Below are 136,836 nucleotides of genomic sequence, written 5' to 3' on the forward strand. Positions count from 1 at the left end.
TACACACACGGCACACCACTGGGACTTTAGCAGAAACTGGGATTTTTTCTCTCCAAACAAAATCATAGAGAAAAGGAAGAAAAATTCTCAGAGCTATAAAGCTATTCATTCATTTATTCATTCAATTTACATAGCTGCCCAACTCACATGACCCTGGCATCTTAGAGTTAAAACACACACACACACAAAACAATACAAAAATGCAGGTAGTCTTAAACCTACCACTCATTTAGTTACCATTCAAAGTTACAATGAAGGTTTGAAGGTTTGAAGGTTTATTAACATTTATATGCCGCCCTTTTCCCTGAGGGGACTCAGGGCGGCTTACATAAAATCAGGGGAGGGAAATGCAAACAATAACGTAGACAAACATCGAGTAAAATAATAAGCAACATTCATTCATCATTCGGGAGGGGCGATTATCTTTGTCCCCAGGCCTGACGGGCTAGCCAGGTCTTAAGGGCTATGTGGAAGGCCTGGACGGTGGTGAGAGTACGAATCTCCACGGGGAGCTCGTTCCAAAGGGTCGGAGCTACTACTGAAAAGGCTCTCCTCCTTGTAGTTGCCAGCCGGCACTGGCTGGCAGATGGAATTCGGAGGAGGCCCAATCTGTGAGATCTAATTGGTCGCAGGGAGGTAATTGGCAGAAGGCGGTCTCTCAAGTACGCAGATCCACTACCATGGAGGGCTTTATGGGTGACTAGTAGCACCTTGAAGCGCACCCGGAGATCGACAGGTAGCCAGCGCAGCTCGCAGAGGATAGGTGTTATGTGGGTGAACCGAGGTGCACCCACGATCACTCGCACGGCCGCCAATGGCACTGAAAAAATGACTTATGTCGAGTTGTCACACTTACAACCATTGCAGCATACCCATGGTCACATGATCAAAATTCATGTGCTTGGCAAATGGCATGTATCCTCTCCCGGGGTCATGTAATCACCAATTATAACCTTCCTACTGGCTCCCGACAAGCAGGCAATGGAGGAAGCCAGATTTACTTAACGACTGCATGATTCACTTAACTAGTGATTTTTTTTAAAGGAAGCATATAAGAAACATCCCTTGAGATCAAGTAGCTGCAAAAATATTTAAGATAAAATTCTTCTAGTGCCTTATCTATATCTATATCTAAACATCTGAAGATTCTAAAAGAGGTATATAGCTGCCAATTAAACATTTAGATTCCCAAACTATAAAAATGAGAAACGATGGGAATTTCTTTAATGTTGTCTGTATAACAGCAGCTTTTCTGCAGTGTAATTTCATATCACATAAAATATACTGTAGATCTGCTAAAAAGAAAGCTAAAAGTCAGGTGTGAAAAATCCCTACGGTCCAGGGATTTAAATTTCAAGCATTCATATGGTTCTGACATTTCCTCTCTCCATCTTATCAACTATTTTTTCCTAATGAAAATATGCTTATAGATTAAATACTGTATATGTATGTATGGATTCACCTTGAAAGTTTGAAATGTTCAGATGAATATGCAGCTTGCCAAAAATAGACTATGACTTACAAAACAGCTGAAGAACATCAATATACCTTTTAATATTTATTTATACTGTGGCAAGTGAAGATGAAGCAACCACACAACTTTTTAACTGTCAAAAGAAACTGTTTACAATACATTCATAACATCAGTCATAAGAAATTCCAATTATTATGTATTCTTGCTTTCATTCTAAATATACATAAAGTGCAGTGGAACATACTCTTTATGGAAAGATTTAAAGTATGTTACAGAAATAATGTAAGATTTTATTATTTTTTTAAAAAACAGACATATGCCATACTAAACATCATGTCACTGATACAGCAAGACTACCATTACAAAATGAATAAACAATTCCATTAAGCCTATTTAAAAGATGGAAAATTAGATTAAGAACGAACAGTAACAGCCACTGAAATACTATAGCAGGAAATCATTATGTTTCTAAGCGACATTTTTTGGACAATCCACTGATATTGCTTCCTTTCCTCTTCTGGGAAATACTGGAATCTTTTGGGAACTCAGCCTGGCTTTTGTGATTCTCTTCATTGGTGATTTCTAAAGGCTGAAAGAGTATCAAAGAAAAACAATGAGATGGGAAAAGAGTGTTTCATTCTCTAGTCCCAGTTGTTCAAAGAATGAATAACTTTATTCATATCTTGCAAGAATGTAAGCTTCCCAGCTTAGAATTTTAGAATCAATTTTCTCCTCTTTAAATACACGGACACTATATTTTTGCAATTCACTACAGATTCTTTAGGAACTCTATTTTACAAGTTACCATTTTAATAGCACAAACAGCAGGAGAGAAAAATCTTTTCTTTCATTGTTTCCTATCACAGAACTATATTTCTGTTCGGAATGAATAAATTATTTTCTGACACTCCTGCAGTATGAAATCCATAATGTTTTGCAAGTCATAAAAGTTTTTATATACTTTCTGTACATCTTTATTACAATGACTCAAATTCTCACAAAGGCCAGTCAGGGAGAAATTCTGGAAAGAAATATCACTATAAAAGAAATACGAATAGAAAGATCCTTCTACAAATTACAAACCTAGTATTTTATTTATGTTAGTTTGAAATACAAAAAATAAAATTTTACTTTCTGAGTTTTCTTTAATTAGAAGAAAAAAGCACAACTACTGCAGTACTATATTTTTTAAGGATCAAGTGCCTCCTGGTGTTTCAACTGTGTAATTACAATACTTTTTTCTCCCTAGTAAATATTGTGTAAGTTTGTACATAAATAAAACACATTATTGTTATTTACTAAAAGCTACTTTATACAATTTGCAAAACAGGCATTCTCTTACATTAAAAATCCACACTGGCTATTCTATCAAAATATGAATATGCATATTTAGATATTCAAATACATATACGTGTGTACCACTGTATTATTTCTACACTGTTGTCTTACACTGAGGTCCATGTACTCTAATTCACTTTTTTCTCAAACAAACAGACACACCCTTTCAATGTTTCTCCTATTATGAGTGCTGGAACAAGAGTAGGAAGCCTAGTCTATCAACTCTCCTCTCACTCCTGAATTCTTCCTTTGTTGGGAAAAGCAAAAGGAGTCTAAATACAGCAGATTGCTGCCACTTCCTTGGAAGAAACATGAAACTGCTAAAACTGGTCCCTTCTGCCCACTGACCTGGAACCTGGATCATGCAGAACCAACATGTAGCTGAGGGGCTGCATATCCTTGTTTATTGGAACAGAGAAAATATTTTTGCTACAGCTGTTCAGTTTTTGTTCATTATATGTACTATACAGTTAAATTGGATGTTTTAATAACAATAGTAATTCAGCTCCAGTCTTCTTTAAACTATGATTCAAAAGTTTCCTGTTATCCAAATCCCACTATACTGCTTCAAGTGAGGAAAGGTACTGGGAAAGGTGAATGAAGAATATCAGGACTGTATGCCAAGACAGGACAATCATTCAGTGCAAAAAGCAGACACCTATATCAGGAAGTAGAGTTGATCCATCCAATTAAAACTGAAATATTAAAAGTTAAACCAAGATGATGGTAACCTCAGGATGAGAATCTTTCTGTCAGTCATCCTCAATGTAGCAAGCCTCTCAGGGTCCCAAACCAAGCAACGCAGCAGGTTTTAGGGTCTTCTAGAAAGTCAGGAGTGTATTAATTACTGCTCAGATCTACCTAAAAGTCATCCTCCTGATGGTGTTTACTAACTAGGAAAGGCAAGCATCTAATAAACAACTAGCTGCCCTAACAGTCCCAAGGACCCTATCCACTTCTTCAGATCCAACTGGATCAAACAGTTCTCAGATAACTGGTTAAATATAATCCCTAAAATAAAAAAAAATCAGAGAACTGTTAAGAGACAAGAAGCAGTTTAAAGTGACATTTATAAACAATAATTTCTAACAGTTGCTGAACCAATGGTCATAAATCAAGAACTACCTATATTTTACTCATATATTAAGCATGTATGTTCCTGAGTCACGTACCTAATAGACGTCCAAATAAAATATGGTTGTAATAGAATAAATTCCAAATTATTTTTACCCAAGGCATGTTTTACAAAATCAGGCACTAATACAATAATCTGTCAGTTGAAAAAAATATGGATTTTTCCTTGACATTTTGAGTTATGCTAACCTGGCCAGGAACCCAAACTCCTCTTATACTGCCATCCCAGGAAACACTTTGTTTTTCTGGCAAAGATAAAATCCAGGATATGTACACCATGGCACATTCAGGACACTACAACTCCACAAACTCATTTACAGGAAAATAGACAATTATGCAATTGAGATTTCACTCACAGCAAGACTGCACATGTGAAAATTAACCAACACCCCATTCCTTTGTAACAGAAGTAATGTATTTCTTACCATTGTTGTCTGGCTTGCATATTTTTCTGTCCATTGTCTGGCATTTTTGAGAAATGCTTGCTTGTTGTATTTATACTCTGAAGACTAGACATAATAAAAAGGGCAAGAAAAGGATAATTATGGCCTCTCATCTTAACATATAGTTATATTTAATGGCAGATTCATCTGACAACTTGGAAGACTTCACCTTATAGATATATATAGATATATATAAAGACTAAACTTTGAAAAATGCCTTAATGGTTTATATATTGCATGTAACGTGTGAATTTTGTAACATGAACACTGAAAAAATCTATTAGCATATTTTACTACGCCATAAATTATATTCATTGACTTTCTATCTGAAGAATATCGTGCAAATAAATATGAAGAAATCACAAAGTATCTCCTTATAAACCAGGCAATTTAAATTTCTAAAGTACAGTATATTCCAATTAAATAAAAGAATGAAACCTACTATGTCAGCCATGAGAGGGTCATCAGGATTAGGTTCATTCATGAGGATCTGGATGGAAGTTAGCAAAGTAGCAATGTTCAGGGATGGCCTCCAAGCACCCTTACATGCAAGAATAGAAGGAAAAACATATTGAAGAAAATAAGTTACCCTCCAAGATTTTTCAAGTATTATTGCAGACTGAGTATTTTAATTGGCTTCCAAGTTATAGAAGTGTAGCCAATAGTAAAAGAGTTGCAGAGTAATCTCATCTCTTAATGAACATGCACTTCTTTACCTTCTAACCAGTTAGGCATATACTTTTTCCAAGGCAGCCCTAAGTTACTCAGTTTAGTTTATGTACACAGTAGTTTTCTTTTCCGATATTCAATGGCTCTTAAAAATCACTTAATATACATTGAGCTTAATAAACTATTGGTGGATGGAAGTAAGCAAGATGTACATTTTAAAAAAAACATAACATTGGTAACTTTCTAGTTTTTAGGTTTATGGTTCTGGCTGTAGTTCATAGCTTTATGGATGCTATATCCATGAATAATAGTAATTCATGTGTATGGTGAAATAAACATATTGGAAAAATATCACTTCACACATAAGGCTCTTAAGTTTTATAATAAAATTACTTCAGCATGATAAACTCAGTAAGTGATCTCCTTGTAGCAATATGCATGCCAGGGACGGCATCCTGCACAGATAAAGCCATTTATATCAGTAACCATAGCAGCTGTCATAGATCTCCATGTTAGTGTAATTTTATTTAAAATAATACAGCATCAGCCCTCCCAAATAGACTAGACTTGGAAACCAGAGGAGCTAATGCTAGCTTTATTAGGTTATAGTAGCAGAATCTCAAAAGTTTGGATGTGATTTCCTTCCCTTTATCTTCACGAGAACTAAGCCACTCAGAGTCATTGGAAATGAGATGGGTAGCAAATAAATTTTATAAATAAATAAAATAAAAACTATGGAGAGTCATGACTGAGACCCTTTCTCAAATTACATTTCTATACCAGACCAGATTTTATCTGACCATTGTTTTGGTTGAGGTTCTTCCTCCTGTTTCTCAAGGTTATTTCTTCTGCCTATTTCAGATAATGAAGCTAGAGATAAAATTAAAGTCCCGTTGTCACAGGATTTTAGAAGAAAAGAGTGCAATCCCTGCTATTCATTATTCCAGAGTGTTATAAATTTCATCCCAGTAAAACCATCCTTGGAGAATGAGATTTTTAAACTAATGTTTCTGGGCCATTTTCTTAAGGATAATAGAACTGCAATTTATAATTGAAGCAATGCAATGCATTACCTTGGGTGGTAATCTAAGAACATCCAGGCAAATTCTTCCAGCTGAATCAATGTTGGGATGATAAATGGGAGTAAGAAAGCGCATTTTTGGAGGTTCAAATGGATACCTATTTCAGAAATAGTTGTCATTATTAGAAAAGAAAGACTTTTTAATGGGTTACAATCTTCTTCATTCCCAAGTCATTTTTCAACTTATACTTGTCACTGAATTTACTACAGAGAAGTTCATTGACAACTTTCTGGTTCCCATTCCAATCTTTTAAAGATTCATAGTTAATATGCCCATTTTATATGGCCATTTGTTTTAAATTTCAAAAACACAGATTCAACATTTACCTTTCAGGAACAATTACTTCCAAAGCAAAAACTCCTTTTTCGTATGGGGTATTTGTACAACCTAGTATTTCTAAAAGAAAAAGATACAAGAAATGTCAACACTGACCTCTTTAAGTAACTGTTGCACTTACTGTAAAAACAAAGTTAGATCTAAGAAGTGATAGTAGTATAATAATATCTTTAACATCTGTTCTATTCAAGAAATTCAGTTGACTAGGAACAAAGAGCATCAAAGAGTCTGATAATTACTGATTATTCAAAGTTGGAAAATAAATTAGGATACATTCCGCAATGGATTTCCACAATTTCAAGTACAGGGTTACTGGCTAAGAAAAAAAATAGAAACTACAACTACTACTTGAAAAGGGAGCAACTTTTCTATTTCCTATTATAAAATGATCACTTGTTTTCTATCTTTTGCATATACAGAGAGAAATTCATAGACACATATTTTTCTTCTACATTAGCAAAGAAGGTTTCTTTATTCTGAAGAAAAATGTGGGGCAGGAGTGGAGAGGGGCAAGAGCCAGAATAGGAAAAAATCATATGGGCTTAAATTTCTTAAGTATCTATAGATCCAGGATAAACAGATTAATAAGAATAAATGTTTTTATCTTTAAAAGGATTGAAATCTATAGAAAACAAAATCTCAGAAAACAGACATGCGTGACTGTTTCAATAATTAACATTTAACTACTTTTTGAAATTATAAGTAAATTATGACAGCTCTTTGCTTTTTCAGTTTTAAGATTGAGGTTATTCTTAAATACATTTCATGTTATTTATACACTTTGTAAATATACTATCGTTATACCCTGTTTTTACCGAAAATAAGACCTCCCTGGATAATAAGCCCAATTGGGCTTTTGAGTGCATGCACTAAAATAAGCCCTCCCAGAAAATATTGCAACACAGCAGCGGCCATTAGGTGACCAGGCTTGCTGTCTCCTGCACCTCAAAAATAATAAGACTTACCCGAAAATAAGGCCAAGCACTTATTTCAGGGATCAATAGAAAATAAGTCTGTGTCTTATTTTCAGGGAAACACGGTAGTATATTAGGTATTGCTAAATAGAAAAATCTGATAATGTAAAGTTTAAAGGTATGTAAGTATAAGCTTTAATATTGTATTGTGCCTTAGATTCAGTTGCAAAATGATTCTTCATAGTACATAGTGGCACACACAACAGATGCAACGGCTTTACAAAACAATCAGGCCCTGTATTTTTGCCATATGCAATTAATTTGTGAAATTCATTTAGTCACATTTATAAATCCTTTAAATGACTGATACCAAGCAATAGTCAATGCCAATTGATAATCATCATTCAAAACAAATTCAATCATCAGAACACAGTATGACAGCTTTTTTACCTTCATCTATTAGAAGTCTGTGATGTGCTCACTTTAAAGTTACAAATATTTATTATTTTACCAAAGTACAAATTCTTTCATTCAAGCAAATAATTATTTTTCCCAATAATTATTCCCATTTGGTCCTGGAATCACTAGATATTTCCATCTTATGATGTTGAAATATATTCAATGGAATCTACTCTCAAAGAAATTTAGGTTTAATTTAAAATAAATAATAGTTGCATATATGAATACTGAAACCAGAGATTTGATTTCAATTTTTAATTTAATAACACAAAATATAGATTGTGTGTCTCAACAATTGTAATGTTTGACATAGATTATATGAAGCCCTATTTTCTTTCAAAGTTGAAATCACCAAGATGATAAAAAATCAGGTAGAAAACACTTATGGAAAAAATTGGCAGGTTTTAGATATCTTTGGTCTGAAGGGCTGTCATTTAGAAGGTAGGACAGGATTATCCAGAGTCGTTGCAAAAGACATAACATAAAACAGTAAGTTTAAATTACACAGAAGGCTTCATTTGAGCATTAAACAGTCCTAATGGTGAAAGTTATTTAACAATGGAACAGGCTGGTATAAAAAGTGATGGACTCCCTTGCTAGAGACTAGATGGTCATCCATCCATTGGGGATGCCCATTGTAATAAATTCTGCACTGGACAGGGTGTTTGACCAGATTCTTTTTTACAGCTAGAACTGTAAAAAATAAGACTTGTAAGCATCATACATTAAAAAGATGATTGCAATTGCAACCTAAAAATAAATGGAATATAATATTTTGTGTATGTATGTATGTATGTATGTGTATGTATGTATGTATGTATGTATGTATGTATGTATGTATGTATGTTTGTATTTGAGGAAATACATACGGGCTCGAAGATCATTTAGATTTACATTCTGCCAGCAGGTAATTCCTGGGGGTGGTTCTGTGGCCATTAACTGCAGCTCTCTCTTCAGCCGTGAAGCCCTTTGCATTGCACTGCAATGACATAAGCAAGAATTCTACAGCATTTAGTTCATTTCTTTTCATTTCCCATAAATCTTCCTGAAATCATAAATTTTAGTATAAGACATAAACTTTCATAAGCGGCAGTTCACTTACTCAAATGTTGCATCTCATGAAAGCTTATATACCTTACAATAAAATGTACTGGTGTTGAAAAATACTATGAGGATCTTTCTGGTTTTTAGCTACTATAGACTAACCTATACCACCACCACCACCACCGCAATTTTACAAATCTTGCAATAATCCTCAGTAATGATATCATAGTATAGATTGTTTTAAAAATGACACAGGCTGTACAGAACAATTAAAATATTTTTTATCTGAAAATACTAATACAGACCTCATAATAACTATATTCATGGAGAAATTATCAAAAGCATTTCTACTGATCAGCAGCAACCATACTAAGTTGACCCACTTAACCGGCCTTGGATAGGACACAGAAAAGTGGATGTGAAGTGGATGTTCAGATGTGAAAGTATGGCATCTTTCCTCCTACCCAGAGTCTCTTCTGTTAGGCAAATTATTAAAACAGTAAGACAAATAAATCAAGCAACCCAAAGAGGTTTTGAAGTTTGGAAATGATGGAACCTGTAATCCTATACTTATCAACAGCATCATATTAGGGAAGCCCTTTGATTGCGCAAGTATTCAAGGTTGGGGCTGGTGCCCTGCCTTTTTCTTATTTCCCCAGTGTGTCTGCTCAAGGAAATGAGGGACCAGGAGAGCTTTACTGTTGACCCAAGGAGTAACCCGGGTTTAGTGAGCGAGACTACCCCCCTCCCACACACATATACATTTAGACTTAGAATAACTTTATTGTCACTTTAAATGTACACTAATCGGCATACATTAAAATGAAATTTTGTTGCATACCCACTACATAAACACGACAAAATAAATACAAAATTATGCATAGACCCCCTTATATTATATCATATTATATTATACACACGAAGGGCTCAAGAAGGCATTCTGTCAAGAGAAGGGGGAGCAGCAATTTAATAATAACGTTAAGATTTGAACATACACACCCTAAACTATGGTCGTTTTCTTCCCACCTCCCTCCGCCACGAACCCTCTCAGGACCCGCGCGCTCAAGCCTTTGCTCGGACCACCGAGAGTACGATGCTGGAGAGCAAAGCTCCCTCCTACGAAGGGAAGGAGTCGGCCCCGCTCGTTTTTTCGCCTCTGGGAGACGGTAGGAGTCCGAGAACCGAAGACAGGAATCTGAATATCTTCCCCTTTAGCAGCCCGGAAAAGAACCCGCAGAGCTCGGAAGCCAAGCTGAGGGGAAACTTCGGAAAAGCGCGCCACAAGTTCTCAACCAGTAAGAGCCAAGATGTCAAACGGCTTGCAATATCACCGGGCAAAAAAAATGCCCATCAAGATCTGACTTTATGCCGATTGGCTATTACAAAAAATTGTTTCCGCCTCAGGAGTTTAAATCGGCGGAGCAGCTGTAGGAGGAAGTTGTCACTTGGTTAAGGTTTCCGGACCGGGTCTGTAGTGAAAGTATACCGAATACATTCATATATCCTTGCCTAATGGTTTTACAGTTACAGCTATCGTCACGCAACCACCACTCTGCGAATTTAAATGTCTCTCTCAGTTGCTGTTATATTCGCACATCGATGGTTGAATGACAATCGGCGCTCTACTGTAAATCACTAGGAAGAAATGGTTTTGTGGGCTTGTGTTTGTGGTTATCAGCATAAAGGTGGAGCAACAGGAACTGGCAACATTTAAGTCAAGAATTTACCTTATAATACTAATTCTGGTCATTCAGTAGGGATCATGATCCCAACCAAATATTCTCCAAACTAGACTTTGGGACCTTATGAAAGAACTGCCAGATATTCTATGGCTGTGTGAGTGTGCACATGTCTTCTAGTCCAACCCCTTGATTGAGCAGGAAACCCAATATCATTTCACACAAATGATTATCCCGTCTCTTTGAAAGCATTCAATGATGGAGCACCCACAACTTCTGAAGGCAAGCTATTTAATTGGTTTATTGCTCTCACTGTTAGGAAGTTTCTCCTTAGTTCTAGATTGCTTCTCTCCTGGGTTAGTTTCCAACCATTGTTTCTTGTCTTGCCTTTTAGTGCTTTGGAAAATAGTTTGACATCACCCCTACCCCATTTTTGTAGGATCCCCTCAATTATTGGAACAGTGCTATCATGCCTCCCCCCCTCCCAGTACTTATCATTAGACTAGACATACCCACTTCCTATAACCATTTTTCATACATTTTTAGCCTCCAGCCCCCTAATCATTTTTGTTGCTCTTCTCTGCACTCTTTCCAGAGTCTCAACATCTTCCCCCACAATTCTGTGGGTTGGGCTAAGAGAGAGTGACTGGCTCAAAGTCACCCAGCTGGATTTCATACCTAAGGGGTGTGTGTAGATGTAGAATGTAAATTCTGATCACTTTTGGCCTGCTAAACCTAAAATTGATGTATTTAGTTTTAGAATGAATATCCCTACTGTGACATATGTAATTTGTCCAAAGGATTTGTTCTTTCAGATGAATTAAAAACTATTAATAAAATCTATACGTAAATATTCTTTTTAAGCCGGCAGTAAATTAATCTGCCAAACTGAAAAAGTAGCATCATGATCAAAATCAGAGAAGAGTTCTAATTTCCCTTTTTCCCCCCAAACAGGAAGTACTCATATCAAACCGGATATCCTTCTTGCTAACTCCCGGAAGCTAAAAACCTCCTTCCCTCCAAGTGGCTGTAAAGGTAGCAAAATGGCGCCCCTTTATTAAGAAACGAAAGTAGGACGCTATGAACGGAAGTGTACAGGAAGTGGCTGTTTAAGGATGTACAGCGAAGACAAGAGAGTACGTCCATTAGAGTGGATTTAAGGGTTAACCCTTGGCAAAGGAGTGATTGTCATCTCGGATCGGGGTAACTTCCGGGATTTAATCCTGGGCTTCCCCACTTGCGATGTCCGAGATGGCGCTGGCGGTAGTAGCTACGAATGGAAACGGGGAGGGACAGCCTGCAGTTGACACCCCATCGTAGTAAGTATTGAAGGACATTTTCCTCCCCAGCTCTCTGTTTGCGGTGGTCAAGGGGCGGGGGGGGGGGGAGCCGACGTAGTAACAGACCACATCAACTATCCCGGTTGGTTGCGAAGACGGAGGGCTCGGCTGTCTCTCTAAATTGGAGGGAAGCAGCTCCGCGTTTGTACCCGGCTCAAATTCCAGGGCGCCCCGTAGTTGCTATAGGTGTACCCGCTGCTCCTTCGCAAATCCTGTACTGTAGGGGTTCCTCGCTGATTCTTGAGAAACATGGCGAAAGCCATCCCTGCCTCTTCTTTTTATGGTCAGACGTGTCCCTTTAATCAGTGTTCCTCAACCTCTTTAAGAAGGTTGAACTTCATTTCCCAGACCTAGCTTAGCCTAACCTTAAACCGTGTTGGCTGGGAATTCTGGGAGTTGAAGTCCACTCATCTTGAAGTTGCCAAGGTTGAGAACCATTGCCTTAGATCACTGTTTCTCAACCTTAGCAACTTGAAGATATGTGGACTTCAGCTCCCAGAATTCCTCAGTCACCTTGCTTGCTGGGAATTCTGGGAGTTGAAGTCCATCCTACTTCAAGCTGCTAAGGTTGAGAAATACTGCCTTAGATAGTCATTGAAAGGTGAGGTGGTTGGGGGAAAGGCTGCAATTTTTATCTTCCTGAATCCTTAGTGGGCAAAGTGCGGCAAAAGCAATGTGGTTTCAACAGATCTGAGCTTATTGGTAGGGATCTTATTAAGTAGATCTGCAGAGTTTGGAATGTCAAATGTTTAACAGCAGCCATCAGGGAAATATATATATATATATAAATTATAAAAGAAATTGCTGAAAAGAAGAAAGCTTGGGGTAATTTGGAGCGGGTACTTGTAGAAAAAGGCTGAAATTCTGATCTGAAGTAAAATGTTGTAGGTCCAAAATGGATTTCATTATATGATTACAATTTGTGCCTAATCACAGTTTGTGCATCTCAAAGAATAAAGGAAGACAGTGAAAATAATACTCTAAATTTGAAAGCATTTCTATTATGTTGGAGGCAAATAGCTCTAGACTTTCTATTGGCCTGATTGATCAATCAATTGATTCCATTGAATGTATATTACACTGCATTCAAATTATCTCACCTTTATTATATTACCTAGAACAGGTAGGTTCTGTTTCCCTTCTACCTTCTAACTAAAAAATATTTTAATTCATTTGTTCAAAGAATATGATAAGATCTTAGGTCCTATTTAAAAAGCAAAAAAGCAAAAAAAAAAAATTAACAGAACAACTGTTGACTGGAGGAATGGAGAAGTGATATAATCAACAGTGAGAGTGTGCCTTCATTTTTCCTTCAGTATTAGTGTTTAAATTACATTTTAGTGCTTAAGTTGCATTAAGTTACATTTTAATAAAACTAACATAGTAGGTGGAATGATTATTTTTTCTGTAAATAGTCATTAAAAGGCTGTTGATGGTATTCTAAATTTTGAAATTTAGAAGAAATCCTACTTAAAGTAGAATAATGATTATACTCACAAAATCAAAATATTTATTTGAAACTTAATAGCTTGTTATAAGAGTAATGGATTATATATATATTTTGTCTTTTAAGTATTACAGAGTGTGTATATCAACTAGTTCAAATGACTGGGAAGGATGGAAAAAAAGTTTTGAAATTGTATCCAGCTTCTAAACCTTTAAATAACTTGAAGCCTCTGGTTCAGTCTCCAGTCGTGTCTCATGATGTTAAAGGAAATGTTTCACTATCTGTTCATGATTATGCGAAGACTTCATTTGCAAGTACTATTACATCTGCTGCTGCTAAAATCTCTAAATTAAAGACAGTTGAACCCAGGCGTTTAATTTTACCGAAGCCTTTAAATCAACTAGAACAAGTTAATGTAACTATTGTTGTAAAACAAAATCCAATTGCATTAACAGTTTCTGGCATTCAGAGTAGTTATTCAGCTGATAGATCATCTTTGCAGAAATCTTTTGCTCCAATTTGTTTGGACACAAACACAACAGTTGTGAAAATGGAAAATACTCCACTTTCCATGAAACTGCCAATGTTACCTTCTGGCCCCCAACTTCAAATACCTGCTCATGCTAAAGTTAAAACTCTTCCAGTTTCTGTTTTGCCACTAGTAGTTCAGGACAAAATCCTAGCTGCAGCCTCAAATACTTCAGGGACAGGTGAACATATCAATGCACCAATTTTTATATCACCAGTAAATACAGTGAAGATGCTTGCTTCTGAATCATTGGAAACAAAATCACTGGGAAAAGTATCCAGTTCTTTAATACTGGCGACACCACAGAAGTTTGTCAATAGCTCTGCTATAGAAGTATCAACCTCTGGTAGTATGGAAAATAAGATGAGTCCTAGCAAATTGATTGTTCATGAAAATTCACAGTCATCAACAACTTACCTTGTCCCTGTAAAATCATCTAACAAAGTTGCATCTAAGCTCTTAATAACATTGACTGACACGAAAAATACCAAAAACAATTCTACCAGTATTTTGCCTATTTGTTCTAACAGCCTTCATGAAAGTCATGCAAATATGCCATCTATAAAAGAAAATACTCTATTTATTTGCAACGGAAAGGTGTATTCACTGGCTAAAAAGAAGGCTAATATTTTATCAACACTCAAGCCTATCAAGCAAGAAAGCACAAATGTCAGAAAACAAACATCAGAATTAATTAGTTCAGTTACGGACAACACTATATTAAATCAGATTATCAATCTTGTATTATCAAAAAATAAAAGGATTGCATCTAATGTGAAAGAACCCAAATTCAGTGACAATACGATACCGTATCTAAAATCTGAAGTAAATAAGGATTTTAAAGTAGAATCGACACCTTCTACCTCACCACATGACAATTTTCAAATAAGCAGCATCAGGCAACATGAAGCAGTGTCCACAAGGAGTAGTGCTTCCATTGGAATAAATGTTGCTCGGAAATATATCAAAAAAGAAAACACATATGATAGTACACATAAAGATCTTTCTTCTAAAGCAGCTACTGATCCTACATCACCACCTGTGCTACATCATGCAGTCAAAGAGGAAGAACAAGAGGTAATTATTCATATCAAATTGTATTTATATTGAATATTTATATTATTGGGATTGTGCTCATATCTGCCAATATGATTAGTGGAAATGGAAATGAAATATTTTTTTCTGTACCAACCTCTTGAGGAATAATTTGCTGAAGGATGTTGGCCTGGGTTTCTTCCATTTTTTTATAGGCCTCACAATTTTAGATCATCAGGTGATCTTTTTTGATAAATAGATGCTTATATTTTATAAGATATCTTTTTATATTCAGTATTTACATGTTTATTGACTTGTAAATTACTTTATGGAATAAAATGATTGAAATGAGTAATGTTTACTATTTTAGGTGCAAATAACTTCAGGAATGCCAATTTGGATGAAGCATATCCAAGAACAACAGAAAAAAGATTTTCTCAATCTTCAGTTGAGAAAAAAATTTGGTCTCTTTAAAGAAGAAAGAATTTATCTTAGGAGAGTTTCATCAGTTCCATCTAAAAATTCAGAAGCATATGTATTTTCCAACAGTGTACAAATGAATGACATTGATAATTTGATGTCTATTCCTGTGAAAAGTGAATCTGAAAAAGAAGAAATGGTACGTAGAATATTACATTTATGATTAATATTCTTTGATACTTATCCCTAGTAACAACTAGTATGAATAATAAAGCCTGTCACAATGATTGACTGGATTGTTGTAATATCATTAAATGTTTATAGATTCATTATTTTTTTTTACAAAATTTGTGTTTTTCAAGAAAGGTATGGAAGTATTAAAGTAACATCAAAGTATATGCCTTATTTATAGCTTTTGACATTTTAATGCTATTTAATGCTATTTAATGCTATTGTAATGCTTTTTGTAACATCCAAAACATCCAAAAAGGAGGAGATATAGTAGTGAAGCAATTTGAGTACTTTGACTTTTGAACGTGAAATAATGTCCCGCTACTTTTTTTTCCCTTCATGAAAAGTGATATATTAAATGTACCATGAAACTGTTAAACAGGGAAGTTGTCAGTTTTATAACCAATATAAACCAATGCAGTGATGCCTTAAAAGAACAGTTTTAGGGGGCCATGTGCTTATCCCTTCCATCCAAAATAGGTTCCTTTCAAGGACTTCCTCCCAGGACAAGCAGTAGTGGCAGTAAATCTAAACTAGTGGACTTTTTGAAGTTGCATGTTAGTTTAGGAAGAGTGTTTCAGAAGGCTTTGAATTCAATAGAATCAAAGCTTTTCCTGGTATGTTTTCTACCCCAGTCTGTAATACACCTCCTTTTGACCCCTTCCAATATTGGACTTTCTAACATTAGAACATCTTCAAAGTAGAAGAAATGTGTTTTTAACCTTAGGAAGAAAAAGAGCTTAGCTTAGCTTAGATTTTATTTAGAATACTCCGTGATTAATATTGATCTGTTATTTAAGTGAGTAAATTCATTTCAAAACTCCTTGGGACATTGCCTGCAAGACATTGAGTTGCATTCTGAATAGCTGTAGATTGGGTTGCTTAATTTATATTGTCACAATAATATACTACTCTTTTTATTCTTTATTTACAGATAATTGGAGAACAAGGAAGAAAGTTGAATAAAAAGAGGAAGACAAAAGCAATACCAGTTTTAGAAAATCCAAAGAAGAGAAAAAATGATGTTACAACAATGCAGAACTCCAACTTTGAGTGCAACAGCTCTTATTCAATAATGGAAAACTTGAACAATTCTTGCACACAGAACTTATTGGAACACAAGCATTCCAGTTTTCTTCAGTGTCCTCATGTCTCAAATCCTTGGGTTTGTAACAACTCTGAAGAGAACAGAGTTTTGAATTCTACTTCGAATTGCCATGAAAGTGAAACTGCTCTTGGTGAAAGTTCTTTCAAAAAGGATATTTTTCCTTTCATCCCCCCAGACTTGGAAGAAACAATAAAAGATGAGAAAATAACAAGGCTTAAATTATTGCTGAGAGAACGAGAGGCAGCCTTGGAAGCGGTTCGGAAAAAAATGCATCGATGTTAACAAAGCTAATTTGCAAATTGCTGGAATGTTACCTGTTGCTGTTCATTTGACCTATAATAAATCTAATTTTCCTTATGTTTGCATAGTATTAATAGGTACAAGTATGAATGAATGGACTCCAGTTCCAAGACAAGAAGTATGCAAATCTAGAATCTTATTGACAAGAATATAACTTGCTGAACAATTTATTTAATTCATTATAATTTTTATAGTCAATACAATTTATATTCATGCTGATCATGATCAGTCTCCAGACTCTGGTTTCACAAATGAAATGTAGATAGAATTCTTCAGTTGCAAATGTTTCTAAAGCATAGGACTAGCTTAATACTGTCAGAAACGTACTAGCTTAGATTTTATTTAGAATACTCCGTGATTAATATTGATCTGTTATTTAAGTGAGTAAATTTGTTTCAAAACTCAAAATAACATTTTTGAGTCACTAAAGATCAACAGCAGTAGCACTTACATTTATATACCGCTTCATGGTCCTCGCTAAGCGGTTTATAGTCAGCATATTGGCCCCAACAATCTGGATCCTCATTTTACCGACTTCGGAAAGATGCAAGGCTGAATCAATCTTGAGCCTGGTCAGATTCAAACTGCCAAATTGCAATCAGCTGGCAGTCAGCAGAACTGCTTTCTAACCACTGCGCCACAACAGCTCATAGCTCATTTATTCCAAAGGTGCTTTTTTTCAAGAGACAACTGAAGACATTTCACTTGTCATCCAAGAAGCTTCTTAAACTCTGACTGGATGGTGGGGAGTGGAAGTATAGACCCATAGCTCATTTAGTTTCTTAAGAGATTAAATTTAGATCCTGACTTAAAGAAATAATATATTGAAAAGAATTAGAACAACGAACTGTACTGCAAAGCACGGTAATTTGCAGTGTGCTACTTACCAGTATATGCCTTTCCAAGATATTCTAGCCACTATCTGGTTTCCTACTTACTTTTGATCCTATGCTGACTATAAACTGCTTAGAGAGGACTGTGAAGCAGTATATAAATGTAAGTGCTACTGCTGTTGATCTTTAGAGATCCCTTCATCTCTTAAATACTTACATAGTCAGTTTTGTGGCCCCAGAGAAGCTCAGAAGTAATCAGCTTGTTTGGGATTTGTTTTAGCTTCATAAAAATCTGGATTTGGTAGAATGAGTTTGCTATTGAAGTAATATATTTTTTCCATATTTGATTTAGGTTTGAACACCAGATGATATCTAACCTACATTTTCATGACCTTTTCTGTGAATAAATTTAATTCATTAATTCTTTTCAGAAAATCAGTGTTTCTTCTTTTCTATAATAAATATATGAACAGGGAAATCTCACTGCCTTATTCTTTAACAGTATTACTCATTTGATTGGAATATAACCCATGCTGATCTACTAACCCTAACTTAAGTTTTTGTTGTTGTTGTTGGTTTCTGTATGTTGTTGATGGAGCTATGTGTAGTTGGTACCTACCTGGACCTTTTTGAGATACAGTGCTAAAGGATAGAGTTGTCCTATCTTCAATTGTATTGGATCGTAACTTGACTGACTAGACTTTGTGTAATAGAGCCTTGAGCTTCTGGTTCTGTGAAAATGATCTTGCTTTTAATAGGGGATTTTGCCAGGAGGAGATACCATAGCTTAGAAATACAGCACTGCTGGGGATCTTGACAAAAGTCAAGATAGTGTTTCACTATCTGGCAAAGACAAGAGATAGGGCATCTTGTGTGGCAATGACAATAGAGCCAGTTTCTCATTTATGATGCTGGAGCTTTTGGTGTCTAAGGAGCTATCTGGCTCTATTGACTGGTAGTGGGAACTACTGCAGATATTGTACATGTTTTGCTGCTTCCTGGCCAAGATGCTTGCTGTGATTCCAGGGCCCACGGTGGTTGGACACCTACACTGGCAGTGATCTGGAATTGGGAGAGCTTTCATTGTCTCCCTTGTCACGATCAGGTCATGCCTGATAGCCATGGGATTCTGTGGTGTAATTAACCACTGCAGGAAGATAGGGCCTGTTTGGAACGTAAAGCCATCAAATGAGATCATCTTTCACCGTGATATGCTGATGGTATTCAGTTATATTTCATATAATTATCCCCTGCCAAATTAAATGAGGCCGTTGATGTCCTATCCCAGTTTCTGAAGGCCTTGAGAGCCTGAATGGGAAACAACAGGCTTTGGCTGAACCCTGGCAAAACTGAATGGGTTGGGGGCCTTCTGGTTCTAGCATTTTGCCATATTTGGTACTGGATGGGATTATATTGCCCTAAGCAGATCCAGTATGCAACGTAGAGTTCTAGACTAATGACACCTGCTTAAAGAACGGGTAGCAGTTGTGACTAGGAGGGCCTTTTTAAAGCTGCATGGTATGTGCCAGTTATGCCTGTTACTGGATTGGGAGGCTCTGGTCATGGTCACTCATGCCCTATACCTATCTTCAAGGTGGACTATTGTAATGCACCTTATATAGGCTGCCCCTGAAGACTATTCAGAAACTTCATCTGATGGAAAACATGTTTGGTGTGTACTTAGGTGTGCTTCTAGACTTAGAACATCACAAGTTACATCTTCAACTCTGCAAACTGCATTGGTTGCCAATTTGCGTCCAGATCCAAGATGCTGGTTTTGACCTTTAAAACTCTTCATTCTTGAGCAGGTTGAGGGATTGCTTCTTCACAATTATATCTGCCCATGCCATGAAGTCTGGCATGAGGTACATTGCAGCTTCATCTGATAAGGAGTTACATTTGGCATTGACCTAGGAGACAGGCCTTTTCTGCCATGATACTTTCTCTGTGGAACATTATTCTCTCCACAGGGAGACTGGTTGGTAACATACCAGGCTTTGAATTCAAAGCCTTCTGAAACACTCTTCCTAAACTAACATGGTTGGAAACCACTTGCAAATCCCTCACTTTGTGGCTACATCAACAACCTTGGGGATCTGAGGGAAATGGAATCGGTCATATGGTTATGTTGCAATATTAAAGATGATCATTTCTAATATTTTTGAATAATGTTGATAATTTTGTAAAATTGTTTTTAAATCTTTTTTTAATGGTTTGTTTCTATAAGAAACAGAGTGTTTCTGTACTGTAAGAAACTGCTGCCACTCAGTCACATTTGTGAGATGGGAAACTATATAAATGTGAATGAATGAATGCATCTGCCTGTAAAGAATAAATCTATTCTTAAAGGCCAGAAATAAGAGAAATAAGCTGTATAGAATCTACTGAAGTATTGAATGTCCATCAAATTTTATCCAACTGTCCATATAATTTTACCTCAGATTGTATATAAGATGTTGAATGAGAATCATTTCATTTGTTACTGTTTGTTATCTAAAATGTGTAGCCTAATTCTTCACTTGGTCAATTTAAAGGATAGTGATGTCATATGACACTAGCTTTCCAAGCCCATTTATACAACATATATACAGGCTATCACTCAGATTTACAGAGGCAGTTACCAATATTTAATTTTAATATTTATATGACTACCAATGTAAAGTAAATGTGTAATGGTTTTGATTCTACTAAAATACCTTCTTGTATTTCCAAACATTTTCATTCTCTCACCATTATTTATGATATAGTTCAATACAAACAAGAGTTTATTCTCTTATCAATTACTGTATGGATTAAAATTAAGACTAATGTATATAGTAGTATTTGAGATCAGTTTAGATAATTTAGAACTGCTTTATTCCCAGTTTCCAGTAATATTTTAATATAAATTAAGAGGGGAAGCTTGGAAATTTCAAGAAGCAAAATACCTGGACCATGCTTTTTTCTCTCATTTCTTTTTCTGAAGACGTGCTCTTATCTCTACCCATATTTGTCCCACTATTAAACTTAGTTAATCTAGTCAAATTATTTGTTCATTTTGAGAATATTCTTTAGGCAAGTAATTGTAGTCTGAAAGCGTTACAATGGGAAATATTCTGAGAATATTCGCAACAATTTTATGAGGCATTTAAAAAAATCAACTTTTGTCAGCAAAGTTTTTATTTATTTTATAAAAATCTGTAAAGATACATACCATATAATCATTTTTATATTACATTGTACAATCTTTTGTGAGATACTTAAAAACTTTTTCTATAAACAATTGGCAAGAGTCAGTAAAAACCCTTAATAGTAGCATTTTCACATAAAATGACATTTTTATATATTGCACTGAATGTTATATAACATAAAACGCAAGAGTTTTCAGCAGTTGTGCAAAAATACTGTAAATTAAGAATGGCTTTCAGAAACATTAATAGTTTGTTTTTTTATCAATTAACAAAATGGAAAGTAAATGAATAGAAGAGAAGTCAAATCAATATTTGGAGTGACCACCCTTTGCCTTCAAAACAGCATTAATTCTTCTAGGTATACTAGGCACAAGTTTCTGAAGGAACTTGGCAAGTTTCCTTCAAATTGTTCCAAACATGTTGGAGAACCAGAAATCCTTCGTGGATGTAGGCTGCCTCAAATCCTTCTGACCCTTCACATAATCCCAAACAGACTTAATGATGTTGAGATCAGGGCTCTTGTGAGGGCCAAACCATCATTTCCAGAACTTTTTGTTTCTTATACTGATAATAGTTAATAACATTGGCTGTATGTTTAGGGTTATTGTCCTGGTGAAGAATAAATTTGGGGCTAATCACAGGCCTCCCTGATAGCACAGTATGATAGGTAAGTATCAGCCTGTATTTCTCAACTTTGAGGACACCATTGATCCTGGCCAAATCTTGAATTCCATTTGCAGAAATGCAATCCAAACTTGCAAGGAATCTCCACCATGCTTCACTGTTGCCTGCAGACATTCTTTATGGTATGCTCTCCAGCCTTTTGGTGAACAAACTCCTGTTACAGCCAAATGTCACATTTTGATTCATCACTCCAAAGGACCTACTATCATTTTTCTACATCCCAGTTCAGATATTTTTGTGCATAGTTGAGTCACTTGGCCTTGTTTCCATCAGACTTTTGGGGCACAATTCTTCCATGAAGACCAGTTCTGGTCAGACTTCTCCAGACAGTAGAGCAACATACCTGGGCCCCACTGATTTCTGCCAGTTCTGTGTTGATGGTACTGCTAGACATCTTCCAATGTCAAGGAAAGTGAGCATGATGTGTCTCGGTGGTTTTTTTTTACTACCGGTTTGCTCATACATGGACATGCACTTGCTCACACATGTAGCACTTCTGCACTTGCATAGAAGCATCTGGGCGGGTGGGCGGAGCCTCCTACCGCTGCCACTACTGGTTTTCCCAATCCGGGCCAAACTGGGAGCAACCCACCTCTGATGTGTCTGTCATCTGCTGCATTAAATTTCCTGTTTCCTCAGTTTTGCCCAATTCGTTGTGCTTCTTGAAAAGAACCTGAACAGCACATCTTGAAACCCCAGTCTGCTTTGCAATATTTGCCTAGGAGAGACCATGAAACTGTCTTCCACAACCTCACCTTAGTAGCAGAGTTTGACTGTGCCTCACTCAGTTTTAAGTTGTTTCTGTTTCAATTAGTGACTGTGTTTCAAACTACATATGAAATTGATGCTCATTAGACCCTGGCTTGGTATAATTGGTTAATCACATACCTGACCCTAATCCTACAAAATCCCTGACTTTGTGCAAGTGTAAGAATTGATACTATTTTGATGGCAAAAGATGGTTACCCCAAATATTGTTGATTTGGATTTCTCTTTTGTTCATTTACTTTCCATTTTCTTAATTGATAAAAATAAATTATTAACACTTATATTTCTAAAAGCATTCTTAATGTACAGCATTTTTGCACAACTGCCTAAAACCTTTGCAAAGGACTGTACGTATAGCCATGTATATGGCCTGATGCCAGTGGAATTAATAGACATCATGATTTCTGCTATTAAAAAAATGGAAGTGCTATATGTGAACCAAAGCTTCTCCCCCACACACAGAAGTACTAATTTATGTCATTTTCTGTGTTTTCTTCTCATATGCTTCCTGTGATTGGCATTCCTTGCTCATCTGCTACCAGCTGCTCTTGAGTGTGATAAAGATTAGGGCCCAATAGTATTGTTTCCGTATGCAATGAGATTTTCTACAATAAATGGTGGAAAAGAATGAAATTTATTAGTTAATTTGGTTCTGTTATGATAAAACAAAAAATGATTCTACTTTATAAAAATAATTAAGGGATATCATGGAGATTCTTAATAATTTTGTCAACATTCAAAAATTGCACAAAATCATCTCAAATCATTCCATCTCTCAGACTTTGTTCTCTTCCTTGCCTATCCCTTAAAGCAAGTACCTGAAGTCTCTGGAAGTCATTACTTCTAAATGCTGAATGGGACTGTTTCCAGAGTTTTGCCTGGACTCCTTCCTTTCCCAACAGGTGGAAAGTCTTCCTGGCTCCCCGTGAAAGGTTGTTCTCAGGTGCTCACTATGTTCTTGGAGCCCTCTGCTTTATAGCAATAGCAGTAGACTTATATACCGCTTCATAGGCCTTTCAGGCCTCTCTAAGCGGTTTACAGAGAGTCAGCATATTGCCCCCAACAATCTGGGTCCTCATTTTACCCACCTTGGAAGGATGGAAGGCTGAGTCAACCCTGAGCCGGTGAGATTTGAACCGCTGACCTGCTGATCTAGCAGTAGCCTGCAGTGCTGCATTTAACCACTGCGCCACCTTGGCTCTGCTTTGAAAGTTGTATGATGCCAGTGGGTTGGGCTTCAGAGAATCAGAATGTTTCTAGGCCCAACCATTGAGGTCACTGGCCCTGGAAGGACCCCAGAGAAAAATGAGCCTCCAAACAAATTCCAATGCTAAAGAGATATGATCAGATTCACCACTGATTTGAACATGTACAGCACTACATAAATTCTAGACCAAAAATAGGTAATGGAGAGTGAAGGGGAGAAATATTTTGCAGCACACTATCTTTAATTCCCCCTCACATTATTGAGGTAAACTACACGTTTGTATTTTTTAGGCTTATAAGCTGCTTCAACTGTACCCAATTTTAAGCAATGTATGCTTCATCTCTTATGATTAAAACAATACAAATTCCAAAAGGCCTGAGCCATCTATTCATAGGTGAAATGTTGGTCTATTGGAGGAAATGGCAACCAAAAAGATGAGTTCAACACCTCTGATAGTAATGCTCTGAATAGAGACCCAAAGGGAACCCTCCCCCTCCCTGATCTTACTAAGTGGGCATTTAACAGGCAGCCATAATCAAAGATCTCACTCACAGTAATCAGAGGAATAATATCCCTGGTTACCTGCATGACTTTCTGCAACATAGCAGCCACTTTCCCACCCCTGCCCTGGGCTTTCAGCTGATGCAAAAACCAAAATTCAAATCAGAATTGTGAAAGTCACACTTCTGAAAGTCTCTCCCTTCATCCAATTCTCAGTAACATGCCAGGTTCACCCACTCTACAATTAAATCGTGACTTAGGAGACATTTACTATGAGCAGGCTAATGTATTACTCTTCAATTTTAATTCAAAAATGAGAAAATACATTGCTAACAACTAAGCAATTTGCTCTATATTTTATATATTATTATTTATATCTTTTATAGATTATTAATTCAATTAATAATAATTTCAATTATTTTGAAAAATATAATACTTCAAGATCAGTTTCTGAAAATAAAATATTCATATATCGCTATTTAGCTTTAAGCTCAAAAATCAGGAAATAAAACATGAAATATTTTGAATAATCACCTATTTTGCTTATAATAAATATCAAAGGCTAATTTCTGTTGCCGAATTCATAATACATTTTAATAAAGTATTTTCTTAATGTCCGGTGGGTATGGAAAACTGTTTTGATGGTTTCTATTCCACCTCAATTTCAGATAAATTTCAAAATTTCCAAATAGAAGATATTTAGTAAAACAGAAACAAAACATCTGTTTCTATGACCCAACTACTATTTGTGGTTCTCATACACTGTTCACTCAAAAATGGCAAATCCCTCGCATAGAATTTGGTTCCAACTACTTTCTCTGATTGCTAAATACAATGCCATCTGTAGCCATTGTTCCTAGATTAAGGACACTTCCTGTCTACCAAAGGTATGTCTACCCAGGTAAGTAGAGAAACTTACCTGAAAATCACGGATGAAAGTCAGGAAAAAACTGACAAAAGTGAAAACCAAAGACCATTCAGAGGCTGCGGCAATGATATGAAAGATATATCCCTGTAGAAGATTTTTTTTTAAATGTATTATCAAGAGTGCTTTTCAATGGTAGAATATCATCAATTCTAATGGAGAACTCAAGTAAGGGAAACCAGTAATAAGAACAATAAGAGTGTTTTAACAAAAATGTGCAATTTATGTTTCAAGACCTTTTAAAAAGCAGTCAAAAGGCCTTAGACAATTATAGAATGATTAAAGGTTAAAGAGAGCATCACTTTCATCCATAATGTATGTTTTATGTTAATAATATTAACTAATATATTAATTAATAATAATGTATTTTACATCCATTATATGTTTATGTACATAAAAAAAAATCCTAGTGTCTTCCAGACAGATAATGCTAAACTTGCTAGCGATGATGTCCATCTAGACTGTAGAGCCCGGATGGTGAAGCTTTGGCACGTGTGCTACAGGTGGCACGTGGAGCCATTTGTCAGGGCACGTGAGGCGTTGCCGTCAGCTGGCCAGTGTGCATGTGCGCACTGGCCAGCTGAGTTCAGCCTTTTTAAAAGCCATTTTTCGCCCTCCCCAGGCTCCAGATGCTTTATAGGCTTCCCTGAAGCCTCCAGAGTGCAAAAAAACTATGGGCAAACTGGAAGTTTGGTTTGCTTATAAGGTCAGTTTAAGTCCTCCAGAGCCTTCAAGGATCTTCAGGAGGCTTCCCTGAAGGCTCCGGAGGACTAAAAACAGCCCTACGAGCAAACTGGAAGTGACTTCAGGGGTGGGGGGAGGCTTTTTTCACCCTCCCCAAGCTCCTATAAAGCCTGGGAGCCTGGGGAGGGGGAAAAAAGCATGCAAAAAATGGGGGGGGGGGGAAGGTGCCTGTCATGCACGAATGCGCACTGGGGGAGTCGCACATTGCATTATGGGTGCAACACGCCCACGCACGACCCCCCTGCGCTCCCCCCCCCCGCTTATGGCACGCAAGCCTAAAAAGGTTCGCCAGCGCTGCTCTAGAGATTATGAGAACTGAAATTTGGAAAGGCTTTAGCAATACCAAAATATAACAAGAGAGAATAAGACAAATAATTACCTAATTCTCAATGGAAATTATTAATGGCTATTAAACATGGTTTGTGTGTCTACACATAAATGCAAATACATACACTTTCTCCATGTTTACAGGCATTATACTACTTGCTGGGGGCAAAATAAAATACCTTTTGTTCATATCCTGTCTTTGAACTTCTCAGTAAAATCTAGGAATAAAACTTTGGCCTGATTCAACAGAAAACCTAACTTTATTAAACTAGCTTTATTAAATATTAAACAGGCTAGACCAGCTACCCTGGATCTCTTTTTAAATTGCAGTAATGAAGCCAACTGTAGACTTCTTGCTTATGTTTGTGTGTATTAGCAGAACTAAATATGGTATTTAACAATATATAAACACTACAATGCATTAAGAATATCTTAGAATGTCTTCTGCAATGCACTTGACACATTTCATTTGTGTCTTTGTTGTCTTTTTAAGAAAAAATCAAACTTACTTTCTCCTGGGGATTCCAACGAATCTTCTGTAGGGAATCTGTTCCACTTAAGCTGAGTAAAATGGATGTTGAAATACCCACTTTAATAATTAAGGAATATCTTTGAAAGACAGGAAATAGCCTTACTCTCCATCCATTCTTGTCTAACCCTACTTGCTTGTTTTTATTTAAAGGCTGTACACCCTTGGCCAGTGACGGCTAATCTTTTTGTTGTCGTGTGCTGAAAGCAATACGACACAACCCCCCCCCCTGCGCACCCCCCCCTCATGCGTGCACAACTCTCCCGCATATGCATGCACACACCCTGCGCATGCATGCATGACCCTCCTACACCTCCCTTGACCATTTTTGGCTTCAGGTTGGTGCAGGAGGCTTTCTAGGCCCAAAACGGGGTGTGGAGGGGGTCATGCAGCATCACTGTGTCCCATTTTGGCTTCCAGGTTGGTGCAGGCCCAAAACTGGGTGCTGTCCCCCCATTTGGCACTAACCTGGAAGCCAAAACAGGGTGCAAGGGAGCTGTGAGGCCACAGAATGCAATGCGAGAACCCCACGCTCATGCGTGCAGTTGTCTCGCACATGCATGTAAGGCAGAGACCCAAAGACCAGATGGCCGGTGGGAGGCATGCGTGCATGCTTGGTGGAGTGGGCTGAGGTGACAGCTGGCGTGCCTGCAGACGGGGCTCTGTGCCACCTGTAGAACATCTGCCATAGGTTCACCATCACGGCCCTAAGCATTTTGGGAAGGGATGGTGTAATCTTTAGTTTAAATGATTTTTTAAAGTTATCTCTAATTTGCCCCATCCTTTTAAAATGTGCCAATGATGCAACAAATGTCCCATCTGAAGGCCAGTCGGTACAAGACACAATCATGGCATTTCACTCATCCAGAAAATTGTTAAGGATCAGGGGATTCTCATAAACCTATGAGATATGGATTAAGAGGATGCAGTTGAGAAGAGAATCAACAGAAATTAGGGATTTTAACAGAAATACAAATCCTAAAACATACATACACACATACACATACATATATATACATATACATACACACACATACATACATACATACACATATAAAGTTTTAGGATTTATATTACTGTTAGAATATATATATATATACACAAACACATATATGTAAAGTTTTACCTATTCTTGTAAAATACTATATTATGAAATCCTTTTCCCAATCAATACGTGTAACATGAATGAAATAAATATGAACACAATGAATACTAATAAATTATTATGCCATAAACTTTTTAAGATTCAAACACATGCAATCAAGTGCATGAAATATTATCCAGATATGAAATACATTCATAAGAGTAATAAATAATGAAGCAAAGTAGAACTCATGATAGTGATAAAAAATTGCTGACCAGAATCGCTTTGGATATTGAGATAGGCAGTTTGTACATTTATTTATTATTTATATAAATAATATTTTTAAAAAAACATACTATGCAGTATGCATTAGTTTAGCAATATAAAATTATGTTATACATCAGGCCTGTCAAACTGGCAGCCTGCGGGCCAATGCGTCATGCATAGGCCACGCCCACCCCTGCTCTACAAAAGCGAAGAACTTCACTATAAGTCATGTGACTAGATAGTTTGACACCCATTATACACATATACAGTGTGTATAAGGGGTGGGTTCCGGCACGCGCTACTGCTGGTTTGCTTGTGTGCACGTTTTATTCTGCACATGTGCAGAACTAAAAAACAAGATGGCGGCACCAACAGCACCGACCGGGGACCCAGGCCGAACCGGTAGGAACCCACCACTGGTATACACACACAGAAACACACAGACACATATGATGTATGTATGTATGTATATATACAGTATACAGTGTGTGTGTGTGTGGATGATAGATAGAAGAAAAAGAGAGATAGAGAGAGGGAGGGAGCGAGAGAAGATACTTTATTTTCTATCTACCTCTCGTCACTTGCAGTTTTACAATAAAGGATACTACTCAATACGCTTACTATACACCATAGCAGCATTGTAAATCTGATCCAAAAAATATCCTTCCCATGAATTCGTGGTTGCATCTTATAGGAAATAATTGTCTGAAGCAGAATATATATGATTCCTAATCCAAATGCGAGGAAACTTCCAAATGTATGTATGGAATATGTAACATTTTTCTACAGAAAAATAACATAATTCAATGGTTTTTGGACAATACTGGAGTAATACTTGAAAGATTCAAACAGTATCACAAAACTTAATCTGAATAGAATCTCTCAAAATTACCAGGATTTTGGCTCAATAACAAATATCGCTATCTGCAAACCACTATAAAAACCTATAGATCTATCATTATTGGAAGTTCATTATTTAATTAAGAGAAAGATTGTAATGATATAGATCCTAAAGACAGCGATTTTGCTATAAGAAGGCAACTGTATTTAATGAGTCTCCCCCCCCAAACTACATTAATACCCACCTAACTAAATGATTAATTTAAGAAAACATTTCCCCCATTTTCTTTTGTCAGGTTATAATTCTGTGAAAAAATTAATCGGCTTTTTAAATTTTCATGAGTATGTATCTTTGCCACTGAATGTTATTAGAGCTTCTATTAATATAGAAGAGAATTTGAAGGAAAAATATAAACCATCAGTCCTGACTTCATTTATTTCCTAAACAATCACTTACATTCAATGTGCCACAGTAATAACTAATGAGTCTTCTGGTTCAATCAGTTCAGTTAAAGGAATTCTACCTCCAAGGTTCACTGTTCATTAAATATTCAGGTTTGATAAGAGATTTCTGAAGATGTCCATTAAAAACAAATCAATGCCTATCAGTCTGAAAACGGTTGCAAAATAATTTTGAAAAATCTGATGGTCCGCCATTTTACTTCAGAGACATTGTGTGAAATGAGATTGGGTACATTACTGAATTTGCTGAAGAGTGGCTATCCTGTCAAAATTGCTCTAAGAGAACTAAATAAAATAAAATAAAATTGAAATCATGGACAAAAATAGGACAACATCCTTTGCAGGCTTCTCTTGCGTGTGCTAAAAGTGCTTATGATTCCAAGATAAGATAATTGGGTAAAATGGGATTTGTGGAGAAGGCTCTTTGCTCACTTTTCTGAAGTTTGCCCCCCCCCCCAAAAAAAACCCCAACAACTAAATAACTAACTAGATTTCAGGAGGATACATAAGTCAAGGGGGAGCTTTCTAGTTGTCAGGACTGATTTTTTTCTGCTCAATTGTTATTTCTGAGAAAACATTTCTCAGAAATTGAGATTTATTTGCACTGAAATAGATCCTTTTTATTTAACTTAATTCTATTAACAGTGTAGTATGTTGCTTGCAAATATATCTATTTCAAAAGTATCATCTGGCCTAAATAAAATAAAATCATTCCAAATACCAGCAGTTTGTCCTGGAAACTTAAAAGTAACTTACATTTATTTCATTACTATCGTGTTGCTTATGGTAAATAAAATTAAGAAATAGCTATAGAAACATCCTCAGTATCCAACTATATTGTAAAAACCAATCAATACCAATTAAAGATGCTTCCAAGTAGACACATACTATTCAAAATATATTGTACATCTTGTGCTGTTTCTTTTTTGGAAGTATGGAAGAATGATGGGGGGAAATGATGTTCCCAATGTCAAATAGTATAACACATATCTTTCTTATCAAGCTTCATTTGAGCATATCCTTAGAATAGGCTATTATGATGAAGTCTTATGATGAAGATATGTACTTTTGTCATTTCAGCCAAAACACAAACCTGGAAGTTTGCAATGATGCAAATCCCAAAACAGATGACCATTCCTATCACTAAGCCAGCCTTATTGAGTCTGAGCATCTTGGGTTCATCAGGGTTCAAAACACTGACTTGTTTGTACCGAACATATATGGTGGAAATAGCTGTGAATGAACAATTGAAGCAAAGTAAGAATAGAGAAGCATATCAAATGCAATGAAGACTAATGAACGATTATAGCACATGAAAATTGTGGTCTTTTATGCAAAACATAACAAAAGAATTGTAGAAGTAGATTAACTGTCTGAGGACTCCTTTCATGCTAGGCAGAACGGGTTTGGAGACCATGATTTTTAATCCAACCATCCAATAACTTCCCGTTAAGTAACTATAGCTTACTTTCTCTGAATGTAAAGTGCAGAGTGATATGTTCTTTAGCTATTCCTGTGATAGCTTAACATCCTGTGCTTCCCTATTCTGCCCAGGTGTTGTTGGAATAGATGTTCAGACTATTTCATTAAAGTAGATGCAACTATGTATACCGTTTCAACCTTTAAAGTCTGTAAAAACTGTAGTGTTTTTGTCTTAATTGCACATACCAACTGCATTGCCCCAAACATCTTTCAGTGAATGTTCTTTTTCTTTAGTTAAGATATATTCATCTCTGTAGTCTCATTAAAGCCCACATCTAAGCAATCTCAGAAGCTCAGTATTATTTTTACTATACTTACCCAAGAAGGAAGCAAAGCACAACATTATTCCAAACAAGCATCTTTCTGGAGGGAATACCCCTGTGTCACTGAAAGATAAGCAAATTATGATACTAAGCATCCTGCAAGGCAATTGGAATGACAAAACCTATGGAATACAAAACTAACACCCATTATTTTCGGAAACAGAATTAATTAAAGATTGTATGCTAAAGTGGGCTCAAAATATTGAAGAACCAATAATGCTGGATACATGGGAAAGAATCTGGGTAAGAAATGTGAAATTTACACAAGCTCAAAACCTGAGAGAAAATTTTTATAAGATGTTCTATAGATGACATTTAGATCCTAAAAAGCTGGCTTCTATGTATCCGAATTTACAGCCTAAATGTTGGAGATGTGGTTCTCTCGATGCTACATATTTTCATATATGGTGGACCTGCCAAAAGGTTAAGGCATTTTGTATAAAAATATGGTGGATTATGCAAAATATCTTTAAAAGAAGGATAAAGTTTACTCCTCAGTTATTTCTACTAGGTATAAGTACTGATTTTACAGTGGTAGAGACTAACTTGATTCTGCACCTAATAACAGCAGCAAGACTGTTGGTGGCGCAATACTGGAAGAAGAAAGACTTGCCTACAACTCAAGAATGGACATTGAAAGTTACAAATTTAGCCGAGATGGCTAAAATATAGGCATATCTTAAAGATCATTCAAATGAGAGATATAAACGAGACTGGAAAAAATGGATTGACTATATACAAAACAAATATGGGACTAAGAAATTCCAGATAGCCTATGCTTAAGATCAGGAATGATTTAAACTGTTCAAAGTTAGCGTAGCAAGAAGAAGCTAAGATCAATGCAGAGATGTTATTAACCCTTTTTTTTTCTTTATTTCTTTTTTCTCAATATATTTTAGACTGTGTTTGCTAAAAATCTATACCGTGTACAGGCTCTGGGAAGTCGGGGGGGGAGGGAGGTGGGGTGTTGGGGGGGAGGGAGGGATATATACTAGGTTAGATACGATGTGTTAGATTTCAATGTAATGCGACTTCACATGTATACTGTTTTTCTTTAATTTCTCTGTAAAAATAGGATAAGTTAAGTACATTGACATATAGTGGAAATACACCAAGGGGAGGAGGAGAGGGATAGAAGAAAGAGGGGTAAAGAGGGCGGGAGAGAGGATAGGAGGGAGGGTGAGAAGGGAGGGAGTGGATCGGGAGAGAGGAGTGGTAGAGGGGGAGGGGAAGTAGGGTAGAGGGGGATGATGGAGGGAGGATAGAAAGTTGGAGGGGGGTGGAAGAAAGAGGTGTACGGAGAGTGGAAGAGGTATATTGGGTTTCTATTTTGGGGGGGACTGTTGACAAGAGGAATTGCTGCGATTATTGTTTAATGTTGTATGGCTCCGGCTATGCACAGTATATATGTGAGTGTATGAAAATGAAAAAATGGAAAATAAAAATCTTTTTCAAAAAAAAACCTAACACCCATTATTAATGTTGACTCTAATGATAAGTGATATAGTATGAGTAAAGATAAAGATTTCTTTGATAACTACATAGATTCTTGCAGGATAGTGGTTTCCCAATACCTATCTCTATGATGTATTTTTAAATCCCATACAAAGCCTACACACCTAGGACTTCCTGGAGATTTTTCATCCAACCACTTCTACGTCTGAGCCTGCTAAATATTTTAGAATCAGCTAATCAGCTAAGGTCAGCAATTTTTTTCTTTCCATTAAAAAAATAATATTTGTAATGATATGTGGGACTGACCCTAGAAGACTGGGGATGCTTCCCAAGAAATGATCAGATAAGAGCGGGTGTAGCACATAGGTGCATAATGAGCAGAGGAGAAAAACTCAGAAAAGAACTTCCCTAACTTGTCAGGCAGTAAAATAGATGCATTCAAACTGTATTGAAATAGCTTATCATACAGTAAACTGAGAATAATTATACTTACCAAAGCATATACATTTAAAAACAGGAAATACATATTTGTAAATAATGGCTAATATTTACATAGCATAAAGTGGTTACGCCTGTTTTACATAAGTGAGGTCAGGGTAACTTAAGACTGTTAAGACATAAATCTGAGTCCTAATATTTCTTCTCTGTTTCATTTAAGATCAGAAGCCAAGGATGCCACTGAAGCCCTAAGTAGTAACTGATGTAAAACATTGATAATATCAATATTAATGAATTTATACTTTAATAAATCAACTAACAGTTCAAGGAACTGCAGTCACTGCTATTTTGGAGAGAAAGACCGTTGGCTTACCTGAACGGTCGTTCTCGGGGCACTGCGAAGAGAGCCCAAATGCTGGGTTAACACAGCCTATCTGCCCTTGGACTGAGTGATGTTTTTCTTGACCACGCCTCCCTTTGCCTGCACATGCTCAATTCGAAAACGAAGGAACCGTCCTGTAATCAATTACAGTCAATACAGCCACATCGTTCAAAATACAAACACCCGGGTTGGTTTGGGCTCTCTTCGCAGTGCCCCGAGAACGACCGTTCAGGTAAGCCAACGGTCTTTCTCCAGTGCACTGCTCAGAGAGCCCAAATGCTGGGACATGCCCAAGCTATTGAGTCCCAGGGTGGGGAAGCGCCGAAGCCTCTGGCATTTCAGCCACTCTTTGTAATACTCTTCTGCCAAAGGAGGCTTCGGCTGAGGCAAAGGTGTCAATCTTATAGTTTCTAATAAAGGCCGTGGGGGAAGCCCAGGTGGCCGCTCTACAAATGTCTAGGATAGAGGCCTGGGTTGCCCAGGCTGCAGACGTTGCAGCGCTCCTGGTGGAGTGAGCGGTGATTCGTCTCGGAGCCGTCTTGCCCTGGTGCTCATATGCCAGTTTGATGCAAGCACGTAGCCAACGTCCCACAGTGTGAGAGGAGACCTTGCGGCCCAGGGACGCAGGGAGGAAGGAGACAAAGAAAGCCTCTGACCGGCGGTAGTCCTTTGTTCTCTTTACATACGTGCGCACGGCCCGTCTCACGTCCAGCTTGTGCCACTCACGCTCCTTAGGGTGAGAAGGATGGGGACAGAAGTTGGGCAAAATAAGTTCTTGAGTCCTGTGAAACAGGGAGTTAATTTTCGAAGCAAATGACGGATCAAGTCTCAATATTACTCTGTCCGGGTGAACTACGCACAAATCCTCCCTGACAGAGAGCGCAGCAAGCTCGGCTACCCTGCGAGCGGATGTAATGGCCACCAGGAAAGCGGTTTTGATGGTGAGGTAGCGCAGACTGGTCTTTTTCAAAGGCTCAAATGGGGCTTTGGTCAGGGCCTTAAGCACAAATGGAAGATCCCATGACGGATACCGGTGAACAGTTGGAGGGCTGATGTTCACTGCTCCCTTGAGAAAGCTCTTGATCTGGGGGAGCTGACTCAGCGAGCGAGAGGAGCCCTTTGCCAGGATGGTAGACAACGCTGCAACCTGGCGTCTGAGGGTGCTGACTGCAAGGCCCTTATCCAGACCCTCTTGCAAAAAGTCTAGGGTCTGGGGGATCGAGGCTGAGGAGGCCTCTATGTTCCTAGTCTTGCACCACCGTGAGAAGGCGGCCCAGGTGGCATCGTAGATTCTAGTCGTAGAGGGCTTCCTGGACGCTTGGATTGTTCGAATGACCTGGTCAGAGAATTTTTGCTTTCTCAGGAGCTCCCCTTCAAGTGCCAAACGGCTAGCTGCAGCCACTGGGGCTCCGGATGGGTGATGGCCCCCTGGCTGAGGGCAATCTTGTCCCGGGGGATTCTCCAAGGTCTTTGAACTGAGAGGCTGACCAGGTCTGCGTACCAGGGCCTTCTGGGCCAGAAGGGAGCCACCAGAATGAGGTCTGCCTTTTCGGTCAGGAGCTTGTTCACCACTTGAGGGATGAGCGGAAGTGGAGGGAAGGCATACAGAAGTCCCTGAGGCCACGCTGACCTCAGAGCATTGGTTCCCTCCGCCTGGGGCGAGTGGTAGCGACTGAAGAAGCGTGGGAGCTGTGTGTTGTTGTGTGTGGCAAACAGGTCTACCTGTGGCTTGCCGAACCTCCTCACGATCTGCTGGAACAGGTCCGGGTGCAGGCGCCACTCCGAGTGGTCGATGCGTTGGCGGCTCAGCCAGTCTGCTTCCCGGTTGCTTACGCCGGAGATGTGATCTGCACTGAGAGAAGCCAGATGACGTTCCGCCCACCTGCCCAGCGCTTCTGCCTCGAGCATGAGGGCCTTTGATCGAGTGCCCCCTTGCCGGTTTATGTGCCCTTTTGTCGCCACATTGTCTGTCATCCACAGTACATGAGCCCCTCTTACTAGAGATGCGAACTTTCTCAGCGCTAGGCGAGCTGCCCTCAGTTCCAGCCAATTGATGCTGTGGGTGGCCTCCCTCTGAGTCCATCGGCCTTGGGCTAGGTGGCCCTGACAGTGGGCGCCCCACCCCAGGAGGCTGGCATCCGTGGTGACAACTAGTCTCTCCGGCTCCTTGAACAGGCAGCCCTTCCTGACTGCCTTGGACCTCCACCATGCCAGAGACCGGATCACCTTTCGTGGGAGCCGAACCCGCCTGAGTGAGTTGCTGTTCCTGGCCCTCTGCACTGGCAGCAGAAACCACTGCAGCTCCCTGGCGTGAAGGCGAGCCCAGGGAACCACCCCCAGGCACGAGATCATTATCCCTAGGAGCTGGGACAGCTGAATGATGGGTACCGACCTGGCAAGGCTGCAGTGCTTCACTCTGCGTCTCAGGTTCGACAGCCGGTCTGGCGAAAGAAATACCTGGCAGGAGGTGGAGTTGATGACCGCACCCAGGTGCTGTATACAGGTGGATGGTCGGAACTGGCTCTTCTCCATGTTTTTTTTTTTTTTTTTTTTTTTTTTTTTAGTCTTCAAATAAAATATTTTATTCAATTTTCACATTCCATTTGCAATCATTTATATACAGGGTATTTACTATAAGAAAAGAAAAAAAAAAAAGGGAATAAAACGAACAAGTAAAAAGGAAACACAACTCATCATTCACAACCCCACCTAACCCTTGCATCCTCCATACACCCCATCTACCCCCTCCAACTTTCCTTTCTCCCTCTAACACTCCCCTCCTACTTCCCTTTCCCCTCAAACCTTCCTTCTCCCCTTACTCCCCAGACACCCTCCTTACATTCCCCTTACTCCTTACATTCCCCTTACTCCTTCCTACTCCTCCCTCTTCCTTCCCTCTACCTCCCTCCTTGGTGTATGCCTTTATTTGAATGTTGTTTGATCTGATAAAAGTAAAATGAACCAAGGAAAAAAATAATAATAATAATAATAAAAAAAAAAAAAAAAAAAGGACCACCGTATATAAATACATTCTTGTTCTTATTAAGACTATGTTAACACCCCCCCACCCCACCCCCCACAATCCCCATCCCTAATCCTCCCGACTTCCCAGGGCCCACACCTGGCATTACCTTCTATCTAAAATATCTTGTATACATATGAATTAAAAAAATAAAAGTAATATATCAAAAAAAAAAAAAAGAAAAAAAGAAAAGCAGAGAAAGAAAAAAAAAGGAAAAAAAGAAAAGAGAAAAGAGAAAAAAGAAAAAAAGAAACCACTCTTTGTGTTGATCTCAGCCCCCCATCTTTATCTATGCTTAAATAATATAAATCATTCTATCTATATTTTATTCTCATCTCTTACTTCTTTGCTATTTACCCCGACCTTCTGTAGGCTCTCCCGTTCCCTTCCTAAACCTCATGATCCCTTCCAATAAGATTTAAGCAGCGTGATTCATGCCATATATTCAAATATAACTTTACAGACAAGTAATCAAACTTTCCCTTCTAGTAAAATTTAAACAGCGTAAATGATCTTTCTTTACCCCTTTTTCAAACAGTAATTCAAAATAATCTAACCAGATTTCCCCTTCTTAGTAAAGTTAAGCAGCGTAGATCAGATATTACTTTACACAGGAATCAATTTCTATCTTAAGATAATTCCAACCGACTTCCCCTTCTAATAGGATTTAAATAACTTAGTTCATTCCACATGTATTTTACCCTCATCCCCCACTTGTCTGATATTTACCACTATCAAATTTATACTACCATTTGTTTAAAATATAACTCAGAGCGATTTGTAGCATAAATCATTCCACATATTCCAATAATACTTTCAGCAAGAATCAGTTAACCTTCTATTTTAAGGTAGTCGCTTCTAACAAAGTTTAAACAACATAAATCATTCCGCATTCTTTTTACAGTTATCTTAAAATAATCCCAAGCGGCTTCCTGTTCTAATAAGCTTTAAACAACGTAAATTTTGCCCTCTTCCCTTGCTTGTCTGATATTTACCACAAATAACGTAGTTCATTCCACATGCATTTTACCCTCATCTCTTGCTTGTCTAATATTCTCCAGACTTTCCAATTTGTTCTCTATTTCAGCAGAGTAATCTGACAGGGCAGACACGGCTGCAAACGTATTCGCCTTCATTTGATTAACTTTAGATTTTAGATCATCATAAAGTTGCAATACAAATTCCTTAAGTTCTTGCTTAAAGGCATTAAAGATTTTAAAGAGATATTCCTGTGTTAAAACTTCTCCAGTAGAGGGCGTAGGAGACAAAGGCTGTGTTTCCAATAAAAATTCTTTACATTCTTTAGACACATTTGTAGCAAGACGCTTCTTTGACTTGGGTGGCATAATAGATAAGCAAGTAAGCAGAGCTTCGCTCCCCTCTATTTCCAAAGAAGAAGAGTTTATTTTGTTAAGGAGCGGTCTGCAAGAAGATAACACCGGCTGAGTACATCAATCATCCACGGAGAGAAATCGCCATTTTAAGGTCTGTTTAGACAAAGAAGTCTCTAAGACGAATGGTGCTGGTATTTACGATAGTAATGAAAGCATAAATCTCACAGGGGTGGGACCCGCCCGTATCAATTCTAGCTTGAGAAAACTTTATTTTGTCCTGGGGGGGGCTAGCCTGTCTGGGGCTGCCAAAAAAAAAAAAAGGCAGCTGAGAAGAAATGGCTGGAGATAAACGCTCCGCTTCGGCTGGATCTAATCTCTTTCCACAGCCAAAAAAGAAAAAAGGCTGTGGCTTACGATTAGACCCTAGCCTACGGAGCTATCCTCCCTGCCCCTTTCTTAGCCAAAAAGGGGTGCTATCTATGATCTTAATTAGATATACAGACCAGATCTCTGAGGAGCTCGGTGGAGCCCTCCTCGGCAACAGGCCACGCCCCCAGGAAGTCGCTCTTCTCCATGTTGACAGAGAAGCCATGGTACTGCAGGGTCTGCACAGTTAGAGAAACATCGCGGTGTGCCTGCTTGGTGGTGAGAGAGTGAATGATTATGTCGTCTAAATAACATTCCAGACGAACCGGATGGTTGCGGAGATGAGCCGCTAGCACTGCCAGAATTTTGGTGAATGTTCTGGGCGCAGATGATAGCCCGAAGGGAAGAGCCCTGTACTGGAAATGCTTCCCTTCCGCGTAGAACCTCAGGAACCGCCTGTGGGCCACATGGATGGGGACATGCAGGTAGGCCTCTTTGAGATCTATTGATGTCAATAGGTCCCCCTCCCTCACACAGCCCAGGATGGAGTGGAGTGACTGCATCTTGAACCTCTTGTAAGCCAGATGCTGATTTAGGCTCTTGAGGTCCAAGATGGCCCTCCACCCCCCTGAACTTTTGGGCACTAGGAAGAGGATCGAATAGAAGCCCCTCCCCTGCTGATCCTTGGGGACTGGCTCTATCGCCTCTATCTCTAGGAGATGGCAGATTTCTGCCCTCATGCGTTCCCTCTTTTCTGGGTTCCTGGGGGTAGGACAGCGGATAAACTTTATTTGGGGAAAGGATAGGAAGTCCAGGAGAAGGTCCTTGCGAATGGTGTTGAGGACCCACTTGTCCGATGTTATCTCCTCCCACCTGTCGGCATACAGCCGTAGCCGACCCCCGATGGGGGGATCCCTGTGACCGTCACTTTCCCTTACGAAAGGGCCGGGATCCACCACTGTTGTTTCCTCCTCCTCGGAATGGTCTCCGAAAGGAAGACTGGGATTGGTTGGCACGAGCCCCGAAGGATCTGTCTTGGTGCCTATCCCCCCCTGCCTGAAAGGGCCTCTGATAGGAGGAAGGGTGAGAAGATTGCCCTGTTTCCTGGCTCCTGTAGGGTCTCTTACGAAAGGACCCCGCCCCTTTCCGGTCACCCCTTTTAAAGGTTGCCGGAAGGATCTTGCGTTTGTCCTTGGTTTCGGTGACAAACTTGTCCAGGGCCTCTCCAAACAGAAAGCCCCCTTTAAATGGGGCCGATGCCAGCTTCCATTTAGCCTTCATTTCGGCCTGCCAGTGCCTGAGCCATAGGAGGCGGCGGGAGGTGATATTGGAAGCTAGAGCTCTGGAAGAGAATTTTGCTGCTGTCAAGGTGGCATCCGCCGAATACTCGACAGCGGTAATAATCTTGGTTAGCTCATGACGCCACCTAGATTTCCTGGGCGGGGGTCTGGACCTGAGTTGGCGCAGCCAGAATAGGGTGGCCCTAATAAAAAAGGAGGCAGAGGTGGATGCCTTGATGGCCCAGGCAGACGCCATGTGTGTTTTCTGACATGCCTTTTCTGACCTCTTATCTTCTGCCTTAAGTCCCTCTAGGAGCTCAGCTGGCAGGTTGGAATTGGAAGTCAGAGACACGACTGGGGCATCTACTTCCGGGAATTTGAGGATTTCCTCCATTTTATCTTCTACTGCATATAGAGTTCTATCCCCCCCACTGGGGTTGGTCAGGGTGCCTGGCTGTAGCCACTGGCGCCGTACCGCGTCCATAAATAGGTCTGGCACAGGAATAACCTCAGGAGTTTCTACTGTCTCTTTGAACAACCCATGCTTAAGATCCTTGGAAGTGGAAGCCTGAGAGGCCTCAGGCCTGGAGGTGGGGCCTAACTCTGTGGCCGTCATGGCTTTGTGCAAGATAGACTTGAATAATGACGGTTGAAATAGGCCAGAGAATTTTGGCTTGTCAGGGGTGGGGTTTTCATCTTCGGAAAGGGCGAAAATCTCCCCTTCTTCCTGCTCAGAACTTGATAACCCAGAGTGAGAGGGGCTTGAAGATGGGGAGGAGGATACAGGCTCCTTAGAGGTGGAGGCCCGAGGTTTGCGTTTCTCCTTTGGGGCCTTGCCCTTGCGAGAGCCCTTGCGCTTAATGCCTTCAGCTATCCCTTGGGAGATGGCTAAGGCAATTACCTCCCTCATTTCATCCGAGAGAGCAGGACTTTTCCCCCTTTTTTTTCTTTTGCTTACTGGGCCTGCGCTGGCTAGGCCTGCCTGAGCTGGATCCACCCTTCCCAAAGGGGGAATTCTGGACAGAATCTCGTTCCTCTCCGATGGAGGAGCTAGGGGAGTCGGGGTACCCCCAAGATGCTTCAGGAGATGGATCCCTGGATGCATAGTTATCCCCAGACAAGAATTCACTGTCCCCGGGGGATTGGGCCTCACGATCAGGGGAAGCTGACTCCCTGCTGCGACGGTCTGGGCTAGGTTCTGGCTGAAGGGGCCTTGAAACCTCCCTGGGATCCACTGTGGCTCTTGGAGAAGACCTTCCAAGTGAGCCTTTGTGCCCTTTGCCTTTATTTACAGAGGGATCCAGCTTGCAGCGCTTGCTGGAGGGCCCCACCTGATCCCCTAAGGCCTCCCTGCATTCCTCAGCCATTTCAGGTCCCCACGAGGCCTGGAAGATAGCTGGAGTTGGGATGGGCACGCGCTGGCCTTTGCAGTCCAAAAGCGCTGGCAGAATCTCCAGGAGGGAAGGGCCGCCTTGGGGTCGGATTTCCTTCCTCCCACCGCCCTCGGTTCCCCGAGACTTAGCTTATTTTCCGGAGGGAGAGACTAGCTGGCTTCCCAGACTAGCTCCCAGCCTCCCCGCGGCGTTCTGCAGTCGTTGAGGGCTCGCTGAGGCTCCGTTGGCTGGCTGGGCTCTTCTTGCTGCCTTGTTCCTAGCACGCTCTGAGCTCTGCCGCGTGAGTCGGAGCGATCCAAAATGGCGGGGGGTGCGCACGCAGCCGCTTCCCGCTCTTTCCAGCCCTGAAAGGCGCGCGAAGGCTCCAGCCGTCGCTGCTGTTGCCGGGCAAAATGGAGCAGGCGAGGGAATCCTAGCAATCCGGCTCACCTGCTTTAGAGCCTTCTCAGAGCCTTGCTGGACTTTTCCTCCCCCTGGGACGCCCCTGTTCCAACAGGGAACTTGGTTTATCCCACTAATTGCTCCCTTGCTAGCCAGCCCCCGCTGTGCAAGCCTTTTCAACCCCCTGCAGTGCTTGCAATTAGCAACAGCAGGGAAAACCCGCAGCCCTTCTCTTAAAGCGACGGAAGCCTCACTGGAGGCAAATAGACAGACCTGATGTAGAAGCGTGATTTCCTCTATCTGAGAATTTAAACGTGGTCCAAATTGGGAAACTTTTTCCAGCCTTTCTGCTCTTAGACTGGAGCTCTCCCAAAACAGCCCTAACTCGGGCGGACTGAGTTTTCGAATTGAGCATGTGCAGGCAAAGGGAGGCGTGGTCAAGAAAAACATCACTCAGTCCAAGGGCAGATAGGCTGTGTTAACCCAGCATTTGGGCTCTCTGAGCAGTGCACTGGAGAAAAGCATTGTAGAGATATACTATTTCCAGCTTCAATTATACAATGATGCTTACAAAATAACATCTCTAACCCAGGCCTAAGCTATTGCTTCCTAGATAATATATAAGAGATCAAATATCTTAATAGATACTGTAGTCTTGCAATTCATAAGCAAATTCCAAGTTTTGAGGAGCAATATGTCAAACTGGTTTAGAACCAAGGCTTGCTAAAAAAGAGAAGCAGCAGCTTGAAATAGCAGGAAGAGAAAGAAAATACTGTACCTTATTTAACATTGCACAATTGTACATGCAAATCTCAAATCTTTTTATTCTCTAATAATAAAGTACAATGAATTGCAGCTGTTATGCTTTAGAACTTCAGACAGCTCATTGTAAATGCAGGAACTATGTACATAATTTTTACTATTTCGAGATGTGAAGGATAGACATTTGGTATAGATTTTGACTGCAGAACTAAGTGTTCTCTTTTGCTGGTCCCTTGTAAGAGAGGTATAGTTGCTTTGAGTCATGGAGCCAAGATGTAATCTGAAAATTTTGACATCTTTAGCAGACCAATTTTTGGTTCTACTAATTAGCTAGAACAGGCATGTCCAACCTATGGTCAATGGGTCACATGCAGCCCTGAACATTTAGTCACATGGCCTCACAAGATATAATGAAAATATTTTTAAAAATAAAGGAAGTTTGTTTTTTTTATATTTTATATATAATATTTGTATATGTTGTCCAGGCAAGCCAAAAAGGTTGGACATCCATGAGCTAGTGGTCCTAAAAATATGAAAAATATAAAAGATGTAAATATAAGAATTTAAATTTACAGCAAAATTGATGTGGTGGAGAGAGGAAGGAAAAGAACAGTATTATTACTGTACAGTAGTTAGAGTATTTCCAGAAGTAAATGAAAGTTCAGATATACATCCACCATAATTATAGAGTTGTAATATACACCAAAGGAATCAAGATGATAAAACTTAACATTATTTGAAATAAATTTATTGGGCCTATGAACACCTTGGGAATGATCCAATAAACATCTTTAGATATAGTTCTTGACTTATGACCATAATGCAGACTGCCCATTCCAGCTGTAATTTGTGATAGCCATAAAATGGGTCAAGTGTTTTTTTGCAGAAGTCATTAAACAAATCCAGTCATTAAGCAAACACCACAATCATTAAGTGAACCTGTTGTTTGCTACCAAATGTTTTTGACAAAATTGGAAGTAAATGCCAATTTTCAGTGTGTTGTTAGTTGCAAGTCATGTCCGACCCATTGCGACCCCATGGACTCCCCCCGAAGTCCATTTAAGCTCACGTCTACTGCTTCAGTGACTCCATCCAGCCACCTTCTTCTCTGTCGTCCCCTTCTTTTGTCCTCAATCTTTCCCAGCATTAGGCTCTTCTCCAGTGAATTTTCAGTAAAATGTTGTAAATCATGGTCACATGACCACCGGATGCTGTAAATGGTGATAAATGTAGACCAACTGCCTGAAATGCTATCCTGTGACTGTGAGGGAGATGACTCATAAGTACCTTTGGTAGGGTCCATTATAATTTCAACTCTGGTCGTTAAGTTCAGAATTATTTGTACTGTGAAGTTCCACAATGAAAGGAAACAAAGAAAACCACCAGTATGTTCCTGTACTTTCTTCACTCCAATTCAGTTCAAGGAGCTTTGAAAGGAGATTTCTAAACATACTCATATCTGTTTCTTACGTTACATAGTATATTTGGTCTGATACATGTATTTTTTAACAGACAAGCCATTTTGGAAAACATATGGATGAAAAAATATATTTAAAGTAAGTAAATAAATATGGAAATACATATGATATCCTGCCACCTTGGTAACTTTTTGCAAATCTAATTAAAAGAGCAAGGGAAAGAGGGAACAATCACTTTAGTATGTGTGTATAAATGTGCTGTGTGTGTGTGTTGGCTGTGGTTAGAATGCAGCATTGCAGGCTAATTCTGCCAACTGCCAGAGTTCAATTCTGATCAGCTCAAGGTTGACTCAGCCTTCCAAGGTTGGTAAAATGAGGATCCAGATTGTTCAGGGCAATATGCTAATTCTATAAACCACCTAGAGGGGTTGTAAAGCACTATGAAGCAGTATAAGCCTGCTATTGCTATTGTTGTATATAAGTGCATGTCTATGTATCTTATGAATAGTTTATGAAATAAAGTTCATCCATTTTGATATAAAGAGATAAATCTAACAATATTTGTTAAAAGAAAATTGACAATAAAGAAAAAAAATCCACTACTGCTGTTAAGTCTTTCAAATTCAAAAGGAATGTTAATGTATTTTAAATTTGTCTTTTAATTTTATAATAAACTCAAATTACTAAATGCTGTGGCTTTAACCTACTGTATTTTTTGGAGTATAAGACGCACCTTTTTCCCTCAAAAAGAGGGTGAAAATCTGGAGCGTCTTATACACTGAATACAGTATTTTTGGCCTCCAAAACCCCGCCCTTTGCAAAAATGGCTGTGCATACTTTAGGAGGCTTCCAGAGTGCTCCTAGGGGCTTCCTCCCCCCCCAGTTCCCAGGAGCACTCTACAAGCCTCCTAAACGTTATGCATGCCCTTTTTGTGACAAAAACCGGGCCCGTTTTCGTGAAAAACAGGCCGCTTTTGGGAGGTCTGCAGAGTGCAAAACTTTTTTTTTATTTGCCTCTTCAAAATCTTGGTGTGTCTTATACTCCGGTATGTCTTATACTCCAAAAAATACAGTAACTCCATTTTAAAAAACTTTTAAAGCAAAAAACAGGAGGGTAAGATAAGTTTCATAGATGTAACATTTGAACATAAATTGCAATGCAAAAATATAAAGTATACTGACCTGATATAGGGTACGAAAGGGTCAATATGGTTTAAGAGTACTCCAATAACATATGGAAACACTATAGCAGCAGACGAGCAAATAACCAGGGCAGAAGGCAAGAAACTCAGTCCTTGCTGAAACCACCACATTTCAAAATGATCCAGAGTCAAATACTGAAATAAATAAATAACATTTTCTTTCTTCTTGTCTTGAAAGCAAATAAATTGTATGTATTTATTTACAACAACATTTCTACACCATTCCATTTCTTCTAATTCATTAATATACTATCCTTCTGTCCTCTATTTGAAAATATTTCCAGTCCAATCTTTTCATTGAATTATCGAATCAGGACATCATTTGAAACAGTATTTTCAGCTTCCCTATTTAAGTTATGTTCTAACTCTAGCTCAAATGATGATAAAGTGAACAAACTATTTGGAGCATGTTTTTAAGAAGAGGAAGTGGGGGAATGAAAAAATCAAATCAAAATATTGATAACCTTTACCTTTTAGTCTAAAAATAAGTGGAACCCAATTTAGCCTTTAATATATACAATTATATATTTTGTAACAGAAAGTACAAACAACCACATTTATGCCTCCCACATCCTCCATTCCAACTCCACAGGACTGCCTTTAAAGACCATCTAGAAACTGGAGATAATGCAAAATACATCTAAAGGAAATAATCTGTTATGTCACATAACATTAGCACTGCAGGAACTGAGATGCTGATGAGACTGGATTTCACATTTTTGTCCATCGAGTTTTTCCCAAGGACCCTGGGATAGGCAGATATTGTTTGATATTGTTAAAGGTACTGTCACGGGATGTAAGCTATTCCAAATGAAGATGTCTTTTGCGATTGACTGGTGTTGATGTTGTCAATGCCAGTGGTGTTCCAATTGTTTTGGGACTGCTTCCAAGAGCCTATTATGTCAACCAGATGTTTAGACTGGATTTGGCATTTTTGTCAAGAAACTGGCATGATGGACCTCAGATGGCTTCATGCCTATGGTGGAATTAGAACTCAGTCTCGCAATTTTTAGCCTGATGCCCACAACTACAATCAATAGACTATAAAGTCTACATGGCTGAGGACCTGATTATCTCTAAGATTGCTTACTTCAAATAGAATCTCCCCAAAACATACTTGCAGGGAGTATATGCTAAGAGTTTCATCTTCCATGAGAGCTCAGAGACAATCTCTCAATGTGTAAGTTGCCTTCTTAAAGAATAATTTATCTCTGAAACAAAATATGCATCCTCACTTTTGTTCATTGAAAGGCTTAAGTTTCACCCTTTTCGATAAATATTAGGAAGCTGTGGAATGAGTAAAGGATGTACACATGATTTATTATTTCAATTTATATAGCTGTCCATTTCAAATATATGACTCTAGGTAACTACAGCAATTAAAAACAAAATAAAATTCATGCAATATTAAAATTAATGTAGAATCATATTTAAAAACAGAATACAATTCATAGCCATGTTATTCCAAAATCCATTATCAACAATAATTAACATAAATCATGGCATGGGTACTGTCATACAATGAGATCCTCGCATCCAATGGCAAAGCCAATTCTTTAAGGCCTTATGAAAAGCTGATAGGTTCAGGACTAATCTGATCTCCAGAGTGTTTGGGGGGGGGGGGAGAGAAAGAGAAGGGGGGAGGGAAGGAGATTCCAAAGGGTAGGACAAACAATAGAAAATGAAGGATATTGTTTATTATGGACTATTATTATAATATGCATGTTTCATTGTTATATTTAAATGTAATCTTTACTTTATAAACCACATTGATTCAACAACACAGAGAGTATAAAAGTCTCTGTAATAATTATGATGACATAAGATACATACCCACAGAAGCTAATTCTGGAGCAAAGCAACATTCTACAAGTATTTTATTTTGTTGCACAACAATGTGCCACTGGAATTGCAACCAATAAAATAGAACAGCCTTAGATAATTGCACTTTAACATTGATAATAGTCAGCCGTTAATTGCCCAGAGATGAGATAATATCAAAACAGATTAGTAGAAGAAAGAAAAGTGAATTGTTGAAGATCTGAAAGGTCTCAAAAGGGAATGGGTAGAATGAGAAGAAACTTTTTTTCTGTCTTCCATTTTTCAAGATTTTAAAAAGCACCTACAAACAAGGGCTGCCTTAACCAGTGAAAAGGATTTTTGCATCTGCAATTATTTAGAAATATTATGTGTTGCGGAGAAGAATAAAAGTCCATCTTGACTTCTAATTCATCTTTATTATATATTGTGCCTTGGTAAACGGATACAGTTTTATCCATTGTGACTTCTATGGAACTGGGATGATGGGTGCCAATGAAATTCTGTAACTAGTCAAACCCATGCAACCAATATTTTCTGCAGCCCATTTTGAAACTCAATTGCTCCTTTTCAATGAAACATTTACTCTGCCCCAAGACAAATCTCAGCCACTTATCGATCAATCTCTTTATCCATTAATCTGTCTCCCTGTAATGCACTTCAAAATTCAAAATCTCTATATAATTTGCATCAATTGGACGAGAGAACTGAGCACAGCAAACAACTTGCATCTTTAAACTACACTATCAATAATTTTATTAAGAAAAAAAAGTTTTAAACTGTTTGTTCTCCATACTGTATTATGGAGAAGTAGCCGTTTCAGTTTCACATTTAAGACCTGCCCTTTTTTTTTCTTTTTTTTAACCAGAGAAAATAGGAAAGAGGGACAAAATACCTGACAAAGCCGATTTATTACTATCACTAGCAACTGTCGGTCGGGAACACCTGAATCCGAGAGTCTCTGCTTCAACCAAGTGGTTCAGCCAGCTTAGGAAGATGCTGGAAGTGGAAGCTATTTTCCTAAGGAAAGCTTGTCCTCTCCTCTCTCTCGGGCACCATCGTAACGAACATTATATATTCTCTCTCTTTTCCTGGTGTTTTGAAAAATACAAAATATAAAAGCAACAGCTGCAACGATTACTTTTCTTCAGCTTTCGATTTCTATTTTATGACTTCGCCCTCACCTCGGACGTATCCTAGACCCAGACTTTAAAAAGCTGCCTCACACGATACAAACTCAACTTCCGCCACCAGCAGCGCTTTGGCAGCCTCCTCCTCCGGCCCGAGCGGCAGAGAAACCAGCGCTGTCCCTTGCAGGGTGGAGCCTGACCCCGTCGTCGTTTGTGCTGGGCGAAGCGCGCTCTGACATTCTATCCCTCCAAACGAGGTTACTCCAGTTATTTAAGCTCACGCTCTCTCGCGACCGCCTCATCTCACCGCCCCCCTGGCGCCCTGGGCGAAGTGGGCGGGAAACGACGGAAGCAATCAGAATTCGCTCCCTCCTACCCAACCCCGAGTATGGTTGCCTCCACTTTGCCCATGCGCATCAAAGAACCAATCTCTGGGTGTCCCACGCACGCCCCCTGCTCCGTTAGTTGCCTGTTCCAGTCGCGTGCCCTTCCTAAGCAACCACGCAGCCGGCCTTATTTACGGCAGGCGTAAAAAAAGGACGTAAACGCGCCTCCTGGGCGAAGAGGCTGGTAAAGGTAAATGCCGGGTGTTTTTGGTGTGCTTCAGGATTGGCTCTGTTGGGCGGTAGAAGCTTGGCCTCTGGCCGGCGTCGGGTGTCCCTTCGAGTTCAGCCAAAGAAGGTTGACCCGTGTTGAGTCTGTCTGCCTCACCTGCCGCGAGGTGGGTGGGCAATGGTCGTCCTTCTTTTCTCTCTTGCTGAGCCTCGTAGGCTCCTGCGCAAGAGGCAGGGAGGGTGTCGCTTGCGCTGCCTTGTTTTTCCACTCGGAGAGGGCTGCTGCCGTTTATGCCCGGACAAGCTGGCAATCAGTCAGTCCGTCCGTGGAGGGAGCGATGTAATCGGAGCGGGCGTTCTTCAAATGCCGGAGACAAGTCAAAACAACCCTCTCCTCCGCATAGATATAAGCAGAGTGTTTGTGTCAAATACAGGGGTGGCACGCATAAAATAAAATGTGCTTTAGCCTTATATAGATTTTCAAGATTGAAATATCTGGTTTGAGTTGCGTTTATATTTTCGACTGCCTGGTGTATTGGAGATGCATCAGCGTTTCGGGCAAAGTGTTAATTGCCATATCGGCTTTCCTTTAACGAAAAGCTAAAATTGGAATCTTGTACATTGTAGAAACCCACCTTATTTGTAAAATCACAGTACACTTTCCTCTCAAGTCTTTTTGTCACTGAAATTACATACAAGATTTCCTCAGTAGTGTTCTTTTGCCGCTCACTTAAGAAAGTTACATATAAAATTGCAAAAACTTCTTTTTATTGATTACATTTTCTTTTAGTTATTGTATTTACTGAGTGCCTTAGATTTACTGACGTGAATCAGTTAACTAATTTTCTGCAAAAGATACACTATATTGCCAAAAGTATTCGCTCACAACTGAATCTGATTATGTGGATGGGTGAGCGAATACTTTTGGCAATATAGTGTATATCAATTACATACTTCGTGATTATATAGAAAGTAATAAAGTCTATATTAGTAAAGACCAGTTTTAAATACTCTTAATTGTTAAATGGAGAAGCTGATAACTTCAAACAATTTGGAATATGAAGTAGGTTACAAACCTATTTCATTGTTTTGAATTTAGTTTTCCATACTCCTGATGTTGGCCCTCTGGTCTCCCCTCTCTTTTTAATGCATCTGTCATAATGGAAGTGCATCTTCAATGTAATCCTTAACATAATCCATAAATAGTGCTTTCCAGGGAATAGTAAGAAGTTACTGAATGTGGGGAGCATACTTTATTTATGTGGAGGGCGAAGATTAAAACAAAGGAAAGCAAATAGGATTAAGAATTTAATGAACAGAAGTGATTTGTTTCTGAAAATTATTTAAAAAATTTGATGACTCCGATCAAGAGATAGACGTTTTACCCATAGGAAGCATGTATTTGAATGTGTTTTCATTTCTAAACTAATCAGTATTAAGGATTACCTTAACTAGTAAAAATCAGTAAGTACTTTTTTGAGATGACTTTCCATCATGTCATTATTTTTCATTTTTACTCTTTATTGTTGTTGGTCGCACAGGCAACCAGATGTTTAGACTGGATTTAGCATTTTTCTTTACCTATTTAGTAGTTCCTAAGTACTTTGTATAGAGAGATATTGTTGAATAATATTAAAGATACTATCATAGGATGTAAGTTGTTCCAAGTAAATCTGCCTTTTGCAATGGACTGATGGTGATTTTGTCAGTGTCGAGGGTGTTCAAGTTATGCTTTAGATATTTTGGAATTACACTCAAGGCACCTATTATTGTTACTTAAATTTATATCATAACTTTTCTCCAGGATCTCAAGACAGCTTAGTTGTGAATGTCCTTTCATTTTACTCTCACAAGAAACCTGTAAGATGGGTTGGGCTGAAAGAAAATGAGTGTCTCATAGTTACCTGTTGACGTTCCATGACCATTCTTCAGTTTCCTCAGTAACAAGCCCCAAACTATAACTTATTCACTAGACTGTTACATTTATTTTTAAAAAAAAAGGAATATTAAAGTTGATGCAACTATAGCTTGGTTTAATGCATTTACAAATATTCTGGACTTTCAGCTATTGTACTCTTCACCATTAAACACTTCAAAATTTTACAATATTTTTCCTCTTATATTAATCTAAATACTTTTTGTTCCAGGATCTTATGTTTCTTTACAACAATTAAACTTTGTCAGATACAGACTTTAAAGTGAATAAATCCATGAGTGGGAATCGATCACTGAAGAAACGATGTGGGGAATTGCATCTGGAATCCCCTGCACGCTATGGTCACGTTCCTTCTACAGGATGTACATTGAGCAAATTGTTTCAGTTGCCAACTCCACCTTTATCAAAGCATCAGTTAAAACGATTAGAAGAACACAAATATCAAAGTGCTGGACGGTCCCTACTTGAGCCACTTATGCAAGGTTACTGGGAGTGGTTAGTGCGAAGAGTACCAACTTGGATTGCCCCTAATCTGATTACAATTGTTGGACTGATAATAAACATCTGCACAACCATAATATTAGTATTTTACTGTCCAACAGCAACTGAACAGGTAAGTTAAGATCTCTTAATACTTTTTTGGGATGATGATTTATTTCTATTAATGGATCACTGTTAATTTTATTGGTTTTGTTAATATTCTGTGAAATTTGCAGATTTGTGAGGAAAAAAGGTGAACCACTCTTGTGCAAGATCTTGCTAGCTTGATATTATGGGAATTGTAGCCCAACAGATGTGAAAACCATCTATGTAGGGAAGGTACATCTACTATTAAAATGTATTACAAAATACTCTCCTTTAATTCAGTGCCAGTGTAAATTATGAGATATATACATTTAAGCTATGCAGAGGTTTTGTAATGAGCTGAGATAATCTTGAGGAAAAGGAGGAAGAACCACAGTTAAGGCAATGATCAGATGAGGGAAATATCAGCAGAAAACAGATTAAGATTTGAGAAAGCGTTTCTGACTTGACTCTTCTTATTCTCTTTATAATAAAGGCAAGGAGAAATGAGTTAGACACATTCGAAGTTGCAAAATTCTGTTGCTGTAACCCTATAATAAAAATAGTTTTGGTATTCATGACTTTGGCATTCAAGTCTGATTTATCTTAAAGAGCTGACATCTTCAGTTCCATAAAACAATTGTTTGGAGTGTTTGAGGATATACCTGTTTGCAGTTCTTAAGGCAGCTGTATTGTGATTGATACTGGGCAGTTGTCAGTGCCACCCAATCTCAGGATAAGATTCAATAATTTTGAAAAGTTCCAGATACTTGTTAACATTTATCACTGCTTGCAATCAATAACTTTTTGCCTTCCAATCAAAACTCTTTAATATACTGTATATTATATAGCCCAATCAGCATTTAGCTAGTTTATGCTGAGATAGTTGTTCTACTGCTTTTATTCATGAACTATTTAACAGTTACTAAATAGGATTCCTAATTAAACATTTCATGTTAAAGATGAATAGCTACTCATTTGTAAATATCTTATTTTAAATTGCTATTTGATTAAACTAGTGAAAGTTTGAAAGATTGCTAGTTGTTATCAAATTCATTATCTTATCCTGAGAAAAGATAGTGTGCACCTTAAACATTTCCCTAGCTGATACTTGTGCAGAATACTTTTTTGTTAGCATCTCACAGCATTTTGCACTGATAGGAACATGTTTAAAAAAATTAATCTAACCATATCTTTCATTATTTGCTACAAATGGCTAACTCCTTTGATTATTTTTCTCCAAAATTACTTTTTTAAAAAAAGATATATTTTCCTATTTTATCTTTTCAAGTGATTATATCTTTTTTATAGCTCTACAATGGATTTTTCAAAAATTTTACCCTCTATACAGAGCTGACATTTTATTACTTATGATACTATAATTGGTGGCTAAGCATTTAATACTTAATGAATATTGATGAGGATGTTTCAGGTAAAAAATTTGTGGGAGGGACTAACAGAATGGCAACAATTGCATTCAAAATAAAAGAAATGCAAAAAGAATTTTAAAACAAGCATATGATCATTTTTCCAATCTTAGCAATAGCAATAGCACTTAAACTTATATACTGCTTCACAGTGCTTTTATAGCCCTCTCTAAGCGGTTTACAGAATCAGCATATTGTCCCCAACTATCTGGATCCTCATTTTACTCACCTTGGAAGAATGGAAGGCTGAATCAATCTTGAGCCTGGTGAGATTCGATCTGCCAAATTGCAGGCAACCAGCAGGCAGCAAAAGTAGCCTGCAGTACTGCATTCTAACCACTGCGCCACTGCAGCTCTGTTAGGTACCCAAAACCAACTAACTTATTTTCCTCTTTATATACTGAGCTCCAACTTCCATATAACAAAGTGAATAGAAGCATATTCTTAATGAAGATTTTTTCCCCTCAAATATCACTCTTCCCCCCAAAAAGCAAGGTTAACAGGGCCTTAAGCAAGGGGCCTTGCTTAAAGACCTTTAGTTAAAGTGGTGACATGTTTGATTGCCTTTAATAATTGTTCTTCTCACATTTGTGGCATTTGCATTTTGTTTCAATTGTATTGTTTTTACTATATGCCCCCTAAAATTGTTATAGTATTTGATGTCCATTTCCAAAATAAATATATTAGTTATTTTTGCTTTACTTCAACAAACTTTCATTCCTCACATCAGAAATTAGCCATTATCTTTGCATCATTTGCACATCCTGAAATTTCTCAATTTTTTCATACTTATATGTATTTTTTTTCTTGATAGAATGCTTATTGTTTGCTTTAGTTTTTTGCCACTCATTTGTAACTTTCAATTATCCATTCCATTTTTCCTGTTGAACACAACTATCTTGATATTTGAGACATTAATATTCCAATCCATATTCATTGTTGCATCATGCAGTCCATCTGACAATTGCTGCAAATCATTTGAGTTTTTACCAAAAATATGGTATCATTACCTGCATACCAAAACATATATATATATACATTTCTCCAACCAAAATACCTTTATTATCATTACCACAAACATTATTTATTTATCTATAGATGTAAGTATATTAATCAACCAAAGTTTATTATATATCCTTGACGGTGGAATACGCAAATTTACCACCTTCTATTAATCACTTGGTATTTTGGGTAAGTGCTGTATTGTGGAGAAAAGCAGCTTAGGAACAGATTCCTTATTTAGGCAATCTCTCTACTCTGGGAGGGTGGGGTGGGGGTAGGGAAAAATGGCAAGATAAAGTATATTAATTTTAAAAGTCATAAACATGGACATTGGTCATAAAGTTACCTTTTTTTTGTCACTGTTGTAACTTTGAACAGTTGTTGTCCAAGGCAGTTGCTAAGCGAGATCTACCTGTTATCTTCAAATAAGCAGCGGAGTTCAAAAGGAGTTTTAAAATCAGTGTGGAGTGCTCAGAGACTTGCACATATGTGGAAAAAATATAACACAGCATCCAAAACCTTTTTTGGGGGCTTATTTACAAATTGTTACTGAAATGTGATTCAGGAACCAAATATATTTAAATATTTTACATTCAAATACTTGCAGCATTTCAACAAAACGATGTGCAACAATGGGAATATCAATGGAAGACAAATATTAAATATACCGCAAATATAGTGAACTGTGGAATACACTTGTTGCCCAATGTGTTTAGCTCAGGACATGATGATGATGACTGCAAATATTACATGCAGAGAAAACTAGTGTAAGATGTTTTATCTTTGGCATATTATTCGGTGCTGATAATCCAATTTCAAAAACTGCTGGAAATGAAATAATCAAGTTGGATCATTTTTTCATACGGTGCAGTGTTGAATTCTGTTAAGCCTGGATGATGATTTATTATAGAATGAAACAGATCTTAAAGGTTAATTTTCTTTCCTGTCAGCTGTTTTTCTGCCAAACATCAAACTGTATATTCTTACAAAGTACAGAGTGAGCTTTGATTATGATAACAGGTGCCTGGATATCTTATGCATCATAATTCCTTCTTTAGATGAAGGGCAAATCAACTTGTGCAAGCATGCATCAATGTCAGAAACAAGGCCAATACAGAGTTTAATTTAATTTGGAAACTGTTTATGGATTAGGATTCCCCACGTGGATTTGCACCACAATCATAGTCTGCTTTCTGTTAAGATAAGGTTTTAAAAATTTAGATGTTCTCTGATTTAATGCAGTAAAGATACACTCTCTCAGATTAGAAAAACTGTATCAGTACTTATGTTTGTTATTTTACTAATTTTTGAATATTGATTTAATTTTAAAATTGATTTGTAACTATGTTGATTAAAATCAGATTTACATTTTACCATGCACACACACACACACACATGCACACACACACACACACACACACACACACACACACACACACACAAACACACCATGCACTCTTTAGTTAGTATACCTGAATGTATAAACTTATAATCAGGAAAGAAGATTTATGTGTATTTTTAATAAAGTTTAAATGAATTGGGACAAAAAAGTAAAGGTGGTAGACTGTAATTGGAAATAATACTTTAAAGTAAAGTTTCACTGGTGTACAAAATTGAATGAATTTTGTCCTCCTAAGGGGCTATAAAATATATTTTAATCCTTTCCTTTAAACTAAGAACTAAGATGTTCTTTTTGACTTCTGTTCCTTCCTCCATTATTAGCAATAAAATCTCAGGTCCAAAAGATTTTTGCCAGAGGCAGCTAAATTCACATTGGCAGACTCTGGAAGCTTTTATGAATCAAGAACCCGGTTATATGAATATGCATAGATATATCTAGTAAACATATTTATCTTTGTGATTATAAAACTTGTTTAAAAGGCACACAAAAGCAACCGGACATTCTTTTTTTAAAAAGAAATGGAGCAGTTCAGCATTGAGACTAATTATGTTTAACCACAGAGACTTTGACATTTAGTTTTACCTTGGAAGTACTACGAAAAATGTATTTAGATACCGATTTGATCAAATTCAACTCTGAAAATCCCCAGATTTTTATTATTGATTCTTTAATTTGGACACAGATGCACAGTTTATATGTTTAGCACGTTTAGTACTCTACATCTGACATAATTGAGATACAACAGAGAGGAATTCCCCCCCTTGCCCCCATTTCTGGTTTGGTTATTTATTTTTGGTAACGATATAACATCAGAAAAGCTATCAGATAGGAGAACAAATGAAACAAATACAGAGAAATCATTTTATGAACAAATACAGTAAATAATCATCAACATCATCCTTTATGTAGTCAACTAATTGGAAGACAGTCTAATCCTGAACAGTTTTAAAGCTTGAAACATGTAGTATTTAAATCTATTATTGTAAACCCTAAGACTAGGGCAATTATAATGCAAATATATGCATGCTTGCATAAAAATATATTCCACTGAAAGTGAGGTTATTCTGAGTGTTAGAACTGTAACCTGTACAGGTAGTCCTCTACTTACAACAGTTTGTTAATGACCATTCAAAGTTACAGCAGCACTGAAAAATCTGATTTATGACCAGTGTTCATAGCCACAACCTTTGCAGCATCCCCATGATCAAGTGACCAAAATTCAGATGCTTGGCAACTGATTCATATTTATAACTTTTGCTGTGTCTCAGGGTCATGTGATGCCCTTTTGCGACCTTCTGAAAGCAAAGTCAATGGGGAATTCAGATTCCCTTAACAACCAGGTCACTAACTTATCAACTGCAGTGATTCCCTTAACAACTGTCATAAAGAAAAGTTGTAAAATGGGCAAAATGCACTTAACAAATGTCTCACTTAATAACAGAAATTTGGGGCTCAATTGTGGTCGTAAGTCAAGGACTACCTGTATGTACAGTAGTTCCTGCCTATGGAGATTCTCAGTCATCCAGGTCATGGTTGTCCCAAAGGTGCTTTTTCAAGAGGCAACTGGACTTGGGGGGGGGGGGGGGGCTGCTTTTCCGAAGCAAAACATCCTAAAATAAAAAACAAAGTCCAGTTGCCTCTTGAAAAAGCACTTTTGGGACAGTAGTTCCTGCCCTAACAAATAGTTTGACTAACAATTTATATTTAAATAAGAAAACAATTTACCATATTAAAAGTTAAAGGGATCCTATGCTATCAAGAAGTGACCTTTTATCATCCAGATTAGAGAATGAGATGGATATCAGGAAAAAGAATCAACATTACCTTCCAATTCTGAAGGCTATTTCCGATTCCCCTGGATACATTATATTATTCAGCAATAGAAATAAATTTATTGGCTGTTATTGCTGAGTATTCTTAAACAACATCTGGCTCATGTAAGCACTGAACTTTAACTTGTGAACAAACCAGCATGGCTGGATTCATCTGATGACATGATAGCAGTATTCCAGTATTTGAGGGGCTGCTACAAAGAAGGGGGTCAATTTATTTTCTAAAGCACCAGAAGGCAAGACGAAGAAAAAATGGATGGAGACTAATCAAGGAGAAAAGCAACCTGGAATTAAGGAGAAACTTCCTATCTGTGAGGACAATTAACCAGTGGAACAGCTTGTTGTCAGAAGTTCTGGGTGCTTTGTCACTGGAAGTTTTTTAAAAAAGACTGGGCAACCCCTTGTCTGGAATGGCATAGGGTCTGCTGCTTGAGCAGGGGGATGGACTAAAAGACCTCCCTTCCAACTCCATTCTGATTGATTGATTGATTGATTGATTGATTGATATAATGCTATGCTGTTGGCTAGTTTACAAATTACAGCGGCTGATTTCAGTGTAAATGGTGACAGTAAATAGTATCAGTTACTTAGTATATGTAACACCAGTACTCCCTGGGCTGTATTGGTTGCTGGTGTCTTGCAGGTGCAATTCATGGTGTTGGTTGCCACCTTTAAAGACCTCCATAGCTTGTGACCAGTTTACCTCAGGGATCATTTTCCCCCCAGTTCTTTGCACCATCCAGTCTGACCCAGCAGGATAGATATACTTCGGGTCCTATTAGCCAGGGAAAGCTAGTTGGTGGGTGCAGGAGGTATGCTTTTTGTGTCATAATGCCTACTATGTGGAAACTCCTTCCTCTGGAGATTAGCCCTGACCCTGATGACTATTCATAAGGTCCTAAAGACTTAGATATGTTAATCACCATGGATTGTAATATTCTCCTTAGCTGTTTTTTACTTTCTCTATTATGATAGAATTTGTTTTTAATATGTTCATTGGCTAGAGTTACTTGTTAAGATGGTAGCCGTGCAGATTAAATAAATATGCTGAAACAAAACAAACTAATATTGTGCATGTTCACCAAACATGGGCAATAATCCTTTAAATTACAAAACTTGCAAATGATTTAGGTTTAATCTTAATATGCTTTGCTTTGTGTATGCAAGAAATTTCAGAACTGGATATGAATAAAAGAACGAATATTACTTGCATTTTTTCATAACTAATCATGCAGTAGAATAGATTGTCACTATATGAGATTCATACCTGATTTAAGACCTATACATTTATTTACATGTTGCTGCTTTTTTACATACATTCTCTTTTAGGCACCACCTTGGGCATATATTGCATGTGCTTGTGGCCTTTTCATCTATCAGTCTTTGGATGCAATAGATGGGAAACAGGCAAGAAGAACCAATAGTAGTAGTCCTCTGGGAGAACTATTTGACCATGGCTGTGATTCATTGTCCACAGGTACTGCACTAGATAATGGTCTATTAAGTAATTTATGAGGACAAAACTTTTTAAGATCCTTTGGTGCTCTAATAAGATGAAAATAATGTATCTTGGTTGTATAATTGTCATGCCACAGTTCAGAACTTTGGTAATATATTTTACAAAGGTTCTACATTTGATTAGTTTCATATTAGGAGGTTGTAGCCTCTGGCTGACTTTGTTTGGGAAGCTAAGCCCAGTTTGGCCTGGTTAGTACTTCCGTAGAGAACTCCATGGAATGCTAGAGCTCCAGGTTAGGCTGGAGAATCACAAAGTTATCCTGTCAAGCTCAGTTGCAAGGGAATCCCTTTTTTATTTCATACTAAGGGGTTTAAATCTTAGTTTAAGACTGAAATGCTTGAAATATGTGTTTGAATATTTAAATTTCCTTAAAACTTTAAACCATTTCTAAAATTCTGTAAAGAGAAAGAACAGCTGATCCAAAATTAAAGTATTTGCAGACTCTGCGCTTTCAGTGGCTCTCTTGCTCTTTTATCAATGTTCTGTGTAAAACATGGACACATATAAAACACATTCTGATGTCCCCCTAAATTGCAGCCCTGGAACCTTATGGTGTAAGTTTTCTGGTAAAGAAAGACTAAAGTTAAAGTAATCACATGAATTTTGGAGGAGGAGAGCTTGATACTGAATTTGTGTGTGCATGTGTGTGTGTGTTCAGATGCGCCTGCCCACGCATACGGATATGTATGACTTTGTGACAGACTCAATTTCATTTTATTTATGTCTACTTTTGATCAGTTCATCTGTTTGCTCTCAGAGATCAGATGCACCTCCAAACTGTGCCCTGTCACTCAAGAATAGAACTGTTCATCGCATTTCACCCAAGGCAGTCTTCATAGTGTACCTGTATTGTGATTCATATGCTAGACCATGAAGAAGTGGCTCAAATACAATTTTTCTTTTCTGTTTGGACCATTTTGTCATTGAAACCTGATGCACTGTTGATAAACCAGGAATTAAATTCTTGCTAAAGATTATTTACCTTTTCTCACCACTGTATTAAGCTACTATCAAGCTATCCCCACGAGAGCCAATTTGGTACAGTGATTAAAGGTATGATACTGTGAGTTCTAGTCCTGCTGTAGGCGCAAAGCCAGCTGGGTGATTTTGGGACAGGTATTCACTCTCAGCCCTGGGATCAAAACAAAGGCAAGTGATTTCTCAAGATGTTACCAAAAAAACCTGTGTGGATTTGTACAAGCAATCATAATAGTTAAGATTGACTCAAAATCACACACCTGTGCAAAACCAAATAAAATAAAATTATTACAAAAACTGCTTAAACCAAAATCTCATGCCACAGGTCAATACTTTGATAATACATTTACAAAAATAAAGAGTATTCTAAAATCATCCTGTTAGAATATTGTTTTAATGGTTCATCTTAATTGTATGCTTTGCTGTATTATGATAGAAAGAAATAATAAGAATACTGTTGTAGCTATTGCAGCATAAGATGTTATTTGTCTATGAAAAAATGATAACAAATTACATAGTTGCTATTTTTTGCGGTACTGTACATTTACTAATTTCTCCTGCCTTTCTATGATCAAATTGGGCTGGTATTTGGTTTTGGGTGGTGCTTTTGGTAGATATTAACTGTTAATAACACAACCAGCAAAAGAGCTGCAACACGACAATAATGATTGTGAATATTTATTTATAAAGTACTCCAAGGAGGATGCATGTTACTTAAAAGCAACTGTACATCAGCTGCTTTTAGAATATTGGCTTCAATGGCTAGGCTGTATCTTTCCTAATTAGATTGGATATAATATGTTCAAAATTCTGCAATATTTTCTATAATAATAGAAAAAAAGGGTAAAAACTTTTCTCTGTTGCGTATTATAGAAAACAGTGTATGAATGTTTCAAAGAGTAGTACAACAAATATGGGATCTAATTCTTGTTTTCTTTTCTATTTAGAATCATGTTGCTGAATTATGAAAATGAATCAAATAGATGCACTTTTTTATTTTATCACAGTCAGACTTTCCATATTCCCCATCATGGTTAAAGAATTATCAAGTGGGGAATGCAGATCAAGAAAGTTCTCATCCAATACTGAGATTCAAAGGAAATAAAATTCAGTTCAAATCAGATATTTGAAACTAGGCTTGATTTGAACCAAACTGATTTTAAAAATAATCATGCACTGTATTGGGAATGATCCAAATTCTTGCAGCTAGCTTATTTTTATGACTGAGTGGAACAAAATAACAGTAATGGAGACCATTTAGAAATATTAACTCCTGGCAGATAGTTTCAGGGATTGCATTATAATAAATATTTGCTATATTGCCCTGTGCCTCTAATGAGCTGTGAGGGATATCTAACAACAAATCTAAAGAGAAAATATAATGAGTTAAAACGGACAGGTTTTCAAATGCTAATTAAAAAATAAATTCTTACTACTAAAGAATAAACAGTTCTAGACTCCTTGTCAGCTTGTTTCTCTGAAATGTCAGTCTCTGGAATTGGCATGGCTTATTAGTTAGCTACTCACCTTACAATCAGAAGACCCAATTAGTCTTCATTCCTCCCCCACAGCTTTGATCATATGGAAGGACTATAAACAGAAAGTATAGTAAATCCATAGCATCTTTAAATCTCCTAAGCAGGCTGCTTTAGAAACTTGATTACTATTCAGACTGAATACTTCAAAGTTTTGGCTGTAGTGTAACAAAGGCAAGATATTGAAATTAGGTTTCCTGTAAATAGTCAAATATTGCTAATGGTATAATTGTATGCATGCCTTGAAAACTCATTAAATTGAATATTGTTAGATTTTTATCCTCGTTCTTTATTTATATTTACATTTATGTAAATACACTCTCTCACACATTCTTAAAGGTATATAAACCTCAAGGCAGCAAACATATCTAATGCGCCTACCTCTTATTTTTCTCACAACAGCAACCCTGTGAGATGGATTAAGCTGAGAGAGAATAACTGGTCCCAAATCACCCAACTGGTTTACATGCTTAAGGGAGGCTTAGAAGTTACAGACTCTGGTTTCTAGGCCAGCATCTTAACCACTACACCAAAATGTACTTTAAGAATTTTTTAATTTATTTTAAAACTGAGTGAATTCACATGTGACTGAGCATTTAGTATTGTTTCCAATGTAGTTAATTAAGAGTTCTGAAATTTGTTGTCATGTATATTGTTTATGTTTATTTATAGTGTCATTATGCTAGCACAAAATATTAACCATTTGTGGAAATCTTATTTTTAATCTTGCACAAGTGTAAAATGTAATTGATAACCCTTACAAAGGTTGTAGACAATTCTGTATGCCTTCTGTAGTAAATGTTTGTTGTGAATCTTATACTTTCCAGAATCCATCAGAAATATAAGTGAGTGAGAGGACAATTTACATATTAGAAGTTATTAAACAGCCATAATGATCCATTAGCGAATATGTGCATTTTCTACCCCTTAGTTTTAATTTATTTTGTCTTCAGTCTTCGTGGTTTTGGGAACGTGTATCGCTGTGCAACTGGGGACAAATCCTGACTGGATGTTTTTCTGCTGTTTTGCTGGGACATTCATGTTTTACTGTGCACACTGGCAGACATATGTCTCTGGAACAATGCGCTTTGGAATGTAAGTAATGTAGCTGAGAGAAATATTTTGCTATCTTACCTACCTTTTTACAGTTGTAAAATGAAACCTTATATAAACAATTTTAAATGTTTACGTCTGTTGCTTAAATTCTGGGTCGGCTAGATGCAGTAACAACTGATTTTGCATATTTAGAAAAAAAATCATTTTTAAAAAATATCTTTTCTTCCTTGAATGAGAACATCTGGTTTGCCCATCACTTACTATGGAATTAACAGTGTCTGTCTGTATGATGAATAGTGAATTAGGTCATAATAGCATGATAGATGTGTGAAAGTTAGATCTGAATTTCTTTTTTCAAAAGCTACAAAGTCACTGCTTGACTTCATTGGTTCATGCTGCTAATTGTACAACTTTTTCATCCCAAAGGTAATTGCTAATTTAGAAATAGTGTTCATACATTTTGTCTCTCATCTCTTGGTTGCAAGGCTAAAAAGCATTGGGGGCGCAAATGACACAAAACCATAGTATACTATAATTTGTTTCATTTCAATTTAGTCTGTAGGAATCCAGCCACTGTTATTTTTATAAAGGATAATTTAATATTTTAATATATTAGATAAAGCAATCCAGTTTGTCAACAACCCACACTTTATTAAGCAGTGGCAGGGTGTACAAATTTAATCATTTAAGTGGGTACAAATAAATATAAATTAAATTAATATAAATTAAATGAAATATCTTCATAGATTTTTCTTGTGATTTATTGAACAATATTTAAGTTATTTGTTTTATTTATTTATTTATATGCCACACTCTTAAATAAATAACTCAAGGCGGCAAACATATTTCCCTCCTCCTATTTTGTCTATATTAACAATCCTGTGATGTAAATTGGGTTGAAAGAGAGTGACTGGCCCAAAGTCACCCAGCTGGTTTTTCATGTCTAAGATGGGACTGGAACTCACAGTTTCTGGTTTCTAGCCTGGTGCCTTAATCAAGTCTAAGACAAATATTTAAAGAATCTGATGTGACTAAAACTTTATATGTTTTTTGTTTTAGACATACGATTGGGCTATCTAAGTGTAAAATGTACTATTTTTAAAGTAATAAAATAATACCACTGAAATGTTGCCATTAAAATATATATTCAATTTCAAAGTACTTTATAACCCATTGTTTTCTGTTCAGATATGATTTTATGTGAGTGTTACAGAGATGGTCATAACATAAATTTAAAAAAAATCATACATTCTTAGAGGTGATCATTTCTCCTCTCTTGGTGGTTTTTGTAAGCCAAGTTTGGAATTACTGCTATAGATTATGTAAAGGATTACATGAAGCTAATATGGAGTTGATCTTAAAATTTTAAACTGGATTTGTGTGAGATTTGTTTAGCAACTGTTAAAGGAATTATATATTGCTTTCAAAATATTTCTAGTCTCCCTCTTTTAAATTACTGATTGCAATTCATGACACTTAGGGGTTTTGCAGTGGAGTTCACCTAATGGAGATTACAATTGTTGTTTTCTTCTCTTTTTAATTTTAACCTTGTAACTTTTTAAAGATTTCCCATGATTTTGAATCAGTTTCTTCATTTATGAGTAAAAATTTGCAGGCACGTAACTTTCAAACTGAAATGTTTTCCCCCTCACTCTTAGTTTGATGTTTGTATTATAATAATTCACCTCCTAACAGGATTTCTTGGATCTGATTTTTGGAATGATACCGTAAATGATAACAATTGGTTTTTCCTGGGAAGCAATGGTGTAAATTCTATGGAGGCAGCCCTTTTTTGTCATGCACACTAAAACTGAAAAAGGCAATTGTTTTACTAATGATATTTTCCAGACATTTCTTTCAATATATGATGATCTATAATAGCTCAATAGAAGACACATTCAGTCAGATTATAAAGCTTCCTTCTGTCCTCATTTTAAAAAAATACTTTGTTTTGAAACATGGATGTTTTCTTCCTTTTTTTGTGTGTAAAATATACAGAACTGACATAATCTCAAGAAAAAAGCGGTGGAATGTTGGAGCAACTCATTACGTATAATCAGAATAAATTTTGTTCTTTTGTTAGAAACCTTTCCACCAGGAAAAAGAATTACGGAGATAGCTACTTAGAAATATACACTCACACTTTGATTAGCTACTACATTCATTTATGACCATTTGCAAATATGAGGCTTATAAAAAAAAATCCAACCCACTTGTGTATATTTGCAATCAAATTTTGTACAGCTGACACTAACCCACACTGAAGGGACAGTAATGCTGACAGCAGTAAAAATAGAACTTTATCTAAATGAGATAGCAGCAGCCAGTAATCTTCACAGCAACTCTCTCCCTATTTCTGTTACATAGTTCACATAGTGACCATTTTGCTTAATGACCTGTTTATTGAAACAAAACTTTGTCGCTAAATGAGGAATGGGCATATTTATGTTCATACAAATATTCTCATTCATCCTTTGCAGTTCCTTGACCTCAAGCTTAAGAAAGAATCTAGTCTCCTTTCCAAAATGTATAACAAGTAAATTTCTTATAAGTTTAAATACTGTCATCTATCACTTCTTTCTAAGATACTAGGAAAAAACATTTGAAATTTTAGTTGTGCCAAGTTTTTGTTATTTTGTGATGTCCATTACAAAAATGGTTTTTAACAGTTCTAATGGGGCATGTTGTTATAAACATAATCTTATAAGCAAGTATATTTATTCCTTGAATTCATTTCCTTCAGACTGATAATTGCAAATGAGTTCCAGAGAGAACTGGGGGATATCCAGAGGGCCTTGCTGCATGATCCTGCCAAAGCTCTGGTTATATCCTGGAACCAAAGGGCAGCCAAAATTTTGAATAGAATTGTGCCTATGTGGCTTCTATTTACCCTTTGATCCCAACACTCTTCATGGTTCACAGGAAAACTACAAGTTCTGAAAAGGGCTAAATGACTAATAGAGCACTTCTGAAGGAAAACAAGATATGAATCCGACCGTACACAAGTAAGAGCTGCTATTAAGGCATACCTCATGGCAGTAAGAGTGGCAGAACTCCATTATTTCTTGCTCTTACTGCATCTGCAGAGTGTCACCCAATGACCCTGTTCAGAATAATCCAATCCCTCTAGGAACTGAATTGGGAGTTCCTGCAGTCAGTCACCCAAGCCCTGGTGATCCCTGATTTGTATTACTGAAACAGGCTCTGTATTGGTCTACCCTCGAAGAGTATCCAGAAACTTCTGCTGCTGCATAATGCAGCTGGAGTTTTGAAGACCCAAAGTGGCCCATATTACACTTGCCAGTTTCCTTCTGGGTCCAATTCAAAGTGTTGGTTATCATCTATTAAGACCTTCATGGCAAGGATCCACGTTATCTGACGAAATAGCTAATTCCAGTGGGATTAGCCCACACTGGCAGAAGAGATATGCTACAGATCTCATCAGTCAAGGAATTTCAAATGGCAGGATCCAGGAGAAGAGCCTTTTCTGCTGTGGCACCCATCCTCCAAGATGAGATCTTCACCCTCCCTTCTGGTCTTCTGAAATGGCTTGAAGACCTGGCTCTGCCAGCTGACCTGGGGCCCCAATGGGAGAGTGACATCTTGGAGGTCGTTAATGGATTGGTCAAACCTCACCCCTTTCCTATGCACACTTTGCTCCCTTCCTCTCCATCTTGATCAATTGAATTTTAACAAATTTAAATTTATAGTTCTCATTTATTGTTTTGATTTGTTATAATGTATGACTGTTGCAACGGCAATTGGGCAGCATAATAAAGAAATAAATTTCTACAAATATTGATTTTGAAAAGGAAAACCTCATACAGAAGTCATTTCCAAAATAACATGATTGGTATATTGACATTTCAAAATGTTAATCCTTTTAACGACAGATTAAAATGAGATATTTGCAATAGCTGCAATTCAGATATGATTTCTTGCAGTGCAAAATATATTTGGGGAAGAAGAGTTCAAATAAATCTTTCAGACTATCATGCAGATATTTATTATTTCTACTCTATGGAAGGAAATAGCAATATGCATATGACATAAGAAAATGTGGATCATTGATGAGAGGAATATAAGACATAAATCAACGTGAAGTATTGCAGAACACTATTTGACGCCTACATGGAATTCCTTAATTCTTTTATGACTCAAAAAGTAGCCAAAGTATTAAAAAGACTTTAAATTAACAGATAATTGGGATAATAATTAGAATGTGTGTTTCATAAGTTTTACAACTATATTTAATCTTGGTTGTAATAGTATCATCCCATGAAAATATCAAATGCTAAAAGCAGTTTGCTAAAGCCCACAGATCAAATGCAATTGAGGCAGTGAGTTTTGTAGTTTGAAAAATGTGTAAAACTTACATTATTCAGTGCAATCAACAACATCTTAAAATTCTATGGTCACAGTCTACGGGACAGCTGACATATTTTTGCTATCAAAATAGAATATCCTTTATCTTCTCAGATTTTTAAATAATAGGCAAATGTGAACTGAATACTGGATAAATTAGAGACCTAGGATCAAACATGGAATGTGGCACTGCATTAAAATAATCAAGACAGTTTACAGAATATTTAAAATGAACAAGGAAGGAAGACACCCAAATGGAGGCAAAGTGAAATCACCAACATATTATATAAGATTGAGGTGTAATACATATCTTTCCTCCCACAACCCTGGCATCCATATTTATGTGGCTCAAAGTAATTTTATCATTAAAACTTAAATAAACCCAGTCATATTTAAAGCAAATTCAATTATATCTTTAGTATTTTATTACCAGTCACTTCTTACAACATTTTTATTTAAGAAAATGTATATGGCCATCCAACTCACTCTCAGTGACTCTATCACTTAACCGATACACTATATTGCCAAAAGTATTCGCTCACCCATCCACATAATCAGACTCAGTTGTGAGCGAATACTTTTGGCAATATAGTGTATGTCTACCTACTGCATATATAATATCTAAAGGGTATCTGTTGTCATTTTGGATACAATAGTATTTTTTGACTGAATGGTATTTCAGTCACCAATCTAAGGTTTGGAAATATTGTAGTTGTTACCTAATTATCTGAAGTCATATATTTGGTGTATAAATTGATGGAAAATGAAGGTGTTTGTTATTAGGAATATCAGCTTAGGTTGCTCCATTTGTAATAATAGTATTTCACTACACTTCTAAATGTGAATGCTCTAAGTGTGATCTTCAGATGCTGATTATTATAGAACTTCTTTTATATAGGACACAAATATATATAAACAGTTTTTAAAAAATATTGTGGTGTTTGACTTCATGTGCAGTTTCATTATGGCCATCTGGCATGCCTGCCATTCCTACAATCTTAGCTGTTGTTTTTTTCCTCCTAAATTCCTGTAACATCTTATTTTTTTTCTTTTTGTCTGATATATGATCTATGCAAGGTTGCTTAATCTAATTTGATATATATGCATGTCTTTTGATGTATGGATCTGTGTACCTGTCTCTGGGGTTGAATATAGGTATAAAATATATGTAAGAGTTCTTGCCAGGACTTAGATTTCTATTTGAACTTTCTGAAACAATAATTGGATATTAGTGGATAATTCCCAAATAACCCATATTACCCACCATATCATAAACTAGCTATTGTGCTACTAGTGGTCAAATATCAAATACACTTTTCAGAAATTATCAACTGCACATTTAAGCATTTGCTTTCATTCTTTACATATGAAATGGCCTACATTTATGTTAAATACAATCATATTTTCCTAAGCAATTGTACTTTGGGGGCTTGAAACATCATAAAAAGTGGAAGATGTATTTTTGTTGGTGTATGTCAAGATGTGCATTTTATCTGTACTACATTTATTTTTCTGAATATCACCGATTCTCTTGAGAAATGAGTGTTTTGTTGGCAGGAAGAAATGTGGTTTGGCACTTGCAGATCAAAGCTTTATCTTTGCCTTAAGCTCAAGAAGAACTTGGAAGAAGGATGGTAGCCAGGAAGAATGGCATGTTTGGAATAGAAAAAAAAAAGCACAAATTAGCCTGAAGAGAGATGCCTTGAATTTCTATGAATGGGCAAGAGCATAGGCAAGCACTTACTGCCCTGGGTTGCACGGACCCCAATACTTTTCATATATATCCAAGCTTTCTTCAAAAGTTGTTAATAAATTGTAATATAACATCTTTATAATATTCAAGTTAACTGTACAAGTAGTCCTCAACTTACAACCCTTCATTTAGTGATTATTCAGATGGCACTGAAAAATATAACTTATGCCTAGTTTTCACACTTACAATTATTGCAGCATTCCTTATTGTTGTTAGTTGCAAAGTTGCGTCTCACCCACCCCATGGACAATGTTCCTCCAGGCCTTCCTGTCCTTTACCATCCTCTGGAGTCCATTTTAAGCTCACATCTACTGCTTCGGTGACCCAATCCAGCCACCTTATTCTTTGTCATTCCCTTCTTTTGCCCTCAATCTTTCCCAGCATTAGGCTCTTCTCCAGTGAGTCCTTCCTTCTCATTAGGTGGCCAAAGTATTTGAGTTTCATCTTCAGGATCTGGCCTTCTAAAGAGCAGTCAGGGTTGATCTCCTCTAGGACTGACTGGTTTCATCACCTTGCAGTCCAAGGGATTCACAGGAGTCTTCTCCAGCACCATAGTTCAAAGGCAGCATCTCCATGATCATGTTATTAAAATTTGGGCACTTGGCAAGTGGAATGTATTTATGACAGTTGCATTGTCATGCAATCACCATTTGTATCCTTCCCAACTGGCTTCTGATAAGCAAAGTCAATGGGAGAAGCCAAGTTCACTCAACAACCAGATGGCTCATTTAACAACTGCAGTGATTTGCTTAACAACTATTGTACAATGGGGTAAGACTCACTTGCTCTGAGATTGAAGTTTTGGGCTCAGTTATGGTTGCAAGTCAAGGACTACCTGTATTTAATTAAAGTACATTAAATAAAATTGAATTTACTCTTTATACTACTTTTACCTGTTCCATTATCTTGATTCTACCTATGTTTAAAGGACAGTTTCCAGAGGCCAAAGACCAATTGTGGTTCTGGCCTGAAAAAAATTGTACATCTTTGAGGAAGAGCTTTACATGGGACACACAGACGGAATAGACCAAAAATATGATGTGATGATTCATACACCAACTTAAAACTATGATTTCAAATTGTGATTACTTATGGGTTCACATAGTCAATCTTCATTTAGCATAATCTGTTTATTTAAAGCGTCATGACTCAATTCACTGAAGTCAGCAGTATTAAAAAATTAAATCGCTACAGAATGAAAGAAGAAAGATATCCATTGAATTCATTATTTTTCTTAAAAGCTTTCTATCTCAATTCTTTTTACTGGTAGGCAAGGTTTAAATTTCTACAACTTCTTGTCATTGTTTGGTATAAATAAAACTTTTAACATTCCTACCTGCACTTCTGTACAGCCAAAGGATTGGTCGGAAGGAAAATTCTGAACGTTTCTCTTGTAACTAAATCATTCAATGTAATGAGAAAGTCACATTTACATTTTAGAACCAACTTGAGTGTTATAGAAATTTAAACCATTGCTGGTTCTCTATTTATCACCTATGTGCTCTTATGGCAATTTAGAGGTGTGGCATTGACGACTCTGACTGAATAAAACAGGAGAATATACTGTAAATTAATACATACAAATAAACTAGCTCTGTACTGTTAAGCCAATGAGCTGCATTAGTTATATATTTTTAAAAAATATTTTGCTTTATTTTTTTCCTCTTGTTCCACTTATTCTTTTTTTCCTCTCTCTTACCTTGTGCATGATAAACAAGAGCTGCTGTGCCTGCAAAATTATTTAAAATTGCTTTGAGTAATTCTTCTTTTTTGGCTTTTTTTGTACCTAATCAGAATTGATGTGACTGAGGTGCAAGTCTTCATAATAAGCATGCATTTACTGGCAGCGATTGGAGGACCTACATTTTGGCAAACTATGGTAATTTTGTCCATCTCTATCTTATATCTTTTAGTCTTCTATTCTAGAGAAATTCATTTCTCTATATATTTATATTATTCTTATTTTTGTTGGAAAGATTTTAATAAAATGCTGGGATTCAGTCAAAATCTCTTCCATAAGAAATCATTTTGACTAGTATCTAAACAGGTTATACTAATATACTGGATAATTCAGTAGCACATACTAGTAGACTGTAGATGCATAAATTAAAAATTGATAGATTGGTAAACCTATGCATCATTTGGAGGGAGGCTTTGCATAGTACTAGGATTATGCAAGGAATGGAAAGTACATTTTCTTTCTAACCCAGAATAAACCATTATATTCTAGAAGTTATGCTGAATCATTTCAGTTAGCCATGATTCAGCAGAAACAAATCTAGAATATTTTGATTGTTCTAGCTATTAGGTGATCAAAATCTGGAACAACCCCTGAGTATTTGATGGGTGAGTATAGCAAGGGCTTCCCCCTTTCACTCTTTCTTTTCAGTAGCCTTCAGTGAGTTATATCCTATCAGCTTCACCTCCAGTCTCTACCACCTGTGTTCAGACTCCTCAGCCACCGCTAACGTTCTTAGTTTTTTTCTTAACTCCACTCCCAACCAATCACATTTTGATTTCTAACTAATGGAAAAAGGGCCCATTTTGTTCCACCTACAGACAAAGCTCAAGCATGGAACACCTGAGACCAGCTGTTCTGTTCAGTTTATGCATGGAGTATTATGTACAGTCTTAGATAGCCCCTTTCCAAACATGCAGTTTTGAATATTGAGGCAATGTGTGAGGCTCTTTCCAAATCTTTGGCCGGGAGGGGGGGGGGACACAAAGTAACCCTAACAAGCCTTTGAGAGACATGCCTGTCTCGACCCTCAGCTGTGGATTTAGAGGGACAGCTTGCAAAGAATCTCCAATTGGCATGCATAAATTTACTAATGTAAGTCTTATACTATAAATGCAATTCAAACAATGGTAAAGAAACAACTAACGATAATTTGGCTGCCCTAGATGCTTGAACATGTTGTTTTATCTATAACAATTGTTTGTGTCATATGTTTGTAAGTTATCTAAATATTTAAAATGAATAATTGGTGAATATTATAATATATATTACAGTAAAAGCAAATAAAACTAACAAATTATTTTAAAAGTTGCTGAAATGCTCATTTCAAACAATATTTCTTTTATTTGGTACCCTTAGCTACTTAAATTGTTTTTTATATTGGGTAAAAAAGGCATAGTACTAGATGTACTAAATAAAGAAAAATACTGTATATATCAGTATATACTCAAACATTCTACTTTTCTTTCTGTATCACTTTATGTTTGCATGATAGTTGCACAAAATGCGTTCTAATGGTATTATTGAAGTATTCTGTCCAAAAGTTAAAAGAGAAACAATCGGAATGGGACAGCAGCCTTCTTTACCACATTTCATACTAGTGTAGTCCTAGAATATTCAGAAAGAGGTTTACAATGTATTGTCGTGGCCTCCCTTCGGTTTTGTTCATCTTAACATGTGAGTGATTCTGTACAAATAATGAAATGTCTGTAGTCTCTAAAAACCAAATGAATGAAGGCACAAATGCTTACAGCGTGATGAGGAAGAAGTATTTTTTTTTACTTTGCATCAGTCTTTGTAAGGGAAATGGATGCTGGAACTGCTCATGTGTGATGTATGCTGCCATTATACAATTTAAAATAGCTATCTGTTTCATGAGAAAATGTATTAAATACATGGAACAAATATTATGCCATAAATAAGAAGCTGGATAATAGGCTCACTAATACAGTTACAAACAGGTTGGTTTTAGATCACGCACACAGCAAATTAATGAGAGGGCTTACAGCTTACCCATGCTAATATTTAGTTTGAAAAAAAACATTACCAGCTTGTGTGAAATACATAACTTTGATATTTTATGCAATATATTTTATATTTGAAAAAAGCATCTAGAATCCCAAGAATTCTATTTTTCTTGGGGGACGGCCGGCCCCAAAAGAATTGCAGATAATTTTGGCATGGCTATTACAATTGCACTATTTTTTGCAATTGTGTAAACACTGCCTTACTGTATATATATAACCATATACACACTTGCCTATATATAACTTGCCTTACCTTAATGAACACTATAATATTTATTTCTGAGAAAGCTTACATTAGAATGATAATGTAATAAAATAAAAGTCATGTAGAATAAGTACAGCAGACCATCCACCTGTAGCCCATTATTTGAAAATTATGTTTATAATTGAAAAATGGAAACATTTCTTCACATGATACCATTTAGTGTATAAAGATTAAATGCCTGTTTTGTGTGCAGAAGGGAGTGTAGGTTCAATTATCTTCAGACTGGTCTAAAATTCCACAGAGCCATTGCAATGTTACTCTACTGTGGTATTCTATGTTCTTATGAAACTAACAATAATTGGATAATGTAAATTATTGTAGGTCAAGCAATCATTATTATGCATTAATCCTTGTTTACAAGTAGTGTAGTTCTGACTATCAGATGCTATACATGGAACCATGATTCCATATCAATGCCACCTGCTTTGTTCTGTCCAGAATACTACAAAATTATCCATTATTGCATTCACATGCAGCTCTTTTTTTTTCTTTTATGTCTGTGACATAGAATTTTGGAATATATCCAAAGATTCTTCTGTGATTTTCAAAGAGCTTTCTTCCCTGAACACATAATTATTTTCGTTATGCCATTTGTTACTTCAAAGACAATATCTATTATAACAATTAAATCTTGGCTACTGATTATGCTGAAATAGGCATTCAAATGTTTAGTCCTTCCATTATGGACCATAATGGTCCATATGTGACCATTATGGTCACATATATGTCTAGTATTTCATTACAAATAAAAAAAAAACTCTGAAAGGTAAGGTAATGTATTCCAAAGGTTTTTTTAAAGCCCTGTTCCAGAAAATTCCTGGATACAGATTTAGAAAAGTGGAATGTTTTGAGTTCATTTGAAATCTAAATCTAAAATAAAATAAAATTAACAGGAAATATTTAAACTGTTTTAATATTTTCCTTTCTTGTTAAGATTCCAGTGTTAAACATTCACATGAAAATACTTCCAGCTATTTGTACAGTAGCAGGAACCATATTCTCTTGTACAAACTACTTTGGTGTGATCTTCACAGGTGGAGTTGGCAAAAATGGATCAACTATAGCAGTAAGTGCTTTTCTGTTTTGTTTTGTATTTTAGTATACATTATTCTTCTATTTTCTCTTCTGTGTAATCCTTCCTTCCTTTCTTTTTTTCCCCAAAGGCTCATAGGGGTTATTTAAAGAAAAATCAGTTCATTTGACGGAGAAATGAGTGTCAGGCATTTGAAGGGGAAATGAGTGTCAGTAAAAATTAACATTAAAATAATAAATTCTCAACAGCATCGTAACATATTTAAAAAAAAAACAAAGTTCTGTGTTCTCCAATGCATCCTAACATTCAAAGCATGTCCTTCTGGATTAGATGAGAAGCCAAACTCAGAACAAAAGAGGTAGACTGGATCTCTATGGTCAGGCACAGGGTTTGCAATAAATATCAGTTTCCTAGTTTTGAGTTGTCATCAGATGTCATTCTCAAGCAAAATTACTTTGATCAATCTGATTCTATATGATTTAAAATAAAATAGTCTTATTTTAAAATTTTTGAAGACTAATTAATAAGATCCTACACTACATTATTAGTAAAGGAAAGAATATACAGCATCTAAATAAAAATTCCAATATAATATAGTGACTAAGAAAAGAATTTATATCTGTTATAGAAGTGCATCATTTTCTATTACAAATTTCAAACTTCTTATCAGAGATTGATTTTATACATTTTCATAACATAAAACACATCATAGTCAAGAGTGTTTGTTCATACTCCTTTGGTTATTAGAACACCACTGATCTAAAAATAAACTAAGACCAGTTGTCTTTGGAGCATATTTTGCATTAATTTAGATGAGTGTTTAATATATACAGTGGTGTTTAAAAGTTTATGAACTCTTTTAAATGTTCAGTATTTCTGCATGTTTGACCTAAAATATGATCTGTTCCCCACACAAATCCTGAACTAGATTACCCAATTAAACAAATGAGTAAAAAATGCACATGTTCATTTATTTAATTAGGAAAATGATTGAAAACTATATGTTTGTGTTTGGCAAAATGTGTAAACCTCTAGGATTATCAGTTCATTTGAAGGGGAAATGAGTGTCAGGCATTTCAGTCAATGGGATGATGATCAGGTGTGGCTGTAAGAAGTTCTGCCTTATTTAAACAAAATAATTCTGGGGTACCAGTATCAAAATCTGATCTTTGCAACATGTGAAAATGTGTCATGGCTCAAACAAAGGAGATTTCTGGGGATCTCTGAAAAACAATTGTTAGTGCTCACCAGGCTGAAAAAGGCAACAAAATTATTCCCGAAGAATTTGGACTCATCAGTCCATTATCAGGTAGATTGAATATAAGTAGAAGTAATTTACACTTCATTACTCTTCTCAAGACTGGACAAACAACGAAGATCACACCAATAGCAAAGTGTGTAATAGACTGGTAGGCTTCAAAGAAACCCAGAGTGACATCTAAACAACTAAATTCCTCCCTTGCATTGGTGAACATGAGAATACTAAACAATAGTGTACATAGCGGGATTGTAAGGACAAAGCTACTAGTCTCTAAAAAGAACATTGCTGCCCATCTAAAATTTGTGAAAGGAGACATTGATAATCACCATGACATCTTAGCTGCACGATGTTCAATAGTTTCTTTGGGGCTGATTATTTATTTATTTTCTTTTAATTATTTTTGTTTTTCTTCAGTGTTACTCTGTTCAGAGTCTTTTTGAAACTGAGCAACCACAATTTTAAATTGGAGAATTAAATAAATTAGATAAATGTATGCTTATTCATCTCTTGCATCTTAACTAAATATTGTAGGTCATATGGTTCTTATTAGTTCCCCACTGACTTTGAAAAAGTTTCAATGGGATTTAGTTATAATTAAAAGGTATGTATGTATGTATGTATGTATGTATGTATGTATGTATGTATGTATGTATGTATGTATGTATTTTTGACCAAGGTGTGCTCTGGAATGCTGCATTTGCATTTATGTTATATGCCCAGCATTGTAAATTAATATTAAATCTCTTTCCTATGTAGGGAACAAGTGTCCTTTCACCATTTCTTCATATTGGAACTGTCATTACATTAGCTGCCATGATCTACAAGAAATCTGCTGTGGAACTTTTTGAAAAACATCCTTGCCTCTATATACTGACTTTTGGATTTGTTTCTGCTAAGATAACTAACAAACTAGTGGTAAGTATTTCTTTGTGCTTTTAACTCATTTTCTATGAAATGCTGTATTATTACAGGTTTATTCTTTTTTTTCTCCCAGTCCACAATTATTAGTGTATGTGGTGATACTTCAACAGGGTTTATTTTATGACTGGATTAGTCCTTAAAGAGAAACATTTATTAAATGTACTATATGTAGTTCCTTCCACCATAGACATTATTCATTCTGATTATAAATAACAAATGCTTGTTTTTTCTCTGTAGGTTGCTCATATGACCAAAAGCGAGATGCACCTTCACGACACAGCATTCATAGGTCCAGCACTTTTGTTCTTGGATCAATATTTTAATAGCTTTATTGACGAATACATTGTACTATGGATTGCCTTGGTAAGTGGCAAGTTCATTTTTAAGATACATGTATACATCCTTGATTTTCTAGTGACAATGCTGGATTCATAATTATTACTATATTATTTATAAATTTGCATGCCACCCATTCTCAACAACTCTGGACAGCTCACAACAGCAACAAAAAAATATAATAAAATCAATAATATATAAAAAATAAAGATAAATGATGGCAAGCTCAATAAAGTGAAGTGAAAACCAGGTCTTCATGATTCTTCTAAACAACAGCAAGGTGGAAGCCATCTGGATCTTAAGGGCAACTGTATTCTTAAAGGCAGGTAGTGCTATAGAGAAGCCATGCTTCTGTAGTACTGAGGTGACATTGTTAAATTGAAGGAAACCAGAATGCAGCAACCCTGCAGATGTTAGGGAGACAGCCAAACCCTCTAATACCGGGGTCTTTTGACATGTAGAGCTTTAAAGAAGCATTCATAACCTTGAATCACACCCAGAAACAAACCAGTATAATTTTCCACATCTCTGGAGCATGCCTACAGATACTCACCCTCAGCAGAAAACGACAAGTAACATAATGTTTTAGATTGCACTTAGATTACTTTAGATAAAGTAATGTCATCTGTAGCTTGAGAAAGGAGAATTTTTACAATAGAAACATGTTATTTATAGTCTTCTGAACTTAGAGTCTGAGAAAGTTATACTGAGAAATCACAGCTAAGTATCATAGACCAGGTATCAATCGTTCCCCTTTGGCTATGTGCATTGGAACAATAATCCATAATGTTCATCTTTTTAAAAGTAAGCCAGTTTTTCTAAAGAAATATAACATTTTGCAGTTCCCTTCAAATCCTCAATAAAATATTGTCATTTGAAGAAAATATAATTAATTTTAGACATGTTATCTATTAGGTTTTTAAAATGCTCTTTCCTTGTTTTAGTTTTTAATGATTTTTTAAATTCATTTTTTATTCTTTAAGATCATGTTGATTTACAGAGTTGGAAGAGACCTTGTAGGTCGTCTAGTCCAACCCCCGCCCAAACCCTATACCATCTCTGACAATATTATGTAATTGATATTAAAGTGTTAAAAATTACTGATATTTCAATCACTGATACTATTTGAGTTTTCATGTCACACATTTCACTTACTGCATAGTTAACTTAGCCTTTCTCCAAAGTGCTCAGGACAATAGTTGCCATATTTTATCCATGTTATAACCATATCACGAAAGATTTATTCATTTGAATGATAAGGGATTTCAACATAGGCTTGCGGTTCTGTCTTGTGAAACTATGCAGCTTTCATAGACCCGTGCCCATGGTTAAGAAAAGGTTGGTGTTTTTGTATTGATGATGGAATCCTCTAGCCTAGAATATTAAAGAATCCCATATCTCCAGTAGAGAAAGTCAAGTCATAAACCCTAAGATCTCCACAGTTGATTTGGAGCAAGAATGTTGGGGACTTTCTCCTTTTAGGAAAATATAAGGCAGGTGAGATTGGGCAGCGTCATCTCGCAAGCATTTCAATTGCAAAAGGGCAAACTAAACTGGCTCACTCCTACCAAGTGAGACGTTATTTTATTTTGCATGAAATGACATCATGGTAGTACAACCTTTAGGAACATGCCTGCCCTGTCTTCTAGCTTAGGCTGCTGGGGGACTGGATCTTTCCCAGCTCCAACTTCTGCTTTAAAATGCAGGTAAAAAATGTTTTTTTGGTCAGAACAAGATAAAATCTTATTGAAGAGAGTATCCTCATGTTTAAAATGATGGGTTCAAAACACAAAAGTATAAATGTGCGTAAGTTTTTATGTCCAAATCTCACACGTTCTTACATTGTCCTTTCAGATTTTTTCTCTTTTTGATTTACTCCGATACTGTGTCAGTGTCTGCAATCAAATTGCTTCCCATCTTCACATCAGTGTCTTTAAGATCAAGACCTACAGTACGTATTCAAATCATCACTAGGTTATTGCAATAACTAGTAGCTGTTTTCTACAAGAGAGAATGCGGTTCTATTGAGGAGCCTACAGAAACTGCAGCAGATAGGAACAAATCTAATTTATAATAATGTTGTATAACTAATTTTGTTACTGATGACACTCCCTAGTTAGACAGTCCTCCAACAAAAGGAGAATCCCAAGTATTCTCCAAATGTCTATATTACCAGGTCCATGGGTGTGTTACCTAGAGAAGCATGCAGAGAATAAGGCTTTGTCATTGTAATTACCGGTACCTTGACCTCAGATAAATGGATTCCCAACAACAGGAATTTCTAATACAGTGTATTTACAAGCTATAAGCCTATTTGCTTTTAATTTAATTATCCTTTAAAGTGCTCATTTAATACTGTCCCAAAAGTATAATTATTAATTGCCTTGAGAAACTCTGGCATCTCACTACCTTTGGTGGCTGGAATACTTTGGACTTGAGCCTAGATTCATCACCAGTTGCTGATAACTGTGGTTAGTTTTTAAGAAAACAGATACTTCATGTTATTTGCATTGTCTCTGGAAGCTAGCATCTTGAAATGCTATCTTTGGAAGCAATCCACTGTGGCTGATCATTTTGTCATTGCACATTGTACACAGCCACTGTGCTTGATAAATTACATCTTTTGTCTTTAAAAAATTCTAACCCTAGTCCCCTAAAATGTGGGATGATTGTCAGCATGCAGTATAGTGTGTTATCTGTCAATTTATTTTTTAAAATAAACACTTTAAAATAAATTTTCAGGTTTTTTTCAGTGGAAAGTCTATACAAAATTTGCAGTTACTTTTTGTATAAAATTTATGCAAAATATTTCTGTTTAATAAATGAAAATTCTCATAACTATAATAATCCTTGTGCTCTTATGTTTTGATCAATCAGCAAAATATTAATTTGAACTGTTAAAAGTATATTTGTGCAGTTGAACTATATTAGCAGTAAGTAATCAAAACCCCAGACCCAAAGCAAATAAGGATCATTGCAGTGTTTCTTACATAAATAGTACATACACTATGGGACCCCACCAAAATAAAAGTCACCCTGCAAGCAAAAGTGATGCACTGATAATTATACATTTCAGGAAAGGGAAACAATGATGCAGGCATATATATTCATAAGTAATAGATGATACACTATCCTACATATTCGTAAGTATTTGATCTGGGGTTACTTCCTGCCCTTATGCTGTCTGCTATCTTCAAAAGAGAACACTTGTCTTAGTGGGAAGAAACAATTCAAAATGAGCACCAAATCCCAAGAGGAAGAGATTTTTCATCTTGAGAACATATTTATATTTTATTTTATTTTCTACTGAAATAATTGCAACAGTGTAGTATTTTTATTAGGCATGGCTCAGTGGTGGGATCCAAAAAAATTTACTACTGGTTCTGTGGGCATGGCTTGTTGGGTATGACGTGGCTTGGTGGGTGTGGCAGGAGGATACTACAAAATCTCCATTTCCTCCAGATCAGCTGGGAGGCAGAGAATAGATGGGAGTGGGGCTAGTCAGAGGTGATATTTACTGGTTCTCCGAACTACTCAAAATGTCCGCTACCGGTTCTCCAGAACTGGTCAGATCCTGCTGAATACCACCTCTGCCATAGCTAGAATGAAGTATATGAAGTGTCTGACTCAAGAAAACAACTTGTTTTTACTCTCTATTATGTAACATTGAGTCAAATGTAACCAAGGAAGAAATTAGTAAAAATTATATCTCTGAAAAATAATGTATACCAGATACCAGATAACAAATACCAAGTTTCATGCTCCAATATTACTGGAAGTTTATAATGATACCTTTCTACATAACATTTCTCTAGCCATACTCTCAAGTTTAAAAGATTTTGAAGGCTCTTTAAACACTTGCTATCTTGGACAAGCCAACAAACATTGATGCAAAAATATTGACAGTGACTAGCATATAGGTTATACACACTGTTTCTCAGATTTTTCAATTTATAGAGTCTAGTTTTAAAAAAAGGTTGCCAAGCATTTGATACTAAATTGCTGACATTCTTGATATGTATTCACAAAAAATGAATTGAATTAAATTAGCGGTGGTTTTGCCCTCAATAGTATACGTCTGCATACACTTCTGGGGCAATTTAATTCTTTCTTGTATTCCATGATAATTTTTAGGTGGCTATTTTTTGCAATTTGTTTGTATGAGTAGACTTATCTAAACCATATACCGTATTTGAAACAGTCCTCTTTTCTTTTATATTAGCCAGCTATAATCTTTTACACTCATTCATTGGTTTTCTTAATGTCCAATAATCTGTAATGTATTCCCTTTATTTCTTTCCATCCATTCATGTGACCTAGTGGAATATCCCTCCCCCCCCCCCAAAAAAAAATCTATTGTTGATCTTCACAATCTTTCTTCTGAAGATCGTGTATCAGGATGTCTCATGGATGCACTTTACCTCGTTTTTAAATTTGATGTTGAATCATTAACTTATTTTATTAAACAAACCAAGAATATTTCAACGTACAGTAACAGCTAGAAATGAACACAAATCTTTATTATACCCTAATAATATAGGTACATTTACATCCATTTTAGGATAAGAAGCACTATGTAGCATGCAGAAAAGGCGTAAGAAATAGTCAACAAAATGTAAAGACACAAAATAAGGAAATATAAATATGAATAAGATTATTAACAATTTATTTCGGTTCATTTGTAATTGAAACTAAAAAAATGGATATATTGCACCCATAACTGAATGTTTCCTTTGAATAACTATTCCCAGATATTTAAAATAATTCAAAGGACAGTTAAAAACTCCAATTAAGTTTTGAAAACATTGAGTTGTTCCAAGAGAAATTAGAATTGTCTAAATTTGCAAACAGCAGTACAGTAAAACTTTTAAAATATCACCATATCTGCACTTCATCTGATTAAGTAGTCTGGATGATTTACATATGTTTACATTGTTTACATCATATGCATCTTTTGTGTAATGATGTAATCATGCCAATGGTATAATCAGATCATTATTCAAATGAAATAAAATGACATAAATTGAAGCAGGTTACAAATTCAGATTTAACAAACATTTAGGAATAATAGATTCATCTCCCAAATAGTCTTTTGAATTGAGATTTTATTGTGTATTCAATTAAATCTTGGAATTTTGACATGAGACATTAGCAACATCTAAATTTGTAAGTTATTGTCAGTACTGGGATGTGTTTCAAATAATTCCAAGTCAATCATATTCTTTAACAGTTAAGAATACTGTATAATAAAGCTGGATAGCATATTTTTTAAAAACCCTGTAACGAAGAATTGGAGTATCACATATTAACAAAGCAATAGTTGAGTGTCAAAAATATTGTCTATTTCTCATCTTAGGATCAGACTAATTCAACAAGCACTACGTGTGCTTTAGTGTACAACAAAGAGAAGGGATTAAAACAGTTGGCCTGAGGAAAAATTTATTTATATGATAAGATGTCCACCACTGCTTTGTTTTCATTTACTATCCTTAAGTGAATTAATAAATATTACAAAATATTACAAAGATCACAGTGTTTAAAGATGTAAATATGACTCTGAATTATATACAAAAACTTTGAATCACTCTGGATTTATGGATTTAATAAGCATGGAAAGGACAGCCAGCCAAAAGATTATGCTTCAATATTGTATTGGAAAGATGGTGAGACCCCAAGATTTAAAGTCTGGGACTGTCAATATAATATGCTTTCCTATTTAATAATTCGTCCTCTATCAATGCAGTGGGAAAGAGTGATTATACTGTTCTGTGCAGTCATTTTAATGGCATGTTTGTGGCGACAAAGAGATATGATTAGATAATTATGGTTTTTTTCACAGCTTGTTTTTTTTTTTAATCTTAAAAAAATATTTGGGTGAAGAGAACGTCCCCCTCTGAGTTGTACTTTAAATTGTCCTTTGCAGATCGCACAGTTTTTCTCCTGCCTATAAAAGAATTTGGATATAATTTCTTATATAATTGTGAATAGAGCATTGTCCTCCTTGGAAGCTCTAACATAGTTCATTAGCTAAAGAACCTGAGCATTTTATAAAAGACATTGCAATAGCATATTGAGCTAATTTTCCTGTAACTTTATATAAGCTTGATAGCTTGTCCTGTCAGAGGACTTGACTTGTACTCTCTCATTAAATTAACGTATTAAAAACTTCCTAAAAAGTACATTTTGTTAAATTTGACATGACATTCGACTTTCTATATACCACATTTGTTTTACTCAAATGTCTACAGCTCCTGACATAACTCCTACATATCAGATTTATATTCTTATATTGGAACCATACTACTCAGTGTCCATACTAGTATTTGTAATATATAAAGAAGAACTTAAGGTAAACTAAGGCAACCTAACACCATTCAACTGTGTTAGATTTCAGTTCTTATCATCTGTAGCTAATCTAGCTAACCATCAGATTGTTGAAGTCTCAAAAAATGAACACTGGATGTAGGAAACTGTTGATTTTTTTCTAGCTAAATTACAGCTTTGATTAGTATTTTCCAAATTAGCACAGGAACTTCACCAAGATTTAAGCCCCTAAGAATTTCATTGTAAATAGGAACAAATATGTATGATTAACTTTTCACTAGCAGTTACTTGTTATAACTGTGACACCACAATACCTCTTACAATGCTAGGAACAGCAACAGTCCCTCAAAGATAGCATCCTCAGATTTGCTTGTTCTCCTGAATCCCCAACGTTCAGTGCAAGAATGTGTGTCTCCCAATTCATTGATGTTTTATAGTGGTGGAATGGGGTGGACAACTTCCTTTACAAAGCTGGCATGGTCACTAGGAATGTATTTGCTTTTATGTTTCTTTATTCCTATGTTCTTCAAGTCATTCTTTAATCCAATATTAGGGTTCTACTTCCCTCCTGTAAAATTTTTAATTGGGAAAATTTCATGATAACGGGACAAGCATTCCTGCTTAAAACATAGCAAACTATAGAATGTATATAGAAATCTAACATACATTTTATAATCCCATCAATTACAACATTCAATATAAGATTTTTGGCCTGGAAACCAGTTTCATGAGAATAAAAATGTTTCCAAAGAATGTAATTGTCTCACTATTTCCATTACATTCTCTGCCTTATGCGTTATTTACTGCATCTGGCAAAATTTCCAAAAAATGTAGAATCCGATTATTAAAATAGGATTGTTTGATAATAGTTTTTATGCTGCTATATTCTTTCTCTGGAACTGCAGCTTTGATTGTCAGTTGGACTACAAAATTTCAGGCACGTAAAGAACAGCGTGTAATGCCAGCCACAAGAAAAAATAAAATGTAGAAAACAGTACCCAAGGCTCCCCATGGCTTTTCATGGTTCACATAGAAAGCACAGGTACTATCAGGACAGCTAACAACGGTATCTTTCACCTATGGACCTAATCCAGGTAGATGATCAGTTGCAGGCCTGCCTATCTCCAAACTTCTCTTATGAAAGCAAAGATTCAGGAGAGTCTCCTGTTCTTCTTTTCTTCTTGATATTCATTTAATTTCTGCTGAAAATATGCTGCAGTTAAAACAAAAGGTGAATTAGTTATTATGTCTGGAACATGTAAACATCCCTTACAATAATCTCCACACACGACTTTGGGTCAATATTCATTTGATAAAAAATATGACTTCTATAACAATTAGGAAGCAATGGCCATGTGAGTCCCTGCAGTAAGAACAATAAGATAGGAATAAGTCTACAAAACATAGCGGGGAGGAGGTGGAAGGGATCTCCTCCTCCCACACTTGGCATATTTAGTTTTGCTCACATATCAAACCTTTGCCATTTGCTACATCTTCCTGTACACCTGAAGCATTCAAAGCAGCATCTCAAATGATGTCAGGGTAGCATATGGTGGAAGATTACAGTATATCCTCAGCAAAAACAAAAAAACCTAACGATCTATTTACCTTTAGAAGTTGGATTAGGGCATGACTGCTATTCTCAATCTATTCCAGTGGTTCTCAATCTTCCTAATGCCGCAACCCTTTAATACAGTTCCTAATGTTGGTGACCCCCAACCATAAAATTATTTTTGTTGCTACTCTATAACTGTAATTTTGCTGCTGTTATGAATTGTAATGTAAATATCTGATATGTAGGATGTATTTTTATTGTTATAAATTGAACATAATTAAAGCATAGTGATTAATTACAAAAATATGTAATTATATATTGTGAAATATTTATTTCTAATTACAAATAAATGAAATTTTGTCTGGGAAATCTAAGAGCAGGCTCCCGGCTCTAAGTGAAAAGAGTGCCTTTCTTTTAAAAAGAAAAAAGGAAAGAAAAACCAAAACAGCCACCAATTCTTCCTCCCTCCCTCACTCTCTCTCTCTATCTCTCTCTCTCTGTGTGTCTCTGTGTGTGTGTGGCTCTTTGTCTCTCTCCTCCCTCTCTCTCTGTGCTTCTCTCTGTCTGTCTGTCTGTCTCTCTCTCACACACACACACACACTGTGGTCACTCGCCTCCTGTTCTTCGGCTGCTGCACAAGCCCACATGGTGTGCGCTGCCCTCTTCTCTCTTGACAGTTGCCTTGTTTCCAATGGAGGGGGTGGGGAATGCATGCGTTTTCCTCCCTCTGCATGGATTTCCCACCCCCTATTGGTCCTGTTGTTGCTGGAGCCGCTTTTGCTGAATCCGGTGTGGTGGGACTCTTGCCATCGCTGAGAGCTTCGCTGGCATCCGCTTCTTGCCATCGCCGCCACGCCGGATTCAGCAAAAGCGCTCCAACAGCAACGGGACATGCTTGGGGAAGAGAGAGCCATAACTGACTGCCCGGGATTGTGTTTCTGCCACAGCTGTGAAAATGTCTGTTTTCCAGCCACAGGAGGGAAGGAAAGAAGCCAGTCTTTGGAAAGAGCCTCCCTTCCCCTCCAGAGAGCCCATGCCGAAAGACAGGAGGGTGTGGGCTGGTTTGAATGCGGGTAAGCAGGTGGTTTGGGGCCAGCACCTTCTTCACTCATTCGGGCAGGCAGAGAGTTTAGAGTTTTTAGAGTTTTATTTCATTTGTATGCTGCCCTTTTCCCTAAGGGGACTCAGGGCGGCTCACAACTCAAAAAGGGAAGGGGGGATACAAACAGTTTAACAAGAACACAAAACAATACATAGTTAAAAAGCACAACAATCATACCATTCGAGATAGGGGCAGCGAATCTTTAGCCCCAGGCCTGTCGGAACAGCCAGGTTTTAAGGGCTATGCGGAAGGCCTGGAGGGTGGTGAGGGTACGAATCTCCACGGGGAGTTCGTTCCAGAGGGTCGGAGCAGCCACAGAGAAGGCTCTCCTCCGGGTAGTCGCCAGTCAACACTGGCCGGCGGATGGAATTCGGAGGAGGCCTAGTCTGTGGGATCTAATTGGTCTAGTGGAGGTAATTGGCAGTAGGCGGTCTCTCAAGTACCCAGGTCCAATACCATGAAGGGCTTTATAAGTGACGACTAGCGCCTTGAAGCGTATCCGGAGACCAATAGACAGCCAGTGCAGCTCGCAGAGGATAGGTGTTACGTGGGTGAACCGAGGTGCACCCACAATCGCTCGCGCGGCTGCATTCTGGACAAGCTGAAGTCGCCGAATACTTTTCAAGAGCTGCCCCATGTAGAGCACCTCGGAGCACCTCAGAGAAAGAAAGGAGACTTGTGAAAAGGAGCACCTTCGCCCTCGACGATTGCATGTCTCCTTTCTCCACCCACCCGAACTAGCAAAGAAGACGGGCCACTATACTGCCCGCTCGCATTCAAATCAGAGAAGAGGGAGCAACCCACACCTGGGCTGTCTGTCTCACTCACTCACTTAATCACTCACTCTTAAAAGTACCTGGCAGTACCCTCGGAGGGCTTCGGAGAGCTTTGGAGGACAGCTTCTGCAGAAGCCCCAGCGAGTGAGAACAAGTTCCCGCCATTACAAAGTCTCCAAGGCTGTAATTGTATGGGGTGTGCGTACGCACCTATGTTTTCCACGGCGTGGAGCCATGGCAACCCTCTGCGCCGGCGATGACTCTGGAGCCCATCCGTGGGGGATTTCGAGGAACGCGAGGGGGAGTCTAAAGTTTAGAGTTCCATTGGTCTTAGTGACCCCTGTGAAAAGGTCATTTGACCCCCAAAGGGGTTGCAACCCACAGGTTGAGAACCACTGGTCTATTCTGTGAGAAGTTTCTGTTAACTGATGAATCATCTCTTTGTGATCAGAATGTTAATATCAAGGAAAAAAAGACATGGCCACTAGGGCCTAGGAATTTACCTTCTATGCACTTCTTGCTTTTTTCTGCTTCTTGAATAAATAATGAGAACATTTGAGTCTTAACAAATTTTTTCACAAATCTGCGGTTGGTCTTGGAGGTGATAGCCTTGCAAAATGATTGTTCTTGAAAGCTGCCTGTGCCATTTCTGCTCCATTTGATATATGCTGGATAGTGACCAATCATCCTCACAAAGAATTTTATAAAGGTGTCCGAAACATGTGTATTGAATTCCTCAGATGCTTGAAAAAGAAGAGGAGAGAGAGAGCATGTCAACATAAATATTTTCCCTATCTTAAAACTTGAAATGCTACCTCAGAAAATTCTACAAATCACATTGACTGGAACAGCTATCATATGGAAGCCAATTTAGAATGCCCTCATATAGGTTCCATCAAATTGTGTACAGTGCCTCAAATGAACATTTGAGATGCTTCCAGAATTGTGAAACTAGTCGCCCTTTCCTTTTCAATCAGATATACAGTCTTAAAATTTCAATCAGCACATTACATCCATTCATTAATAACAATCTAGTGATGCTAAAGTGCCTCCGAGTGCCAGGATAGCTACTGGGAATAATGGAATGTTCCTGGTCGTAAGGATTGAAGGGCCTGGATTTTGGAATGGGGCTGCCATTGAGGGAATAGAGGCAGGCCAAAGCATTATAGTGGTGATAGGTATTGGAAGATCTGCTAGGAGATAGGGAACAGGTCATTCTCAGATTAAAAAGCTACTAAAATACTAATATGAATAAGCACATGGCTGCAAAAGATTTTGCTATTTTGCTTATAATGTAGAAAAAACTTTATCTTTAAAAAATTAAAAGCCTTCCAATTTTATTAACATGAAACTCTACAAATTCAGACTTTCTGCCATGATATTTCAAGAAAGATATTGCAACAAATCTTCCTGAAAACATCATGAGATATTGATTCTATAACCAAGGCTTAATTTTAAACTACAAATCAAATCATCATCATGTAGTTCTTGTAGCTAATATTTATTAAACAAAAAGCTATTCTCATGATTTAATCTCTATGAATTGTACACTTTACGTAGGGTAAATCGGTGATATCTTTATCATTCTCCTTGTCTTAATGTCACCAAGTAAATGGCATATATGCAGCAGAAGAGTTGTATTCTATACTATAGGTTACAAGTCACTTGTCCTGGATGGATTAGACTCGAGATGTTTTCAGAAATAAAGCTGAGTGATTAGAAAATGAATTTGAAAAACCAATATCACAAATACATTCTATTTCATGTCTGAATTTTTCTTCACTGAATGCCTCGTTTATTGTGTTACCCAAAAGTTCTTGGGCCTATAAAACACAGGGAAATGGCATGAACATTTTACACCACCCTTTTATTTAGTGTCAGCCTCCAGGCAGCTGGCTAAAACTGAAAACTAGGGTTTCCTAGAGTTTCCTTTTAATAAAATTTATTGGAAAGGAATGAAATACACTGACAGAAATCTGAACGGTGGTATTGTTTTCATGTCAGACTCATTTTTTTTCCTTAGCTTGTTAATGTGGAGGCTTTTCCAGTTGTTGATTTTTTTACTAATGGTCTGTCTATGAACACGCAAGAGAATACTACAATTGTCCCGCTGATAGCTGAGAAATGTGTGGGTGAGTCAGGATGTGAAGTTTGCTTTAGATGGTGTACCAGGCAGAATACAGGTTAATTTGTTTACTGAATTCCACAGTGACATGATTGGGCATATAATTTGGCCTTTCTGCTCAACTGCAGTTTTAGGCTGTACCTGTCAATCAGCTCTCTGCACAATGTCTTTGCTTGATGTAAACAATTTTATGTGATATACATGCAAATAATTCCCTTCAAAGTATGCATGACGCAGTACAGGAAGGGCTCATTTGGTATGCATCAAATACTTTTCAACCTCCAAAAATGAAATAGAACAGCGTATGGCAAGCTGCACATACACTCTTCCACCCTACTTTTTAACCTAACCTATTTATTTTGAAAGGCATCCTTAACTTATCAGAAACATACCACATATTTTCAGTTTCATTATTCTACATAAGGAAAGGTTAGCATTACATTATTCTACAGTAACTATATATTTACATATATTACTAAAATAGGATCAAAATATACTTTAAATATTTTTCAACTATCTTAATTCAGAACAATGAACAAGACATTGAATTTGGCATCCACTCCTATGTTTAGCCTACCATTGTTACTTCCAATTATGAATTTGGTGTTCTGGAACTGGTCCAAACTTTCACTTCTTTCAGCTTCTGGCAATTGTGAACTAGAGCCAACTGTTGAAACCACTGCTGTTGGAGGCCATATGGCGAATTGTCTACTGCAGCTAAGTTTCAAATTCTATTTGCCAATTTAAGATTTCTTTGACCTAAATCTGAGATTCTATAGTTGTCTCTCAGAGGTCGTCTGTCAATATTTATTTTGTTTTGAATTCTCAACATAATGCAATTGTTGCTCTAGTTATGGTTTTATTATTTTTGTTGGGTGACAACTTTTTGCTATTTTCACAAGTACACAGTCTCGTGCTTTAAAGTCTGTTAAAGTAACTTTGCTGATGATCTTAACATTTTTTCTGCTCTTCTGTAACCAGAAAAGAATCTTAGGTTGAAGAGTTATATGAGCAGTCAAAGGGATTGTCCTCAATATGTGGCCTATGAAAAACTTCACCAGGGAGCACTCCAGGCCAATCAATACTCTATTCCAAACTTCCATTAAAACTTAACAAACTTTCTTATCTGTTCCTTACAGTTTTATAAAATACTATTCATTTATTTATTGTTCAATTGCTTACTATTTATTGTCCAGTCCCCCATTCAATTTGGCTGGACTGTGTTAATATTGTTCCAAGACCTTTTAAAATTATACTATTTTTCTACTGGCAAAATGAAATATCTGTACATATAGCATCATGTAGAATATATAACCAGAAAATATATCTGTAATATAGTACCCAACCAAGCTGACGTATCTGACAAATTCTTTTCTGAATTCACTGAAAGCAACTATGTCTACCAAATTAACAAATGCCATCAGCTATTTTACACCATGACACGTCTAGAATGTCATGAGATAACAATGTGTTTTTTGTTTGTTTGTTACTTGCCCTTGCTCTAGACAAAGCTTGCACTGTTCAGCACAATTGCTACATAGTGCGTCATCCTTGATAAATGCAAAGTTTCTGAATTACTGACACATAATGCACCTCTTGATGTAATTTATGAAAGCAACTAAGCATTTATGGTTTCATATTACTATGGACAATAATCTTACTCCCAGCCATCACAAGATACCTTACACAGAAATTAAATCTTTCATAGACCAATGTAATTGTTGCAAAACAGATTCTAGTTACTTTAAACATCTCTAAGCTATTCTGATGGTACTACCCGAATAAAAGCCTGTCATTCCAAATATTGATTTGGGTAATGAATTCAACTAATCTACCCTTACATTTTGATGGAGAACTGAAAGACTAAATAAATTTCTCAAAAGAGTGAATACAAAGTGAGGTCAATATTTTGTTTTGAACATGGAACAAGCCTCTACCTTCCCAAGGATCTGCAAAACCATTTTAGGTCAGCCTATATTTGTATTCTAAATTTGTATTATAATACAGATTTGTATTCTTGACAGAATACAAATCAGGAACATTGATGATATATTTTAGATCCAATGGCAATTTTTTTCTAAGCCTAGCCATACTTTATTCTGCTTCAGTAAAAGTTCATGATGGAATTTTTTTTTAAAGAAAGCAAGCGGCTAATCATTCTTAGATGTGGTTGACTTCATAACTGATTTTCTAAGATCATAAAATTTTACTATATACAATATTGTTTTTATATCTTGCAATGCCCTACCCTAATCTACAAATCATTGCCATATGGTATTATTACATGGCAGTTATCTCAATAGCGTTGTTATTTCTGCTTCATTGGGAATATACTGTGCAAGAAATCTGAGCATCCCACTAATGGCTTATTAGTTCAACCTTAAGTTTTTAATTACTTCTGATGAAATGCTCATGTATCTCATTCCCGAGACTGGATATTATTTAAGTTAAATTTATCACTCTCCTACTGGGTTCTTTCCATCGCTACCTTCAATATGTCATGATCTTCTCACATGGAGAAAGCTATAATCATAATATCTAACATAAAATGAGCATCAGCTATATCATCAAACATGTCATTATTTTTCTCCTGAAACATTTCAGTGGTACAGTAAAAGAAAGACTAAAATATTTACCTTATTACTTTAGTGAAATATTATATATGTATTTATAGTGCTTACAGTGCTACAACTGATTCCACATAGAATTTGTGAAGTTTACAAGTATACGTATAATATCCATCACCTAAAACAAACAAAAAAATCAACATACCCTAATACTCAATACTCTAATGCTATCTAAACCCTCAATAAAATTCACAGCATTACCCCTTAAATGCTCTGCAGAAAAGTCTATTTTGATTGTCTTCCTCAATACATAGAGACAGTTCTGTCTCTGAGAAAAAAGTGCTTTTACTACTGCTCACCTAATCACTATTATTGTAATGCAAGAGGTGGCTCTGTCAACATTACTTTGAAATAAATGGCCTGGATAGACTAGTTCTATCTGAATCTGGTAGCCCAGAAAGCACCTGTCAAGCATAAATGAACATGATGTAGATGATTAATCTAAAGTAATGTGCCAGTCCTTATCTTTTTTAATCTAGAATAATAACTATACTTTTGACTTTGACCTCCAACAATGCAGGAACTGCAAAAAACACTGCCCTGCTATACCTTCAATAAGATATCTCAGAACAAACTCTGAGTGATTACTTTTCTTCAGTGATAACAATTAACCCAATGGATAGGTCTATTTACTTTAACCACAACACTATCTTTTTCTAACTGTTGTATCTTTCAATTTCTCTGCACAACCAAAGGTGTGCTTTAGGGCACTGTTTAGTTAACAATGTTTTAGTTTCCAGTATTCAAATTCTACATACTAACCAGTAGTAAAATTCATTTTTTTTCCACTACTGATTCTGTGGGCATTGCTTGGTGGGTGTGGTGTGGCTTGGTGGGCGTGGCAGGGGAAGGATACTGCAAAACCTCCATTCCCACCCCACTCTGGAGCCAAGTACTCAAAATTGCCTCTACCAGTTCTCCAAACTGCTCAAAATTGCTGCTACCAGTTCTTCGGAACCTATTGGATTTCACCCCTGATACTAACTGAAAATCATGTTTCCTTCACAGCAATGGACTAGCAGATAATCGGGTAACACAAAAATGAAAATGGTCTTCTGTTTGGTTGCATTTACTCTTAAAACAAGCTTCATCTGTTCATTATCTACTACTGATTGAGGCCAACATTTTAATTATTCAAGGACAACATTTTTGTTAGGATTATAACGAGATTTAAATAAAGCTAGGAAGCTGTTATTTTAAAAATAACAGTCTGTAATTTCAGTTTATAATTTTCTGCAAGATTTCTTAAGAGAAATAAAGAAGGTATCCATTTACAAATAAGGTACATACTTCTTTTATGCAGCTAGTCTAAATACACTTTCATTTTCTCAGTGCCACATTTTTTAAAATTTTCCTGAATTTAGGAATCTGCAGCCACTTGTGATAACATAAAAAAAATTGTCTTATACCAAGGAGATGCTGACTAATCATGCTTCAGAAACCTCTCCTTATTCTTGGCAGAACATCTAAGTGAAACGATATAGGATACTTAAGACAAGTTACACATATAATGTTCCGCTTCATATGAACTATTTATTCCAAGAGTTATTTTTTACGTTAGCAAAGCACAAATCTCATCATACACACACATTTATTAAAACTCATTGTCTTCTATGCTTCAAGCATCTTCCTCCAACCCGATACCTTCAAATATGTTGTGTTTCTTCCAACAGTTTCCAACCAATAGCGATAGTAGAGGGGAATTAGGGGATCTGAGATCTAATGATGATGAAAGACAGCCTAGGCTAGGCTAGGCTGGTACAGAGGCTAGGCAAGGCTGGTACAGAGAATGAACTTACTCTGAATGTTGTTGTTCATTGTTGGCAAAGACTGCAACATTTCACTTCTCAACTTGGGTGGCAAAATCTCCTCCTCATCTCCAACCTGTAGAATTATTTAAGAGGGAAGTTACATCAGTAGCCAACTGTTGCAAATTAGCACTTGCAGCATGGTAAAAGAGCCATAGTTCCTTACAACACCTGGAGGCCTACTCAAGAAGAAACTGGTCTTACTGTTAACTCACTAAAGCAGGGGTATCAAACTGGCGGACTGAGGGCTAGATGCATTACATGCAGGCCACACCCACCCCAGCTCCGTGAAGGGAAAAACCATGATATGTCATGTGACGGCAACGTGACATGGCAAGTTTGGCACGCATGCACTAAAGCTATTTTTAGCATGGGTTACAGATAGGCTACAATCTGGATAGTTATCCCTTGATCCTGACAGAGCATCAAGAAGAATTCAGGCAAGTTGGAATTTAGATGGTGAGGATAAAGAGTTTTCTGAAAATAAAACATGTCATAGGAAATGGGTAATAAGGAAAAGAAGAATCTCTTGTAATCAAGAGATTACAAATCAGGACTAAACCACATTAATTTTGTGGAGGCTTGGTGCTCTCTGAGCTTGATTATCTGCTAGAAGATGATAATTACCTAACTTAATAACATCTTCAAGCACTGATGATATTACCTGTTTGGATAATGAAATCTCGGCAAACAAACAACCAAGCCCAGATGGCATCAAGAAGTTCATAGTTCAACCCTGAACTATAGACATTTTCATGAACTATAGACATTTTCATCTATTGAATATGCTTCTGGCTTCATTTTAATTACCCTAGGGTGCTCCAAAATAATGGTGCCCAAATTTAGTACTAAATCTACAAAATTAATCTGCCCATTTTGTATTTTTAAAAGAACTAGCTCCTAAAAGGGGGACATTTTATCTCGAGCAGTTCTAGTAATCTCGCTGTATTTTTGCAAGTTTGCCCTGTAGTTTCAGTGGCTATTATAAATAGAGGTTTGTGTGTGTGTGTCTGTGTGTCTGTGTGTCTGTGTGTCTGTGTGTCTGTGTGTGTCTGTGTGTGTCTGTGTGTGTAGGAAGAGGGAGAGAGGGAGGGAGGGAGAGAGAGAGGGAGGGAGAGAGGGAGGGAGGGAGAGAGAGAGGGAGGGAGAGAGAGAGAGGGGGAGGGAGGGAGGGAGGGAGGGAGGGAGGGAGGGAGAGCTAAAAAAGTGAATAGAATGGATTTTACACCATTGCCTAGGAGTGCAGATCTAAGTTCCACAAGTGGTTACAATATAGGACTTGGATGGAACTTACCATTTTTAAGAATACTCCTTGGGACAGATCTACAACCAAGACCTAAAAAGGAAGCAGTACTTAGAATTATGTATTTAAACAATTTGTAGGGCCACCCATGTTTAAACTGTGTGGCAACAGTAAATCACAAAAACTATATGACAACAACTAAATCATCCTCCCAGAGTGCCCTAATACAGGGATTCTCAACTCCTGGGCTGTGACATATTACCAGACCACGTCCAGTTCAGACAAGCGGTGAGCCAGCACACACATGCACAGCTCAATTTGCACAAGCAGCAGGCTTTTCACACTAGTCCACTGCTCATGCATGGCAGGCCGGCGATTCACTAGAGTGAAAGGCCGGAGCACACATACTCACCAGCCCACCTGTTGCATGGGTCAGTTTCCCTCTCACCACCCCAATCACCCCCCCAGCCCACCAAGCCATAAAAGTTGGGGACTGCTGCCCTAAATAACAACCACAGGTTCTTACCACACTACTTTGGGTAAACAGTAGGTTTTAATAGAGACTAAGGCTAAAACAAATGTAGTTGTCTAAGTAATTGATAGGGATGATTAGGAATATTAAGAACATACAGAAATATCACTACAGCCAATCTTTCTCCTGGGGTTTGTCAGAGAGATATTGTCAGCTTTGGAAGCCATATTAACACCAGATGCTTCCATGCTGCCACATTGTTGTGCCTGGGAAAGCAGGACAGGGGATTTAGTAGACAGGGTGTAGTTAGATAAAATAGCATTCTTCTTTTCGGTCAAGGTCAGGGTATTCCTGCATCTGGAGGAGGAATAGTTGGAGTGATGTCTTGAGTTGGGATGGATAGACTGATGGGTGCATGGGATGGGTTTGGACTTTTGACTTACTGAGGGAAAACCCGTAACTTTCAGATTCGGGTTTTCCTAGATGTGCCTGTATACCTGTTCAAATAAATGGGAGCTTTGTGAAAATGCCTGTCTTGGAGTTTCATTGGAGTTGGGGTTTTCAGGAACACTGACAGATATAGCAAATGTTTGGTCCATTCAACTATCCTTGGAAACATGCAAGTCTGTACCTCTTCCATAGGCTGATCCAGAACCTCTGCCAGGTAACGCTTTTGGATCCCAACCATAAATGGTGTAGGACAGCAGACTGTGCTGAGAAGTGTCTCTGGAACCACTGGGATGTATGTATGGGCCCAAGTAAATGGATAAAGAAGAGCAGCAGCTGAGTGGATGCACGTGGAGAGGGAGCTGAAAGGAAGCCAATATTACAAAGTAAAATATTAAATAATATTTTAAAGCTAAGCAAAATATCTAAATAATCAGTTTACTTTGGTTCATAAATACCCTTTGCATGTTTATATTTTCATTGTTTAAATACATTGCCACTGCTGTCTTAAAGGATTGATTACAATACTGGATTACTGATTTTAAAAATATACAAATGTAATTATGCTCCTAACAGTAAAATATATTTCTACCTCATTCTGCAATTATTCTTAGCAAGGACTGGGGAAACTTGCTATTTCCAATAGCTCCAGAACTGTAAATAAAATGCTTCTCCCGACCTTTTGCTGCCCTTTGGAACAGAGCAAGAACAAAGATATAGCCAGCTCTTGAAGCAGTGAGATCCTTCTTTGTCGCTGCCCTGCTGTTTCATAGATAGGGAATTCTCTTGATGGAAATCCCAAAATGGGAAAGGTATGGTTTTATAAATGTAATAGATTCATTGTGAAAACCTCTAAGAAAACCTTCCAATCTAAAAGTTTTACTAAAAACTTTAAAGGACAGATACAGATCTCAATGGATAGTTAGGATTGCAGAAAAAAACAACTGCAACCAGCCTGCCTTCCATTAGGAACCTATATACTGCACGAGCCAGAGAGAGGGTTCAGGAAATATCTACAGATCCCTCACATCCTGACATAAACTATTTCAACTCCTCCCCTCACAATACCTCTATAGGGTATTGCATACAAAATAACAGACACAAAGACAGTTTTTTCCCTATGCCATTCCTCTGCCAAACACCTAATTCCCACAGCACTGTCTTATGCCTAAGGATATTTACCCATAGAGTAGGCTGCATTGCTATTATCCTTCTCATCTTTCCTATATCTTCTCCTATTGGTGTCTTACAATTTATTACTTTGTTGTTTGTATCTTATGATTTATGATTTATCACTTCGTTGTTTGTATGTACATTGAGAGCTTATGCACTGGAGACAAATTCCTTGTGTGCTCAATCACATGTGGCCAATAAAGAATATGTTAATAAATAATATTCTGTCTAACTTAACCATATAATGTCCCAACTACCAGGTCAAATCGAAATATTTATGTTATACATACCGTGTTTCCCTGAAAATAAGGCAGGGTCTTATTTTCTTTTGACCCTCAAAATAAGTACTTGGCCTTATTTTTGGGGAGGTCTTATTATTTTTGAGTTGCAGGAGCCCCTTAACCTCAGCCCGTAGCTCAAAGCTTAGCTGAGAGGGGCGCAAGTTCTGTCTCTGTTTCTGGCATACTCTTGCCAGCCGTAGCATCGCTGGGCCTGCTGCTCTTTTTGCGGCTGCCACTAAGAGAAGGGGCGTGGGAGCTATGGTTTGCAGGAACAGCCATTCCGCGTGAATGGCAGGTTCATGTGGGGTGCGTGGGGCAGGTGGGGGCATGTTTCCCCCTCCCCCCAGGAAATGGCAGGGACTGGGTGCAAATATTTTAGGGGAGGGCTTATTTTCAGGGAAACAGGGTATAAAAAGGAAACCTGTATGTATTTGTCCATCTGCCTTGTGAATATTTAACAAATGAATAAACCAAAATAATAACAAGTTATAAAATGGAAACCCAATCCAGAGTATATGCTATGCTCCAGTTCCACTGACTGCTGAAGCATAACTGACTTTTTGATTTCAATGGGACAAGCCCAAAATTGATCCCTTAGGCTTAGCATTTACCTAAGCTCATCAGCCAGGAAGACTATCCGTCTCTCCAGAACTACAGAGGCAAATATCTGAAGTATCTTCTCAGGACTGAGGCACTTTAAAAGGGCTTGAAATTCCACATGCTCCAGGTGAGAATCCAATGGTCGTGTCAGCTCAATTTGCTAAAAACATGACAACAGGATCAAGTTAACATAGTAATCATAGTTGAATACCGTTTGTCTAAAAAATAATAATTTTCACTGGGATTAAGAGACATCTTTTTTCCAGTTCTGAATAAATGGTCATGACAGCTGTAATTATGCCCTTAGTACCTAAAATAGGAGGCAATGTTAAAATATGGCTTAGTGCAATGAGATAAATGTAACAAGGTGCAGCTTCAATATTTGCCTGTGGTGTGTCTGATTCTACATTATGTATAAATTTGAGGGAACTCTGGTAAGGCTAAAATATTTTTTCATCTAAATCCATATTAAAATAAAATGTGTCTATTCTGCTTAGCTCAAATAAGCCACTGTTTAAATTAACAAGTGTTTTTCTAATTGTGACAAAAGTCTGGAAACACCTGATAGCACCTTTTCAGACTAACACTTTACTAAAAAGCATATATTTTCATAAAATGTCAAGAGTTACATCTCACTTTATCAAGTGCCTCAGTGAGTTGATGAAGAGAATTGTAGCTAATATTATGCAATTTAACACCATTCTGAGTTGGAAAAGATACTAAATCCTTCTGATTTTTGACTACTATATCATAAACAAACACAGTTCTCCTTCTCAATATTTTTGATACATACATATACATAGAGAGGGGGGAGGGGGAGGGAGGGAGGGAGAGAGTGAGAGAGAGATGAATATGTTTAATTTGAAAAAAATTGGAAGAGAAGTTTTAGAAAATATCTTTTGCTATTTTGTTGGTGCAGTACAATGGTTAAAATAATCTGTTTTCCCAGAAAGTCAGTTCAACATGAGGCTGGTACAAAGACGTTTTCTATGCCCATATAAGGTGAATAGAAAGATACAGATGCTTTTGAAGAATATGTTCTGCACACCCCATCAAACTCCTCCAGTTGCATGAAGCACTGAGCAAGCCAGGAAACCAAATACCAAAACGTCATTGTCTGATAGTTGACAGAGAGAAAACTCTAATACCAAAACAGGAAGTCAGTATAGCAAATCACACAGAAGACAATGCAACCGAGCAAGGAAAGTCTGTGTTTTGTGGTGGATTCTTGTGCTGTTGTGACAAGGAGGATAAAAACTGGATCTCTCCCTAAAGAACTATGAATTACACAAGAACCTCTCTTATGTCTGGAAATCATACTTGACAGTAAAACACATTCCATTTTTTTAAAGATTTGGCTGCAGTTACCAATCACCAATTATCAAATGCATCACTCGAAGATCAGGACAAGCATAGACCATGATATTTCTTAAACAACGATCCTTAATGTACAATTGCAAACTGAATATGGCAAAATACCACCCAAATATAATTAGGACATAAGTTTGGTTTCCTATTATTGCATTCTGATGTCTTGTCATCATCTGTGGATCCTAGAGAAACTTCTATGTGAAAAGGGCTTCTGTCTGTCTGAGAATGCTGAATCACTGATTCACATTTTATTATACTGTTCTCTTAGCAACTATTAACAGCCTTCATTCCTTAGATGACTGAATGAGTTTTACATGAAGTTCCTCTTGGTTAACAAAAACACGCTAATATAGAGATGATTATAGGTTATATTAAGTTTCACATTGTTTTTTTGCTGTGCTTAAAATGGGCGGTTTTTGAGTAGAAACAAACCATAAAAAGGAGCTTCTCATCTGCTCAATCCTCAACTAATTAAATATTTTCATATCTACTTCTAAATCTTTCATGCTGTGGCAGTTTCTTGACTCTCTGTTTCAATGAAACCAGTTTCAAAACCTCAATGGTCATTTCCTAATTTGTCAACCTCATTGAGGTTAAACAGTAGCACTAGTGGCAACTCCTTCCTGTCTGAGACGGTGAAGGAAAATGTCAAGTGAAGGAGAAACTGCCATTTTTCATGTTTTGGTAAAGAATTAGGAGTAATCCTTTAAGTATTTTGACTAATCCAATCTCTGAAAGGGAATTAGATAAAATTTAGTCCCCACCCTATTTAATCTCTATTTAAACTTCTTAGCAAGTAGATTATCGAATTCAGGTTTCCACTCCCAAGTTTACAGGAATGGATATTCTGTTCTTCTGTATGCTGATGGTGCAGCTCTGCATTTAGATCTTTTACCCATTACTGTAAAACCATCTGCTGGTAATTAATGATCAGAAAACCAAATGGTTGTTCTTGCCAGGAAACCAAACAGATTTAAATGACTTATCAAGGGGATGAAAATGAAATAGAATGAAATGATTGAATACTCAGGGGGACTGTTCCAGGCCACAATTGCTTCAAAGATGCATATGTTGTTTTACAAGCACAAAAGAATGCAAGAGCCATAAAGAAATGTATCCAGGTAAAAGGTAGGGACTGCACACAAGCAGCTCTGAAATTCTACGTAGCAAAACCTATGACCCAAACTTTCTGGTACTGACCAGGATTGTCTTTCATTATTCATTATAAATCACTTTGAGCCACACAGAGTTTTTGCAAAAACTCTTCTGGGTACCCTGATGCACACTTAATGTGTCCCTTAAAATAGAAGTAGGAAGAACCGAAAGTGGAGCCGTGTGTAGAGGTTATACAAAGGTTATGTACAGGCATGCGCAGCAAACTGTTATGCACCTTAGTGACCTATTACCTCAACTATCTATAAGCTCACCTAATTAGCAGAACCAAATACTACCAGGTAGTTATGTGAGATTCTACCCTGGCTGGGATGGTCTTAGAGATTGACAAGGAGAATAAGCCAATAAGATGCTGTTGCTACCTATGTTCTTGCTTTGCTTGTTGAAACTGTATAAAAGCCAAATAAACTCTGCAGAGGCACAGACATTTTGGACATCTCTGCTATGATGGATTTCTGAGGCCTACAGCCATGGACAACATTGTTAATACTCCCTTGTTGACTTAAATGCCACTTTTTCCTGATTCCAATAGTCCTGGAAGACCAATTTCAATCCTTGGAACAAAAGGCAATTTAGGTGACACTGAGCACAATTGCTCCTTTTGGAATGCAATCAGGCAAAAAGAATAATTAGAGAAATGGCCCTAGATATTTGTAAACAATTCACTATGGATTGGGCATGAGCAAACATATGGAAGGTATGATATTACTGATTGATACTGTCTCAAATGGAGGTCAGTCCTCTCAACTCAAACTTTTTACAGATTATACCTTGCTATCAATCAAACGAACCTTATTAATTCTATGGATGTTCAATTGTTTTTCTTAAAACCCTGTTGGAAGGTATTGGTTTATACATTTGCTTAACAGAATGATTTTAATTATAGTGTTTAATTACAAGTCATGTTAGAATCAGCCAAAGGTATTTCAAGTAGGCACACACCTCTGTCCCAGATTCAGGAATGAAGCTTTTAATGGTAACAGTTCTTCCTGGTGCTGGGAAGGGACATTCACGTAGGCCCTGCATGAAGGGGTAGACAACTGCTGCAGAGATCTGTCGCCTCTTCTCTACTTCATCCAAAATCTACAAGAAGAAAAAGGATAACCATCATTTTGCAGCTTCCCACCTCGACTCTTGATCATGGCTTTCCTCCTCCTGAAATTATTCAAAACCAGCAGTTTTAAGCAAAGTAATGATGTGCAATGAACAAGTCCTGATACCATCTCCTCCTGAATCATGTGTCTCCTTTAAATGAATTTCATCCTCAGAACCAAGGTATAGGAACCAAAGGTCAAGAAATAGTAACCGTGATAGATAATGGTTAAGCCAAGCTTGAAGAACCTACATGGATCTAGTCATTTTCATTCTCCTTTCACAAGAGGAATTGAGAAGGCATAGTGAATTTAGTTATATCTGGTCTTGAAAACTATGACTGAAGTGACATTTTAAATTTAGCTCAAAGCTTCTTGTATTATTCATTTGTACACCAAGTAACTCGAAATAGCTGAATTATCTGAACTGAGCTACTTTTTTCTGTATTCAAAATGCTATATTGCTTTTTCATTCTAATAATGGTGAAAATTTTCTAAATGAACAAAATATATCCCAATGAGTAGCCACAGCTAATTCCCAAATATCTGGGATGAGGGGCCTGACTTTCTTTCCTTTTTTTTCTGTGAAAGATCAGAAGAAAAATATAGAAAGCTAATCTTATGATGAAACAAGATTAGGAACAGCAGAACATTTATTTTTGCCTGTGCTACCTAACAAAGAGTTTGATGTTTTTTTGTATTTCGGGCAACAGACTACTTAGAAAACATACCTTTGAAAATAGTCCAAAGCAACCAAGACAGCTTACAATGCAATAAACTTCAGGGAGACGAGCTTCTCGTCCAGAAGGCTGAAAAGCAGTGTTATGTAGAGAAAAAAAAATCACCATTAAATTTTCCTTTTAAATTCAAATTAAATGTCACTATTAAATTACACATCTATATTATGGAAATATACAAAACCATTATAGCAAATATATTTGCTTAACTAAGTTTCCCAACTTTTGATCCAAGGAACAGTGGCATTCCAAAATAATGTTGATAGTTTCTAGTGCAAGTTCATAAGTATATAGTTAAAACTTGGGAAATCTGGGAAAATTTGGTTTTTTATCTTCAAATCTTGGAATCTTTCAGGCAAGTACATGGTAATGTTACCAGATTTTATATGACTGACTTTCTCATTCAAAAGCATTCCATTCCATTTTGGGATTCCATGGGCTATCAAAACAGGTCATTTGTGCTATGGAATCTGCGGCATTGTGTTACTGACATCAAGGTTATAAGATGGTCTTCCAATGCTTTTAAAGATGACTGAGAGGTTGCATAATATAGAAGTTTGAGAACTGCTGGCACAAATCACAGGCAAGTTTAAACATCTGAAACTTGTTTTCTTGATTTCAGAGGGGCCATATAAATAAGCTAGTTTATAATATGGCCATTGCAGAGTCAGGATTACATCTGTCCTTTACTACATGAGTCAGATTTTCATAAACATACACTTCATTCAATATGAAAAACAAATAAACCAAGCTCCAGATCAGCACAGTGGTTATTGAAGTGCTCTGACTCACTCACTTTCTTAATCTCTCATTAAATATAGAACATAAGAAAGAGACATTCCTGGATGATTTTCTTTTTTCCAGAGAATGTGCAAATTGGATTTTAAAGAAGGAAGGAGCCCAATTTACCTACAGTGAACAAAACAAAAAACGTTTACTTTTCACAAGCCGGTTCAACTAACTAGAGTTTTTTTTTTTACTAAATACAGCTCAAACCTGAACAACTTGAACGGTATAGCTCTCTGCATTTTCAAAAGAAAAGCAGGGAAGATTGGGTGTGGGAAGGAGATCTTAAAGCTGCACCCTGTTCACTTACATGAATGCCTGTTCAACCTAAATGGATCCAAAATAGATGAATGGTCATGCTTAGCTTGTCCCAATTTTTTTCTTGATGCCTTTCTGCTAAACCCCTACAATTGAAATGGAGCTAAAGGATTGTGAGACCTTTTCCCCAGTTTAAGGTCAAAGCTTTAAAAATGTTCACCTTGGTGCGGAAGCAGCTTCTGTTAATTATTACACAGCCCTTCAAGTGTGCAAACACTTTAATCCTTTTTGGATATTGTGCCCCACATAATTGCAGGACAGAGAGAGTAAGGTTCCACTTGTTGGTACTGACCCAGCCACTGTCCACGGCTCTAACCTTATACATATAAGAGTGTGTGAGTGTGGGGTGGGTGTGTGGGTGTGCATGCGTGCGTGTGTGCGTGCAGACCCCTAATTTATTATGTAGATAAGGCCCTGAGTCATGGCAGCTTACTCATTAACAGAAGTTTATTCTATGGCTGAAACTGTTAATCATTATTTTATACAATACATTAATTGGAAGATACTTTGCAACCTAAAAATTGCTATGTATGTGTGTGTTTGTGTGTGTGTTCCAGCATAACTCTGGAACGCCTCGAGCAATTTCAACCAAACTTGGTACACAGATTAGTTACTCTCTGGAAAAAAATCTTGTGGAGGTAAGACACCCCTGAAAACCTTCGGTGTGTGTGTTCTGTTAAGATGCAGCCTGTTGTGCCTTAAAATGACTTCTACTGTACTGCCGTAAAATAGCTTCTACTGTACAGCGCAGTGGAGTTGCTGTGGTAATGGCTTCACAGTACTCCACAAGGGGGTTCCCTCTGGTAAGGGGGGAGAATCCAACATTAGAAATTATGTTTGGTCCGGACATTTTCCCCCTTAAATAAATACCCAGGCAATGCCGGTTTATCAGCTAGTTTTTCTTATTTATGTTTATATCATGATATCCCATTCATTTGGTGAACTATTGCCTAAGAACATACAAAATAACTATTTCTTTTAAATTTATTCATTGTGCAAGCTGGAGCTTCTGAGATTTATCCTTTTACCATTTCCAGCCCAAGAGACAGCTGTGTCCTACGGGACAGAATGCTGGGCAGCTGCTCAGAATGTTGCTGACTTCTCCATTCTAAGCTCCCCCTTCCTCTTCCTTCCTAATCATCTGAGCCAGAGGGAGCTTTTTAGAAGAGTTTGGGAAGAATCTCCAAAGTAATGCACTGCAAGCTTGCCTTAACTTTTTTTTTCTAATTACATCTCTAAAATATAGAAATAATTTCAAAGTTTGTTTTTTGTAAATATCTAAAGATTAAGCAAACTCCAAGAAGCAATAAAAGAAATGTGAGCAAACAGCTCTTCTTTATGACAAAAGCACTTAAAGATTGTGAGGGACTGATGCGAAAAATAAGAAATAACAGGAGAAACTAAGCTGGTGAAAGCAGGGTGGAGCGAGCTACTGACAGGATGAGAAGAGGGAAATGTGCACTCAGCTGCCACCTGTTTTACTTCGGCTTTTCTCAGTGAACTCTGTGAGTCATAGGACATATGTTTTGTTTCATTTCAGACTACCTGTTAACCCACCCACTTATTAAAAAGGAAGCCACAACTGGCTTCAGTTTCTAAAATGTGGTAGTTGTAAAATGTTCTAAAATCTACCTCACAGATCTCAATATAAAAACGTATTGTTATGTGTCAGGCAGGTACCAAAAAAAGGGAAAAGGATAAACTTGGAATACGTGTGTGTGTGTGTGTGTGTGTGTGTGTGTGTGTGTGTGTGTAAATCAAGAGTCCTAGAGTCCATCTGCAAATGGAACCATGTAACTCAATGCAAACGAATGTATATGATAGCATCAAGAGAGTAAAAGAATTGAAATGGAAATGGTCTGGTCACGTAGGAAGAACAACTTATGGCAGGTGGGCCAAGGCAGTCATAGAATGGATTCTACTTGATAAAAAGTAATCCCAAAAGAGACCTAAAGCAAGATAGAACTACAATGTCAGCAAGCACCCTGTTTTCCCAAAAATAAGACCTCCCCGGATAATTAGCCCAATCAGGCTTTTGAGCGCATGTGCTAAAATAAGCCCTCCCAAAAAATATTGCAACACAGCAGCAGCCATGAGGTGACCCCACTCACCGTCTCCTGCACCTCAAAAATAATAAGACCTCCCCGAAAATAAGGCCAAGCACTTATTTCAGGGGTCAAAAGAAAATAAGACTCTGTCTTATTTTCAGGGAAACACAGTATTACTGGCCCAATTGGCAAAAGAAAGCTCCATACCATATTGGTTTGAAGCATGTGGAACCTGCTTCATCCTGCAGTGGATAGACTATGCTACTCAGATGCTACTACTTGTCCCTAACTCTGCATATCAATTCAGTGTTCAGCCTCCCGCAAAAATTTGTTACATTCTAGTGTCTTTCCCATACAGCCACTTTTGCTATTCTTTCCTCCTGACTAGGAGCCTGGAGGGACATAATACGCAAATGTTGCTGCTTCCATAATGCACCTTTACCACACATCTGAAATAGCCATACAGCTGAATCACATGACACTACAAGATTTTTCAACATCACCAAATGTAGGAAAAATTTTCTCTAGCTGCCATGCAGAATGTGTCAATGGTTCTTAGAAGGCCAGGATTTGGGCACTGCATCCAATAATTATGCCCCCACACAAAGGACTTCCAATTATTGACTTAACGGTCACTAAATGGCAGCAAAAAAGTTCTACGGATATTCTCAGTCATCCAGGTCATGGTTATTCCAAAGGTGCTTTTTTTCAAAAGGCAACTGGGCTTTCTTTGTTTTGCTTGAAACAAAACAAAGCTTTGCTTGGATGAGAAGTGAAACGTTTTAAAGCAAAAAAAAAAAAAAAAAAAAAGGAAGTCCAGCTGCCTTTTGAAAAAGCACCTTTGGGAGTTTCTTAAAATTGTTGATTGTTGGTAATCAATCTACCAACCAAGCAACTGATTGACCACTAGATGGCAGCAAAGATTTAGTTGCATTTCTTTGTTGCCATCTGGTGGTGGAAAGTTGCCAACATTTACCTACTGTACAGTATAAATATTATGGAAGGTCTGAGAAAAAGTTTTTGCTATATGTCATGGATAAATATATTGTTCTGCATTTCAAAATATAGCCTAAAACTGATCATGGAAGCCATAATGGTCTCCTGCAGAGCTAAAACAGCACTGGCTCACAAGTGCTGCGCCCAGCAACCAGGTGAAGGGGTTGGTTCCATGATGGCCCAATTGCAACCAAGCAGATCATCAATCCTGGTCACATCAAGCACCTCTTTATCCCTAGGATGTCCACACCAGTCCACATCCGCAAGTTTTTACAATTATTCAAAATAGCTACCAAATTATCTACTTCAGGGAAAAGCATTACTCTTATAAAGATCAGTAGTAACTACTATTGTTTCTTTCTTCCCCTTAATTAAAATATGACATTATCACAGTGAATATATAAATTAGGCTGGGGAGAAGCTTAGAAGAATATAATAAAACACTTCAATTTTTTCCAACTTCCAAAACATATTTTGTCCCTATTCTTCCTTCACTTTCTCTCTCTTTATCTTTTCTCTTATCTTATCTGCATAGCATTACAGAAAAACATGTATTTACAAAAAAAAGTCACTTCACTCCTATAATACTCTAGCCCAAAGATGACTAACCTTTTTTTTCTCAGGTGTGTGTGGGTGCCCACACCCATAATGCAATTCCCCCCGCGTGCTTCCCCTGCACATACGCAAGCAACTGTCTCAGACTGCCCCCCTGCACATAGGCACGCAACCCCCCCCCTGCGCTCCCCCCCCCCCGTGCATGCAAACCCCCATGCCCCGTTTTGGGCCTAGCATGCCTCCCTGAAGCCTCCAGAGGCCGGAAACTAACAAAATGTGGACACCACTGTCATAATTAAACTAATTCAGTACAAACATCCTTTTTCCAATTCTGTATTTTATCCATTTGCTCAATAACAACTATGATATAATGTGGCTTCTGAGGATACAGGAATGGTCGGAAGCCAAATATTCTTCCAAAGAATAGCCTGCTCAAGCTTTAAATGTGAAATGTGGTATTTTTCAGATTGTTGGACTAGAAATCCCATACCTGTGGATTATGGAAGGTTGTGGAACTTGAGTTAGGAAAGCGAAGCAAACTACTCTGGGCCATGTGGTATGATTCTGGATTAGTCACAATTTTACAAGTGGCCACAATTCAATGCAGTCACTGAAAAAATGGTGGCTGCTTCCAGGATCGCACCACAGGGCCCAACAATGGGACGCTGCCCTCCTTCCCTAACTCAAGCCTGGAGCTCCAGAAATCTTTGAAAGGTAAGTGTGCGATGCAGGGTGAGGAAGTGTGGGGTAGGAAACAGACCTAAGGTATTTGGGGACCCAGCAGGGGGATGGAGGGGAGATAGGCAGGAGGCTCTGAAGCACCTGCATCTTTCAGGATCAGGTTGTAAGTAGCTTTGAGGGTGGGGGGGGGGGTCTGCTGTAATTTTGAATGGTCACTAAACAACTAGTCATAAGTCAAGTATTATCTATATTAAAGTTTTCTAATTTATCAAAAACCAGGCACTAGCAGGATGATTCAAATAGACAATAATATTTTTTAATCATGATGAAACATTTATTTTTCTGGCATTTTAAAGACTTATTTATTATATGGAAAGGTATGACTGCATGGAATGTATTGCCTCAATTGTATTGCCTCAATACCTCAGCCAAGTAAAACTCTTAGCAAGCCAAATATTGTTTTCCAAAACAATAAAATTAAAAGAGGAAATACTCACCAACAGTCTCCTGCAGTAGCCGATTTTTCTACTCCCATCAATATTGGTAAGGACAAAAGAAAAAGTTTCACTGCAAAGAATAAAAGACATAAAATGTTACTAGTTTTATTTGTTTGTTTATCATGTTTATATAGCTCCCTGTCTCACAGAACATGACTCTGAGCAGTGTACAATGAAAACTAAAAATTGGGGGGGAAATCTAAATTAAAAACACCAAAGTTACCAATGACAGAGTAGCACATAGAACTATCATGATAGGTGATATAGCCATTTTACTAAACTGGAAGACCACGTAGGCAGTGCACATGCGCAAAATGAAAACTGGAAGTGTAAGCCGCCCAGAGTGTGCATGCACATTGGGCAGCTGCTCTTCTGGTTTCCAACGCTCCCCTGTGTGTGAAGACCAGCTGGCCAGTGTGCCAGAATCCAGAAGAGCAACAGGCGACGGCTTGCATGTCCAGAGAGATGGCTCTGCGTACCATTTGCGGCACGCATGCCATAGGTTCACCATCATGGAAATAGGCTATCTGGGAGATGACCAAGATGACGGTGAGGAGAGCTTCCTGACCCAGGAATAGGCACAACTGGTAAAAATACAAAGTTGTGCAAAGGCCTTCCTAGTCACAACTGACAATTGTTTTTTGAGCAGGAGTCATGACTCCAGAAGGCTGTCCATTCTGCACACCAGGTCTGTTTGGAGCAGTACCATCCTATACCAAAGATGACCCCTAAACCGGAGCAAAAGCAAAACCTAGAGCCACTCAGCCTTGCCAGGGTTCAGTTGAAGCCTGTTGTTCCCCATTTAGGGTATCATAACTGCTAGGTACCAGGATAGAATGTCAGCAGCAAAATAGGTATAAAATCTATTGGGACTAAGGTAAAGGTTCCCCTCGCAGAGATGTGATAGTCGTTCCTGGGTCTAAGAGCAGTGCTCATGTCCGTTTCAAAGCCGAAGAGCCAGCGCTGTACAAAGACGTCTCCATGGTTATGTGGTTGGCATGACTAACTGCCAAAGGAGCATGGAACGCTATTACCTTTCCACCAAAGGTGATCCCTATTTTTCTAGGTGCATTTTTATGTGCTTTTGAACTGTTAAGTTGGCACAATCTGGGACAAGTAACAGGAACTCACTCCGTTATGCAGCGCTAGGGATTCCAACCCCCGAACTGCCAAACTTTCTGATCAATAAGCTCAGCATCTTAGCCACTGAGCCACTGCGTCCCTCTATTGGGACTACTATACCAAAATTTCCCAAGAACTCCATTCTGATTGATTGTTAGGATTTTTAACCCTATCCACAAAGTCAGGAGATTGCCTAACCATGTATAGTTAAACCTCAGAAAAAGAAATCTCTAGGAACATTAACTTATTATAATTACCAATTCTAATTCCCTTTGTGATGCCCAGAGCAGTGTACGAAAAAGCATGATAAACCATCTATTTACAAAACAGCACCAAAACCCATCTAATCACCAAACTATTTATTTTAAAACGCTCCCTTGAAACACAACAATAGAAATATGCCTACTTCAAATAAAATTCCATTAAAGCAGCCTATTTCCTCCTCAGTTGGCATCTTTGGGAGGGTTGCAGATCATCTAAAGTGCTGCTCCTGAACATAAGATTGCAACCTTTCTCTCCTCCAAAGTGCCATTTGTACTCGGGGATTCAGAACACTCTATTTGCTACATACAGGAAGCCACCAAATTAGCATTTGTTGAAGATCTTCAAAAACAAAAGTGGGAAAGTTGCCGAATTTGCTTGCTGAATAACTTATCAAATAGATTTTCTCAAACAAGCTGTACTGGAAACGCAAGAATAATAATTCTTCATAAAAAAGGGAGGGAAGAGATCCAAAGTACATACTGATTTAAACAAGAACCATTTGTTTCAGTGGTGGGATTCACTTACCTTCCCTACCGGTTCGCAAATGTGAGTCCCCACGCCACCTTCTGCGCGTGCTTACCACCTTCTGCACATATGCAAAAGGTCACACATTATGTTGGGGCGGGGGGGGGGGGTGGAACCAGAGACAACCGGCTGAATACCACCTCTGATTTGTTTACTCAAGTATCATATATTTATTCCACGCAGTGCAGTCTGCGTGCAATCATTCTGAACTGATTGATATATAGAAATGAGGAAAATGTTACCGTTGTTTTTATTTTGTTTTGATGGCACTCAACATTAGGTATACTTGGTCTCTTGTAAGACAGTTCTACAACCTTGTTGTATACTATCCCAGGACAGTTACCTCTTATACTCCATGAGGGGTGCCCATTCATTACCATTTGGGAAGCAGAACAAGGGAATGGCCTGAAGCAACCTTTCCTCTTCTTCACGCTGCCCTCTCAGTAGATTCTCACGCTGAAACACAAAGCAGAAAGTAGATAGAATAAAGTTGTAAGGGAAACTTTTTTGCATTGATACTTTCGACTCAGTGTTGACTCCTGAAAGTGCCTGGACAAGTCCCTGTAGTTTTGGCAAGATTTTGGAAATGGTTTGCCATTGCCTGCTTTCTAGGGCTGAGAGGAAGTGACTGACCAAAGGTGACCCAACTGGCTTTGCACCTAAAGCAGAATTAGAATTCACAGTCTTCTGGTTCCACGCCTTAACCATTACACTAGACTAGTACTTTCCTTATGACTTAATTTAAAAAAAAACCAATGTCTGGGTTTGTTAGAGATGCAAAAGTGAAAAACCACAAGTAAAGAAGTGTCCGCTAACATGAGTCCGCTTACAGACTCGTATTTAATTGTGTATGGTATGTATACTAATGTATAACTATTTTTGGAGACTTGAAATAAGGCTCAAGGTCATCCACTTTTGTCAGGACTAATGTCAGAAACAAAACTTTCAGTTCTTTTAAACAGATAATGTAAAATTATAAGATAATATTCATAAATCACTTTTTACATTCTCAATTGACATTCAATAATTATTATTAGCAATATGTAGGCAAATATTTTTTATAATTTCTTTTCTAAATTCATGGTTCAACAAAAACATATTTTTAATCTCCATATAATAAATATTAGTCTGTCTTTAAAAATATGATTGTCTCTAAGAAGAAACAAAAACTGGTATTATATTTTTAGACTCTTTACTCGGTTCCACCACAAAACTGCGATGCCCTTATCCGCGCCGACATAAACGCGGAGGCAAATCCACGGCATCTGAAGCGCTAAGAAAAAAACGACCCTACCGCCGCGACAACAGCGCGGCGACAGAAGGGCGTTCTACATGCTTCGTTCTTTGCCTCCAAAGGTAGCCCTCCTCCTCCAGCTGACAGCGGCAGCGGGCACGGGGCAAAGCGGGCTGCCCAGCAGCAGCAGCCCGCAGGAAGGGTCCAGCTCAGCCGCGGGTGGCAGCAGGAAGCCCGAGCGGGGCCGGCGACACCGGCGGTGGAGGAGGATGTGGCAGCGGCGGCGGCTGAGGCTCTCCCGAGGCCGGCGAAGCGGGCTTGCCCGGCAGCGGCCGCTGCCCGTCCAAGGAGATGTTGTTGAGGAAGAAAAGGGCGGCCTGCCTCCGCTGCGCAAGCCCGCTTCGCCGGCCCTGGGAGAGCCTCAGCCGCCGCCGCTGCTGCGTCCTCCTCCGCCACCGGCGTCGGCGGCCCCACTCATCCCCCCCGCAGGCTTCCTGCTGCCCCCCGCGGCTGTGCTGGACCCTTCCCGTCCACTTTGCCCCGTGCCCGCTGCCGCTGTCAGCTGGAGGAGGAGGGCTACCTTTGGAAGCAAACAACGAAGCATGTAGAACGCTCTTCTGTCGCCGCGCTGTTGTCGCGGCAGTGATGACGTCGCGGCTTTAGCGACGTGATTTAATCTCCGCTATTTTGCGTAGCGCGGTTTTGTCGTGCCACGTCTTTACTCAGTGGTAAAGTAGATGTTTTGTTGGGGGGGAATCCAATTCACACTCTGGCATTTCCAAGTAAATATCAAACATTAATTAATTACACTGTGATATTTCCCAGATGTATATTTAATAATTTTTTCCTTCTGTCATGTTAAAAATTACAATCTGATTTTAGTGTTTGGAAGCTCATGAAGGTCACTTCCAAGTGACTTTCTGGAGGCTACATGTAATCCCAATGCTGTGGGCTTCTGACACAGAAGATAATCAGAAAATACCAAAAGCAATAGTACTTAGACTTATATACCGCTTTACAGCCCTCTCTAAGCAAAAGATCTGAAAGCTGCTTCTATTCAGAATAAACATTACTATTCTGACAGTGTGATTCAGTATACAGTTTCCTAGACCCCATATACATACAATCTGGTTTTTACTCACCACTAAGCAGGGTTTTTACTAAAGGAAAAAAAAACAGTAAATGACTTGCAGAAATTTAGACATGCTCCTACATACCTTTCCTTCTATGTGCACCCAATCCTGAAGCAGAACTTCATTTAAAGAAACCTTCTCCTCAACAAAATCTAAACAGATCTAGGGATTTCCCCATTTGCAGCTAACCACAGCACAAAGATATCTAGCAATATCTTTTTCAGGGCCCCCTTAATATTGCCATTATTGTGTTTTATCTCAGCCCTTGATTGACATAGTTGTAAATCGGTATTAGTTTATTTTCCTTAATACTCCAACTTTGTCCAAGGACAGCTTTAAGATATATAAAATCCACTAGACTTTGTCACTCCTTCCTTTGAAAATAAATCAGATGACTGGCAGCAATGTGAAAAGAAACAAAAGAAGAAGGGCAGGTTCAGCAATGGAAAAACTAAATGTCATTGTGTTATACTTTCTCGGGGTGAAAGGTGGATGAGTTGCATTTCAGCTCAATAATAGGGAAAGGCTTCTAAGTTGATTATTAATCTAAGCAACAGATGCTGTATTTGATGCCTCCAAAGAACATCTTAGGAGCAAGGTCATACCCGTAGTAAGACATTTAAGAGCACCTGCTCAGGAAAGAAAGAGAAGTGGAACAACAGATTGCATCTTAAGCATCTTGTATTCACATCTGGTGGTTTTGGTGGCTTGCGTCATTTTGCAGCCAGTTGCACCAAGGCAAGATAGATTTTTACGTTATTCTTAAGAAGTAATCATATGTTTCCTTTTGCTACATAGGCTGAGTGATGAAAATATATAGTCAAATAAAATGAAGTTGCTGCACTATGAAAGGGACCCATATGAAGCAAAGCCACAAAGCAAAAGAAAAGATGATGAGGCCCAGATGATGAAAAATAGAAAATAAAGGACACAGGAGAGGATTACTTTGGGAAACACGCAATTAGACCAACACAACCTAAGCTTTAGCAGACATCCATACATTTTTTTTATTAGAGGACAGATACATTTCATGTACTCTCGAATAATACAAACTGTTTGGCCATTCCAATATTGGTGCCTTCTTTATATCTATGTTGGCTAAAAGTTGTCCTGCAAAAGGTTTCTTAATTTTATCTATCTAGAAGCTCTGACATCAATCAACCACTCTCCCTTAATGCCTTGAGATAGGCTTTAATAAGGTAAAGATTCCCCCCACACAGATGTGCTAGTCGTTCCCGACTCTAGGGGGCGGTGCTCATCCCCTTTTCAAAGCCAAAGAGCCAGCGCTGTCCAAATATGTCTCCGTGGTCATGTGGCCAGCATGACTAAATTCCAAAGGCACATGGAACACTGTTACCTTCCCACCAAAGGTGGTCCCTATTTTTCTTCTTGCATTTTTTTATGTGCTTTCGAACTGCCAAGTTGGTAGAAATTGGTACAAGCTCAGTCCATTACGCGGCGCTAGGGATTTGAATTGCCAACCTTTCTGATTGACAAGCTCAATGTCTTAGCTACTGAGCCACAGTGTCCCTTAAAGGCCTTAATAGCAGGTACTAATGTGGATTTATTCCGTGTTGTCCTTCAGCAGTGCTCTAGGCATCTCTTCAGCCATTTCATTCCTTCAACTTATTGATAAACTCCAAAGCACCACAAAACACTGGACAGCATCACTTACTGAGATGTACCACTGAGTATCATCCACACATTCATGAAAGCTTATCTCATGACGAGGGATAATCTCACAGAGAACCTTCACGTAGATGTTAAAAAGTGGAAAGAGAACACTGGGTGAAATGAAATTGGGGCACAGACAGCCATGGCTGTTGCTGCAGGTTTTGCCACATATTTATCTCTGAGAAATATTTGAAAGGCCCCTTTCTCCACAACGTTCTAATTTCTACACATGATGGAATCATTATGTTCAATACCTTACCTTTGGAAATTGATAGGTAATCTTGGGCTCATAATTTCCCTTTGTGTCCCTTTTAAGTGAGACCACAACCAGATATTCAAAAAATGGGTGTCCAACTGAATGAGAAAAACTGCTTCTTTGTTTCAGCCTTACATCAGCACCAGATTTGCTTTCTGTAGGATTTACATCCTGGGAGTCACCTGTAATGCAAAACAACAGCAACGCTATCACTTATAATTTGAGAAATGTAAAATGTAGAAAGATCAGACGGACATTCCATGTCAAGGAAAGAGAATTATCTGCCTTGAAATAAATGCTTCTAAAGGTAGCAAACTGAAACCATTCCTCACCATTTTAGAACCTATCTGCTGCCTATAGACACATGCAAGTGCATAAACATTTGCCCTAGCTTCTTATTAGTAATGCATAGCTAGCAAACCTTTATAGCTATCAGGCACATTAACAGTAGCCTCACCTCCCATCCTTATTACCTGTTGCTGCACACATCCTCAGTCTTTATATAAAATGTCCCCAAGAAAGCTTTGATGATCTGAACCATCTGCTCACAATTTTTGTCTTAGGGTTCCTGCCTTCAAAATAACCTGCTCTGAATCGAGAGTATTCTACGTTCACCTCTACGCTGACACCTGGTCTCTTAAATGCCTTCACTGGCATCCACTTGGCAGGTAGATCCTACATAAACATATCTTGCTTCCTTCAGGGTTTCCTGGAATGGATGCTGTTATTTCTATGGTGGCAATTTTTCATTAAAGTTGCTTTCAACTGTGTTTAATTGCATTTGCCTACCACTGTCTAGTAAGAATCAGAAAATCATTATAAATCTTTATCTATGGATCAGAAAGGAAGAAAAGAAAGAGCAGAACAAGAGTCGTTTTGTGTGGGAGATAAACAAAAAAATAAATAATATGTATATATAAATGCAAAGAGCTTCTTCTGCATTAGTCAAATAATAAATTACAGATAATGACTGCATGAGGCTGCATGTGGCAATGTAACTTTTGCCAATAAGTGGATTCAACTGCCTGAAAAGGGGGGGGGGGTCAAGTTTTAAATATACAAGGCTGTAGAGGAAAATCCCTTCTGTGTTTGCTTTAGGCAGCTGATTCTATAGATAAAGAAGTGTGGAACATCATTACCAATGCAGAAACAAATCTGGGAGAAGAAAGAACACATTTCCAAGCTGCCATGTAATCAAGTCAGCACCCAATACCCTTGACATCTTGTACATCAGCTGCATATGAAAAACATGCTAAGGCTATAAGCCACCCTTAATTAACTACTTTGACTGTGGTTATTGGGCATGCTCAGCACAGACCAACCAATTATATTATAGCTTTTAAGAGCATGTTTTATTTCACACAACACTGTAATGGCTATTTTGCTCAAGACATTAGAAAAATATAAATTAAACATATAAATATTATCTGAAAACTGTATTTGAATCAAATGTGGTTGTAAGACTCAATTATTTGAACCGAATATAGTTGAACAAAATATAGTTGCCCACTTGTTCCTCTATTCTATGTAATGTCAGTGAAAACCCTCCAATTAGAACTTTAGAATAATTTAAATATTGACAGCATAGCCCCATAGATTTGCCCACATTGATTGATACTATCGAAATCAACTAAATATTTCCTTTTGGTTAGTGAGGAAATAAGAGGAAGGAAGGAGCAGAATTTACAATGAATTTTTAAAAGACTAAAGCTCTGTTCGTCAAAACTGCATTCAAGATAGGATTTAAAAAACTATTGCTTTATGATTTGTAGTATAGACATAAAATATGCTACTTCCAAGATATATTTCCAATGGTATGCTAAATTATAATTGGTAGTTCATAAAATTAAAGTCAAGCTTAGTAAAGTACTTATAAAACCCATTTTGGAGAACTGCACCTCTAAAAATGTTTATACTTCCCAAATTATTACACCTTTTTAAGATATAGCTGTGTCTTTAACCTAGAAAAATTCTAATAGCATGTAAAACTTATTTAGAAAAAGTATATTCCAAAAAAAGAGGTATGTATAAATATAAAATTATTGTAGGTAAGATCTCAAAAGGATGGAGATTTTCTAATGTACTGTATGATTTAGTTGAAACCTCTATTACTTTTAAATATAAGCTTAAAAATCAGGAGAGGAGGAATCAGAAAAAAATGTGATCTGAAGAATCACATTCCTATTGTCAAGATCAGGATATAACCTTATTTCACAACAAAATAGACCTAAAATGTTCTGAAGAGGGCTTGTAAAGTTCCTTCTTAAATTGCACAACTGAAATCTGAAAAAGTGCCACCAAATATGAATACTGTCTTCTTTGTCACTATTGGGCAACATTCTTTTTTAGTTAAAGATAAAGAAGAAGAGAATTGCCACTGCCCCAAGATCTACATCCAACCTTTTTCTTACCATGACTAGCTGGGGAAGAATGGGAGAAAATTGGGGAGGGGGGTGTTGATGGTTACTTTAGTGCTAATGCTCACATCCCCCTGGCTGTTCATTCCATGGTATCAGAGAGCAGAAGCCTATGTCCAAGAGATTTCTGGACTAAAACACCTGTAGGCTCTTTTTTATACATTTTTGTTAATGTTTCCTCCTTCTGCACTATAGGAAAAAAACAAGATGTAGAACCAGCCCTGGAATTTGGCAAATCAGCAAAAGCTGCAAAACACATATGCACACACACACACCCAGAGATTAATGGGCTCTTCACTTCAAAGGTTTCCACTGAAGACTTGGAATCCTCTGAGCAGTTTTGAAGTGCTATCTCATCCATCAGATGAAATGCCAGAGTCACCTCTTCCTAATGAGGACAACAGCCTCCTGTGGACTAATGACTTCCAAGAAACTATTGCCTCTGGTTAACTGCACCACCCATTTTAAAGGTTGCATTTGTATTTATGTTTCCAACTATGCTCCAGCTGACAAACTAAATAACACCCTAACCATATACACATACCCATCAGATTGCTTAGTAAAATGCTGTATTTTAGTTCTCTGACTCTAATAGCAAATAGCAACTATTTCTGTAACAATTGACAATCTGAAGAAATCCTTTGATGCCCATCCAGGATTCTTACAGAAAGCAAATTACAAAAAGATTCTATCCTCATGTATCAACGTAAGCAGTTGTTCTTCATAACAGCATGAATGTGGGCAGATTGAAATCCAGAGACCTTGATCAAACCAACTACTTCACTGTCAGCTTCATGCTACGGACATCGTTCATATGAAATGCTTCCCAACAAAAAAAGGGGGAGATTCAGTTGCTTTTCAGAAATACTACTACCAGCACTTTTAATAAACAGGATCTTTTTAAGGACTATTTAGAATAATTACTGCTATTGGGGAATTCTCTGATGACAACATGAAGCCTCTTCTAAACAACATTACATCAGCTTACTCATTCCAAAATGCTGTGTCTGTCTCCCCCTTCCTTTTCTGCTTATCATGCTTTGAATAACTGGAAAAAGGGGAGGAGGGGGAGAGAGAGTTGCCAAGGTTGGAAACCCCTGCCCTGGAGTGATCACTCTGCAGCAAAAAAGACCAGAGAGCAGAAGACCCTCTTATCTTCTGCTTCTAGTAACTAGCATAAAAGAGGGTATTTTTCATCCACCACATTTTTTCCCCACCAATTCTGTTGTTACTTACCCTATTTCTGAGACACACCTTTTACTTATCAATAGCCTCACATAAACTCTGAAAACATTAAGAGGTTCTAAATTCATTCCAATTCAGAAAAACCGAAAGGGGTAAATGCTTTACAGGTAGCCTTGATTTAGCACCATTCATTTCCTGAAGATTTGAAGTTATGAAAGTTCTGAACTAAGGTACTTATGACCCATACCTGCAGTTATGGCTGTGGCAGCACCCCTGTATCAAGTGATCAAAATTTGGGGGTTTGGCACCCCATCCAAATTTATAACAGAGGGGGGGTTTCACTCCACTCATTTATCTCCCCCTCATCTATGCCCTTTTGGCCCCTTGCTAACCTGCGCTCCACTGCCCAGCTGACCTTTGCCAATTTCTTACTCCTTCCTGCTGACGAGGAATACATGGCCTGGCTCTTCCTGAGGCAGCTGTTGGCAACGTGAGGCAGACTCCCCCAGGTCTTGGGAGAAAACCACTGAAGGGAAGAAAGCCTCACCTGGCCAGCAGCTGCCTCACAAAAAGCCAAGCTGGGCACCCCTCATCAACAGTGGAGCAAGAAGGTGAAGATCAGCTGGGGCCTTGGAGTTCAGGGCAGCAGAGGCTACTCTGGCCGGGCCAAGGTAAGGCTAGGCTTCACCCAGCACAAAAGGGCTTCCTGGTGCATCATGCCACTGAGGTTTTTTGTAGCCTCAGAGCTACACCACACCAAGAAACCTCTTTGTGCCATACGAAACCCATCCTCATTCCGAGTCCAGCCCAACAGCACCGTGCAGAGGAGCTTTCTGATACATCACAGCTCAGGGGCATTTTGCAGTCCCAGATCCACAAAGCATCAAGAAGTGCTTGAGTTGCAGTGTATTCTTTCCCCAGCCTTCCTGAGCTCAGGCCGCACCACCACACCACTCCTCCTTCAACTTGTGCATAACCTGCGCTGTCCCTCCCAAGGCGGCAACCCCATGCTCCTTAGCTGGGATTACCTCCACTTCCTGCTTAACTTGATGGCAATTGAGACTGCAGGGACTGCAGTCATTAAGCAATGCAGGACATCTTGCTTTAGGGCCATATCACTTGATGGAAATTCCAGTCCCAACTGTGGTAATAAACCAAAGATTATCTGTACACAGAACTATAATCTGTGTTTGACTTTGGCTGTTACGTAAATTGCATTCAATTTGCAGTGTTGCATTAATCCAGTCATTGTGTGGTAGACAAGAAACATTTACTTTGTGAACAGAACATAAAGGTGAGTTGTTAACCTGCCCCACATGTGCACTTCCTGGTTCCTGATACGAAGTTGTTATATATCTGAGTTTACTTCATACTTGACATAAAATAATCCCAGCCTTGAATGAATCCATTTGTGCTCCCCAATACGCACTGTCATACACTTATTCTTAATCCTTTTCAATAATGGGAACTTGAGTTTCTCAGCAAGTAACTTTGTTGAATGGCCATTCAGCATGGAAAAACCCGGCAGTTGCCAGATCAGAGGTATTCTTAAAGGCCAGGTATACATTATAGCACAGATAAGAGGCCAAGACCTTTTACACTTTATAATTCTATAATAAAATAGAATAACCTTGCTTTAACCAAACAAGTAATTAGAATTACCATCAATACTTCACCCAAAAGTATATGGTGAAAAAAAAAAGCTATAATCAATTTATTTGTTAAGGTCTCTTAGATCTCATTGCTATTTTCCCTCCAACTTGATCACATTCTGTCAAAAAAACGAGTAGCTAAAGTTTGGTGAAGCGGAAACTAAGCTGCACAAAATAACCTTCGTTTCTGCATCCTGTCTCTTATTTTCTGAAAACTCAAAATCAGCTCGAATCTCTAGCTGCAAAAAACAACAACATGCTGTACCTTAAAAGTCCATCCAAACAATTATCACAGAGACTTTTACGATCAGGTATAAAAACCCAACCTGGCAGCTTCACAGTTTATTTGCTGCCCGTTCACTTTCATTCATTCAGGCTTATTCCCAAAATTCCTCCTTCCAGTTTTCCCGGTTATTCCAAACGTTTCCTTCCGATTTCGTCATATGAAGTACACAAGGGACTTTCCTACCGTGAATTTATCGGAAGCATTTGGGGGCGGGGGGGGGGAGGACACCGCTCAGTGTCTGACCAGCCGTCGGGGGGGGGGGTGAGGGGGCAGAGAATAAGGGCAGACCCAACACAAACTTGGCATGGCCGTTTCCGTCGCTCCCCACTCCAAAAAAAAGAACTTCTGCGGGGACGGCTCACCCCACGGCGCGAATTCACTAACAGGATCGGCGCGCACGCTGCTCTCCCCCGAAGAGTTTGAACTCTAACAGAGCAGGGGGAGCAGGGGCGAGGAGACCGAAGGGAGGAAGAGAAGGAGACCGACGGCTGGGCTGGCGCCAGACTGACGGACAAGTGGGAGGAAGAGAGAGCTTGGCCGGTCCTGCCCCTTAGGCTCACCTCTCCTAGACGTCCTCCGGACCAGGCTATTTCGGAAGAAGCGGACGAACCTCTCCCCCGCCATGCCGCCAGCGGCTCGCTCTCTACCGCACCGCGCTGCCGCCGCCTCGTCCGACTTAAAAACTTTTGCACCTGGGAAAAGTGAAAGCAGCGGCGGCGGCGGCAGCGGAGTCACCGGGCGGGAGGAGCCTTCGGGAGGCTGGGAAGGAGCGCGCTGCAGTTCCCGAGCGAGGCGATGGGCGGAGAGCAGAAGCCTCTGGGGGAACAACACCTGAAGGACGGCCGCCAGCCAGGAAAACACCAGGCCGCCACGTGCCTCGCTTAAATTGAGACACAAGCCTGCACGCATTGGCTGTGGCTTTCCGGGTCGACGCAGCTTCATTCCGGACTCATAACAGGCTTGCTCGTACATTTGTACACCGCTGCGGGTCTTTGCCTTTCCTTGTTCTACATTTATCTTTGGCCATGCTACTTAGAGCTTTTTAATCAGAATATGGAATATTTAAAGAAAAAAAAAACCCTGCCAATTTCCTTGATATCTCACATGATTCCTGTGGGCTGAAATGAGATTTGCCAAATTGTATTCTTTAAAATGTCTTTTGTGAAAGGCACAAAATATACTTAATTTATCACATTCAAAGTTATTTTTAAAAAAAACTTGAATTGCACCTGACAACCTGGAGAAGTGCAATATACGTGCTAAGATCCACTGTTTTTCTAAATCCAAACTTTTCTTAAATAGTAAGCAGGGCAAAAACAAACAGCTCATGGGAGATCATAAACACACACATGTGATTCCCCCATATGTGAGCACCCCCACAAACACTGCAGGTAGTCCTCAACTTAAGACCACAATCGATGTTTATGTTGCTAAGTGAGACATTTGTTAAGTGAGTTTTACCTCATTTTACGACTTTTCCTGCCACATTTGTTAAGTGAATCACTGCAGTTGTTAAATTTAAAACAAAGTAACTTCCTTAATCGATTGCGGAAATACTGTAGCCATGACATTCTGATTAGCAAGCTAATAAACCTGATTATCAAAATATATGGGCTGAGCGGCATTTCTGTTGTGTGCACATCAGACAATCAAATTGAAAAAATACTCACTTGGATTATTACATGGAATATTAAATGGCGTGCCACAATATCCAGTCCTGAGTCCTATACTTGAAACATTTTTATTAAAGGGCTTGGGTGAAGAAGTGGGAAATTACTTATAAAATTGGCTGGTTATGTAATCTGAGTAAAACAGCCACATAAAGCAAAAACTCAGATTGGTCTTAATAGGGTAGAAGCAGTTTTTCTCAATCTGTGGTCCACCAAAGCTTGAAGAAATGTTATGATTTATATCTTGAGTTAAATCTTGGGGGGGGGGGTCCTTGGCCATGGTCCTCAAAAGATATTTAAAGGGGGTCAGTGGTAAAGTAAAGGTTAAGGACCTTTGGACTAGAGGATAACTTATTAAAATTGAATAGACAATGCAAAAGTCTTCATTTAGGAAATAGAATTCCAATGAAGTGGATGAAGAGTGGTATATCTGCCTCTGTGAAAAAGTTCTTGGAAAAGTTGCTTTCAAACTGCATCTGAGTCAATAAAATGGTGCTTCTACAAAAAAAGGCAGATGAAGCACCAAAAGAGGTAGTTTCCAAATCAAAGGGAGCACATTTTGTAATTCAGTACGTTAGTGTACTGTTTCCACAGTCCCTATGCCTTCGTTTACTCCAACAGAGGTCAATGGTCATGAAGTCATTTCCTTGTTTCTTACCAGTCAGACCTGTAAAAGGCAAGCACTGCATTGCTCTTTTACCACAGGCATGCATAGATTATCTTTCAAGACAGTTTTTAGTTTGTTTAGGATTCAATCATCCTGTGGTTTGTTTGGCCTGCCCAGATGGGGCAAAACAGTTATCAGAACCATCTCGGGTATCTCCAATTCAAGGCTTTACACTTTAGGAAGAATTCCTGTAAAGGGGGATTAAATGATTTGGGAATATTAATTGTTAAATTGATTTACCTGGAGATATGCTACTATTCTGAAAATACCTAAAGGTAACTTATTGTTCCACAGAGTAGGAGGATCTTATATTCACAGAAGGATAAAGGTTGCTCTCCCTTGTCCCAGACTGCAAGATACAAAATAGTGCCTTTAAGTTATAGGAAGATAGATACAAAATGAATTTTAGAAAAAAAAAAGGTTTCAACGGTCACATTTAATTGACATAGGATAGACGGCCCTCTGTTAGGAAAATTTCAATGTGGATTCCTAAGGATGTGTAGCTGGCATTATTATGTAGCTGGCTGACAATTCGTACTCAATGTTTAGCCCTCAATGGAATTTATCAAATTTCCAGATGATACTAAGCTGGCAGGAATAGCCAACATTTCAGAAAACAAGCTCAAGATCCAAAAAGATCTTCACAGATTGAACACTGGTCCCAATCTAACAAAATGAAATTCAAAACGTAGATAAAAGTAACGTTTTACACTTAGTCAGGAAAAACAACTATATAGGTATAGACTAGCTTAATGCCAGTAAATGTGAGAGAAATCTTGGACTCCCAGTGCATAATCATTTAAATATGAGCCAAAAGTATGCTGCAGCAGCCGAAAAAGCCAATGGAATCCTAGGCTGCATTTATAGAGGGATAGAATCAAGATCATGGGAAGTTCTAATACTGATTTACAAAGCCTTAGCAAGACCACACTTGGAGTACTGCATCCAGTTCTGGTCACCACAATACAAAAATGATGTAAAGACCCTGGAAAAAGTGCAGAGAAGGAACAAAAATGATTAGGGGGCTGGAGGCTAAAACATAGGAAAAACGGTTGCAGGAATTGGGTATGTATCTCATGAAAAGAAGGATTGGGGGGGGGGACATAAGAGCACTGTTCTGGTATTTGAGGGGCTCCTACAAAGGTGGAACTATTTTTCAAATACTATGGGAAGACACACACACCGGAAAAATGAAATATTTTGGAAAATATTAAAAAGGCAGAATGTTATATTTCTCTAAAGGAGAAATGGAGAAACATACTCTTAAAGACAGAAAGCAGTCCCTAAGTCTTTCTTAATAGCCTACAGCAGATGCCAGCACTTAAGAGATAAAGAGCTTATTGAAAGAGGAAGGCAAGTATCAAGACAACTCTATTCCACTGGTGGGATTCAAAAATGTTTACTACCTGCTCGATGGGCGTGGCATGGCTTGGTGGGCCTAGCAGGGAAGGTTACTGCAAAATCCCCATTTCCTCCTCATCAGCTGGGACTCAGGAGGCAGAGAATAGATGGGGATGGGGCCTGTCAGAGGTGGCATTTACCGGTTCTCCAAACTACTCAAAATTTCCACTACTGGTTCTCCACGACTGGTCAGAACCTGCTGAATACCACCTCTGCTCTCTTCATAAGCAAAGCAAATACTCCAGGCAGAAAACCATTCAAGACAGGATATTTTGAAACTGCTTGCAGCACAGCTAACAAAGGCAGAATCATAGGATTAGAAAGCAGCTCCTCACCCAAGATCTGACACAGAATGAAAACCATTAGCCACAATAGGAATTGCCCAACACCCTTTCAGAATACAAGCCCCTTCATTGCACTACCCCAGAACAGTTAAAACTTCGAAGTCACACAAATATATAAAGATCCATCCACTTATTGAGCCATTTGTTCAGCTGACCCAGAACTGTGCACTGTCTTTTTGGTTCTGTTCAATAAATCAACTTTCCAATCAGCCTCTATGTTGTTTCCAGCTTCTTTCTCCCAGCTTGGAACTGAACCAGATGGATAATTCTTCCAACAGTAGCAAAAGGCAAGATAAGAAACAATGGTTGGGAACTAACCAAGGAGAGAAACAACCTAAAACTAAGGAGAAATTTCCTAACAGTGAGAACAATCAACCAATGGAATTGTCTTCAGAAATTGTGGGTGCTCCATCACCGAAGGCTTTCAAAAAGGGATTGGACAACCATTTGTCTGAAATAATATAGAATCTCCTGTTCAAACAGGGTTGGACTAGAAGACCTCTGAGATTCCTTCCAACTCTATTGTTCTATGCTCTACTATAATCCCCTTTTAACAGAAGGTGCTTGGTGTTGTACGGATGTGCAATACTACATTCTATGCATGAGCAATTTAGTGCATGGAATAGATCATTTAATTGGTTCATGTCCAGACAAAACTTATGTATTTTACTTGGTCAAAGACCCACAGTGTATGTTTTAGACAGAAATAATTTGCGGTGGGAAGAGAAAAAGGAGTATCAGTTACAGAGTATAGGACAGACTTAGTACCACAATTGACCCCAACATTTCTGTTGCTAAGTGACACATTGTTAAGTGAGTTTTGACCTATTTGATGACCTTTCTTGCCACAGTTGTTAAGTGAATCACTGCAATTGTTAAGTTAGTAACACGCTTGTTATGTGAATCTGGCTTCCCCATTGACTTTGCTTGTCAGAAGATCGCAAAAGGTGATCACATGACCTCAGGACACCACAACCATCGTAAATATGAGTCAGTTGCCAAGCATCTAAATTTTGATCACGTGACCATGGGGATGCTGCAACAGTCATAAGTGTGAAAAATGGTCATAGGTCACTTTCTTCAGTGCCATTGTAATTTCAAATGGTCACTAAATGAACTGCTGTAAGTTGAGGACTATCCGAATAGCAATGACTAAGGAGTGATAGGAAAACGAAAGTCCTAGGACAGTGATGGCAAACCTTCTTGGCACTGAGTTCCCAAACTAGTGTGCTTGTGCATCGGAAACCTGAAGACCAGTTGACCAGCGCATACATGTGCACCCGCCAGCTGGTCTTCGCTTGCACCGGAGCGCCAGAAACCCAAAGGAAAGCAGAAGATCAGCTGGCAACGGTGCACGTGCCCACAGAGTGCTACCTCTCTCACACATGCTATAGGTTCACCATCATGGCCCTAGGAAGATAAGGGGAAAAGAGAGCTGGATGTGTGATGGTATCTAAGGTAGGTGAGGAAAGGATGGCACTGGAAAAATAGAGTCATCAAACATTAATTCAAGCATAATTTGAATATAGCATAATATCCAGCACAACTGGCCCATCTTCTCATGTCTGCATTTTCTTAGAAGCTTCCTTTCCCCACTTTTTCTTAACCACAGACCATGCGTTGCCACCAAACCTGGATTCATGTGAAGCATATGCAATGGGCTCGTGCAGGCTGTTTGGATATGCTGTGCTTGAATTCAACGATGGCAACAGCACACAACAACCACCAAGGTATCATCCAGAAAGGAAGATGTTGAAAAACAGCAAGTGAGTCAGCTGGGGCACATCTTATCAAAAGGCTGAGGAGAGAGGGGAGTAGGATGCACTGCTAGAAGGCTTGAAAGAATGGGTTGGAGAAAATCTATGCAGTTGCCAGGAGTCAAAATTTGAGGGTACATAATATAGTCTGAAAGCAAACTATTCTAGGGTGAAGCTCAGATGAACTGTGGCATTCTTGCAATGGTTCAAGTGAACTGCCGAGTCACAATATGTTTGATTCATTTATTGATTTCATGCTTACCCCTAAATCAAACCAGTCTTATCTTATTGGGATGTAATCCTACACCCACTTACCTGGGTGTAGAACCTACTGAATGTAGCTGAATTTACTTCTTGTAATGTATATCCTACAACAGGGGTCAGGGACCACTAAATTCATAATTTTAATTCCCGCTGACCACTAATATAATTTTTTTAAAAAGATAAATAGTATTTAGTGCAATATAAAAAATGCAAATAATTTTTCTGCGGACCACAAAATTTTTTGTCTGGACCACCAGTGGTCCACGGACCACCATTTGGTGACCACTGTCCTCCATTGTTGTACTTCACCTCCATAACACAAAGTACCTCACTATGGCAAAGAATAAACATCTTGCATAGGATCAAATTATGAAAAGCTCATATGTAAAGACAGAAATTTTGAAACATTAAAGACTAAGCAATTTATCCCAAAGTGTTAAGTGTTACTTATGTTACACTATGATCTATTTTTCATGATGTTTTGTGGAAGTGATAGCCAATTCACTCCAAAACTGGACCTGCCCTGCTCAACCAAGACAACCAAGGGTAAATGAATAGCTTTCACTAGTACTGCAATCATCTTCCACTTCTCTTCCCAACCAAGGAGATAAGAACAAAGAAAGTACGACAAGATCAGTTTAAGTCCCCAAATTGGTAGTCAGTTTGCAATAATTTAAACCATCTACGGCATGTTAGCAGATTATAATCCCCCAGAACAGAAGCTAGCACCCAAAATACCTACTTAGTATATATTTCATTGAAAACACACAACAGTACAGAGAAATGTAGAGCAGTGCTTAGAGAAAAATAATTAGATTTTCAGAGTTGAATTAGTCCAAAATGCCAATTAATCTCCAAGGAAAAATAGTTATGAAATGAATCACACGAAGTTTTGAGCACATTTAAAATGAAATCAAACTATTGACATAGTTCACATAATTATTATTTCAATAATCATATTCTAGTATCTGTAATCCAAATCCAAACCAAAGTAGCAATAAATATGTATGTATTGTGTCACAACACAACCCCTGGTATGCCCAAATATTTATCAGCACAAATGCAACACACACACACACACACACACGTGCGTGTGTGTGTGTGTATTACATCCTCCTTCTAAATTTTTCTGGAGAATGAAACATTTGCTCATAATTCTGTGATTTAGGAGTTTAATAAAAAATTATCCTAATACAGATTTTGATATTTTTCTTACACCAATATAATAATTTTCAATGCCATATTGCTTAGTAAATGAGTACCTAAATCAAACGATATCTAAAGTTTTCTTTAAATAAAACTTTCTCAAACAAAATACTGATAGAACTGGGCTCTAATTAATGTAAAACACAATCTTAGTGAATTTATTTGATGTATTATATTTTTCACCACATGATGTCAGGGTAACCACAATGAAACTACACATTGGCAAGATGTGAACAAAAGTACACATGTACAGTAAATATCATATAACATATGTGTATAAAGAATATTCAGGAGTATCTGCAGGGCATGGTAAAAAAAAGGCAAGATGGTGTGCATGATGGAGCAATTGAAGCGTTGCCTGGTTTCTGTGTGTGTCACACATTATGTGACACACATTAAAAAATTGGTGGAACTTTTATTGCACTATTATGGTCGGATTCCTTTTTTTAATATTTTTGCTGTTGACACTCCTGAATACATAAATGAAGTCCGTGTTACAATTATTTTGAACTTAAATATGCATCTGAAAATGTTTCATGCATGATATGTATTTTTGCACAGCACAACATTTCTAAGCCTTTGTGGCATCTAGTGGTCACTCATATTTTTGCAGCACAATTCTAGAATCCCAATATATGGTGCATTTTCATACTATAAATGCAAATTGCTGGGGGACAGAGCTGGGGAAATCTTACTTGCAAACAAAAGAAAATGGAACAGTGTGAGTAGGTTCGACATTTTGACTAGATTAGGCTATTTTCCATTACATCCATTATATTCCCCTAGGCTCTGCCCAAGTTTATCAAGGAATTAGCAGATTGTGTTTTGGATTAACTATTCATCAATCAAAAAAACCCAGCAATTCTCAGTGTTTTCCTAGGACAATTCCTGAACTTTCACATTGCAATCAGTCATAATTGAATCATGTCTGGTGAATAAATCATAATAAAGTCAAAAGTAAACAAACCACATTATGGCTTAGTGCAATAATAATTATAAGCCATGATGTGTGATTTAATATGATGTAGGAACTAAGCTGCTATACTTCAATGAACAGTTAAAAGAAACCATGACTTAGTGAAATATATGAACCGCATTGACACAGTATCTGTGTAAGTATAATTAGAATGCTTGTAGTATAATTAGATAATTATAATTACAGTATAATTAGAATGCTTGTAGTTGTTATGGCTATTATAGGGGTAGAAGGTTAGCACCCATCCCTCTCCTAGAAGAATGAAATATTTTGAGAAATATTAAAAAGGCAGAATATTGTATTTCCCTGAATGAGAAATTGAGAAACATGCTCTTGGAGATGGAAAGCAGCCCCCATCTTTCTTGATGGCGCTCAGCAGATGTCAGCACTTAAGAGCTAAAGAGCTTATTGAGATCTAGGTAGCTCTAAAGGTAAAGGTAAAGGTTCCCCTCACACATATGTGCTAGTCGTACCCAACTCTAGATAGTTCTAATTGTAAGCAAATTTCCTGCAGCAAGGTCTGAACAAAGGTAGGATTAGCCCTCAGCCACAATAGGAATTGCCCAACAAGCCCTTCATTGCATCTGCAAACCAAGCTTCAGCCAAGCTTGGTTCAGACAACCTACAGAGCTGGCTATGACCCCTACAACAGCCAGTGGAATGCATGTTCTTGCACAGGAATAGAAGCTCAAGAGAAGGTATAAATACCCCTCACTCTCAACTCCATGTGGTCAGCTACCCAGAGCCATGTGTTTGGTGGTTCTGCTTCATCAAGAAATGGACCCTCTTTCCAATCAGCCTCCAGCTTCCATTTTGTCTCCAGTGTCTTTCTCCCAGTTTGGAAGTGAACCAGGTGGATATTTCTTCCAGCGTAGGATTTCAGCAATGGGAGACAAAGCAGGACTACCATATCTGGGCTGCACTAGATGGCAGCAAATTAAGTTTCACCCCACTGCTACCCTCTACTAGTCATCCAGATTTTTGTAACTCAAAGCTTGTAACCCTAAGACAAATCCTATTACATTTCCAGTGAGTTTGTGAAATTCTGTGTTTCTTCCATTTGTGGAAGCATTTTCAAGGTAAGAAAAATGAGAGCCATTAGAAGACATTACTTCTGCTCCCAAGAGTCCCTAGTCAAATGGCAGCAATGAAAAGGTAGATAAGCCTCCTGCTTAGATTTGCCAGGAAATAATGATTTAACTTGCTGGGAGGGGGAGCTTTTTGGCCAATCAGCTTGAAACTCTCCTTTGAACCTCTTAATGAGTGCTGATAATCCCTAAGTATTTGTTGGCATTTGAAGCAGTAAATTACTCTGTGTCTCACACCATGAAGTCCTTTCCAGAAAGCCAAGCTAAGTTTACTCTGGAGCATGTGAGATCAGATATCAGCTGGGGTGTCTCTGTGTTATTGCTTTCTTCTTCCATTCTCTAGCTTTGTAGATCTAGGCTGATTTGTGCAGCTCACCTGGAGTCTCATAAGCCACATACTGTGCAAGTTCTCTTTTTCTGCATGAAGGAAAATGGATCAGAATGCAAAACAAACTCTTTGTTTTCCTACTGGTAGGGGAGAGACTGGTGGAATTGTACAGACTGTTACTCATTTATACCTTGATGTACAAGGACTTGAGGAACAATCATAACAATCGCAAAAAAAATGCCTTGTCCTTTATAGATATAGTTGCTGAAAGTAACAGATGCCAAAATAAAGTTGGCAACAAACATGCTTGCATCAATGTCAGGATTCGAGCATTCATAAATACAAGCAAACCTTAAGTGTAAATAAAAGCAGCTGGAAATAATAGCATCATGTTTACATACACATTTTCTACACTGCATTATTTTGTGTCCCATAGATTTTTTAAAGATTGGAAAATATGTTTAGCTATTTGGCCTACTTGTTAGCGTTACACCACAATGTTGTGGCTCACCAGCAGCCAATGGAGCTGGTAGCAGATTCAGACAGTGAGTAGGTTGAGGAGGAACATGGGGCATTCCTGGAGTATGGGGAAGGTTCTGATGAGGGTTCTGTGTCAGAGGCAGAGAGGGGGACAGAGCTGTAAGCCAGTTATCAGCTGCCTTTAGAGTCAGATATCAGTGAGGCAGACAAACAGCTGGAGCCTGTTCCCAGTGTGCATGTGCACAGAGTTGCCACAGGTGGACAATGAACAGCCCCTCCCAGGGGAAATAAAAGACGAGCGAAAGGGGAGTGGAGTTTGCAGGAGACAATTAATTCACTTAATTGGAACTCTCCAAGATTCCTTCCCAAATTTTGCAGGTATTGACCTGTCAACTCTCCAAGCCAGATAAGGTCTGTGACTGTAAATCCTCCCTTGAAAGACTTTGCTGGATGTGAATGAGCAGAATTCCCAGTAAATTAATAAAAGGGTTTTTTGCCAGGACAAGAAGTTTGCTTCATGCTGTTGGGAAGCCTCGGTCAGAACACACAGACAATCCATATCAGATGTTAAAATGTTTTAATATATATGCAAAGGAGGGGATTAATTCTGTAGCATCTCAATATTACCCCAGTAATTCCTGCCTAGATGTTAGTTCTCATAGAATATTTCTAGAAGGGAAGAAAGCAGAGAAAGCAGGGGAACTAACTCTGCATTTCCACACATAAGCTAAACAAGTTTTTTAAAAAGTAGTGGTATTGTGTGGAAGGGGAGCAGTCTAGGTACTTTACTGTACTCATTAGCACTGGACCATCAATAAGTTGGAAAGAAATAATAAACTGAATGTCTGACATCTAAACAAAAGACTGGCATGAGAATTTAGCCTTATGTTTCTTCATTAGGTATATGAGTTGCCTAGAAACCCAGGGATTACTCTGTAAAATCCATCATGGTTGGCTAAGATGTCACAGTTAAAACTAAATAGCTAGGGTATTTATTTTTCCTCCTCTGTATCAACAGATTGTTTAATTAAGTTTAGAATCCAAATCTTCAAGTTGGGCTTCCAATGATATACAGTAAATAATAATGTGAATCCCTTGCATTCTTGCAGTTGTCACCCAACAGGATCTCAAAGGACTTTATAGACTGTGAAGTGGAATTCATCCCTCATATGCTTGCAGGGACATTCTTTGGCAGAGTCCACAGTATTTACACTCTATAATAACTACTTCAGCTGACACTCTCTCACCTTTAGCAGGGTTCTTAGTGAGTAGAATCTGAAAGGCAATATAGCAGTCAATATGCCAAGAGCTCTTAATATGCAATTGTCCTACATTCTGTCTGGAAAAGAAATGCTCTGAAGAGCCGAACCAATTACTGTTAATAAAGAACATCAGCCAAGATTTTGCTCAGTCTGGGTATAAACAGTTTGAAGAACCAAACTTCTTACACTCCATTCTTCTCTTCAGTTCTTTTTTTTAGGTAACAGACTTGAGCTGAAGTCCTGTCTTAAACATCATTGTCTAACACTTGTGATAAAAATGCAATAGGTAAATATTTTATTTATTTTATTTATTATTTTATTTATTTTATTTATTTTATTTATTTTATTTATTTTATTTATTTTATTTATTTTATTTATTTTATTTATTTTATTTATTTTATTTATTTTATTTATTTTATTTATTTTATTTATTTTATTTATTTTATTTTATTTATTTTATTATTTAGTTCATCAAGCATGTACGAGATAACAGGTATAAGTATAAACATGGACATGAATCCAGGAAATGTGTATGAATAAATGGGTATAGTAGATAGGGACGGTAGGCATGCTAGTGCGCTTATGTACGCCCCCACAGACCTCTTAGGAAAGGGGTGAGGTCAATGATAGACAGTTTAAAATTAAAGTTACTGGGGGTTGAGGATGTAACAACAGAGTCTGGTAGTGCATTCCAGGCATTGACCATTCCTGTTGCTGAAGTCATATCTTTTGCAATCGAGTTTGGAGAGGTTTACCTTTAGTTTGTATCTATTGTTTGCATTATTGTGGTTGAAGCTGAAGTAGTCATTTACAGGTAGGACGTTGTAGCAGACAATTTTCTGTACTACACTTAGGTCAGACTATAGGCGCTGTAATTCTGGGTTTGTCCAAGCCCAAAATTTCAAGCCTGGTGGCATAAGGTATTCTATGGTGAGCAGAGGAGTAGAGTACTCTTCTCGTGAAATACTGTACCTCTGGACTCGCTCAATTGTATTAATATCCAATATACACTGTGGATTCCAGGCAGGTGAGTTGTATTTGAGAATTGGTCTGGCAAACGTTTTGTATGCCCTAATTTGCAGGACAACGTTACTGGAGAAGAAGCTTTGCAAAATTAGGCTAACAACTCTTAATGCTTTTTTTGCAATGCTGTTACAGTGAGCTCTGGGGCTTAGATCGTTTGAGATGAGTACTCCTAGGTCTTTGACTATGAGGTTCGTCTATGGAGTCTTATACGCCCAATGTATAAGACAGAGCATTTGTTGGTTGAGATTTGGTTTGACCATTCTGACACATAGTCAAGGTCGCTTTGTAGGACAGAAGTATTGTCAGTGGTGTTAAATAGTTTTACTATTTAATACGCCATACTGTATGTGCCTTTAGTATCACCCCACCTCTGATATGTTCAGCTGAAACTAACTCAAGATTTTTTTAAGTAAAACAAAAAAGCCTAAACCTAAAACAAAAAAGCCAAAGGATATCTACCAACAGCAATAATTAACAGGGTGCTTTTCATTCAATAAAGTTTGCATAGAACCTTTGTGTAGAAAATCCTATGGATCAAATGATACTTTATGCATACATTAGTAAGGAATTGTCCTTTTAGAAGAGAAAAGTTATTAAAGAATGCAATTAGGAGCAAAGAAACTTTGGCTCTTTCCCCATTAGTCATTTACATCAACACTTGTCTCATATGAAAGCAGGCCTGTTATGTCACAAAGAGGCTTTAAAATTTCTGTTCCAAACATATGCAAGTTTGGACCTACCTCAGCAACATGTTTTCTCCTACATTTCCTCAGAAGCAGTTTTTCCACACGCTGGTGCTTGTACTATGTATGTATGCATGAATGAATACATGCATGAATTAACAAAATTTCTTTTATATATCAAGTTGTAAAACCTAATACAATAATAAAATAATGAAGAAAAAGGAACCAAAGAAAGCTAAAAATGCAGGAAAGAGAGAAAAAAGAAAAACAGGAAAAAAATAGAAGTACCTTCGGATCTTCTTTATAGCAGTTATAAGTACAATTATAAATTTACTTTTTTTCTGTAAAGTTACTTCATAGCTTTCTATAATACATGCTGTTCAATAATAAAAACTATAAATTATACATTTTCAGTCAGAATAAACATATTTTCTTTTTTTTAATCAAAGAAGTCAGTTTGGCCATCTCAGTAAGCTTCAGCAATCATTGATCCATTGTATCCATTCTATCTTTGTTCATGTAACATAAACTCACTGTGATTATAATATATCACCACCAAAATTCCCCCCCCCCCCCGCAACTTTGTTCAGTAATCCCAAGAAATAGACTTCTGGTCTCAGTTATATATGGATCCTTGAAAATCCTTTGATTCCTTAAAATCCTTTGAATATATTTGAATCCAAAATTTTCTAGTTTTTTTATATGTCCACCCTAAGCATGATAAAATATCCCTTCTTGTTGTTCACATTTTCAACATGAAGTGCCTTTATACATTTTAGACCATTTTTTCTGGTGACATACATCAATCATACATGTTTTTATATGAATTCTCTTTTAAGATTATAACACAATAAATTTCAGTTCTTTCCACCACATATTTTCCCATATTTTCATCTGCATGTTTTTGACTTCTGTTCTTGGGAATGTGGGGCCCTTTCCTCCCCACCCCACCCCTATTTTTAAGAGTTTCAGTTTGTTTCTTATATTATTTAATCCAAATGAAATTATAGTTCCAGAAAGAGGTAAAATATTGCTTTGTAGCTCATTTATTTTACATATGATATGAGCTATTGCTTGTCAACCAGCAATATCACTGGCCTTCATTCTTATATTTCAGGGCATTTTAAGAACATAAGAACATAATCCAGATGGATCTGGTCAGCCTTTGGTTTCTTACAGGAACCAACCAGATGCCCTGGGATTTTGACAAGCTGATGATGGAGACATACTCCTCTCTTGCTGTTGCTCCACTGCTACTGGTATTTGAAGACATGCTGCTCTCAACTTGAAGGTAACTTTTTTTTTACAAGTTCATAGATTTTGGTAGACCTTTCCTCCATGATTTATCCAACCCTTTTTAAAGCTGTGCCATAAGCACAACACGTGATGCTGAATTTAGGAGGTTATGTATAGTGTGAAGAAAGTTCAGTTTGGTTGAGTTGAGTTTTGGCTCCCCCACACACACCTTCTTGTCCTAATTTTCCCTTGGGCTTTTTTGGATTACGTTTGTGTAAACATTCTGAGAGGAAGAAAGATGTGTTGTTGTCCATTTTTTCCATGATCTCCACTGTTTTATACTGTTTGATCATGTCCCCCTTAATCACCTTTTTCTGAGTGAAGGCATTCCAAATATTCTTACCTTTCCTCATAGGGATATGCAGTAGTTAAGATTCCTAATAATTTTGTTTGCTCTGTTCTGAACTTTTCCCAGCTCTGTTTTATTCATTGTCAAATGCAGCGATTAGAACTACAGGGTAGTTCTACATTTTTATTAGAACTATTCAGTATTCCAAATGTAAACACATTATTGAAAATAAATATTCAAAATAAAACTCTGTAAATTATGATGACCTCTGTCTGAGGTCATCATAATTCACACCACTTTATTTTTAACCCATTTCCTGATGGATCCCTAGCCTTTAATGTTTATAGCTTTGCAATCCACTCAGCAGCATGTTTGAATGTTTATGGAATGTGTTCCAGATGGTATTGCATTCAGAGATACATGATCCTAATTTAATTTTTCCTTTGTCATTTGTCATTTAAGTTCTTACATATTGCTATTATTTGGCATTTACCAATATATTTGGCATCACAATTTGTTCTTGCAAAAACACATGTACACAGAGTAAATCCATGCTTACTGATTAAAAGTGGGACCCACTGTGTTCAAGTGAGATTAAAATTGCAGCTATAAATAAACAATATTATATAATCAACCGGGTCAAAGGAATTAATGTTTGCAACTCAAGTACTGTGTCTGCAATGCAACTGATGTAGTAGAATTTGATCTGGCGAGTGTCCACATTTGGATATGTTAAGTTGAAGCAAAGGTGGATGTGTATTTTGAAAATGAACATTTGGCTGAAGCAATCCTCATTTACGCCATGGGCTGCTAAAAGGGGACAATTTTCATCATTCCCCTAACAAAACAAGGAAACAATTCTGCAATACTATTAATTGTCCATGGGTACTTAAAGCTAGGAAAATGCAGCATATCATCAGTATACTCTGGCTACGTTCTCAAACATAATTAGGTAGGGGGGAAAACCAAGTGTGTATCAACATGATGTGCAATCTGAAAAATACAAAATCAATCATTTATATGCACATGCACACATCTACTCTAGATTTTCCCACCAACGCAAAAGTTGTCCAAAGTTTCTGCATATTTTGAAAGGAATTAATTAGAGCAAGGAGATATTCTTTCAATGCCCCTTAAAGTTGTGCCTCACAAGTGAGGAATTAAAACAAAGACTAGGATTTCCTAGCACAAGGTGGATAAGATGATCTTTGAGTTTCTTGCAAAGGATATTTCCATGGAGCTGTATTTCAAATCAGTGCCTTGTTGACTGTCCTCAGATGTAAGTCTCCTTTTTGTTCTTGGGCTCCTGAAATGGAGAACAGAAATAGGAGGATTTGCATTTGCCACTTTAAAAACAGAAAGTGATGTCTTCTGTTGGTCAATGTATGTGCTTCTGAAACAGAGGGCATAACTTGACCTGTTATACAAGTAACATGACCAATTCCTCAAAAATAAAGTTTAGTTGCCTGGCAGCATTTCCATGCGTCAGACACTTATTAGAGCTCTCAGCTGCTGCCTCACACCAGGGGAGTGAGGTAGCTTGCTTGAGGACAAACAGGTGGATGGATACTGGCAATACCCAATATATGGCCTCTATCACATATGGAAAGCTCAGACTGGGTTTTTTCAAGTAGAACCAACAGGCAGATCAAAGTATATATTTTGGAAATATCCCAAAGGCATTTTTAATCTAATCCATTCCCTAAAATCAATATAGGTTTACATGTAGATGTTTGTTTGTTTGTTTGTTTGTTTATGCCATAAAGATTTCCACAGTTTCGCCTCCAAATTCAGATAGATTGTGTATAATTTCTTGGTGAGGGAGCAGACATCCCAAAATTTGACAGAATAAGGATCTTCACTTAAGAATATTCATGTTTTGGGAAAAATCTAGCAGGTCATGAATATTCTGCCTGCATTGTTTAACTTGGTAAAAATTGGTGTGGAGCGGAGTAGAAACAGGAATTTTGAAGAATCAAATTCATCTGAACAGCCAAAAAAGAATGATAAAAGGAAGGTGTACTGGGACTGCCATTGCTGACATGGACTTGTAAGAATAGTCCAAAATTATATTTTATAATTTTATATAAATTTTATAATAAAATATGAAAAATAAAATAATAAAATATTTTGTAATTTTATAAATATAAGTATATTTATAAAAATAATATAAATAATTACAGTATATAATTATATTTTAAGATAATCTGAGTGGGAAAAGCTTACATCGCAGTTACAAATTACCAGATTTTTGTAAAATACAATAATGTTTACACAGTAGCCTCAACCAGGACTCTCCAAACTTTGGGAGCCCACAAGCCTTAAAGTTGCCAAGGTTGGAGACCCTGCTCCTAAACTGTGAGATATACTTAGTTTTAGCCAAAAACCAAGACACAGAACAGGACAACAGCATCACCCTTCTCCCTTACATCAAAGGCACCACAGATAAAATCAGCAAAATTCTCCACAAACACAATATCAAGACAGCCTTCAACACTGACCAAAAATAGCCAACATCTTAAGAAACCCCAAAGACAAAATCCAGCTAGAAAACCAAGGAGTCTACGAAATACCATGCAAAATCTGCCCTGCAACATACATAGGACAAACGAACAGGAGAATAAATGCATGCATCACAGAACACAAGAACACAGTAAGAAAAAAAGAAAAAACGTCCTCCCTTTTCCAGCACCTTAAAGCAACAGGACATGAAATTAATTTTGAAGGAACCAATCTCCAAAACAGAACACTTCAACAAGAGAATAATTATGGAAGCTATCGAAATAGAGAAACACCCCCACAACATGAATAAGCGTGATGATACCTCCCGCGTACCAGACATCTGGAAACCAGCCCTAGTCAACAAATGAGCCCCACCCATCACCCAGGCCATTACAACACAAAACAACAATGGACACACAGGCAGCACAATCAGCACCAATCTACCAATCATGATACAACCACACAACCAATCATTCCACTTACTGAAACAGATCCAGCACTCCACATACCCCCACCAAGATTTCTAGAAAGACGGCAGCTCCGATCACACTTTAAGCCCAAAACCCAGCCTGAAGATGGCGAGTGAGACCTCACTGAAATGTTGCCAAGACAATCTCAATCTAACACGGGAAAAGACCTGAATACAACAAGACCAGCATACCTACACCCGTGAAAATCTACGAATATGTTTGTGTGTGTATGTATGTATGTATGTGTATGTTTGTATATGTATATATCTGTGTGTGTGTGTGTGTAATTTTGTGTCACAACCCTTGGTATGCCCAAATATGGGAGGTAGCATACTGCTTTCCTTTCTCTATCGGCTCATCTCAAGAGACCATCCAGACAGAAAGCCATTATTTTTACTGTTGCCTTTGTTACATTTGTGTTGCATTTGTGCTGATAAATAAATAAAGGGAGACTAGTATAGATCTATTTCATTTTGATGAGAGCTAAATAGCTTGAAATAGATCTATACTAGTCTCCCTTTATTTATTTATCAGCACAAATGCAACACACATATACATACATACATACATTCATATTCATACATATACATATACATATACATATACATATACATATACATATACATATACATATACATATACATATACATATACATATACATATACATATACATATACATATACATATACATATACATATACATATACATATACATATACCGTGTGTATGTATGCCTTCAAGTAAGTATTGAATCCTGCCAACTGCATAGACAGTCCCATGCAATTTTCTTGGCAACATTTTGGAAATGGTTTGCCATGGCTTTGTTTCTAGAGGAGAGAAAGAGAGAGAGACTGGCCCAAAGTTACCCAGTCCCAGCTGGCTTCATGCCTAAAATAGGAGCAAAACTCATAGTCTCCTAGTTTCTGGTCTGGTATCTTAACACCTTCTAGGTTATATTCCAAAACAGATTTTGAAAGCATAAAAGAAAAAAAATGAAGTAGAGATCAGATTCCATTGTAACCAATATCTCTAAATAATGCATGTCTTTGTTTTAAGGGTTCAAAATACACTATTTTTATTTCCTATGCCACCTTGGTTGCGTCCGCTGAGTCCCGCCCAGCCGCCCTGTTTAGGATAACCCGCTCCCTCCTAAATAGGAGGGAGGCGGGGGAACCCTTGCAGGGCAGAGCTGAGGACTATGCCCAATTCTTAGCGGACAAAATTGCTCAGTTTCGGTCGGACTTGGACTCCATCCCTGCAGTTCCAGCCGAGGCACAAGAGGAAGAGGTAGACCATCTCTGGGTTGAGTTTCAGGATGTTGCCCCTGGGGATGTGGACAAGGCCATGAGGGCTGTAAGTGCCTCCACCTGTGTACTGGACCCGTGTCCCTCATGGCTGGTTGTCAACAGCAGTGAGGTGACACGAGGCTGGATCCAGGTGGTTGTTACCGCCTCTCTTCGGGAGGGGAACTTCCCCGCCGCGCTAAAAGCGGCGGTGGTGAGACCCCTCCTGAAGAAGCCATCTTTGGATCCAGCTGTCCTTAACAACTACCGTCCAGTCTCCAACCTCCCTTTTCTT

The 136,836-nt window shown here is 37.8% G+C and overlaps 5 protein-coding genes and 1 long non-coding RNA gene across 14 annotated transcripts; 3 read left to right on the forward strand and 3 right to left on the reverse strand.

Moving 5' to 3' along the window:
* Nucleotides 1–1,549: 1,549 nt before the first annotated feature.
* On the reverse strand, nt 1,550–10,144 carry UBE2T (ubiquitin conjugating enzyme E2 T). 3 transcript variants are annotated; one of them, XM_032217371.1, is made up of 7 exons: nt 9,920–10,144; nt 8,719–8,828; nt 6,467–6,536; nt 6,132–6,237; nt 4,832–4,930; nt 4,372–4,455; nt 1,550–2,063 (listed from the first exon to the last, which is right to left on the reverse strand). In XM_032217371.1, exons 2-7 carry the CDS (start codon nt 8,822–8,824, stop codon nt 1,935–1,937), a joined length of 594 nt encoding a protein of 197 aa, XP_032073262.1. In that variant the 5' UTR covers nt 8,825–8,828; nt 9,920–10,144; the 3' UTR covers nt 1,550–1,934. The 3 variants fall into 3 exon arrangements, with proteins under 3 accessions (XP_032073262.1, XP_032073260.1, XP_032073261.1); XM_032217369.1 differs by having other exon boundaries at nt 9,893–10,144; XM_032217370.1 differs by having other exon boundaries at nt 9,889–10,144.
* A 1,417-nt stretch (nt 10,145–11,561) lies between these two features.
* On the forward strand, nt 11,562–17,122 carry LRIF1 (ligand dependent nuclear receptor interacting factor 1). The gene is made up of 4 exons (XM_032218837.1): nt 11,562–11,891; nt 13,486–14,965; nt 15,294–15,542; nt 16,509–17,122. Exons 1-4 carry the CDS (start codon nt 11,815–11,817, stop codon nt 16,962–16,964), a joined length of 2,262 nt encoding a protein of 753 aa, XP_032074728.1. The 5' UTR covers nt 11,562–11,814; the 3' UTR covers nt 16,965–17,122.
* A 4,468-nt stretch (nt 17,123–21,590) lies between these two features.
* On the reverse strand, nt 21,591–47,853 carry DRAM2 (DNA damage regulated autophagy modulator 2). 3 transcript variants are annotated; one of them, XM_032217990.1, is made up of 9 exons: nt 47,565–47,853; nt 47,276–47,471; nt 44,543–44,697; nt 31,124–31,191; nt 30,417–30,556; nt 28,627–28,804; nt 26,651–26,730; nt 25,065–25,157; nt 21,591–23,042 (listed from the first exon to the last, which is right to left on the reverse strand). In XM_032217990.1, the coding sequence occupies exons 3-9, from the start codon at nt 44,671–44,673 to the stop codon at nt 22,935–22,937; spliced, it is 798 nt and encodes a 265-aa protein (XP_032073881.1). In that variant the 5' UTR covers nt 44,674–44,697; nt 47,276–47,471; nt 47,565–47,853; the 3' UTR covers nt 21,591–22,934. The 3 variants fall into 3 exon arrangements, with proteins under 3 accessions (XP_032073881.1, XP_032073883.1, XP_032073882.1); XM_032217992.1 differs by lacking the exon at nt 47,276–47,471; XM_032217991.1 differs by having other exon boundaries at nt 47,276–47,853.
* Nucleotides 47,854–47,981: 128 nt separating this feature from the next.
* Nucleotides 47,982–93,803, forward strand: CEPT1 (choline/ethanolamine phosphotransferase 1). 3 transcript variants are annotated; one of them, XM_032217987.1, is made up of 10 exons: nt 47,982–48,086; nt 50,212–50,613; nt 57,557–57,704; nt 61,213–61,354; nt 69,228–69,312; nt 72,398–72,529; nt 74,514–74,672; nt 74,916–75,041; nt 76,869–76,965; nt 93,689–93,803. In XM_032217987.1, the coding sequence occupies exons 2-10, from the start codon at nt 50,275–50,277 to the stop codon at nt 93,691–93,693; spliced, it is 1,233 nt and encodes a 410-aa protein (XP_032073878.1). In that variant the 5' UTR covers nt 47,982–48,086; nt 50,212–50,274; the 3' UTR covers nt 93,694–93,803. The 3 variants fall into 3 exon arrangements, with proteins under 3 accessions (XP_032073878.1, XP_032073877.1, XP_032073879.1); XM_032217986.1 differs by lacking the exon at nt 93,689–93,803 and having other exon boundaries at nt 76,869–77,839; XM_032217988.1 differs by lacking the exons at nt 47,982–48,086; nt 93,689–93,803 and having other exon boundaries at nt 50,246–50,613; nt 76,869–77,841.
* DENND2D (DENN domain containing 2D) lies at nt 79,664–118,993 on the reverse strand. Its single transcript, XM_032217985.1, has 12 exons — nt 118,109–118,993; nt 112,012–112,190; nt 108,055–108,167; nt 105,801–105,870; nt 99,914–99,991; nt 99,034–99,174; nt 95,559–95,707; nt 93,678–93,855; nt 92,626–92,667; nt 91,323–91,407; nt 85,275–85,514; nt 79,664–82,551 (listed from the first exon to the last, which is right to left on the reverse strand). The coding sequence occupies exons 1-12, from the start codon at nt 118,518–118,520 to the stop codon at nt 82,490–82,492; spliced, it is 1,749 nt and encodes a 582-aa protein (XP_032073876.1). The 5' UTR covers nt 118,521–118,993; the 3' UTR covers nt 79,664–82,489.
* On the forward strand, nt 101,624–115,038 carry LOC116509075. 3 transcript variants are annotated; one of them, XR_004255459.1, is made up of 4 exons: nt 101,624–101,661; nt 105,089–105,336; nt 112,572–112,676; nt 114,621–115,038. It is a non-coding gene; the product is annotated as an uncharacterized LOC116509075 (long non-coding RNA). The 3 variants fall into 3 exon arrangements; XR_004255458.1 differs by lacking the exon at nt 101,624–101,661 and having other exon boundaries at nt 103,878–105,336; XR_004255460.1 differs by lacking the exons at nt 101,624–101,661; nt 114,621–115,038 and adding an exon at nt 113,107–113,549 and having other exon boundaries at nt 103,878–105,336.
* Nucleotides 118,994–136,836: the final 17,843 nt, after the last annotated feature.

Source organism: Thamnophis elegans, chromosome 5 (assembly GCF_009769535.1).
Source record: "Thamnophis elegans isolate rThaEle1 chromosome 5, rThaEle1.pri, whole genome shotgun sequence".
Classification (NCBI taxonomy): Eukaryota; Metazoa; Chordata; class Lepidosauria; order Squamata; family Colubridae; genus Thamnophis; species Thamnophis elegans.

Excerpts from the sequence above, each read along its gene's own strand:
- UBE2T (XM_032217371.1), bottom strand. The coding sequence starts at position 8,824 with ATGCAAAGGGCTTCACGGCTGAAGAGAGAGCTGCAGTTAATGGCCACA. Across the intron at positions 6,238-6,466 it reads GAAGTAATTGTTCCTGAAAG|GTATCCATTTGAACCTCCAA; the intron begins GTAAATGTTGAA and ends TTTCTGAAATAG. Across the intron at positions 4,931-6,131 it reads TTCTTAGATTACCACCCAAG|GGTGCTTGGAGGCCATCCCT; the intron begins GTAATGCATTGC and ends CTTGCATGTAAG.
- LRIF1 (XM_032218837.1), top strand. The coding sequence starts at position 11,815 with ATGTCCGAGATGGCGCTGGCGGTAGTAGCTACGAATGGAAACGGGGAG. Across the intron at positions 14,966-15,293 it reads TCAAAGAGGAAGAACAAGAG|GTGCAAATAACTTCAGGAAT; the intron begins GTAATTATTCAT and ends TTACTATTTTAG. Across the intron at positions 15,543-16,508 it reads AATCTGAAAAAGAAGAAATG|ATAATTGGAGAACAAGGAAG; the intron begins GTACGTAGAATA and ends CTTTATTTACAG.
- DRAM2 (XM_032217992.1), bottom strand. The coding sequence starts at position 44,673 with ATGTGGTGGTTTCAGCAAGGACTGAGTTTCTTGCCTTCTGCCCTGGTT. Across the intron at positions 31,192-44,542 it reads CCTTTCGTACCCTATATCAG|TGACACAGGGGTATTCCCTC; the intron begins GTCAGTATACTT and ends CTTATCTTTCAG. Across the intron at positions 25,158-26,650 it reads GTTGGAATCCCCAGGAGAAA|GGATATATCTTTCATATCAT; the intron begins GTAAGTTTGATT and ends AATCTTCTACAG.
- CEPT1 (XM_032217986.1), top strand. The coding sequence starts at position 50,275 with ATGAGTGGGAATCGATCACTGAAGAAACGATGTGGGGAATTGCATCTG. Across the intron at positions 74,673-74,915 it reads AGATAACTAACAAACTAGTG|GTTGCTCATATGACCAAAAG; the intron begins GTAAGTATTTCT and ends TTTTCTCTGTAG. Across the intron at positions 75,042-76,868 it reads TTGTACTATGGATTGCCTTG|ATTTTTTCTCTTTTTGATTT; the intron begins GTAAGTGGCAAG and ends TTGTCCTTTCAG.
- DENND2D (XM_032217985.1), bottom strand. The coding sequence starts at position 118,520 with ATGTACGAGCAAGCCTGTTATGAGTCCGGAATGAAGCTGCGTCGACCC. Across the intron at positions 99,175-99,913 it reads GCTTTGGACTATTTTCAAAG|ATTTTGGATGAAGTAGAGAA; the intron begins GTATGTTTTCTA and ends TTCTTCTTGTAG. Across the intron at positions 82,552-85,274 it reads AAGCAAGAAGTGCATAGAAG|CATATTTTCAGCAGAAATTA; the intron begins GTAAATTCCTAG and ends TTTTAACTGCAG.